Genomic DNA, 114537 nt, shown 5'->3' with positions numbered 1-114537 from the left:
GCCTCCAGTTGGTTATCAAAACTTATTTTGAATTTGCATGTGTGGAGTGAATTTGGTGCCACTCTGTAGAAAGTCCCTGCTCCGTCTGGCTGAACTTAGCAAGCTTTGTTTGCTCCCAACCTTCCCTGTCATCTTTTAAACATCAGTATATCTGATCACACTGCGCAACTTGTTATGAGCCAGGTTCAAATCTCACTCTCCACTAATAATTACTGTCTAACATTAATGTAAATATGGGTTGTGATATGGTACACAGCAGTGTTGATTCTGTTGTTAAGTTAGGAGGACTTGTTGTTTTGTGTCTGTTTTGCATAAATAATAATACATCACAAGTAATTTCCCGGTTAATAGGGATCAAATAAACCCTGCTGTTAACTTCCTGCTTTTGCTTAAAGAACAACTGACATGTCAACAAGAGAGCCGAGTGAAAGCAGTGAAAATTATGTGAGTTTATGTAGTGTGATAATATGACAAATACAAGGAGATTGTGTCATTATATTCCCAGTTGTCCTGCTGTGAAATGTGAAAAATTGACAAACTCCTAACTTTCCCTTTTTTTGGGGGGGGGCAAAGTTTGTGTTTTTTAGCAAAAGAGAAAATTGTTTGGAAATGATTGATAAGAGTCGTGAAACAGCAAAATGTGGTAAACAATCATATTTCCTCAGGGTATTTCAAATTTGGTTGATGAGAATTAAAGCATAGATAATTACTGAGTAAATGCCAAAACATTTAGAACGACAAAAAAAAAAAAAAGAAAAGGCAAACGTTTAAAAAACACAGCGTGATTCCTACAAGAATGTTCAACATGTTTCCTCTTTGTTTATTGATTTTTTTCTCTCTCTTTTCTTTCCTTTGGTATATGCCATGACACCAGGGGGTACGCTGTGAATTTGAATAGTCGGTGGAAGTAAATGGAAAGGTGTGAAGGAAAGCAGAAGACACAACGTCGTTTAAATCCATCTCCGGTCTGTGAAGGATTTGGATACACAAGAGTAGCACTGCTGCTGTGGTAGACGACTGAAATCAAATCTGCACCCTGTTATTATACCGCATCTTTTCACCAGAGATGGATCTGAAGAGACGTGAACGCAGTGAAACTTTTCTCCCTCAAAGAAACACAAAATGATGAAAGACAAAATAACATTTGTCTGAATCATTCAAACTTTGCATTGGACATAGAACATGAACTTATCTTATGCGTGTCCTTAAAGAAACATTATTCTTTAATCTGTTTAAATATCCTGTTTTTTGTTTTGTTGGTGATTTTTGCAACATTGAATGTCGTGTTGCTTTTTTTTTTTTTTTTTTACATTGAAATTGAAGTTGTTTATACAAGTGTCTTGTGTTAAATGTACTTAAAGCAAAGAAAACGGTTAGCTGTTCCATCCTGTTAGCCCCCCAGCCTTGTCAAACAACATCCTGGTCAATAGCTCCTGGCTTTTAAGTTTGACACTGTATTTACCCCTCGAGTGTTACTTCTTGAAGAACCGCCCTATTATTAAGAACAAGAAAGTCTGAGTCAGGAGATGGATGTGGTTGTCAGGTGGTGACTTTAGGGTTAGGGTTAATGAACGTGCATAAATGACATAAGCGACATACATAACTTATGTTATTTATTCTAACCCAAAGAATGATCTCTTTTTGTAACCTAATGAAGTATTTTTTTCTCCTAAACCAAATCAAGTAGTTTTTTATTGTTTAAATCTAGCAAAACCATGAGTATTTGACAACATGAATAACATTTCTTATCATCTTTCTTATCATCAGCTTGCTTTTTTAAAGTATAACCGAACATTGTTTAAGTACATAGTGTTGCGTTCTGCCTTTATTTTGAAAGTCTAACTGGACTTTGCGTGATATATTAGTGTTACCTTGACTGCAGAGCCTTCAAGTCCAAAACTGACACCACAGGGTTGGTTATAGTGTCATACTTGGAAGCTTAAAGCGTCAGCTCAGGTCTTTTGATGTGATGTATTTATCCCTAGTCTGTGTGTTTCCTGCAGTCGGTGACCGTCAGCTCTCCTTCTGTGTGAAGAAGCATCATATGGTGCTGGTTGGAAGCAGAGCATCCTACTGCTGTAAAACAAACTACCAGCAAGACTATTTAAGCCACCTAAAATAAGCCCCCACTGTGCCGACAAACAGCCTTTTTTCCTTTGAGACTGTATTCCCTCAACCATAGAACGTCTGTATTCCTACGCACGAGCAGAATGTAGAGCCAAAGGAAAAAAGGCTGTTTGTTAGCAACGTGAAGCACCAAAATATTCAAAACATACTGTGCACTTAAATGGATATATATTTTTTAGGTGGGACTTATTAAAGTGGAACAGACCTGACACAACCTCGGGGCTCTCCACTGAGTGAATGCCCATCAGTTCACTCTTGTTTTAGCTCAGTTTCTATCACTCTCCCTCTTTGCATGGGTTCTTTTTTTCTGTTGCAGTGTAGAGTTACCACACTTATTCCAGTTGTTCCACTGTTTCCTGGGGATGGCTACCAAACAATGCATCTTCCTGTTTTAGTTGTGCAATGGCAGACTCGCTTCCTTCATTTCATTCGTCAAAAAATTGAGCCCAGCGGCATCTGAACAGCAAATGAAAAGGAGGTTTATAGGGAACCCATCTACATGCAGATTTCATTTTTCTACAACCGTGACACTTTTCAACGAGTGTTTACTTTAGAAGTATTAGATAACAAAGTTTTGCCAGTTTGAGCAACAAAAGTACAAGTAGAAATAAGTTGTACATATATTTATTTGTATGTTTATACTAGATTGATATACGGATATATGTAGAACATTTTGAGGATGCTTGAGATAATTAGTGTTTCTCAGAATTATCGTGGAACAGGCTGTGGTCACTCTGTCTGTATTTTGTGTCCTCTGTTCACAGATAATCTCCCGCTGAGTACTTGGAAACATTTAGGCTCAGTTTGAGGTTTTGCACAAAATACTCAGTGGTCAATGTGTTTGTCTTCTTTATTCGATCGATCCACATTTCGTGAGTGCTGTGCTGCGTCTGTGTCCCGTCTGTCCCTCCCTCCGGCAGCACCAGCTCAGCAGTATAGTTACCTGGGAGGCAGGGCTCTGTGAGTGAGTAATGCTGCTGAAACAAAAGCCCTGACAGCAGAAGTGTGGAGAGAGTGATGAGACCCCCTGCTGGTGTGTTAGCTGGCCTGGCCTCGAAGTCTCCTCTCCGGCTTTCCCTTTCACACTCCTGCCCCTGAGGGCTTGGAGTCCTAGAGACACCGGCACCGGGTCCTGGTTCACCAGCGCTCACCTCGTATGGGAATGTTCTAGCCAACTTTTGCTCGATTCCAAAACAGGTTTCTGAGTCAAGATGATATGGACTTCATGTTTAAAGGGGGTTATTAACAGATTTATAATCTACTTTTACTTTGTATGGGTGACTTTTACTTACTTTTACTCAAGTATGAAGTGTGGGTTCTAATGATGCAGTGTTGTGGATTAAAACCCCCAGAAGTGAATATGATAATATGAAGGTAGCTTCACTTTGACCAGCAGCCAAATCAACATGCCTCTTACATGAAAATGCATCAAAAATAACATTCAGATAACACAAAATTTCTAGCATACATTTTGCTGCAATACTTGTGTACATTTACTCAGTTTGTACATGTATTTAAACAGTGGGATTCTGCTACTTTTACATAAATTAATATATGAATGCTTACTCCAACAAGAGGAAAAATTAAGCTTTAACTTTTGAGTTTGATGACCATTTCTCTGGTTGTTCCACACTCTCAAAACAAGCTGTAAAACACACTTCGGCACTGATTGTTTTAAGCTTTGTCTGAGTACGAGGAGTAAAACTGTATAAATAAGTTTGATGATAAAACACGACAGCCGAAGTATCTCCACACTTATAGGAGCACCAAAAAATACTTCAGCCTCAATGAAAAAATATAAATATACCAAGACCCCATTTTCTGTGGCCCTGACACGGGGTGACACAACACCACCAACTTCCCTCCGGCTCCCCCGTCTCTGCCAGCCTCTCGTGGTTGCCAAGGTAAACGTCACGGGACCATGGGATCGGCTGCAGGCTCGGAGGGACGCCCGGCTGTGATGGGGCGCGTGACATGATACTCAACAATCAGACGCCATGACAACCTGGCAACAATGCTGTTGATTCAGCAACCCAAACTGTATGGAAAGCTGGAGAGAGGGGACGATGAACATGTTGCAGAGTGGATGTGACGGGACGGGACGAGGCTGTGTTTTTAATACCTGAAGTCTCTTTTTCTGGTTCTCTCTGCGTCCCTCTTTGTTGTCCACACTTTTATATTTAGAAAGTAAAAGACATTTGTTTAGGCCTTTGAAATGTCTTGCAAATCTTTACTGAAGAACACAGGAATAATGTTTCATGAGTAAATGGAGACACCTTTCCTGGAGTTGTTTCATCAGGATATATTGTCTCCTTTCCTTGTTTTGCTTCACAATAATCTGTCAAAAAAAGAAAAAAAAACGAAAGGAAGAATAAATCATTTACAATAAGATAACCATTACTTTTGTGTACATATTCCGGACGACTTACCTAAAATATTAAAAGCCACAGGAGAAGTTTTTAATTTTATCTTTTAAGTTTTCATCTGTGTGCAGCATCGTAGCTAAAATCAGCCTCGCCGTGTTCGATACTGCTTCTTGAAGGAGCTGTTCTGTTTATACTCTTCAAACAGATCAGAGGTGCATATTGTCCCCCAGGTTGTTAAGTGACCAATAAAGCAGCATCACCACTAAAATCCACTCTATAACTAATAGGGAGCCGCTTTAAAGATTTAAGACCAGGGGTCATGTGCGTCTTGTTAATACGCAGCAGCAGCATCGTTCGGACTGTGCTGAAGGTGTCTAATGGTATTTTTTGGAGAGAACAGAATGGAGATTGTCACAATAATACTTCAAATGCTGGTTTGGTCAATGCTCAGACCTGAGTCTAAATGACAAATGTCATTTTAGGGAAAACAAGTTAGTCATTTTAGTTTAAACAAGCTCTAATTTTAGTCTCCAAAGAAGGAAGAACAGGAGAAACAAACAGATAATATCGATGTGAGACTGACAATAATTATTACTCTTTACTTGCCGTGAACAACCTTTACTTCAGCACGGCTGGCTTCACAAACTCAACCAGGCCTGCACTGCCGCCATGTGGCAGCAGTCAAAACAGATTTTCTAATTTATTAGATCTCCTGGAGATATTCTGTCTGTGGATACATACAGCCAGATAACCGTCAAAAGTTTACACATCCATAGGCACCAAAAAGCAGAATGTGAGGTTTTAGTGAGATTCTGCATCTGTGTTTTACTGTGTTAGCTATACTGACAGTAGAGTAGATGGCGTGTACGAGCATAAATAAAAGTATATATTTGTTCAACTGCTGTCAGTTTTACACATTTCTACCCCAGACATCTGAATCATAGGGGATTTTTTGTTTTTTATGTTGGTTCTACAGACAATTTCACGCCTTTCTAAACAGGAAATCACCTATTCTGACAAAGCAGATTTCTGCTATTTCTGATATATCTAAAAGCTTCAAAGGTTTTCAAAGCTCTCAGATTCGATTGCATAGCTACTGTAGCCAGAATTCAAGCTCCACTGGACATTCTGGCTGCACAGTGTGTAAAACGCTCTGTCAACAATCACCGGAGGGTTCAGGGACTTTAGTCTTTTTGCAACACATCCTGTAATACATGAAGAAATCAAACTTTCTTCCTCCATATTGGTCAAAGTTTGTACAGGCTATCTACTCCAAAAAACTGCAAAAAGTATTTGTCCTAATGCTACCAAACGTCTGATGAAATGCAGTGAGAATAAATGTCAAAGCTTAATATGTACAGACTATACAAACAACATGTCCTTACTTAGCAAGAGTGTGATCAAATCTCATGGAAATATCAGAGAACCTTTCGTTGTTGATCAACATCATCAAGACTTTTAGCAGTACATTTTCAATTTTGGTGAATGATTAATTTACCAAGCCTTAATACTCTAAATCTTCAGTTCTATACCTAATTCAGCCTGTAAAAAACTTAATATGTCAGTATGGTGCAGATATGAACCACAAGGTCTGCTTGTGTGAAGCAGGAATATCATATAACTTTGCTGTAAATGCATAAAATGTCCCAAAAAAAACCCACCAACAGCAGCACAATGATTAATAATGATTAGACTGTAGACTGTTTTCACACACAGACGTACGTACAGTATGTCAAGCGCTGGGTTTTGACCCCACTTATTGCTGTTAATGGCTGTATTTCTTTCTCCAGCAGATGTACGTCACAATGCGTACACTAGAGGGAGTCCTCTACTCACTCTTCACAACTTGCTGAGGGCAAAAAGGTGTACAGTAAATGTTAATTCCATCCAGACTGACTGCAACATGAGCCCAAGGGGTCCTGCATCCAAATATGATGTGAATTTTGATTGTAGGGAAATGTATAAATAGGCCTCGGGGGGGTCCCATGTAGAGGAATTTACACTCCTTTAGACCATCCTGACACACATCTGGAGCCCAGTCCTGGTTCTGGGGTTCTGACACTGTTCTGTGACCCTCTCTCTAAATTTACCAGAGCCTGTCACCACGTGTGTCTCTCATATTTCTGCCGGCCGGTGGGACCAGCTAAGAATAGAAGAGCACTGACACAGATTAACACGGCCGATCCTCGCTCTCCCTCTCACTCTTTCAGAAAACCAATTATTTTCCATCTGTCACTCTTGCGGGCATGAACCTCCTCGCCGGTGTGTGTGTCTTGACCTTTAAGTATGTTTAACCACTGACCTCATCCACTGTAGTGTATGGAGGAAGAGTGGGGAAGGAGATGACCACAACAACACAGACACGCCAGAGACTAGATACTGACTGGAGGTTTTCTGTCTTACGTTTGTAGTATATGGGGCTTTCAAATGCAGATTTAAAGTTTACAACAACCGATTTTCTTTCGCCAAAAGCTTTAGTGGTGACTTTGAATGTGTAGCAGCACAGGAAAGGACGAGAGAGTCATTCAGTGACTCCTGAATGTCACATGTAAACCCGGGATGGAGCAGGATCTCCTGCATATGAGGGGTTGTCCCTCAGGAAGAGAGTGTTGATCCAGCACTCGTCAGACACCCAATCATAGTCAGCTGACTCCATCCTGATTGGCTCGTGTTCGGGGTTACTTCGGGTGAGCGTTGAATGAGTCTTAATTTCTCTCCTCCTCCATCTTTGTCTCTTTGTGTAAACTGTGGTGATCTGTGTGAGCTGGGACGCTACAACAGTAGTTTTTGTGAGGTCGTGCTTCTTGAATGAGTGTTCAGATTAGCTAAATGCCAGAGCAAACACACCTCACTGGTGCAGCTAATGCAAACAGACCATACTGAGGCCAACAAGTCATTTAAGGAAGCAATCAAGCTGCCACTGGACAAGTGGATGTTGATGCTCAGTGTAATGGCTTTAGAATTATGACGCAATCTCCGTTTGAACTGTTTTTTCAAACGTTGTCATTGATATCACAGTAAAAAATGCACGGGTCATGATGAAAAAGCTTATTTAGGTGGCTGGTATCTATGAGCATGCACAGTTTGATGCAGTTTCTAAATCTGGAGAGCTAAAATTATGGTTAAGGAGTTATGGATGGTTTATGGTGATACGTCGCTATTGAGTTTGATATTAGATCCGGCTTGATTGAATCAACAATTGAGCCTTGGTGGATGTTTCACGTTTCCATTCCAGACTGCACGGATGAATAAACTTGTGCTTTGTCTTGTGTTGTTGGTTGTTGCCACTCAGACAAAAACAGAAAGCGATTCGAGTATGTCAACAACAATATATTCAATGGCGTGCCATGTAATCTTGTACTGGCATTCAGAGGATGATGTCTAACAGAACTGATGATCCTGACTTTACCCTCGCACTGCCATTAGGCTGACTTTTATTGATGTTTATATGTCTACAACTACAACTATTAGATGGACATTTTAGTAATGCTGTAGAGATATGTTCCCTTAGACGAATGTAAGAGATGTAATTTAGTGACCCCTTAACTTTTAATGCAATGCAATCAAAAGTGTCCAAAACTTTTTCTTTGATTTATGAACAAATGTCTGCAAAACGTATTCGATCAGCCTCAGTTGTAGCCTTCTCAGTGTGTTTAGTGCTGACTAGCGAACTAATACAATGAACATGGCAACACATCCGGTACTCATCAGACATGCCTTGTCTTTGTTTACATGTTAGCATGCTGCATAAAATAAGATAAAACTTTATCAATGAACAGCTTAAGAGTGATAGGCAGCGGGACAAAAACAACAGTGACTGAGTTGTTGATAAAAAAGTAAAACAGAACAAGTGAGACAAAAGGGAATGATGTAAAGACACATTAAAAAAGTATATGTATTATTATTATTATATTATTATTATTATTATTATATTATTATTGATAATAATAATAATAATAATAATAATTATTATTATTATTATTATTGATAATAATAATAATAATAATAATAATAATAATAATAATAATAATAAGACTATACACACTATTTCCCTTTTACTCACAGATTTGACCATGGATGTTGGTGTTGCTGGTGTTGGCATTCACCTACTGTGCCTGAATACACCCTCAGAGAGCCATTAGCATCAAGATAAGACTCTTATCTTGATCACATTCAAATCACCACATACTTTACTGTAATGAGCCTATCGATGGTTTTAAACTCATATCTTCCCCCACCAGCAAACTGAACACCAGGCCTCCGCAGCAGAGAGGAATCTGACATAGGATTACAGAGGCTTGAAGAAAAGCTGCCCTCCTATTTATGCATCTCCGTCAGCAGATAGACTCTCTGCAATGTCAGTCCATAATGTCGGACGTGAACAGCTGGGTAAACACGTGAAGTTTATTCTCTGAGGTGAAGAGCTTTTACGACATTTTGTCATAATCACTCAGAGCAGTTAAAACACCATAAAGCTGGTACATGAAGCACCGCTGCAGAACAGATATCTGGATAAACACAGGAGAAAAACAGGAGATAGGTCCTGTCTTTACTGAGGGTGGTAACCTTCATCAAGGTAGTAAGTAAACAGAGGGAGGAAGTGTGGTTAGTATACTTTGCCTACTGGAGGCCACAGAAAGTATTAGGTAACGTGTGTTAAAAAATGAATGAATGTTATATTATATGTGTAATATATAAACAAACCTAAAGATATACTAGTAGCTCTGAGGCTCTTAAGCACAGCAATGTCTTCAGCTGAATGCGTATGTCAACATTACACACTCAAAGGACAATGCTAACATAGATTCATAAGTCTTAGAGGACATAATTCTTACTTTTTATCATGATCAGCAGATGTAAACCAAGCGAATCTTAATGTCAGATTTGAGATACATGCTCTCGTTTCTTATGACTGAACCCAAACAAAACAGAGCAAAATGAGCACAGGCAGTCCGGAGACGTATTGAGGAAATGGATCCAATTTCCTCTGCGATTCCTATCTCATATCCTTTCGGATGGGAACCAGCATTGTTGATGATGATGAAACAAGTGGATGGGATCCACGTGACAGAAATCTAGACAAAAGAAAAAATGAGGCCCAGTAGCATTATTGCAGCACTAAATGGAGAGGATGGTAAACTGTTAGCTGTATTCAGTGATCATTTGATAACACCAAAACCACCAGTCTAAACAAAAATAAATAATGAATGAACTGCAAATAAGGTGAATTTGACTCATTCTGTAATGAATTTTGGATTCATGGAGGTTGTATGTTTGTGATTTGAATTAAAACTGAGTGATGTCATTATAAGTTGAACATCGTTTTTAGTGAATGTGCCAGGTGAGCAGTTCTCATTCGACTAAATCGCTGCCATCTTTGGATCTGGTTTTAGTGCTCATCTAAACCTTTGAGTTTGACTGGTGCTAAGACTGTGAAAATACATAATTATAAAGACTACAAAGACATCAGAGACAGCATCTTGTTGAACTGTCACCTAAACCCGTCATGTAAACCTTGAATTTTTTCTTGTCATGCCATCATAGGCTATATTATAGAAGGTATAAGTCTGTTGTGTTTCATATGACTCAGCACACAATTAAACATATATAATATTTATTCCTATCTCATCATATATCAGATCTGACATTAAAATGAAAGTAACTAGTGATATGTTAATATATTGCATAATGAAAGTAACGTGACAAACACTGTTGTTTACGTATATTGGGTGTGAAGATGCAGTTTACTTAGCAGTTTGACACAAAACTAGATGGTATTTTACTTTATTTACAAGGAACTGCAACTTTCTTGACTTGGAAAATTCTCTTTAAAGCTGGCAAACATGTGTGTGATTCAGACACAGTTCAGACGGGATTTAAAAATGATTAGTTTCTCTCCATTCAAGAACACTCAAGGTTTTTCAAAATAAGGTTGAATGCTTTCCACCGGAAGGGGCGTGGCCTCGGCTCTGTATTTTTATTCAGGGGTCCAGAATGCTTTGCTACGCCCCTGAGTTCACACCACGAGCTACTGTCAAAGAAACGCACTTTAAAATGTTTTGAGGCAACATAACCCTAAAAGGCTGTGTGCTCTTAAAATAATATGACAAGAAAGTACTGTTTGCTCTCCTGAAATTATAGAAATAGTTCGCATAGCATCGCTGGGTAGCTGACCCAGCTGCGGCTGGCAGCCTGAAGTTCAGCAGACAGCGTGAGAAGAAAAACGCTCCTTTGACGTCAGCCACGTTAGATTTCAGTAGTCCAAGATGGCGGAGGTGAGCGGGTTGAGGAGCAGAAATCACTTCGAACCCAACTGCAAAAGCCGAGCCGTTGACGAAGGTAAACCTTTGTTTAGTTTGTCTAATAAGTGTATGAAAGTTAGTCGACATCGGAGCCAGCGAGGGGAACTGAATTTAGACGTGTTTTCGCAGTTTCTGTCGTGTTTGTCTTTGTGAGTGGCAAACTCTCGCTTTTCCGTTAGCCAGACGCTTCTGTTTTCAGTTGGGGGACCCGCGGTGTCCTGCCAAATGTGGTACCCCTGCCAGAATATGTCCCCTGTAGCTAGCGAACATAGCGTCAACACGGTCCATACTGTGTGAAATTGGGCTACAGGGATATACATGTTCATCGGCGTTTGTTTTCTCGCTTTTAAAGACGTGTTTTCCCTCCGAAAGCTGTTGTTTGAAAATGATTCTGACCCGGATACAAACTCGACCGGGACACCACCTGTCGGCGGCTCAGTTGTCCGGGCCGTCACTTTCACCTGGCCCGCAGAGAGCCGGCCGGTGTGTGCGGGGTGTTCGGTCTGTAAACCCGCGTGGAGGTGCACCGTCACCGTGTGTTGGCTGCGGCTGCACCGGGGTTTGAACTTTGAAACAGTCCGCTTTACGCCAGTTTCCTGCAACGAGGTTTCGGCGGAACTACTCAGAACACACACGTTAATCTTCTCATCCTGCTAATGACTCGGATATTTTTAAATACTCTATAATTAACTTAGGCAGGTCAGTTTGCCAGCAGACCTATACACGTAATTACGAAGATAATGTTGACCCCGACTACAGCTACACGAGGGTGTGTGACTTTTACAGCCAGAAAAGTAAAAGTAATTGTTAAACGACAGGCTCACACTATTTGCGTTTGTCCCCACATCACTTAAGTTTAAAGTGCTTTAGAAATGGATATTTTATTGGCCTGTATGAACAGGAGGTATGACTAGAGCACGTTAAACCTGTTTCAGTGTCTACATGTTTGCCTTACTACTGCTTTAAGAAACCAAAACTATGAACCTATAAATCACAACAAATGAAGATACATAAATCATGGGGTAATCATTTAAATGCATTTATTTCCCCATAATTGAACAAACAAGCTAGAGAGGTGGCAAGGTCTGCCAAATATAAACAATGCAAAACAGTATGAAATTGTGTTGTTCTTTTAAGATCAGTCTGTTTATTCAGTTTATGCAGTCATGAAAACAGAGTTTTGTCTAGGCATGAAAGAAGTCAAGTCAGAGAAGATCTTTATCTTTTGCTTAAAATTTAACATTTGATTTAATGCAGTACGTTGTGTTTTTTTTTTTTTGGGCTGCAGGTAACGATTATTTTAGTCATCGATCCTTTTCTTGATTAACCAATCAGTTGTTTGGTCCATAAAATGTCAGATGATGCTGGAAAATGTTGTGTTTCCCAAAGCTCAAACTAACGTCCACAGTCGAAAGATGATCAGTGAACTGTTGTAGACAAGTGAAGAAACCAAGAAAATATTTTTATTTATGAAGGTGGAATCAGAGAATTTTGACTTTTGAGAACAAAACTGCTCAAAGTGATCACAACAAATAGTACGTGATTAAGTTAAACGTTGACAATCAACAAATTGCCCATCCCGCTCGGTAGATAAGTTGATTGACATCAGCAACATCTTTGATAGTCATTAATCATTACGTTCATCATTCGTTTAAATTATGAGACATTGTCTCGTTCCAGAAGCCTCTCAAATGTGAATATATGCTGCTGAAGAACTCCTTTTGGTTTTGGACTGTTGGTCAGATGGGACAAGGCAATTTTAGACATTTTAGAAACCAGAAAACTAAAAGACGTCTCACACACTGCAGGGCTCCAATATCCAAATTATTTAATGCACTGAAGCAATGACTGTCTGATGAAGAGCAGGTTTGTGTGAAATGTCACTGGTATTTTTGCATTTTATCATTCTGTATGATTATTGTTTTCATTTTACATCCTAAAAAGAAAAACATTCTGATACATTTTTCCATTGCTAGTAGAACAGCAGAACATGAATGGTCAGACCAGATTTACTCAGCACACTCTGAATTTAAGTTAATTTTTGTATGCTTCTATAAACTTTATATGGACTGGTAATCAAATAGTAAATAGTCTTGCCATTGAATTATGACCAAGAGCCACTTATCATGATAACCCTTATGTCAACTTTCATACAGCTGACTCTGTGGCAACAACATCACGAACTGCAGCTGCTTTAATGTGCACTTTGTCCTCAGATCACAGACTCCCCTTGGTCTGCTTGCTGCAATTGAACATTTGCTCTCCTTGACTCTTGTCCAGGGAGGCCGTGTCAGGTTGTCGCCTGGCGCTGGTGTGCAGGGAAGTCAGTGTACCTGCATCTTAATGGGCTACAGTGAATTCCTCGTTCTCTTTTAAAAATCAGGCCTCTGCATTCCCGTAGTCTTGACAAAATAGACACATGTTGCTTGATCACATAAAGAATATTCTCCAGTTGTTTATAATGCATTGGCCTGGATCAGAGAGTGTTGAAATCCCCACTTTCAACACTTACATTTCCAGTGTTCTCCCTTGGAGTTGAAATAAAAATGTTAAATGTCGTGAACCACAAGATGTTTGCAAAATCTTGGCATAATTATGTTTGCAGTATACTTGTTGCTATCTAACTTGCAGTGCCCCAGCACTCCATTGAAAATTAGCTTGCCCGAAAACGAAACTACTGTAAATCTTAAAGGTGCCTCTTTCGTTGTAATTATGCTTTTACATGAAGGGTTGCCTCATATACTTTTACAAATAAAGCCTCGGTTGCTTTTTGGCGAGAGTTTCACTTTAACTTCACTCCCACAGATGTGTTTTTCTTAATTCCTACACTAAATCTCTTGAAATAGCATCTTTAAAGTATCAAACCTCCCATGTTTAGCCAGCTGCTTTAGTTAAATGGACCACAGCCTTATCAGAGTCTGCCTCAGATATAGTGCAGGAGTCCAGGGAAAGGAGAGCTGATTTGGGACGCAGTGGTGAGATGTAGGCTAGCTTGCGTAGACACTCTCTATTCTTGCCATGCATAGTTAAAGATAGATCCTCATCAGAGCTGGAGGGATGCAAGACTGAATATACTTGTGTGTTTATGTGTGATGTGCCGTACAAACTCGTCCCTTGGTGACTTTGTGTGTTTAGTTCATGGGCAGGAAAACATGTAGGCCAGTTAACATCTGCTCAGTGCCTCCACAAGATAAGAAGTAATGCAGCTAATTTTAGTTCTGCCTTCGTTTTCTGCCAGCTGAGGACTGGGGTAGTGCATTAGCCACTTTATCAAGTGTGGTTCTGTAGTGTGAGTGTAGCAAATGCACGGATCAGCAGTGCTAATGGTTTCTCTGTGGCTGCAAAGCTTCCTCACATGCTTACTTATTGTGTTTTGTCTCTCATACACATTCTGCTGCAATACAAACTCCTCGCAGTCCCAGCAGAATAGTGTCTTTGTGTGGGTCCCCTCTGTGGCTGCAGTCTGTGCCACTTCATGCTGCTGAGTGCTGCTCTGGACTTCAGGAGAACCTGCACTGCCACAAACTGGGAAAATGTGCAGGGCTAATTTGTGTGCTGAGCAGATTACTGTATCTGCTTTGTGCTTGCAGCAACTCTTCCAACGCTAGCGCAGCATTGCTGCTGTCCTCTGGGAATTTGCAGGACCTCCAGGTTGATCCTTCAGTGCCCCATTTACAGATGTCCTGTTGAGCAAGCATATCACTTAATTTTCTCAATACTACCTTCCCACCACCTTAAAATAGTCCTGGTTTTGACAGAGCCTGGCCTGCATTTCCACCTCTTTAAAATAGTACATAAAATAAACAACACATTGACTCCATTTTACACCTAAATTGTCAGGTATATGCAGGTTTTCAAGTGCAAGTAAACAAAGTAACAATAGGGGACTGACTCCTTTACCAGTGTCTGTAGACGAGTTTGTCTTTATTCATGTGCACCAAAATGATTGAGACTTTCATGAATCTACATCAACACGACTGGCTGATATCTTTATTGCTTCTGCTGCTATAAAGCAGACGATTGGCTTTTTAGGGGAAGGGGCAGAATCTGTGTCATACAGCCACTATCTCTCTGGTGTTACACACTTTTCTGGTCAAAATGCCTTAAGTGGTTTGTCTCTTTCTTAAAATGTCTCTGACATCACAAAAAGGGAAGCGTAGAAAGCAAAATAGTGGCTACTTTACTTTTAAATATCTTTTACTTAAGCCTCTTTAAGACTGAGTGATGTGTTTATGATCTAAAGATGGATGGGAAACTATTTACATGCCAGCATTTGCAACTAGAGCCCACGTCATAGCATAGTGCCAGAAAATGGATAATGCATTTGGTTTGTTTTTTCACCACAATATCACAGTTTTTTAAGCTTAGACTGACAGTTTATCAGGGTTGATTTTTCTGATGGAGGACCAGTTTATTTGTTGTAAACACGCATTTGAAAATTCATCATGTACTGATGAACTTCTTGTGAAAGAGGCATATTCTCTTGCAGTCTCATTTTCCAGCTTTGGTGGTTGGAAAAGTAATTTATGTGCTCACGACTAGACACAACCTGGGGCCCGCAGTGATGACAAGCTTGTAATAAACCTGTTTGTCCAGCATAAGATGTTCTCTTCTTGTGCCAACATCACAGATCATGTCTCAGAATCCAGCAGTCAGGGCACATAATTTCGGACAAAAAAGGAATTGAAAGATGTACCCTTGCCCCTTTAGGAAATAAGTTAATTAATTCAGAAAATTATTATTAGTTGCCGCTTGGCATCTGTGTGCTTTTAGTAGTGAAGAGTAAATCATTGGTGTAAGCTCTTACACAACCATATGGGTAACATCTGAATGAGTCTTCATGATGGTTGGCTGTATTCCAGGTTGATGTGCCATCAGAACTTGTTCTTACTTGCTGGAGTAGACTACAGATGTTTCCCATCCCATTTTTTTTCACTGTTGGATACACGTAGTGCATCAAGGTGTGTCTTTGAATCTGTTGGTATCCTGAAACCTTATTTCAGTGTGCTGAGCGACACTGGTCCTACGACTCAGTCCAGTTGAATGGTTCATGCATACACTAAATCACTTGTAATGTTTTGAATGAGCAATGTTCGATACATGCTGTGTGACCTGTTCAGTGGACTCTGTCAAGTATCTGGCCAAGGGATTGTCACTTTCAGTATGTACTTCAGGGAGTGTCGGCTTAATCCTGCACTAGTGGTGTCAGTTATTTTTACTTTGTGAATATCATAGAGATCTAAAAACAGCTCCATTAAAGGGAAGGGTTATTATGTTTTACCTTTCTTTAAAGTGAAAATATTGGAAATGCAGTTTTGTCACATAAGATGATTATTAGACAACCGTTATTTCCTTTAAAGAATAAAGAGCCAAAATCCCCCTCATTTAATTAATTGTATATAATATTAAACATATTAATAATAATCTGAATGGAGTCCAACTGATACTGGCTACTCTGTGGCCAATACCGATATTTGCGAGTAAAAATGTAATATCACTATTTTGTAATTATCACTATTTTTCTCATAAACACAGAATATATACACTTGGTACTTGAATGTGGTTATCAAACACAAAAAGGTAGGTACTTAACTGGTAAATCACAATTTAATAAACAGATAACTTCACAAGGAATTTAATAATTATAACTGATTGCAAGCATCTTTGCTGCAATATGTTTTGTATAAAGAAAAAAAACATTATATTGGACAACAAATACAGTGATACCAGTACATCTGCAATAATGGTCACTATCAGCTGAACAATAAAGTGCTTCAGCTATAAATCTGAAAATCGTTGGTTGTTTTCAGACAAAACATGACATTTGAAAATGTCAGTCTGGGCTTTGGGAATTTGTGACACACAGTCAGCAGACACTATAGACCAAACCATAAATGAATACTAGTAATCATTAATTGTAACCCCAAAAATAATACTACCAAGATAAACTACTCTTCCACATGTATCACAGTTGATGTTAAGCACACGTGCTTATTCTGCAGTTGTGGCAGGAAGGAAGGAATCTTGCAGTTTTGGAGGAAATGTCTGCTTTAGATTAAGAGGAAAGAATTTCACTGACAGAAGAAAAATGTGAAAACACTGTCCTGCTTACTTTTTTCCTTGTGTCCCTTTTGCTGCCCCTTTGTGGTTTTCAGTGCAGGGCTATTTTCGAGCTTGACCTAGTTGTGTGGACCAGAATGGATTACAGTATTTAGACCAGCATAAAATGCTGGAAACATTCCTGTATACAATTTGACCACAAAGGGAGGATTTCACTCTCTCTTTGACTTCTCAGAACAATAGTCGATATCCCACATTTTTTTTTTTTTGGTTTTTGGTCTTGCTACACAACCCTGAATCTACATTCTTCTCCTCCTTCTCATGTTACACCCATTGACTGTACCCTTATCTAATCAGTGCAATGTTGTTTTTCTCTGCTTTATCCTGTTATCTAAAGGTGTAAGTGGCGTGGAAGATGTCCCCATTTTTCGGCATAAGCAGAGGCCTCCTATAGCCAAGCCCGAAGACCTGGATGATGAAGTGCTTCCCAGGAACAAAGCCTCAAACAAAATTGCGAGCTTCACCTCCTCGCTAGATGAAGAGATTCAGGAAGAAGAGGTAAAGTTTTACTGTATTTCCTGCAATGTTCCTGTCTATTGACAAGAATGCACCATACCACACTGATGTAGATATGACTCTATGTTCCTGTTTCTATGTCTACTTTCCTCACTGTGTGCTTGTATCTAGATGAGTTTAAAAAAACAAAAAAAACTAAATTGGAGTCCAAGGTATGTACACAGTAAGGAAGAGAATACACGAATGTAGACAGACCAAACAAATGCTCTCCATTTACTATCAGTTAAGTTATTGTCATTGTGTATTGATCTGATGGTTATTTTCTGAACACCAACATTCAATCAAAATACAGTAATGGAAAAGAGGGACAGAAACAGCAGCTGAAAAAGTTTTGATAAGAAAAATTAAAAACAAAAAAAACTGGATTCAGTGAAAAGCAGTCATGTCTCCCGCTTCATCACTTGTCCTGAAAAATGAAATCAATCGTAAAAAGCCATATTCATGTGAACGATCATGTGATTTGCATTTTCAGTATCTCAGCATGGATGGATATTAATTCTGAAATGGAGAATCTGGTGTGGATGTAGTTACTCGTGTATGTGTGGACCAGGCCTGAAAGTGTTGGTGGAATCTTGCTTCCCTTTGCTCCCTTTTGTTCCCTCTTTATCAGCTGATCTCAGCCTTGTAATTTTCAGTTCCCTCTCTCCTCCACTAAAACTGCCTCATCACCACGGTAATCACTTAAATGTCTCTCGATGCCAGAAAAAAACCCTGATGGATTGCAAACTCATGTCTCCAGGATGCAGTACAGGAGGAGAAGGCGAGGCCCATCCAGATCGTGCTGGCCAACGAGGATGAGCACAGCTTTGAGCTGGACGCCGCAGCGTTGGAGAAGATCCTGCTGCAGGATCACGTGAAGGACCTGAATGTGGTTGTCGTGTCTGTGGCCGGGGCCTTCCGTAAGGGCAAGTCCTTCTTGCTGGACTTCATGCTGCGCTACATGCACCATCAGGTGAGAGCAATAATATGGAGTTTTATACTGTTTCTAAACATACAAGGGTACATATATTCCTGTGGTAATTCAAGGAGAAGAAAAAAAGACTTTCAGTAAAGAGTTCTTTATGCAAGTGTACATATTGATCAGAAAGTTTATCAGGACAAAATCTAAAGAAGTAATTTGAAAGTTTTAGTAATTGTAAAGGTTTTTAGAAAGCCACAGACATTTAGATGTTAACTTTATCAACTTAGAAGAGGCCAGTGAAGCCGTGATCATGGCTAGAAAACGCCAGCTGTGCTGTTGCTCTTACATGAGTCATCCCAGTCCTGATATATCAACACAATTTTAAACAATTATTTCCTGATCCCGATATGTTGACCTGGCCTGTTATACTTTCACCGGTTCATCTTATGCTTATGTTTTGTTTAAATGTACTAAGTGAACTTGAAACAGGTTATTGCTCCTCTGCGACTTGAAATTAACATTGTGTGACATTTACAGTCAGTAGAGATTGTGAGAACAGGTGGACTAGATGAACCAGTACAGCAGATGAGTTTTTAACCAGTACAGGCATGTGTGCTCAGATGAGATGAGCAGAGACGAGTGCTTCCTGTTTTGCCTCATACTGAGATATATATACTCAACCAGGTGAGGTACAGCAAGGTGTATGAATAAGACAGGGTGGTGTCACTGGGCTCAGACCGTCAGACAGGCTTTAGTAAGGGAGCTCCAGTTTATGATGATTCATTTAATGTTTTATTAAGCGTTTCTGTCTAATTTCCTACTTTTCCTGGTTGGTTTCTGCTTGCCTTTGACATGATGTCTATAAATATAATTAACATGAATTAGCACATCACACAGACACACACACATTCTTAAGAATGTCCATCCAACAACTGTGTGACTTGCACCGACACAAGTATCAACAAGTAGTCCTTCAGACCTCCTGCCAGCAGCTGGACACACAGAAACCGGCAGGATCACCTTACGCTCACTTGGACATACTCTCTCGAACACAACACACTTTAACACACACACACACACACACACACACACACCCCAGGAAAGACAGAGGAATTTTTTTTTAGCCTTTCTGACAGCTGTTGAACAGCATGAACATGGGCATTCATGCGAGTCTGATCAGACCTGCATGTGTTCACATTTTTCAACCAACAGTGCTGCTGTTGTATCAGGATGTGGTTCTTTAATATACAGCACTCCATGTTACAGATAGTGTTAATATTATTGGACTGCAGGTATTTGTTAATATCAGATGACCATCTGCTCTGTCATAAGATGCTGGCCAGGCTTTCAGCACAGATGTTATGTTGTGTTTACCAGTAATCAGTGTTCACGTACTCTTTGCCTTGCAAATCAGGTATTTGCTTGTGAGCCTTGTAAACATCTCCCATTTGTGGTCAGTTGATCTCCTCAAACAAAACAGGGTCACAATGTGCTGCTTGTACTTTGAGCTCTGAGTGGGTAAATCATAACTGGATATAAATGCGTTTTATGTTACATGTTATGTTACTCTCATATTGCTAACATCTCCTCAAGGGCATAACTCACCCAGTGAAGAGATTCTTTACATCTGGTCCACTTAACGTCTCTCCACAACTGTGTCCTCCATGTCCAAGTCCACTATCTGTTGTTTGGCCGGGGCTCATCCTGCTTCTCTGGCAGGATAGCTTCATTGTCAGTGCTGTTGTTTTCTTTGACTAGTTTCTCTTTGCTGTGCTGCTGTATGAGATGCTTCAGTTACTAACATTTTTTTCATTTTTGCGGTTGCAAAGTTTGCAGTAGATGTTCTATGCATATTTGACTGAGACAAACTAAAATCAATGACTGTACTTCCAGCTGTTGAAAGAAGACCTCTCCTCCAGAGCCCTTGATTACAGAGTTACGACAATTCAGAGAGATGGAAGTACAATGTTTGCCACCTCTGAGTTAACATATGATTGATTGATTTGGAGATGGCGACCTTTTCTACTCAAGACTTTGTTCCGTTTTCAACTTTTTGGCTCGTAGGCGACGTGACTCACCCAGACAAATCAGGCAAAGCAGTGTAACTTGGTAAAGGAGCTGTAATGTAGCTGCTGATATGGAAATTGTAATCCAAATTACTATTCATTACTGGGGAAAGTAATAATATGGACAGTTATGAGTTAACGCTGGCTATGAGTAGGACATTATCTTGCTTTACGGTGTTGAATTGAAGTGTTACTGTGTACACACTGTAAAATCATTAGGATGATTGTATAACTTGTAATGAGTGTGGTCCCGTTGACAAACAAGGGGTCCACGATCTTTACCACGATCTAATCATCCCAGCTACTTTCTTATATGACATTGTACTATAAGATGGCAGGTTATGTAACACTGTTTTCTCTTACACTACAAAACATAATTAAAAGACAGCTCCTCCTGAAAAATGAGTTTTTCCCCCAAGTGCTAACATGAGCCACATGCTGGTGGACTTCAGTTCATTGACCTCCTTTTTTTCACTCCTCCCTCCCACCTCCTCTCTGTCTCTCCCCCTCACACTTCACCCTCATCTGTCCTATCAATCCATGTGGATTTCTTCATCTTTTCTCCTGTTACTCATTCTTCTCATCTCACCCCCTCCCTTTCTCCTCCCTCTTCCCTTCTGCTGCAGAGAGACTCGTGGATGGGAGGTGATGACGAGCCCCTGACAGGGTTCACCTGGAGAGGAGGCTGCGAGAGGGAGACCACAGGAATTCAGATCTGGAGCGAGGTCTTTGTGGTTGACAAGCCTGATGGCAGCAAGGTAAACAGTTTATAATACAAAGTACAGATCATACCATGAAACCCTGAAGTTGTTGTCAAATTTAAATGTACATTTATTGCATCTCGCCCCAACAGGTTGCTGTGCTCCTTGTCGACACTCAGGGAGCATTTGACAGCCAGTCCACCATAAAGGACTGTGCCACTGTGTTTGCTCTCAGCACAATGACCAGCTCTGTACAGGTGAGACTTTAAGGAAGAAAACACGCCATGTCTTTTCTCTCTTAAAATGCCAACATGTATGTCTTACTTTGTATTTCCATCATTGTTTTCAGGTGTACAATCTCTCTCAGAACATACAGGAGGATGACTTGCAGCATCTGCAGGTTGGTGTTATTTCTTCTCCTTACAGGAAGCAGCAGCAAAGTCGTTCTTCTAACTTCTGTTTTCTGATCATAGTTTTGTTTTCCCCTCTTATGTAGCTCTTCACAGAATATGGCCGGCTGGCAATGGAGGAGATCTACCTGAAACCTTTCCAGGTACTGGCCGCTGCTGTAGACTGTACATGTATGGGGGTTTCCACTCATTATTAAAATGCCTTAAAAATCTAAAATCCATAATACTACTTTACCTTACAGCAGCACCCTGATTCTGTTAATTATCATTAATGCAAACTGTGTAGCACAATGTCACTCTCATAATGGTCTTAAAAGGTCCTGAAAGTCTTAGATTACAGCTGAGGTAGAGAATTCTTGAGAAAGACGGCTGCTTTATTTAGACTCATTCCCAAATGAGTTGCCCAACATCCCAGCCTGACTCAGTAATCAACTATCTTTCTCTAGAATTGTCTACGTAAGATTTAACTTGTTGAAACCTGCAAAAACCCTGATTAATGCAGTGCGGAACATTTATATAGTCCTGATAAGTGAATGCACCCTGTTCATAAAATCTATAATTCAGTTTGACTTCAAGGCGAGTCACGTGTTCGTAATGAATATTATTAGGAGATTATTAAAGAATCAGTAAAATTGAGAGATGTGTTTTGTTTACAGTGTAACTGAAAGCACGAAAGTTATGGAAAATCAGGGATCAGTATGTAGCCACTTCACCATATTTATCATGTTGTTAATCTAATTTGTCTGTGTGATGTGTTTCAGTCCCTGATGTTCCTGATTAGAGACTGGAGTTATCCTTATGAACACAACTACGGTCTGGAGGGAGGGAACAACTTCCTGGACAAACGACTGCAGGTGAGAATCAGTTTCTATCAGACATCTTCACATTGTTGAAGATCTTTGTGCAGCCAGCCACACAGTCACTGTTCCTCTCAGACATACCACACCTCACAGACCTGCTCAATATCACTGTCTGTTCAGGTGGGTGCAAATGTGCTTAGCAAGTGTGTACACATTCACATTCAAAGCACACTCTCACTTGGAGCGTCTGATGTTGATCTGTTGATTCAGGTGAAGCAGAACCAACACGAAGAGTTGCAGAATGTAAGGAAGCACATCCACTCCTGCTTCTCCAACATCGGCTGTTTCCTGCTGCCTCATCCTGGCCTCAAGGTGGCCACCAACCCGTACTTTGATGGACGACTGAAAGGTGAGGAAACAGGAACATGTACTCAAAATCAAGTTATAGATGAAATACACTGGACTGAAATGTTCATGATTGTGTGTTTCAGACATTGATGACGATTTTAAGAGGGAGCTGGCCAAGCTGGTGCCGCTCCTCCTGGCTCCAGACCGACTGGTGGAGAAGGAGATCGGAGGCAATAAAGTCACCTGCAGGGATCTCCTGGAGTACTTTAAGGTTTGAAAACTGACATCCTACAGGCGGCCCCCTATGTTGGTGTTGACAAGCACTTTTCAAAACCTAAAATAACATACTTGATCTGAGTTGTGTAGTGCTGGCAAATGTTTTGTTCATGTTTCTACATTTAAACATGTTGGATCAATAAGCCTGATATTTTTATTTCATAAAATTTGAACTCTTTTAATTTACGACAATTTCAATACTTTTATCATTTATTGTTTATGAACCTATTAGCTTAGGTGGTACAGGTTTCAGGAATATGAAGCATTTGAAGATATCCCAAGAAATGACATCACAATAATCAAAGAACCACTCTTGCAGGCTTACATAAAGATCTACCAAGGGGAGGAGCTGCCTCACCCAAAGTCCATGCTGCAGGTTTGTTGAGACATCTCATCAAGAATAAGACTACATTTTTATTTTTCACCTCCTGTGGTCCACAAAGCTAGCTTGAATCTCATCGTCTTCTCCTGCTTTTCAGGCGACAGCAGAAGCCAACAACCTGACTGCTGTGGCCGGAGCCAAAGACTTGTACAGTAAGAACATGGAGCAGGTAAGGACACGTTCTCTTTTACAGTCATCAGGAATCACAGTCAGTTCAGTTTAAGTCAGTCGGTCAAAATGTCGTCTTGTATCATTTCGTCCCTCTCAGGTCTGTGGTGGGGATAAGCCATACATTGCCCCGGCTGACCTGGAGCGCTGCCACGGGGAGTTCCGCGAGCATTCGGTGCGTTTCTTCCGCTCTGTGAAGAAAATGGGCGGCGATGAGTTCTGCCAGCGCTACCAGAACCAGCTGGAGGCGGAGTTGGACGAGGCCTACACAAACTTCTCCAAGCACAACGACGGAAAAAACATCTTCTACGCAGCGCGCACACCTGCCACACTTTTTGCAGTCATGTTTGTGACCTACGTGGTGTCCGGGGTGACGGGCTTCATCGGGCTGAGCACCTTGGCAGTGCTGGCTAACCTGGTGATGGGCATGGCACTGCTGTCGCTCTGCGCCTGGGCATATGTGAAGTATTCTGGAGAGTTTCGGGAGATAGGAACGATGATAGATCTGGTGGCTGAGACACTCTGGGAACAGGTGGGTCGTGTTTGTGTGTGTGTGAGTGCGTGTTTGTCAAGGTTACTCTACATGGTTTTGCCTTAGGGGGCAAACCATTTAAATTGCTATATTTGTACTGGTTGTTGATGTTTTATATTAAGTCTGAGTTAAATCAGGTACCTTAAGGTCCGACAGAGGATGTCGGTCACTATAGAGATGTACAAAAAAAAAAAAGTCTTCTTTACATTAGAGCTGAAACTAAGGATTCTATTATTTTTATTTCATCTTTTGATTTATCACTTCCGTCACTCACTATAAAATGTTCCAAATAGTGAAAAATGGTTTGTTGTAGTTTTTCTGAGCCCAAGTTTCGAATATAATTTTCTGTCGAACCAGGAAAACAAAACACACAAATGTTCCATTTACTGTGATTGTATAATTGAGAAAAACAACTAATCCTGACAATTTAGAAGCGAAGAATTCCAGTGTTTACTCAGTTACAAAAAAGAATATTTGGCATTCATATTTCTGTCTGTCCACTGATTAGTCGACTGTTTCGGCCCTTTTGTAGTTGCACCACTTGTCCACTAGAGAGCACTAACATGTTTATTTTTTAACTGCCCCACTTAACACATATATTAGACTTCCTTGTCACGTTTGATTAATAGCCACATTTAACAGATTCCCATTAGGAAGTATTTTCATAAAACAAATACATTGTTCTTATATTGTTGTTTTAACATATAAATGTCAGATTCTGCCACAGAACCCCATAATTGGTCGGACTGTAGCACCATATTTATGCCATCAGATTAGGTAATTTCCTATCGAACAGAAAGTTCTTATTCATGTCAGTGTTTCTTCTACATGCATTCAGGAGTGACACGGCCTGAAGCATAGTGGTAGCCCTTAAATCATGATCAGTTCACCAAAGTGAATAAAATCAGTGCTGCAGACCAAATCTGACACTAGCAGGGACGGATGTGGCTGCTACCACTGTTACATAAAGGTCTGCAGCGATAACACAGCATTTTGTGGATTGTTGGGGTGGAGACAAAATGTTTTCCTGTTTTTTGTTCTTTGGTGTGTTTCATTATTTGAGACATAAACGTGATCTGAACATAGTAGTTAACATTTCTGAAAACTGGGGATCAGTTAAAGTTGAGGCTTAAGACGAGACTTCATGTTTTTTTAAGTAAATGACATTTTTTAATGTTATTTTCTCCAGTATACAGTTTAATGCATGTCTGTTTTATCTTCTGTTGATGTTGTTGGTTTCTGTTGCAGTTTTCCACATTAGTCAGATTTCTTTCTTTCTTTTCTGTTCCCTTACTGTCCTTTTTATTTTTAGGTGTTTAAAAAGCCTGAGAAACTGGATTTCCTCCATCAGTTTTTGTTTCCTTGTGTCTCCTTCATCTCTGATTACCTTCTGTGTTTTCACATCCCGTCATCCATCAGTTTCTTCTCACCTTTCAGCGCGCTCCCTCCACACTGAAACTCCATCAGCACCTCCTTTTTATTTGCTCTCTTCATTCGTCCATCAGTTGTTGAGCTGCAGACTGTACTCAGCCCTCGTGTCTCCTCTGACTTCTCCCTCCTTCCTCTGTTCTCCTCTCTCCTCCGCCGCTTTACAGAAGACGATTAGAAAGGTGAGAGGTGTCGCGTCACATTTCTTGCGTCATCTTCTGTCTGCCTCAACATCATTTCCTGCATCTCCTCCTCCTGCTACCAGTGTCCCTGTCTTCTTCCTTCTTCCGTCTTTCTTCTTTCTTCTTCTCTTTTCTTGATCTCTTCCAAAACTTCTGTCTCGATCTTTCTCGTCTTGTTTCCCTCCGGTGTCTCATCTGTGTGCCTGTCAGTCTCGTTCCTTGTTTAACTCTCCCGTTCCTCCCCGCTGTCCTCTCAGGTGTTTTCCAAACTCTCGGAGCCGGTCAGGAGCCGCCTGGCTTGGCCCGTCTCTCTCCTCACTTCGTTCCCGTCAGGAGCGACACTGGGACTCGGAGCTCTGACTCCTCTCAACAACAACTACAAGAAGACTAAATAGCTGCTGGAGCGGCGGATTTACAGACTGTTGCGCTTATTTCTTAAACTGAATCTTCCACATTTTGCTGGCTTCATTTATTGTTAATTTTCAGTTGGACAGTGTCGGATTCTTAGACTTTAACCTCTGAACTTCACTGAATGTAACTGAGTACCGGAATGCCAGGACCATCTCAGGATCTCAAGGACTTGAAGCCCAAACGGTTATTGATCATTTTGGATTTCTTTAAATCTTGTTTTGTGTGAGCCGTTTCTGTTGGAGACTACTTCCTGTTTATTTTCCTCAACGTTTCTCTTCCCTAACCTACTTTCTTTCAGTTTCGTTGTCCCCTTTTCTCAACTGTTTAACTTTATTCCTGCTCTCACTGAATCGTCTTTGTCTTCTCTCCTGCAGGTTTTGAAGCCATTAAGCGAACATTATATGGAGGACAACGTCAGACAGACGGTGGTTAACTCAATCAGAGCCAGCTTGACAGAACAGGGCTCGCAGCACACCAAGTTAAAGACTCACTGACGCTCCTCCTCCTCCTCCTCGTCATCTCCTCTCCCCCGTCATGTTCATCACCCTCCTGCCCACTCACTTGATGTGTTCAATCCTAGAACTGTGGAACTAGTTCAACACCAAAGCTGATCCTCTCCAAACACCCTTCATCACATCGCTGCCCCCTTCTTTATTTGCTGTCGTGGACCTGTAGGCTCGCCGTCTGCCCTGCTCTTCATCGCCCCCAGTGCCTCTGAGCAGAAACTGCACTTTCATGAGAGGACCGAGCAGAGAAGCCGGCAGCGTCGCCTCTTGCCAAAACAGGACGTGAAGGACTGTCATCTTCTCGTGTGCCATGCTGCCATAGATGCACACACTGATATATTTGCTGTTAGCAGCTAAACTCGCTTCAGGATTGAGCTGTAATTCAGGGACACTGCTGTGGGCAGCTGTAATCAACAGTGGATGCAAACTAAAATCCTTTTCTGTGCATTTAATGGTTTTGTCTTAACAGGCCAGACGGTTCAGAGCTCAGTCGACTTCCTCTTCGGACTGTTTGTTAATGTTATCTGCAAGCACAAGTAGCAACAAATCGACTCAGAACACTTATAACAAGGAGATTTTTGCCCTTTTTTTGGTCGTTTCAGTAAGATCAGGAAACAAATATTGATTCTACTGAATTGCAAGTAAGATGGAGATTATTTTAACTGTCAGTGTTGATCCTCTCCTGGTTAATTGATCTTTTTCTCCAAATCTGAACTGAAATCAGACGAGTGCAAGAAATCAAACAAACTGAATTTTTCTGGTGTTTTAATCCATCTCGTGGCTCCAAGTCCTCAGTACATCTCTGCGTGTTTCCCTTGAATATTTCGTGACAGCTGTAGGACATGCGATCTGTTTTTAAGGTAGAGCCGTGCTTTATCTGGCTTTAGTGTCTTGTAGCAGACCATTAAGAGCTGCTGTGTTGTAGCATTAAGTTAGCTAAGACCTTTTAGAGCTCAGGCCTCTGTAGCCAGGTAGCCAGAGAGGACTGTCATGATGAACCATTTTCTCTTCCACTGCCTTTTCATCAAAGCTGCTGTTTCCCACTATGACTTTAGAAACTACAGGCTGTAAGTTGGATTCTTGAAATCAGAGATGTAGATCCTTTACATTTTGGAAAATATGGCAAGAGTTGGATGAGAAGATTGAGTCTGTTCATATTTGTTGGGTGATTATGAAGCTAAAGTTGGCAGCAAAGCCTGTTAGCTCAGCATAAATGCTGCAGGCAGAGTTTAGATTATTAGATTAAAACAGGACCTCTGAAGCTCAATAATTAACATTTTAAATTTCATTTGTCAAATATACATAAAGTGTAAAACCTGTTGCTTAACGTTTCTCAAAGGTGTCCATTAGGGGGTTCTAAGAAGTTCTCAACTAAAAGGAGAGTAATTTCACTTCCATTCTTAAGTTACAAAATAACAGAATGAGACTTTTATTATGACAGAACTCATGACCAAAACAAAGTGAGGCTCGTGCTGATGTTGGCGCCCACCATAAAATTTATAGCAGGACAATTTAAATTAATTAAAAGTGTGTGTGTGTGTGTGTGTGTGTGTGTATGTATATAAAACGTTGTTTATTCTGTTTCATTTATGTACTCTGTAAATATATATCATCCTTAATTATTTTTCACAATTTGTGCACAGCAGGCAGAGTTACTTCACGCAAGAAATAAGTTCAGTAAAATGGAACGATTAGCCGTGTTTTCTTAATTAACAGTGCCATAAAATATGTGCTTTGTTTTGACCTGCGGTCCAGTGTTAAGTGTCAATTTGGGCATGCTTGAAACAAATACATATGAAATGGCCAGTGATCTAACTTGTGTCTGTCAGGGGTTCTTGGAAGTGGAAAAAGTTGTGAGTGTCACAGCGTCAGCTTGATGCTACAATGAGCTAACCTGCTTTTAGCTGCAGCATCATATATGGACATGAGAACGTATCAGTCTTCCCATTTAACTCTTGGCAAAGAAGCGAGAGGCCGATAACACAGACAGCAGCAAAACCATTGTTTTTTGACAAGTCTGCATGGTCGGCTCCAAGGTGAGCATATTTCTAAAAAATGTTGAACTATGCCTTTAACTGACATGAAACGATTGTGCCCTCCTCCTGTAAGGTCTGGTAAATCTAAATCACTGGACTTTTATCTGTCTACAGTGAAACTCGACCGGTGAGCGACTCCACAACAGGAACCTGACTTGATGTTAAATGGCCTGAACCATTTTTCCCCCTTTTTATCTTGACTCTGTTCAACAGCTGCATCACATCTGTCTGAGCTCTTCTGTATCGATTCCATCCACATAATTTCTCACCTCAAGCGCCAGTCTCGTACTGTACAGTCTCTCTCTCTCTCTCTCTCTCTCTCTCTCTCTCTCTCTCTCTCTCTCTCTCTCTCTCTCTCTCTCTCTCTTTGTGTTCAGATATATTACAAACCGGGCATGTATGTTGACTTAAATATTTAAATAAAATTTGTATACATTTTATAGTAAATCAGTTGACGACTGTTTGTTCTTCTTCTCTTGATTGACGTTAACAGTCTGTGGTTTGTTTAAGAATGATAAGTGGCTGCTGTAGGTTTACACTAGGCTTCTCCTTCTCTGTTTATAGAAACGTGGTGTGAATACTCTGATTTTGATAGAATTTTTTTTTTTTTTTTTTTTTTTTTTGATTGAGACGAGTGGGTTGGAGATGATGTCTGTCTGCCTTTTAAAGATATCTCTGGTAATTTATTTTTGAATAAAATGTTTACCTTAAGAATAAAATCATCAATTGAAGTCTTTTGGCTCCTGTTTGTCTTGTTTTTTGTAAAAGGTTTACACTTTATTTAGTCTGAAGTCAGTTTAACTTAACTGTTTCTCTTTCTTGCTTACGGCTTTTTATTAAAAGGTCTGTCTGAAGATTTACTTCAAAGTCAACTTAGCTAATGTTCAGTTTGAATATGTTTAAGGTCAGCGGCTCTCAACCTTTAAGTGGCAACACTCCAGAAAAATCAGTTTGGTATTCAAGACCACCCCTCAACTTAATTACACTGTAGCTACACAAGTGTTGCTCCAGTGTTGTCCTTTGTGGACTTTCTCCCTTCCCAGTGGATCTTTTTTTTTATAGTAGGTGAAGTTGTGCCAGAGACCCTGCAACAACTTCAAAGTGTCAAAATGGGGAAAGGTTTTTTTTTTCCTAGTGAGATCAGAAATCATGTGAACACACATTCAGTAAAATCTATGTTAAGGCAAAGTCATGTCAGATTTCAGAGGGGAAACTAATCCCAACAGAGAGGAGTGAAAAATGAAGGGAGATATGGGAGTATAGAGACATTGATGTTTTAAATGACCTCATTACTCGTTATCAAAGGGTTTTTGCGAGTTGTGTGTTCTGTATTTGAAACCATTCCTTCATTTTGGTGGGACAATGTGATTTGTGGTAATGAAGTTGCTAACATAAGGGCTTATTTTAAGAAATGTGATTACACAACTGAGAGCAATTGTGACAGGAAACCTCAAACCAAGTCAACTTTTTCTTTCGTCTTAAGTCTTACATTTGTCCTCTTTGTGTCAAATAGTGACATTTCAGAGTGTTGAGTGTTTGAATCGGTGGCTTTAATTCATAAAGGTCACTGAGAAATTACCAAGACAAAGGGAGAAAGGCTGCATCGTTGTGACTGATGCGGAGGCATATTCATGTGTCCCCTCTGGATGGTTTAACTTCATTATTTAGTCATATGCAGAGTAAGCGCAAGGAGAAGCTCAGCGGAGGAACGCAGCCAATCAGGTGGATTAAGTAATGGATCCGTTTGCATCAGCAGAGTGACCTGAAGACTCCACAGCGTCTCCAGATGTTTTTTTTTACTGCCAGATGATGTCAAACCTGCCGATATCAAGAAGTGTGTTTCCAAAAGTGACCAACAGGAGGAGCCAGATTCTTAAAAATACACAGTTTTATTTTATCACAGAACTGTTTTCAAGCTGCAATACAAGGAATATTTTATTGGCTGCCGCCGTACTCCCATACACAGACCAATGTGTGCTTTTTACAAACATACGGCTGGTGTTATGAATACTGTGTACATGTAAAGCAGACTTTAAAACAAAACAAAACATCAGAAGGCCACAAAAAAATGCAAAGAAAATATAACACTGATGGGCAAAAAGGCCTTTAACTCCCCAAACTCGACTAACCGAGCCAGAGTTTGAAAAATTAGCTAAAAAACTAGGGATGCACGACACGGCACGATATACATCAGGCCAATAATGGAACATTTATATGATCCGTTATCGGAAAATAATTGAAGTATTGCTGATAATTGGAACTGATAACACAACAATGATGTTGCTGCGGTCATGACAAATGTGTAAACAAAAATGTAACTACGTGTTTAACAAGTGTTCGGAGAGGAGGGGGAAAGTTTAACACAATAAATCTTATTAGAGCGATGAATAATAAACCATCCATCTTTGTCTTTTTACCCTCAGAGGAACATAAACTACAGGTTATAGACTTATTTTAAAAAATATGGTATCGTATTGGCCATGAGAAGATGGTAACAATCCTTATCGGCTGAAAACACCCACATCGTGCATCCCGACTAAAAACTACTTCTGATATAAAACCTATCTTCCATGAGAACACGTGTAATTATGAGAGATGTCTCCAAATCTCAGTCACGATGGCACATTTCATGTCACTGAAAGCTGCATATTTTTCTCTTTTTGTGCTGCGTTCAAAAACACATTATGGCAAGAAAAAAAAAAGTCTGCCCAGGAAGACACAAACTGTAAAAACTTCACAATGTGGGATCAGAAAATGACATTTCTGCTTCTATCTGGCAGATGAAGACAAACTGAAACAGACTCACTTCATCTAAAACTACAGGAGAGACAAAACGCCACGCACTATGACAATGAATACTCAGCTGTTAGTGGCCCAGATTATTGATTAAAATCTCGTCTGTAGGATTTAAATCGCCCTTACAATCTTTATGAAGCTCACACACACACACACACATACACACACACACACACACACTTGACCCTAGAGGAACTAGAGGGAGCAAAGCGGTTTATACTCAGCCGCCTGATGGATCATGGTCTTCATCATTTCCCCACGTTGTCTTTATGTATTTGGTTTGATCAGAAATAAAAGCTGCAACAGTTCAGAGTGATGTAACACTGCTTATCAAAAAAAAAAAAAATCAGTTACGTCGAGGGTCACAGTTTACAAAGAGATGGGTTCTACTTAGAGGTTGACATAGACGAGCCAAACACCAGAATCTAGGAGCCTCGTTTATAAAAACGTATTTAGAGTTTATTTACACACCATCAGAACTTCATTTGATTACTAAAGAATGTGACTGTGTCAGAGAAAGAAGTGTATAACTTAACAACAAAAAAACAATATTGCCTTTTTTTTTTTTTTTTTTTGAATGATTTTGTGCAAAAGCTCATCTAGTGAACGAGGCTCCTGGATGCTTTGTGTAAAGTCCGTCTTCATCAACAGTGTCTGAGCTCATCATTTGGCAGTTTCTTCTACATGACGAGTCGACTACAGCTGATCTCGGTTAACACTTTTGGTTTTGATTTGTTTGTTGCTCTTCGCACTCCTCAATTTGTGTCGGAGAAGCAACCAACTTGATCAATGGCATCAATTAGGAAAATAAACTATTCAGTAACATGTTTCACTGTTTGAGAAGAGTCTCTACCGCTCGCGTCAGAAGACCGCGACCCTTTAGTCTTCTGGTCTGTGCTGTCTCCGCTCAGCTGGAGGTTGTTGAGGAGCTCTCCCCTACAGAATAATGACAGGGAAAGCATTTGAGGGCAGTTGGTCTAATCTACATCTACTGAAGGGTCTGCTGGGGATTCTAGATCATGGCCCGGAAAGCAAACGAGACCGCAGCGCCCAGCGCCAAGCCAAGGGACAGGAAGAAGGCCATGATGGCCCCCGCCGTCTCTGCCTCATGCTGTGCCACCTTCCTGTTTAGAGACAACACAGGGACGAGATTCATTAGGAGGGACTGGTTCATCAGTTCACACAGTGCTGTTTGTGGTGAAGTACAGATATGGACTCACTTATAGGAATAGTTCAACATTATATGAAATATGACTTCATGTTCTTCACAAGAGTTCAGTGCTCAGTGTTGTCTGTGGGGGTTTAACAATTATATGACTTTTTTTATGTTTTATGTTCAAGTCTTTGTGTGTTCTGCATTTAAAATACTTCTCCTTGGGACATCATGGTTAAAGTCCACCACTCTTTTTTCTGAGATAGTCAGGGATCAGCCTAAAAGACTGGAGGCAGGGGACAATGACTATGTCTGATGTTTGCCTACCAGCACCTCTGAAGCTCAGTAGTTTATGTTTCACCTCACCTCTCTTTGTCCTTCTGTGTGCCACTTGCTTATCTCAAACGTTTATCAGATCTACTTCACACTTGATGCCCCTCTCTCATTGGTGGTTGTGGTCTGACTCAGAGCGTAAATAATGTAATCATCCAGATCTAAATCGTAAAAATCACACGTCTGATATAACCAGAGCGACTTTGTATTCAAACAAAAGTGTGGTTTGGGGTTTTGGGGGGAGTAACAAGCTGCAACAGTTTATTGACAAGCAACACTTTATCTTTCCGATCAACTTTGTCCAGTACCCAGATGTTTTTGCTGTTCCAAACATCAAATTCAAAGATTTTTCAATGACTTCCCCGGCCGAATTCCCCTGGAGATCCTGTAGAGCTTCAGGCTAGCTTCCTCCCCTGCTTCTGGTCTTTATGCTAAGCTGGGCTAATCCACACAAGGGCTCCATCCTAAACCTAAAAAAAGAGAACCCCTTCCACAGACATGAACATACAGTGAGTGCTTGAAGTACTTACTTGGGTCCAAAGCACATGCAGAGACTGGCCAGGTATCCATTGGAGAAGGAGAAGAAGATCATGAAGATGATGTACAGTGCGTCATGTGAGAACCACACGGGGAGGTAGTAACGAGGCTGGACGTTACACAGCATGAAGAGAGGGATGAAGACGACTCGCAGACCCACCAGGACAGGAAGCCAGAAACTGTCTTTACCCGGCTGGAGACAAACAGAGACAAACATTTAACTTGTTTATTATTCATTATATATTATTTTTATTAACAACGATGTGACATACTTTTGGATATTTTAATTTCTCTGGTGCGGTGATATACATGGCTGTAGTGTAGACTTTCAGAGATGAATCTTTGTTATACATGTATTTTAAATGTAATCTTTCTTAATCTCAACTGTTTTACAGTTCGGTGCAACAAAATTTAAATTTAAACTTATGTTTTAACAAGTTCCTCTGGAGAGATTTATGAGCTCATTTCTTCCTCTCCGTGTATTTTAATTTTATAACTTGTATGGCTAACAACTGTAATTTCATGAGAGAAACACATTTAAAGACACAAGGGACCAAATGACCTGGAGACACAAAGACCCTCAGTGAAAGCGGTCACGATCCTGATCAGCGTCGTCTTATGATGATAAATAAACTCACATGGTGCTGGAGCAGCTGACTACTGTTATCTGCCCTAATGTACCGAGGAGCCGCACTCAAGAGCAGGTCAGGCTGGTTTAGCCGACTGTACTCAGTCTGCACTGAAGGAACTGATTCAATTTGGACCGCAGGAAATTGGACTTGGGTATTTTCTCGAAGAGGTTTTAACAGATCTGAGTTTATCCATTGAAAAGAAGAGGCCAATCCCTGGAAAATAAAATAATGGCAAACTTGCAGCAGAATAGATTTTGGCCAGAAATGATTTGACGATAATGGACACACTGCTCAGGGGACTTTTCACCAGATGTACATGAGGGAGAAGAAGACTGAGCAAACCTTCAAAATAACCACAGTCACAACTCTCTGACCACAAAACCACTTCCTTCACACACACACACACACACACACACACACACACACACACACACACACACACACACACACACACACACACACACACACACACACACACACACTCAATTCTCCAAAACAAACCTCTGATCTCAGCAACAAAACTCGTCTCCTTTATTTTCACACAGACTGAGAGACTGATGCATTTCCACCGTTCCACTCATGACTCATTGATGTATTCCCGTGTAAACATTTTATTTGGCCGGAAGCTTTCATTAAAGCATAAACAAACATGTCTGTTGTCCACGGCACCAGGCGCCTGCCAGACAACAGCAGATCACACTAAATATTTTGATGGCCACATTTTAAATGGACACTATGAGGCTACAGTGTTTATGAAGAGGACCTTTCTCATTGGATTAGTTTGTTGATCGGCCTGTGAGAGGTGGCAAAATTTGTCACTACAAACACAAATGTTCTGTACTTACACTCCAAATGCTTTTGTTTTACTGTTTTGTGTATTTTTTGTCTGATGGCAATGTATTTTTAGTGGAAGCACACATAAAAGGTAATCATCAGGCAGGAATGACATTTTTGTCATCACAAAAACTGCAGAGAACCTGACAGTTAGTTGGGACCAAGCCTGTGAACTACTTAAGATGGCTCTGAACCCAAAGAGGAAGCCCAGTCCTTCAGAGCAGGTTAAAAAGACTGAGCTCTGTTTTGTTGTTACTGACCCACATACAGACGGCCGTCAGACTCCTGCCAGCCCAGTCCATCACGTTGAAGAGGAGGAAACACGATACAGGGATGAAGTAGTTCTCTGAAAATGGAGCGAGACAAACAAGTTGTTGTTAGCAACAAGACTGCAGATCTAAATACCCAACGTCTGTGGGCTTGAAAGGTGGAGCTAAATAAAGTTTAAAGCTTTCTCCCTCATGGAGGAAGTCAACTGTTATCCGCTTGGATTCACAGACTCAAAAGTAGACCCACAGTCTCAACAGAGAATCAAATCATCCTTAGAGACGTCGTAAACTATGTTGGTGCTGCGATTCATGAAGACGGCTTGAAAACCTGTCTGAGCTACACTGCACACCTACAGGAATGAGGGGGTTTTATTTTAAGATTTCCAGAGGAGATGCTTCTGTGCTTAAAAGGATTAAAACAGCATTTTCAGTTTAAACTACATAGATCTCAAGCAAAGCGACAGTCAAGTCCAATTTAGTGCATGACAAAGACAAGAAAAGGAAAAAGACTGAAGTCCAAGACTGTGAGACATTTGTGCCTCACAGATTTTATCGCTGTCTGTTGGAGTCATTTGTTACTTTTTGGTTCACAGTAAAATTAGGTAAATTAGTTTAACCCCCAAGGACAGTAAACAATCTTGGGTGTGCCTGACTCTCCTGCATTTATTTAGTTTTTCCTACCCTGTTCTGCAGTCAGCATCTCGTGTTGTACATCATTTAATTAAGGAGAACCTGAAGTTTTGGTCTGGCTGATTTTAAAGTCAGTTTTACATTTGTTCTTTCTGACAATGAACATACCAGAAGTTTAAAAAAAAAAAAACGCTGGCCAAGCTTTGGCATTTGTTTTTCCCTTTGTTTACTGTGAACTCAGATGAGGACCTCAGGAAGTAAAGTTTTAGTTAATCTAAAAAGCTGAACTTGTTTTTGTCTACATCTGAGCTTTCCTAAGCAAGTTACAGCCATTTATTAGAATATCATGCAAGGTGTATTTAGTGAAAGTGATCTATACATCTATATTTTATTTACTGATCATGTAGATGTGCCGAGAAAAGTTCCAAGGAGTAAACAGAAAAGGTTAAAGAAAATCATAACAGAGGACACTGGAGCAAAGTTGTTTGCTTTTCTCAGAGAAATATATTATCAACAAATATGAACAAGTGGAAACTACAGAGTCTCTGAATGCCAAATCCAGTCATGTGAGATACCACTCCACTGTACATGAGTTTAAAAGCCTGTGGTTAGCTGCTAGCCGTCTAGGTTTGAGGGTTGAACTAAACATGAAACAACCGCTGTTGCTGTCTGAGGTCAGGAATTAAGAATCTTCCCAGACTAGTAATATCTCAACAGGGGCAAAACCCTGGCAGCCATCCCGCTCAAGTAAGGGATTATCAAAGTTTCTGTCTCACTAACTGCTTCAGCAGTGCAACTTTGAGGATATTTTAGATGTGCAGACTCACCCCAGACGCCTCCATCTGCTACTGTGGACTTGACCTCGACTGTGACGGCTGGGAATGTTCCAATGGTGACGGTGAAGATGAAGCAGACGGACAGAGCCATCACCCAGATCTGATTATAGAGCACCAGACACAAATATCAATATTATGCAACCACTTTAATCTCAGTCATACATGTAGAAGGTAGAAAAAGAGGTCATGAAGAGGAAGAGGAAGTAAACATCTACAAATACAGAAAAGCAAAAAGTGAAGTGTCATATCAGCCTCTGTTCACCTGTTTGAAGATGTTGATCACAGACACGCTGGGTCTGGGCTCTTCGTCCATCAGACTCACCACCGGTCGCTTCTCTGCAGGACTTTCTGCAAAAAACAGTTCTGTCATTATGCTGGTCAAGTGACACCAAAAACAAAATACCATCATTGCCCTATTTAAGTGGGTTGTTTCACAAACTGAAACACACATTTTCAGTGGGTTTGTCTTCCATTAGCAGTGTGTAGTAAACAGAGTAGGCCTAAGAGAGAGAGAGAGAGACGCTAAATGAAGGCACATCTGGCACAGAGTGACTCATTATGATAGCATTTTAATATGATAAAGATTTTTTTCCCCCCAGAAGTATGAATTCTCATTTTTTTAAATTGACTATTTTAGATGACTCACAGTTGGAGTTCTTTCGAGGCTTGGAGAGAGATTAAACTCTCCTGACGTAATCACCCGTATAACAGATGAGTCACTTTGTTAGAAAACCTGCCTTGTTCTTCTTCTACCTCACCACAGAAAAATGTAGCAGAAAGAAGTTAAGTGCAGCTGCAATGAAGATTTCAATAAATACATTTAAAAAAATACCAAAAAAAAAGCTTGAATCACAAAGGTTCAATAGTTTTGTTTGCACTCTCAGACAAAAAAAAATACAAAACTGAGTGGCAAAGTTTTTTGGCCTGCTCTGCATATGAAGAAACCAAAGCACCAAACCCCCAGCGTTTCTTGCAGTGATACAAAATTAGACAATTTACAGCCTTAATATTGTTGATTTTATTTGAAGCCTTTTCAGAATTTTTAAGGAACCTGAGAATCCTTTAAGTTATTCAAGTGACTAACTTGTGTTCATATTGAGGATGTCTTTCAAAGAAAACAAATAAGACAAAATGGGGGAAAATACTTGTGGTAGCAGCTGCTGACCCCACATTATAACTCACATGGTCACAATATTTTTTTGCATGTTAAAACTAAGATATTCTCTAATTTTAATGCCGAAGACAACCTACAAGAAGACAAAAGCTTGTGTCCACAGCTCCATCTTCAATAATCATACCTTTTTTTGGGGGGGGGGGGGGGGAGTGGACCCTAAATATCTGAGCAGGCCTGTGAGCACTGTTTGTACCTTTTCTAAGCAAGTCCATCTTATTTTCCTCATCAGCAGAGGGTCTGGATCCACCACTCTCTGTATAGTACTGGAAAAACTCCTGTTGATGAAAACAAAATCCATACTGAGTCAATTTCACTGATCTAGCAGAGCAGAGATAAGGGTACAGGGGAAAGGACATCATGTTCCCTGAGATGCTGTTTATTCCCACTGGATGGGTTTTCCAACACCTCACACACAAAGTCCAAAGACAGAACTTTTATAAATCATTTATCTAAAAGCACTTGAGTCTTATCTTAAGTTCACACGGAGCTTTCCTAAAAGTTAATAAGCGCAAGATGGCACATACTACAAATCAGTTTTAAACAAACACCTCATGATAAAAAACATTAGGAGGAACTCTGTAAAGCATTGTTAAGTTCAGAGAACATGAGGTCTTACCATTCTGGGCAGAGCGAGGTAGGACATTATGGCCAGCAGAATAACAACACAGGCTGTGATGAAGTAGCCAAAAGCGCTGTCCTGCAGGGCTGAGCCGCCTACAGACAAAGACAAGAGAGTCATGAGTGGTTTTTTAAGACATCATATATATTGATATAACTCCATAGTTTTCTTGTGGTTCACAGCTTCAGTCAGTATTCCTAAACCAGCAGCAACTAGGTCCCAACATGAGAACTCAAGGAATATCTGATCTGATCAATACTACAATCAGGTTGCCGTAAAACCTGTGTATGGTGAACATACTGTAGCACTCTAGTCATAGCAGCATAGTGAAGCACTCTGTAGACTCTGAAGAATCCCTAATGGCAACACAATGCTAAATGTTATTGATGATATTGTTAAACCTTTCTAACAACTCAAAGTTTAATAGCTTTCATAGATTTATAGCCTCATCAGCTAAAGTTAGCATAATCAAATGCTCTACAAAGGTGGAATTTGTCCAACCTGATGCAAGCTGGGATCAGCTCCAGCCCTAACGTGACCCTGACCAGGATAAGTGGTTATGGATAGATAGATGGAAGGATAGATGGATAGACAGACAGACCCTGATGCAGTTGAAAAGCCAAGCAAATAAACCATATTTTGGTCACAACAAGCTATTTGACAATCAAACTGATAACGGCTAAATTACAGACGCATCATGTCGTCAAGAGAAAACTTTCACAACACAAAGGACTTCCAAGCAACTATTTGTCTTTTCATAATTCTGTCTGTAAGGTTAAATTTAAAGAGAAGACAGTATAATTTCTTATCAATCATTACCCATCTGGCTGAACTTTTACCAAAACAACATTTATCACTTAACACATTGAGTATCAAAGTTTTTACAAATTGTAAATTTCATTATGATCTATTAATATATTAATTGTTGTGGCTCTAATAAAAGATAAAAGAGGTGAACAAGTCCTTGATGTGTGGGACATACTGGCCAGTGCGCAGATCATGGAGAAAGCAGCGAAGGCGCCAGCGAGCCCCTGTCCGCTCATTATGGGAGTGGTGTAAGAGGCAGGCAGAATCCCTGCCAGCCCGAACAGACTGCCCTGAAGAATCGCCCCGAACGCTGGGGAGGAAACACAAATCAAGACGAGGATGTTAAAGAATTTCTTAACTTGTCTAGTGTCAAACAGAAAAAACACCCCGCAGCAACAGATACATAACAAAAAGTTTGTATCCTGTGTTTTGCATGTGAAAGCAATTATTTTTCATGGACCTCTTTAAGCACCATCTTCTTGTCTTTTCTATTTATCTCACTTTACACAAAGTTTTGACTGATAAGTTTCTTGAGACAAACTTGCATCACACCAATGGATTACAACCCGTTATCGAGCCACGCTGGAATTTAATTACTGTAGCTGCAGAAATCTAACATGTTTCCACAAAGCGGAATGTGCCGACGTCGATATCAAAGCCTCAAGGTCACGCCATCCTCCCCTCCAAATCAAACATGATGGGCTGTTCCTTCATGAGGACCTGGGGGTCAGGACCGGCCCAACGGGGATAAGGAGGGGGGTGAGCTTATCCCTGCTGCTCAGTGAGTCATTGTAAATAAACAAAGGCTGTGAGATTTGCAGACTGTGCTCTGAAGCTCAGTGTGCTATGAGAGAGTGGAGGATTTTCCCAACACAGTGGATGCAGAAGATGAGAAGACACATGGAAATAATAATTTGCATGTGGAAATGTGGCCGAGGCAACCCCTAAAGTAAGGCACGCCAATACAAAAGTCCTGCAATAGATATTCCCTTCATGTTCATTTTGGATGCCTTTGTGTTTGACATTGTGTTGTTGTGGATTTGTATGGTGTTATTATTAGGAGGCGTTTCCAGTATTAAGTCTGTTATTAATAAAAATGCAGCCTACTGTCGGACTGCTTCCACAGTTTCTGAGAAATCTTGAGACAAACACAGTGAAAGGAACAAAGAAAGTCATATAAAAAAATAAAAAAATCCACTCCAAAATTGAAACACTTTGTCAAACACATCACAACCTTCATAAAAACAGCATTAATGGCAGGCCTTTTGCATTCGACTGCGTCAGTTTTAGCCAGGTGTAACTAATAACGTGACAACTAAATGTATATCAATAACATGTCAAGATCTCTTTTTACAGTTTTAATTTTACAGAAAACATGAAGCACTAATGATCACAAAGTAAACCTATTCCAGCACACAATATAAGAGATGTAGAAGATCACCTTGACTTGTGCATACCTGAGTGTATGTGTAACTAAGCCGTTTATACAAGGAGTGTCAAAGAGAACCTCCACATAAAAGGGTGCCTGGTATTGCTGTACTCGGAACAGCTTGGCAGGAATTTGACTCATTTAATTTAGTTTCCTTGAGTAACAGAGACTTCACATGGGTGAAATGTATTGGTATAAAAATGGCGACACATGTGGATGAGAGCAGTACAGCTGTACAGAGAAATAACCTGTTACAGGTTGTCTGCTCCTGCCAGCTGCTGCAACTAAATATGTTTCTCCTAACAATCACATTTTACAGGACTGATACATCACAACTGATCAGTTAAAGCAAAACACATCAAAACAAACCAAACTCATGAGATGAAACCAGCTAAAACAGCGATGACAATTCAGTTGCCAGTTTCTTTTTTACTGCACACAGCCATGGTCAAATGCTCATCCTGTCTAGTAGGCTAATTAATGAAAGGTGTTCTACTTGTGTGTCTTCTGTTTCATTTGTTTTACCTTTTGATTTTGCGTTCTGAATGACTTTCCTCACTTTGACAACTAAAATATAATGAAACAATACTAGTTTTACATTTAGAAACTCACAGTTGATGCAGATAATTTTGATCATTGTGATGGTGAAGAAGGGCAGCGGAGCTACATCAACCTTGACGAAGATTGCAGTTATCAGGAAGACCACGAAGATGACTGTCAGGCTGCCAGATATCCGCAGCTTCTGAGGAATCCTAAATCACAAGAGAAAGAGAAAGAAGAGAAAGAGAAATGAAACATATATTTTTTCATGTCGGGCTGAGTCCAATCATTGAAAACAGATGTTAAAAGTAAATGTTAATATTATGTTCAGGGGGGTAAATGTCCAACTGCTTAGATACATTAGAGAAGTGTTCAAAGAAAGAAGAAAGACAGGATACGTTCTTAAAGCTGACAGAAAGAAAACAGCGGGTTCTACGCAAGAGTTGAATTATGATTAATTTTTCAACAGAAACAAAAGAGAAACATTATCCGGTAATGAGGCAAGAGGGTCAAGTTGAGATCCTCCCAACAGAAATGGGAACATAGAGGGTGTTGTGTCATTTCATAATGAGCAGTGCCTTGTTCTTCAAAAGAGGAAATGCTAAAATAATAGAAAACTTGAGGAAGCGAGGCAAAGCAGAAAAAAATAATAGCATTTGAAAGAGACACAGGGAGAGGCAGAGAAGTAGATGGGGGGAAGTCGAGAACATAAATAGCATTCCTGGGTGTGTTTGTGCAGGGGAAGAGTTGGCCGTGGTCAGGGTCCACCCCAGATCTCTCTCAATCCGACCATAATTAAAGCAAACATGCTGGAGGCATACAGACATAAGTTCACATAACAGGATTATGTTACCTGCAGTGGCATGGTGTGGCCAGGGGGTGCAGATAAGCAGGAGGGTAGGCAGAAAGAGCGGGAAAGTCAAGATGTAGAATTTCTCTCAAAATTGTTGAATGTGATGTTTTGTCTTTATAAAATATTAACTCAAATTCAGTTCTACTGATCTATTCAAAATACTACAGCATATATTGTGTCAAAAGGACACCAAAGCATCTTAAGACTAAGACTTATGTTCTTACTGTGGTCCCTTCAACTCTGTTTGCTCACTTGCCCAATATGCAAACACGATATAAAATTTGCCCTATGGGATTTAACTCAGTGGTTCCTGTAGGTGGCCAAGTGTTCATACTAATGAATAAATGTATGTCCGTATGGAGCAGGGTGAATACCTCTGGTGTATGAAGGAGTTGAGGCAAGTGAAGATGAGCAGAGGCACCATGGCACAAAGTGTCATCACGTTGTTGAACTTTGACTCCAGCACATTGCGAGTGTCAACGCCCACCGAAGTCCCATTTGCTGTGTGATTGGAGGGGGCATCTTCTATTGGGTCCCTTAGTCTACTCGTGAAGTACTTAAGGAAAGGATTGAAGAAAACACACATTTGTTATGATGGTTACCAGCACTTGAAACTCAGCAGTAACAACTGAATTAACTGAATGACTGATTAATGAATATGGAGTATGTGCTATAAGAATTTAAACTGCAGAGATGTAAGCAGCATATACTGTAGTTTGTTTCATCACATAGAACTTTATTTATCTGTGACATTTTAGGGAAATATCTGAACGCAATTGAGTGGCTGTTAAACATAGTGCAGGGAACTTTTAACTAGTTATGAAACAGTCTCAGTTTAATACTGATCTTTCCATATAACAAATGAGACCATCAGCAACAAGATTGGCAATTATAGTTTACTAATTTGGGTAAGTCATGAAATAGCAATTTTTGGTGGGGGTGGTGCTGAGGATGAATTGAGGAGTCTCACAGGTTGAGGAAAAGAAGCTGTTCTGCAGTCTAGTGTTACAGTACAGCACTAAAATAAAGTTAACTATGTTTCACTGCAGTAGATTTTCAGACCGTAGTCTGGTCACAAGTTCCCTTTAATAGCTTAAAAGAAGTCAGGGGATAAAGAATGAAACATTTTTAGTGCTTCAGTGAGGTACAGATTTTACAAAAAAAAGGTTGAATTTCCAAAAAATTATAAAATCTTAAAAAGTAATGCATTTTAAGCTAGCCTGAACAGCTTGCAAATTTATAGCATGTGGCCTGTATTTCTGGACAGTGTTGTAAAAAGTTTCCAGAGGTCATATTTGAGTAAAAGTTACCATATTGTACTAAAACATTACATTGGTAAAAGTGAGTCACCCATACTGATAGTATTTGAGTACAAGTCCAAAGAATTGTACCTAAGTACTATAATTGAGTAAATCAACTTAGGTACATTCCATCACTGGATGGTTTCCGGATCATGTCTTTAAAGTGCATCTTATATCAAATTGGTTTTCCAGCTTTTCTTTGTCAAAACAAATGAGCTCTATAAGCTATGTGAGCTTTAACAAAAGTCCTCCCTTGGGTTGGGTCAGAATAAACTCCCCCTGGATAATGAAACTGAAATTCCACATTTTAAGAAGTTAACCCCTTAAAGCTCAAAAAGAATGGCTGAGATTAGAGAGGCTAAACCGCTGCCATGAAAATCCACCTGGCGGGAGTCAGGTCAGTCATCCTGAGTGAAACCAGGTGGTTTTGCAAGAAAATGTAAATAAACAATCTTTGTTTTCTCTGACTGAGGTGACCTTCCTCTAAGTGGAGCCAAATCTTTTAATTAACTTGTCCCTCACCACAAGGCCACCAACAGGGCTCTTCCTGCCACTTCTATCCCTCTGTTGTTCCTTGGATTAACTGCATTTGGCAGACAGATTGCAACTTTCTTAAAATGTTACTTAACTTACCATTGTTGCCGTCATAAAGAAATTCCATGGTAAGAGGGTTCCCAAGCCAAGGATGAAGAAAATGATCCATACTGCATTGTATCTGGGAACAAGAGAAAAGGAAGTTCACATTAATGAAGTCATTCAACTTTATGTCAACAGTTTATTCACTGGAAATGATCCAAATCTCATTTTGTTCATACAGTAACTAAAACAGATAGCTCTTCTTACTTGTCCCGAGGTGCGTTGATGGCCGTCATGGTTCTCGTCAGACTGTCGGTGTCACGTGCTCAGTCAAGGGTTAATCAGGGTGGCAACAGGTCTGAAGTGAACAGATAAGAAAAACCTTTGCCAAAAAATGAAAAACATTTAGAGTCTGTCATCAGCAGCCATGCCTCTCTCCTGTCTATATTTAGATATCTGAATGAGCAAGTTCAAAATTGGACCAACAAAGCAAATAAATCAGCTGCATTAGTAAAATGAAACAACTAAACTTATAATCTAACACTGTCAGGTTTAGTTTAAAATCAGCTCCAAACTCACAAGTGAACTTCATGTAAAAGACATAGGCAAAGTGACAGCTTGTCTTGTCATAAAACCTATGCCTGATCTAAAACCCTGCCTACTTTTTGTGTTATGAACATGTCTTAGTGATTACAGAGAGCAACAAAACAACCGCAAGAACAATGAAGGGTTAAACACACACTGAGGTCACACTCATAACAAAATTCAAAGAAGGGAGCCACTCTCTGGTTGTTGTATAACAGTTGTGAAATTCACTAGATATGCCCCACATCAGTCAGAAACACACTCATCACCTCGTAAAGCATATCATCTCTTAAATATGCTTAAAGCATAAAATGATGCTAAAGTACAACATATTTTTTCCCCTTATCATTTAAAGAAAACCATGATGTGTAAGTTTACTTACAGCTGAGTTCAATCAGGCTCCTCTTTCCTCTGGTCAGATGCAACTAACACAAAGGCCAACCACACTCTGCATGCTTCACTATATACCATGCAGAGGTTTCGCAGATTGACACCCAACTGTCTGCTGCTGCCAATTGGACCTGCCCTCTTTGCATCTCGGTGTCCATCCCACCCTCTTCCCTACACCTCAAACTCCCCTTTCTCCTCACAACCCTTCATGCACATTTTTGCATTTACATTCCAAGCATATGTGTGATAGTCTTTGGCACATACTGTGCAAAACAACTCCTCAATTTCTTATCATTTCAAGCAAACAGTAAATAGAGCAAAAGTTAAGTTTGCAGCAAACTGAACAACTAAGAAGAGAACATGACAGAACATTTTTATACATCTTTCCACAATGTTCTTGAGTCTCATGCTTTTGCATTTCCATCTGTTCCAGTCTCTTGCTTTCAATCTCTACACCCACGCCTTCTTAATTTCTCCCTCCATTTCCCTCATGTTTCCCACTGCCTTCTAATTTCTCACATCATTTCATCCACTGTTCTTCTTCAGCGCCTCTATCATTACTATGTTCATGTCATTTGCTCGCCTGGCCTTTATTGCGCAACTCAATTTTTCTTGTCCTACTTTCACCATTGTCCTTTTACTATCTACCATCACTTCTGTCAATTTCTTTCTGCTCTCATCTCCACTATTAACTTCTCTCTCCCCTTCTCTTGTCCTAGCATCTATTCCACAGGATCTGATGGAAGACATGTGCTCAGATGGCTGTGTGACACCTTCTCCAAACAGTACAAGTTCTCTTGAAGACGCCCCCTCCTTAAAAAACACAGAGCAATTTGGCATCAAATCAAGCTAAACAACACAAGGCAAAGTTTAGGCTGTCTCAGTAAATCCATGGAACATGAGCACTTGGATGCAACAGCTCTAAATAAAATGCAATGATTGATTGTCCACAATTTCCTTTTGGACTGATAAAGGTTTTTAAAGGTGAGTTTGTAACTACTGGTGATAGCAACACAAATGTATGAGTTGGTTTCAATTTTGTATGTTTTCGCCAGGAAATATGCAATGGATTCATAACAATCCACACTTGGCGCCAAGAAATGTGGCAGTGCTTCAGCAAACACAGAGAAGAGGACTGCTGTTTAGATGGATGTAAACAATCAAGATTTCAAAATCAGCTTTGGAAACGTTTCATGGGGAAGGGCATGCATTCAACACGTTTACAGTTTGCCTTTAACTATGATGCCTCCTGATCCATTCATAAGTAAAAGCTAAGACCGGCATGTATGATTAGATTAATCCACAGTTGAATAGATTGTTGTTGCTGCTGCTGACTAACATAACATGACCAATCCCAGGTTTGATCTGGCTGGTCATGAGTGTGCTCTCAGCAAGGACAGAGACTGCTCTATATGAATGTGGCCACCCACACCCACACACACACACACACTATAGCCCACTAAGTCTCACGTATCTAAACTATACTGCTATACCGTCTAACGCTGAGAAAGTCTCATGAGAAAGGTCTGTATGGCATGCAAGGTAAGACAGACATGGGACTTTATTTGGTAAACAAGTCCATTTGCGCGACCAGGCACTGTGGGAATGACTACTAGAACATGACAGATCCATCAACAAAGCCAACATAATGACAGATCTAAACCTGTCGCTATTATATCACCAATAGTAAAATAAAAAAGTTAGGGATATTTTGTTGTTCCACTTGATTGTTTCTTGAATTGTCTTTTGAATGCAATTTCTTAAGAGCTTTTACTATTTTTTGTTGCTCATTTTTAGTTTGTTTTATTGTCTTTGAAATGCAATTTTTTATTTCCAACATTTTCTATTTTCTGACTTTGAATGTGTTTCCAGGCCCCTGTAAAGCACTTTAAATTGCCCTTTGGCTGAATGCTGTTATATAACTACACTTGCCTAAAATTTGAACCAACTTCCTCTGGTGGAACATACTGCAACGTGAACTAATGTGCAGAAAATATATTGAAAGAAAACTGCCATTATGCACATGGGAACTTCTTAACTAAACTTGCTGTCAGTATCCAACTCATCCTGTGTCTCTTATTTCCTCCTTTCCATCCTCCCACTGGCTGTTATGACAGTCAAATCCTGCAGCACACTCCAAAATGTATCATAGCTGATGGCATTACAGTCACAGTTTAAAAACACAGTGGCTCAGCCATGGCCCAGATTCCCGCAAGTACGCCTCTCTCAACCTAACGTGTCATGAAAACGAGCCAGCTGGCATTAGCTATCTGGTGTTGGTATGGTGCCCACCACTCACACTGTCACACAGGCACTTTGTAGTCTGTAGAGTGGTACAAAACTCCAGTTTGGCATTAATCTTTACTTTAACTAGCTGGCCTCTCAGCGACACCCAACTCCAACAATCGGCCAGTGTTTCCAATTAATTAAATAGACCCACAATGCAGTTTGAGGTCTTTTTTAAGGTCCTCTTTTTCAAGTTATCATTATTGAGCCAGTTATCATGACGTACTTAACACTGCTCTTTTAATTCAGATACCTAAATAAAGAGGGGCTGGTTTTTGACCAGTTCCTTGATTTGGGGGCGCAGTGGAAGATTTGCAAGACATGAAAACATTTTTTTCTTTGTTTGTTGTTATCAGATTGGAATATACATTTTTGTTAGGTCTTAGACTAATGGTGTTCATTGGTTTGGGGTTTTATAGCTTCAAATAAAGGGGAATCTGATGCAATCTTCCAATGAAATCAAATGCCTTCATTCAAATGGCATGTTAAAACATGACTTCGGCCCAGATGGCTCTGTAGGGGGATTCATGCATACAATGCCAAATCCATGGTTAGCATGGTGGTTTTAACTCAAGTTTATGAGTGCCTTACACTTTGTGCTGCATGAAACATTTCAGGGTTTTATTTTTCTTTCCTGTAAATTGTAGGTCGACAGTCCTTAGATCAGTGGCCTGATAACATCTAGAAGGTCTCGTGGGTGCCTTCACCTTTTTGGGAGCACACGCAGTCTTAATATTTCATATAGAGCTGCAATAGTTAGACTGCGTAGTTGACAATTAATATAATATATTGAAGATATTCCAAGTTTAGCAATTAAATATCTGCCTTTCTGCTACACCACCATCTAGCAGGTCGAAGTGTCTGCACAGTGTGGGGTGGAGGGGAGGGTGAGAACGTACATGTTAGGCTGTCCCAGAGAAGACAATTGCTGAAAATCTCATGTTTAATGAAGATGACAATCGTTCTGCAGCGGTGCCCAGGCTAACAACTGGAATATAAGGGACAGGGATTGAAGTACTCAAGGAAGTAGACATAAAAAACATTAAGAAAACTAGAGAAAAAAAACTTTTAAATATTTTTTTCTTATATCCTCAGTACGGGTACAGTTTAATAGCAAAGGATTGGAGTGCATTTTTCTTGTCTAACCAGCATACCTCTCTAACAGGGTCGCCTTTATTCCCAGGCTAACACACGGAATAGTTTGATGCTGGTCATATGATGAGGCGAAGGAAGAATAACCCCTATCCTCTAGGTCATTTCCCAGTACTTATAGCGAGCGGATACTCTTATCAAAGTCAAAATCGTTGTTATCATAACAGACAAAAGGGAGGTATTTCTTTATACGCCATCACTGAAATCTTTTAAAACCTACGAAACTTCAAAATGTAACTATGAATCCAGCATAGCTGAAATGATCAGCCAGTTTCTCTACCGAGGCTCTCCGGATGTAAAAACCTGCTGGTTTCCATCCAAGCAATCTAATTAGAGATCATTTTCACAAATGAGATACAACCTAAGCACAATTAGCTGCAATTAAGTGGCTGGTTGCAGGACTCTTAATTTAATTTCTCATATCAATAGTTGCAGAGTATTGTGTACACAAAACATTAGTATTAAGGATGCTTGATTTTTCTTAACATCAATTCAACATGTCAAATGGAGTCAACGTACTCTGCACTTTCCACACAAAAATTTGTGCATGGTACCTTCAGTGCTCACATGCCGCACGGGACATTCTTCTTAAAATCTGTGTTAGATCTAGAGAGACAGCTTGCACAACTACGGCTTAAATAATAACAGACAGGAGATTTATTGTAACACTGCACTGGAAACAACCAATCTCTGGTCAGTGGGTTCAAATGGCAACAAGGCATTGGAAAACTTAGACGTCACATGATCTAAAAACGCTTCCTATGCACAACTCGTAACACTCCTGTCTGGTGATTCACGTGCCGCTCACATCTGTGCCTGACAACCAAGGTTCCAATTTCACACCAACACACACACATAAAATGCAGCTTGCTCAACAGCCTGGGCTGAGAACATCCAAGGATACTTTATAGTTATGTTGCAGTACATTGACTTTTACAACCCCGATTCTCATTTCACACTGCTCTTCTTTCAAGGACAGCAATACTGACCCTATCATCAGTCTGTCAGATGAAAACAAATGAAAAATTTCATAACAAGTCCAACAAAAGACAAACTGTAAGTTAATCTTAAAAAGAAAAGATGCAAGATTCTCCAAATATTAAATCACTGAGCAAAGCCTGAAATGTTTTTTTAATTTATCAAGAGAGAATAATGAGCAGCAGGATTAAAACCACCACGCAGGATTCATGCCTCTGATGTAGTAATCAAATTATAGCTAACCCTTCATTATCTTGTCACCACAAACACTATATGGATTTGCCGTGCTCAACATTATCAAGCGTTGTTAGGAAATAATTACATGTCTGAAGTGTGATATATATGTGATATCAGACAACAGTTGGGAGGTGTGAACTGGAACTCGTTATGGAGCCTCTGCATGTAGACTTTGCAACACCCTGATGCTGATATATAAAACCATCTTTACCAGAAGTGCACCTTATAAACTACTTGTTTATAATGTAAGTCAGCTTAAAGCAAAGTGTGCATTCCAGTCTGCATTATAAATATATTAATATGTCAAATGAACAACAGAAATCATGCATCTATACCTGCAAGCACAAGTTAACAATCACTAATCTAATCACATTTTGGGTCAGCTTTTGAACAAAAGTAGGACACGTATTGTCGATGTGACTTTAGATAGTATTTGCAGCCAATCACCCTGGCAGGAAATGTTACGTTGCCGAAGCATTTAACTTCCCATCACATTCACACACTGTGGTTGGTGGGAAGCCGATCTCACAGTTAGCAGCAGTCCTTTCAAACAGCTTGTCCACACATGCCTTTAATGTCAGCCAATGACTTTTCATGAGTGGCCAAATTAAATCCTATTGACAGAAAAATAAATAAACAAAGATAAAAGGACTCCTAAATTCGAAAAGCACATTTCAGGGAACAGAAGGACTCCGACAGTGGGTCAAATACATGTTCACCTTATCATTTCTGCATGGATTGAGGCATTTGTGTATTCAGGGACAAACCAAGCAGCCTAGGTAACACTGTGTTAATGCTCTGTTTGAGAAAGACACATAGAGACCAATAAAATTAATTCAAACAAACCTCTAAAAACACCAACTGGTCTTTTATATTCTGGGAAACTGGAGTCTAAAACCAATCATAACAAAACCTGGCTTGGCACATGTTGCTGTTGTCACTCAAGCCTCTGCAAATACATTAATCATCAAGAGATGACACAACATTGATATTTCATAAATTTCAAACCCCTAATGAAAATGTTCTCACTTCAAATGTGACAGATGACTTTTGTTTCTTAGTGGAAAAAGTGTCACAACCTGTAAACATCAAGATGGCCAACTGGAGTAGCTTTACTCTGAACAATTACATTTAATCATCATTGTCTCCTCCACTTTGAACAGGAAGCATTGTGGCACCAACAACTTCACAAAACATCTGATCTTTTTTGAGAAAGCACAAACAAGTCAATAAAAACAGGGTGCAGCTTCACTCCAAACAATACCAGCTTCCACTTGATCACATCTAATGAATTCTCTACCTTTGCTTTCTGCTTGTTACTAAGCCCAAACAAGTTATGAGTCTTGTATGATTTATATCTAAGTAACTTCCAGACATACAGGGGAAAGCGTCATGCTTTTGTCAAACTGGGATGTAATCACGCTAACACAAATAAGGGCAGGAAACAATAGCACAGAGACAGGAAAAGAGACTTTCGTGGGACACTAATTAGAACAGCCTAAGGTAAATCCTAAGAGAAAACTCTGGAAAGAAAAAAATCTTTCATGCCAAACGAGGGAAGGAGCATAAAAGGTCTCCAAATCCATTGTCTTCACCCTGACCCGCCCCTTTACACTGGAATCATTTCCCGCCACTGGAACAAAGCCCATCTCCAGCTGCCTGTCTTTTTAGTTGGTTCAAGTGGCTGATGATGAACTGGCAACTCTACTTTTCTGCATGACTGTAATCCAGTCAGCACTGATGGGTTTAAATGAGTGAGACTAGAGGGATCATGAGTCAGTTTAGCCTAATCTTATCTTCCAGAGATGATAATTGTTATTTTGCCAGCGTCAGCACCAGTCACCTCAGACAACATATGGGAAAACTTATCTCCCACTCTTATAAAACAGATGTTCCTGTGCCCCAGGGGTGGGTCGATGCTGCTGTCCCATCAGCTGTCGAGTCGGAAACAAAGCCACCATTCTGGTGCGCTCTTCTCCTTGCTTCAGGGTCAGCAGAGTCACAAATAGCACAGACACGTGTGAGATGGAAACAAGCCAGGAAAACACTCACTCACTCTTAGTCAGAGAGATCCCTCATCACTGAGAGGAGTTATAGTAAGCCTGTAATAAATGTTACAAGACTACAACAAAAATATCCCCTGAAACCATTAAAATATTATGCAACCTTAACGACAAGAGTAAAAACCAGATCATCACAGGTATTGTCTTTGTAAATAAGTCACTACTCAGGACCACAAGTACATTTAACCCTTTCATTTGGAAGACATTTCTAACTATTTACGTTGGAGAAGCATATCCCAGTCCCAAGCATAATATCTTTGGATCTCTGCCATTTTGAGATATGGAAATTAAAAATGGTGGAGAGAAGACGAGATGCACAGATGTACCTCTGGAACAATGTTTAAATCCTCTTATGTTCAAATAACAGGACAGGTACAACAAAACGTGTATGTTTGTTTCATCACTGATTTGTTTGAAATGTTGACTTTTAATGCAGATGGATAATGAACTCAAATATCAGTTTTCAGTCTCCCTGATTACTAATAATCAGTATCAGAAAATACCCTTTGGTGCATAGCGTCCACTGTGTTGGATGAATGAATTTTGACTCACAGAAAAAAAGATTAGAAGAAGATTATTTCTTACACTTTTTTTAAACAGCTCCTGAACACCTGTCTTTAAATAGTGGATGAATGATTCTTCAAAATAAGATCTATATTTTTTCAAGTTATTGGCATAATTTCTCACTTATTTACAAGTTGTTTAAAAAAAATTAAATGTATTACATTGTGATTATGTGAACTATTCATGCTTGAAAGGATTAAAGTAACTATAATAGCATTATAGTGACCTACATACACATATTTGACACAGATTCACCTGGCAGAAGGAATCTTAGTGGCTCCTGTTACCACACATCCGTTTTGAGTCATCACTAACACATACTCATAAAACTTTCAGCAGAGTCTTTTCTTAACTTTCCCTACTGTCACCTCATGTGGTGTAGACAGTGTCCCCCCCACCCACCCTCCATGTGCTACCAGTGAAGTTTCATTAAAGCTGCCAGTGAAGCACGTGTTCCCCCCTCAGTCATGATGAGCCACATGAGTTTACAAAGACTGTTTTATCATTTATGTTTTATAAGGTTAACCATTCATGGAGAGCTGACTGGTTTATCCCCATCCTAAAATCTGGCAGACAGTGCAGCGTCTACTTTTATCACATTATCACAGATTTTATCCCACATTTTAGTTACACTAGAATTAAATAAAAATGAGGCAAAATGTGGGGAAGTCAACCAGTCAACAAATTAGTCTTTCGGTCTCTATTCTCTTAGTTTGAGCAGCTCTCTGTCCACCACACGCTCGCTGTCTGAGACCTCCTCCAGCCTGCTAGCTTGAACGGTCCCATCACCGCTATCTTCCCGACCGGACTGACCACGCTTGAAGTTGGCGGTAAATTTAATTCCCGGCTCTAGTCAACAAAGGAGGCATGCTTGCTGGCGTCCAGCATCACAACACCGGTACCCCTTGTCCTCACACGCGTCTCCCGGGGACAGTTTAAGACATTAAAACGAGCCACTGACTCGTAAAAAATGAGCTAAATCACCTCACACGAACCGAGAGGAGGCAGAATAACAGCTAAAAGAGAGTAACCGTTAACGTTGTTTTATCGGCAAACTGAGCTTTAACCGTCGGTTTTAAAGCAAAAACTAATTCGCACAGCCGCCTTGTATCACAGACAGAGGTGATAACAGACTGAGAGCGACATTAAGTAAGTCAATAAAGCGCACAGTGATGTCCTACCTTGTCATTAAGTCTGTGAAGTCTTGTTGAGTCTGATCCAGTCTGTCTCCACACGGCTCGCGCGAACAGCCCAGTCTATGCTGCCTTCAGGGGATCCTTGTAAAAGACACAATCCAGCCGCGCAAAGCGAAAATAACACAATTATCTGTGCATGTTTTTAGCCTAAAAATGAATCAAGTGAACACATGGGTCGCGTAATAAAAATCTCAATAACCTCGAATCAAATGTTTCTTTTACAGACAATCATTAACTGACTATTTATGGCAGTATGCCATCTTAGCAAAGGAAGACAGCGTCAAAACTAGAATATAGAAGTGAGACGAAACTCAATAAGCGGCATTTATTTAGTATAAGTAACTGACATTATATACATCCTAAATGTGCAGTTGAGAGATTTGTTTTTTCTGGTGATTAAACTGCCCTGAACTCGTAGTTGTAGAACGTCCGATTGTATCAAAAGCTACCAGAAGAGGCGGAGGAATACCTCATAGAGGGCCTATTTTGTGTGCGGCCACATTAAATGTCATCTGCCACCCATGACTGTCTGAACGTGGAGCAGTCTGCCAACTCTCTGTCTGTTTTTGTTTTTTTTAACTGTCTGTGGTTATGAATAATCTCGTTATTGAGATTCTTTCTGCTGATGTGGCACATGAGAGATGCAGGAAATCACCAAATAAATTATTATGATTTAGTCATAGTTAAAGCCATGACAATGAACTATTATCAAGACTGAAAAAGACTTCAACATGTGGGATTTTAAACAATGTTATTAGGGGATCGAATGAGTATAGTAGATAAATGCAGAAGGGAAAAAATGCATCAAAATTCATTAAATTTAAATTATTAGTAGACATTTCTTTACATTTTAACTAATTATGCTCGGAAAAGTGATGGGGACACAACTGGTAATTTCATGTCCCCAAAGTAAATGACAACTATGATAAAGGATAAGTTCACCAAAAATTCTGTAATTTTTTACTCATGTTGATGGAAAGTTGAGTGAAGTCTCGTTGTCAACAGAACAACCTTAAAAATGGCCCCATACTGCTCATCTGGCATAATCCAAGACTCCAGAAGCAGAAGAAGTTGATGAAAAATCAAACAGTTGAGCTCATGCATAGAGGATGTGCAAGAAGTAGCTCTTAGCTTAGCAGCTGCGATGAAGATTGCGATGTGTATTTTAACATCTCAAGGTGTAGATAACATATTAAGACTTCAGGAGACTTGGATTGCACTGGAAAAGCTGTATGGAGCCATTTTATGTTTGGTTGTTTGCTGCAAGCTCAAGAAACTATGAAACTTCATCTCACTCTCATCACCCGGCATGCCAGTCAGTAGTGATTGAATTATTTTTGGGTGAACTTATCCTTTAACACAGGATAATAACATGGCAGAATATCTGTCAGAAAACATCTTCATATCATCTAACAGTACACATCATATCATATAGTAGTGTGAGGTGATAATGATTAGAATCTGTCTTTATAAAGAGACACACTGGCTGGCTGCTTGACTTGCACTGTTTGTGGGACAGACCTACAGACAAGGAAACTGCTGCAATCAGCTTGCTGATCTGAGTCAAACTGCACAGCACATTTCCTCTCTTTCTAGAGTAACAAAAACACCACAATTAAAAACACTCTTGCTGCAGCCGTTTGCATCAAATTAGCCTAAACAACTTGCTAGGAAATTACAGGTTGCCCGTGTTCTTTTTTATTGTTCACCCCAAAGTTACACGGCAACAAGTGATGAACAGATTCACTGATTCACAGTGAAACACTCTTGTTTGTACATATAAATAGGAAGAAATGGAGGGAGCTGTGACGTGAATCAGGCGATCTCCGCACCACTCAGACTAAACCACAGTGTTTTCTTAAATGCAAAGACAGCACATGTATTCCTAAAGGTCGATGATGACTGTGTTCGACAATCTGAAGACAAAACAACACAAGGATAAGAAGGACAGGGTGTGCCTGAGTTAAATGCGTCTAACTCTAAGGAAAGCAAGAATTTTCCATGAACAAAGAGTAATTAGAAATATAATTTTATTGTCCTTTAAATGGCCTCAGGGGGAAAAAAGTGTAATTAATTGATGCTATTATGCAGCACAACGTCTGCTGTGTTTAAAAAAACACATTACATTGTCCTCTCTTCGGCTGCTTTTAGAATACAGCTTGTTTTCTCAAGCGTCTGTGAGATCTGACACCAACGTATAATTTCATCATAACACTCTGTCTGAACCGCCGTGCCAAGGCGTTGTTTACGGTCTGTTTTTGTGCTGCATGTGAGTCTGGACAAACTAAGAGTTGGTCTCTTCTGTTTGCTCATATAGCCGTGGCAGGTTCGCAGTCATCCACACCCTGTCTCTTCCCCCCCCTCGTCTAAAAAAAGCCCGCTGTGGTTATGGACAGAAACCATGTGTGAAGAAGTCGCTAGTCTGGCTGTTTCTGGCTGTGGAGGAGCTGAGGACTGAGGGGCTTCTGTCTCTGTCTGCTGGTGTGAAGGCACAAAACTACACTTTATTTCAATCAGTGGGCATACAAATCTCTTTATTTCCTGTAGCAGAATATGTCTCTCTCTACTCTCTGCGTTCCTCTGAGGCTCTGTTTACTGGCTTGCGTAGCCAAAGGGGAAAAATCGGTCAGAAGACTCAGTGCAGTCTTGACCGGGTTTTTCCATGCAGAATGAAAACAGGAGAAGAAAGAGGGAAAGTGGCAAAACAGGAACAAGGAAAAAAGAGAGATGATGGTTTCCGCGAGACTGCATGGAAAGACAGTCACGTAGGAATGAGAAATTTGAATGGAAATGAAAAGAATCCAAAGAGATGCGTGCTGATAATAAAGAGCAAAACAAAACAAAACTGCCAAAACAGTCTCAACTGTCGCATGACAGGTGCTTTGAGGTCACTGAAGCCACTAACTGACTTCTATGAGGCACCTGTGTGACAATATATCTGCAATGCTGGAATTAACATACTACATCTTCAGTGGCCACACATGTATATCAATGGAACAGATGGACACAACATTTATTAAAATAAGAAAGAACGATCTTCATGTATAACATTGGCTGGATAAGTAAGAAATCATAAAAAATTTGTTGCTAGTAGCGTTTCACAAAGTCTGTAAAGTTTCTCACTCACAACTAACAAAACTGAGCAATTTATAAAGGGAGTCTAGGGATTTTCTTCACATGTACTGAAGAAGTTGCCTATATTGGTGGTTATTTTGTAAAATTTGACATATTTACCATCAATAAAAACCTTCTTCTTTAAACACAGAAGCAGATGGGCTGGTACAGTGGTGCCACAACAAATTGGCGCTTTTCACAATGGAAGAAAAAAATGTACTGAAATGTACTTAATGCCGAATTTACAAGAAAACATGATTGATTCTGAATTTGTCATAGCAAAGTTTCTCAAAATGTATAAAGTTTTTCCGAACTTAAGAGCTCATAAATTGTATTGATTTTTAATGGGAGTCTGGGGACTTTCTCCATGGTGTTAAAGAAGTTGCCAGTGTTGGTTATTGTAAACCGTATTTGTAAAATGTGACACGTTTACCAACATCAGAATATTACATTCTTTCACTGATTTAGTGTAAATCATGAATGGAAACTGTGTTCAAGCAGCTGCACTTCAGACAGAGAAGCAGACAGGCTGGTACAGTGGTGCTGTGACAAACTGAAGGGAAAAAATTGAATTTAATGCCAAATTTACAAGAGGGCAGGACTTATTTTGAAATTGTCATTGCAAAGTTTTGCAAAGTGTCTTAAGTTTCTCCTCACTCAGCAACTCTTAAAATCACACAATTTGTAAAGGAGTCTGGGGGTTTTGCCATAGGTTGAATCGGACAGTGGATCCATTCTTTTGGTTGTTGTGGCTTCTTCTAGTTTTTCCACAGAGGACATTAGTTAAGTAGGTGGTCCTTCAATGTGACCAAGGACACACATGCATACACATACTACACACAACAGAATGTGGTCTTACACAACCCAGTTCACCTCTGAATGTGGTCTCGATGAGCGGATCCTAAATGCATCCTCACACCTGTACTTAGACAGGTACAGCCTCTTCCTGTAACTGTACGCCAAATCAATCCGATTGAAAACATGTACTGTATCTCCCGATAGTAGCTTGAAACACACTGTCAAGAAGAACCCGGAGGAACATTCAACGAGGTCACTGAATGTTCCTTTATGTTGCGCAGCTGTAGATATTTTCTATTGTCAGATGAAGATCTTATGTCATCAACTCCTTCACTTCCTGCTGACCCCGGACAGTTCCCTCTCATGCCATTTTTAGAGCCGACGTTTATTATGAGCAAATAAACATCATACATGTCTAATTCGAGAATGTCCTGTGAAGTTTGTGGCATAAGAGGCGAGTGTAGGGAGAGGAGGAGGCCATGCCATGAATGGGCTGGAAGTGGCTTTCTGACCACATACTGAGATTTAAGAGGACAGAGGTAGAAAAAGGAATTCCAATGGATGGCCTCTTCAACCCCTAAACAGCTCAGGAGACGGAGAGAGAGTGAAGTAAATCCCGTTTGGGATTAAGAATTTTGAGGTCTGGCTCCGTTTTCGGGGGATTAAGGCTCGGGTTGAAGCAATAAAGACAGACAAACAAAGAAAAAGTCCTCAGGGAGGTCTGCGAGGGTGAATTCCCCCCTTATCTTTACCTTAGTAGCCCCTTCTTCAAATTCCCAACAGAGTGTGAGAGGTCCGGTAGGTTCACACACGAGTATGAAATCCCTGTCACGATGGATGAGCCACAAATCCACAAAACATTCCTCTCAATCCAGTGGTGCATTTAGGGACAAGAGTTAAGTATGAGACAGCCCATTATGGGATTCACGTCGTGAGCTGGAGTCCAGCAACCTCAAAATTGGCTTCAGTCCCAAAATTCTGCATTTGTGGTGTTCACATGCTTGTCTGCAACCATGGAAATCACCTCAAATCCTTCAACACAGTCTTTTATTTGTTGCGTTCCCCCCTTCAACCTTTACAACCTGAATTTATCAGCAATTTGGCATGTGCTCAACATTGACAAGGGGCTTAGCTTTTGGATGCAAAGTTACCTAAAAAATGAAGCAACCCTGCAAAATACATTTCAAATTTATTAGCCTATAATCTCTAGCTGAAATGTTTATCGCTCTTTGGATTCGAGATTGCATCCCTCATTGCTCTGTAAACAAAAAAGCCAGGTAGCATCTTTTATGTTTCCGTATTTATCGGCAAATTAATTATGAACTGCAGCTGAGAGAAGCGTAAACAGAACTTTGAAGCAAAGTCGGAGTTCGCCATCAATCACTTTTCCTTTCACTCTTCTTCCGCTCATTAAATTTAGGAATTATTCAACGTTCATTCTGTTCGGTGTGCGAGGAGGAGGACTGTGTGAGCGGGCATTCCGTACATTTCTGCATTCTCGAGCTGTTATGCTTGAATTCAACATGCGTATTGACAGCGCTGTCCTGATGACAGGGCCGGTGTTGAAGGTTAAATACACACTTCCTCACGTGGGCAGAGAGCTGCTGCAGTCAACAGGGGTTCAAACTTTGTCCACGTCCCAAGCGGTGATGTCACGAGGGGTTATTTTTCATAATTAATTAGGAAGTTGAGGTCTCAGATAGTTCATTTAACTTCTCTGTGGCAATTTGAAACCCACTGTTAAGTCACAAGTGTCTATTCTGTCATTCCTAATTAGATACTCAGACTCAAATATGGACTTATTACATCCGTCAAGGAGGTTTTGTTCTGAGCCGTGTCCGTTGGTTTGTTGGATTGTCAGCAGGATAACACAAAAACCACTGGGCAGATAACCACAAAACCTGGATGGAGGACGGGTCTTGGGCCAGAATAGATCCAGATAAAAGGGCAGATCCAATGTTTTCTCACTTTCTTTAACATTGCGAGTAGGGCTGTCGTGATATTCACAATAGTTGCGTTGATAAAAAAGTGAAATATACATTTTATCCTGACAATAATACACATTTGGCAATATAATAATTGAAGTTTCTCTTCATTTTCATTAATTTCTCAGGGAGTAATACGAGGATCTACATTAAATAAATAAATCAAGCATATTTCCATGGCTAGTGAGCACAATTCCATTGCTTTCTTTTTTTACTGACTTAGTTATTCCAAAACACAACATCTCTCTTGTTGTGCACTCAAAAGAAAAGCAGCTGCACTTAAAAGTTTTGAGGCTCATGTTTTCCTTATTATTTTGTTATTGGCCTGAAATTATTTCCAAAGCCTTTTGCGGTTCACTGAAAAGGCCAAAAAAGGTGATAACGTGTTACGATAAGCTGCTGGAAAACAGGTTTTGTCCTACAAAATTGGCCAGGATCATAATGACAACCCTGCAGAAACCAATCATATTTGCAGATGAATCCAAGTAAAGGATAAATGCCAGCAGCCTTGACTTGTGAATTCACTTGTTTCATGAGTGGTAAAATGTGAAATTTTGTTAAATGTTCCTGGTTGTTATGTTGTTATCAGTCGTGGTACAGTCTGTACCAGCATGTGGTGTTCAGGGGTTTCAGGGGTGTGTCAGCTCATTCCTTCGTTGTGCATGCACATATCATATTTACCATTCAGCGTACAGTGCGCGCGTGTGAGAGAGAGTACATAAACGTAAGTGTGTCTGCGTGCAATCAGATAAGGTTTGTTTGTGTACGTACGGCCCTGTATACATAACATCATCTGTTAAATCAATTCAGGAAATCCTAATTCCCCCGCTGATGGTCTCAGCTGTTAAAATACTTCTGCTCCTCTGTGTAAACTCAGCTCCTGAACATCTGAAGATCTTGTCTTTTTCTTTATTGATTTTTGTGTCTGTGTAAATCTGTTTAAAGATAATCCACATCAGTCCTCATCCTGGTCAATCCTTTTTATCTTATCTGAGCCTGTCAGCCATCCTGTTATCCTTCCCTGACGAGGAAAATCATCAAACACAGTTAACTGAGGGCAAGGTCTCTGTTTTTTTTTAAAGATTTTGGAGCACTGCCATTACCATGTTTTCTATGGCGTGGTTATGTCCATTTGACATCCTGTTTGCCCATCTGAAATCCATTACTCAATTGTTCTCTCTCTACTCCTGCGTGAGACGGCACCGCTGATATTTTCCAGTCTTGGGATTAAACCTCGACTGTTTGCGGGGCCGCTCCTCTTGTTTGCTTGTCTCCGCTGATCCTGGGGGCCAGCTGTTAAAGTCATCAGATCCAAGGGGACAATACTCAAGGTTATTATTGTAGAAGGAGACGCACATGAAAAGAAAAATAATTAAGTGATTAGCACAATGATGTGTACAACTCTTCCTAATGTTAGAGGTCAATTAGCCTATGGAAGGTGGCTGACAGTTATCAGCACTTTTTATATGGACTGCTCTTGAGTAGCTCAGAGGAAAACTGTCCTGAGTGACCCGTCGCAGCCCAATTTAAATGTTGTATTTTTAATCAATGTTTAACACCACAGATGAAACGCCATCAATCTCACTGTGTTGAGGCAGCGGTAGGCATCTCAAGACACATCTCCATACCAGTGAAAATATCACTAGATTAACTGATTTCTCATCTTCCTTTTTTAATCCTTTTACAGGTTTTAATATGTTCATCTGTTCTTAATTCCTCTCTCTGCTTTTGTTTATTTGTAATCCATTCAGATCTTTTATTATTTTTATTCCTCTTATGTTTTTTTCTGTTCTTAATTCCTCTGATGTGATGTCGTCTTCTTATCATCCTTTATTTGATTTTATTCTTTCATTATTATTTTTGTCCTTCATTTTCTGTGATCTTACCTGTTTTTATGGCTTTTATTCCTTATACCTGTAATGACTCATATTGTCTTTTGATGTCTTTACATTATCTGTTTGGCCTTCTGGTTTTGACTCACCTTGAACGAGGCTTCCTTGTGTTTTGGCTTGACTGTTGAGTGTCTATTCTGTATATTGTCCTCTTGAGTTTCCCACTTTGTAAACTCTGTCTTGAAAGGTGCTAAGTAAATAAGTTTATTATCATTATTAAAGAGAAGGAAAAGAAAGAAAAGAGGTTGGTTGGGTTTACCCATATCTGTAGCTTCACGATGAAAGTGCGACCACACATTTTTCATCCATGTGCATTAATCAAACCTAATTCTGTTCCAGAAGTATTTTCAGCAGCTGAAACTAAATCGTTCAGCTGCATGTGGTCCGCACGGTACTGACAGGATTGAGATGCATGTCCCAACAACTGTGTGTGAGAAACGTGTCACGGATCAGAGATGGGTTCAACTCCACGTTCCCACCGACCAAGATCTAACAGTAACATCATAATATCGCTATTAAAGACATTTGGATTCTCATAGAAAAAAGGTAACAAGCTGATTTAAAGTCAAATAATGATTTTTATAGTTTTCACTGTGCTGTATTTACTTAAGTCGCTGCATGGCTGTGGTGTCATTATACAGCGCAATGAAATGTGAAACCTTACTTTACACACAGAAACCTGACAGTGGTTGGTATTTACAGGAGGTAAGGCCTTAACGTTACACAACTTATAGCCTCCTTTAGATCTAGGCGAGAAAATGACTCACCTAAAGTTTTCTTTCTTGGCTAACTCCTTCAATTTTGCATATTAAAGTGTGTTTACAGGTCTTGCTGAGAACTAGTATGAAGCCTTGTGTGGCTCCAGAAGAAGCTGCGTGTGAGCTGAAAAATCACCTCCACTGATGTCACTCTGTGGCTAGGACGTTAAAGGAAAAACAGTCCAGTGGTCTAGCATTGCACTTTTTCTTCCTCTTTTTCAGAACTTGGCATCCACATCACTCTCTGGTAAACACTCTGATTGTGATGCAACCTCTCTGCTTCACTTGAAGCCAACCGATGTCATTGTCCTGTACGAACTCGCAATTGCAGCTGGTTGTTGTGATGTCGTTCAGCGCACGTTGGTTTTGATCAGCTTCACGATTAACAACAACTTTTCCCTCACACCAGTGAATCGTGGGTGAGAAAATTCCAAACATGAAGTCTGTTTTTTTAGAGACATAAAAGAAAAAAAAAACTGCTGATGAAGGACACAGATAACGAAAGCAGACTAATGTTGGCAAACTGTTGAGCAATTCTGAGGAGAGGATCTCCCCCCAGTACAAAGCCACTCTGTGGAAAGATTACATTCAGCCTCCTCTGGAGCCACTAAAGGCTTTATTCTATTTTTTTAACATATGCAGTAGTACTACACAAGACCTGTACACACACTTTAATGTGTAAAATTTGCAGAGTTACCATTTAAGTCTGAGCTCTGGCAAATGATTAACATTATCAGTCACTATTATATTTTTAGAATTATGTTGCAGTTATCACAAGAACTTACAATTTACCGTCAGAAACAAAGAAAAGCAGACAAGTCTTTAATATCAGAGGCTGTAAATTGTCTTTAACCATGTCAGCCTCCAGCTGCACTGTCGTGCGTCATGATCATTGAGCTTGTGAGCGCTGAGCAGACCAACCAGCTCGGATGACTAAACTTTGTGGAAGTTAAATTGTGGTTGTCTAGAAAATGAGACAGTCCAGTCAAAACAGCACAGACCTCAAAAACCGTCTCTGTATGCATGTTCTTCAAAAATGTACCAAGTCATAAGACTCAAGTGTAATTTCCTCTCTATGATGTGAAGTAACTTATAAATCAAAGAAGTGCAGCAATGTCTGCATACCTGAATCAGACAAACACACACATCATACCTTCAAGTATGACTTAAAAGCTACGTTTTAAAAAAGGGAGTCACTTCTTCAAATCTTGATATTGTTTTCATTGTCCTCTTACTTAAAATGCTTCTGCTGGAAATCCATTTCACAATCTTACTCAGCAAAATAAAGTCACAATTTTAGCCTCAAACTTGTGATTATCCTCTTCCAGCCTGTTCTTTGAGCTGCATCCTGACCTGTTTTAACCTTGTTCCTGCCTTGCCAGAACACCTGACTGCCTCGCCCACCTGCTCACCTGTTCCCACACCTGTTATCCCTGACAATGCACATACCGGCACATTTGCACCTGTTCCTAGTCAGCTGGGCTCAGAGGTTGGATGGGAATTCACATCTGCCTTCCTGGTGTCTTGGACCTCTTCCTGCATAAGTTCTTTCTTCGCCTGCCAGGTGTCCTCCTCTCTTCTTACTCTGAATAAAGACATTATCCTATCGTATCCATACAGACTTTGCTCTCAAGTTATTCTTTTGGGTAAACAGTCAATGGCAACACCACAAACCTCTGTCAACAAGTCCCCCATATCGTCAAACCTGATCTTGACTCCAATTCAACACCAAACTTCTGCATCACACTAAGATCACAAGCCAGTAAAGCTACAATTTCTTCAACAGCAACATGAATAATCAACAAAACGTATCATATCTCACATTACATTTGACTTGCGACAAAAATGTGACCACAGTTCCAGAGACCGGAAAATTACGCTCCCAATTTTTCCACAAGTCTGACGTTCAGTGCCAGTGGTGGAAACAGTGTGAACTCTAAGTGGAGAAGAGGAAAGTGAGGCTGAAGGTCAGGGTGGGGAATTCACTGACTTCCCCTGCAGGAGATCAGAGTTTCCCTGAACTTAGCAATACTGTATGCTACAAACAGATGTTGTAGAAAAACAAGAATATTCACCCTTCTGTTTGTTGTAAATACAAATCTCAGGTCTGTATCAATTTGTCAGATGTAATTTAGTAACTACTAAGCAAAAGTTCTTAGAGTTACATAATGTTAATTCATCATTTGGTCTATAAAATCAATTTCCCAGAGCCCAAAGTCACATCTTCAAATCATCCAACAGTCCAAAAGCCAAAGACTCTTCATCTACTATCATATCTGTAAAAGAAAAGCAGCAAATCCTCACATTTAAGGAGCTGGAATCAGCAAATCAGGTTTGCTGGAAAAATCAATTGTTGCTCTAAAATTGGATTAAAACTCCAATTGCAGAAATCCCATCACACTTATTTGCAATTTGAATTGCTTACGAAGAGAATCTGAAAATCTCTTTAAGTGCAAAAGCTGTGATGTCACATTAAAAAGAGTTTTTCATAAGAAGTCATTAAATGTCACAAACCGGGTCTCAAGGACCCCAAATAGAACATCAGGCTTAAACTTTGACACTTAACTGAAAAGTTGAAAATAATAATAATAATAATAATAATAATAATAATAATAATAATAATAATAATAATAATAATAATAATAATAATAATAATAATAATAATAATAATAATAATAATAATAATAATTGAATGTAGAATAATCCAACATCGATGTTCTGGTCTGTCAAGGTTACGCGTTCTGAATCTGGGCCACTCAGGACCAAATGGCAGTGACCCAGAACCACCACATTCCCACAGATGCTCTACAGATACACAGTAACACGCTTGTATGACTCTGCTCTACAAAATCCATGCAGGCAGAATCAAGAGACCTCCCCGTTATCTGTGAAAGAGTCAAATTGTTCCTCTTGAATATGAGGTTTGTCAGAGTCTCTTTGTTTGCACACTTCGGTATGAAGTCATAGAGCATTAGCAGCGCTGCTCCTAAAACACTCTGTGTTCACTCTGAAGCAGTGCATGAATAATGAAAAAAGAGACCAGTAAAGCCGCTTGGAACAATGACAATATTCGGATGTTATTTAAAGGTTTCAAATGGCAAACATATGTGCACATGTTTGAGATTACTCTGGGGCGTTTCCCTGAGCCAACATGGGGACGTCATGGAATATTATCCTGATGAAAGATGCCTTCCTTACCCCAACACAGTCTTTTATTGTGAAACATATTCAGTATACGTTATTGCCAGCGTGCTGAACAAAAACCTGTATGAAAATGTGCTGATGAAAGCCAAACTGACCCTGATTTGCCTCCTCCAAGTGCAACAAACTGATAAGTATTGTGTGTGTATGTAAGATGCTTTACTCTAGATGTAAAAACAAACCAAAGCTTATTTACTTATGGAGAGTTAATGAGACCGCATTCCAACGTGTTTAAACTAAACGGAAACTGCAGCAAGAATTATTTTCTGAACAAATATGCTCCAAAGTATGTTACCTCAGGGATTTTTTTTTCTTTTCTTTTCAGACTACAGGAGCTCTCTCTCAATCCAAGCATCCCTTTCTCCCTCAGTCTTTGACTCCTCAGGTCATTTTACATAGGAGAGAACAAGATACTGCTGATAAACAAAACAGCTGGAAGGACCACACACACACACACACACACACACACACACACACACACACAGAGTGCTAAAAACATCAGTCGATTGACCAGGAACATTTTTCATTATTGGGGTTTTACCAACACAATTCATTAAATTACTGAAATAAAAATCACCAGATACACCAACTGTCTGCTGTTGTCTACCTTCCTGCTCTTGCTTTGCCCTCAGTAAATCTCCGTGATTCATCAATAATGATGACCTTGTGTGCTGGAGGGCATCTGGCTGTGAACACAATGACGCCTTTGACGCCTCGAATCTTGTGGTCACCTGGTTTCCCCCCGATCATGTTACCCCACTGCATACTGATGAGCCGCGACCCTGCGACTGAACTTTTCTAATTATAGTCAGTTAGTCGTCACAGGACGCAGGAGAGAGATCAGGTGATTATGAGAGTAGCAAACAGGGATCGTACAGCTGTCTTATTGTTAACGCGAGGTGACGGCTGATTAGCAAAGCTGGTACCGTCTGTCTCACTTTATCAGGCAACACGGCTGCATTTAACTTCTAGCCTGTGAAGTCAGGTCAGCTACTCGAGAAGGTGAATGATTTTGCAGACAGAGGCCGATTTACTACTAGCAGGGAGGACAACTCAACCTGTGGAGGAGGTTTGTCAACTCTGACGATGTCGACGGGGTTATACAGGTTTGGGCTTGAAACTTGTCACAATGCGTCTCAACACGAACTGGAGGTTTGGAGACTGAAAGACATGGACATTCACCTACTGAAAAGATGCACCATTAGATGCGTTATGGGAAATGTAGTCCGATATAAAGCACTTAAAGTCAGGATATCTCAGCCTGCGCTGCTTCAATTGTGATCCCTCTTTTGTTTTAATCTCTGTCTCATGAGTCCCTCGTCAATATAAAAGTGCAAACCTCATTGCTAAAGCACCCTTTAACTGTTTTATCACCCAGATGTCTTAAAACTTGCATATTTCATCTAAATGTCATGAGAAAGAGAAACATTTGCAAATCAGTATACTACAGAAGTTTGTGCCTACAACTGTGATATAAAAACATGAGACACTCCTATAGATGAAACGTGCCTCGTCTTGCCTTGCCTCGAGGGTACAGAGACGTGATGTATGCAGTCAGACACCTATGCTCACAAAATTTAAAAAAAAAAACACATTTACTCCACAAGGGATCTTCGTAAGAGGATACATTTTTAGATTTATACAGGATCTGTCATTTCTACACTTCCCATTCATTGACATTGCGAGCAGCCGTGCAATGCATTCTGGGAGGCGTTGGGTTTGGAGAGACAGGATGTTATGCTGCCCTCACCTAAATTACATGAACAAGGAAGTTTTGACTACTTCACACAAATTGAAACAGCATAAATATGTAATCCTCAGAAACACATTTTGCTCAACTATTTTCTGAAGATATGGGAAAGTTTCCCATCTGAAATCTGGGAGTAGACAGCCCATAAGTGGTGCTCATCCAATCAGGTGTTGCCTGAAGGTGTTTGCATGGCTGTGGGAGGATGTAGCTTGTGTTGTCGAGCATGCTGAGAAGCTTTGAGAGCCCTCGCATCCAAAAACGCCCCTGTGGACACGTACCATACGACGCCTTTAAACACATTGAACCTTACACGCCCGCCATCACAAAAATATACAGTCAAGGCATGATGTTTTCCTAACCCCAACCAAGTATTTGTTGCGCTTTAACCTAAACAGAGCATCAGCAAAGTCTTGATACGACTATAAACTTGCATAAACCTTCATCCAGCATTCATCCAGGCGCTGGGTTGTCTGGCCATCTTGAACTTTCTCCTCTTTACGTGCCTGACGCTGCTCGCTGCATCAACGGAGCAGCTTATCACCGTGAGAATGGCAGCTTTCTCAAAGCCGCGGGACGTCTGATAAGTTAACAGCTTCAACAGTTATGAAACACACTCCACCAACATTGCATCAAGCACAGGAGGGGGGGGAGGGTGGCTCTGAAATGTGTGTGAAAACAGAAGTGTTTACATGCTCCAGTAGTGGTTTTTAGCTCAGTGGGGTCTATTCTCGGAGCTCTTTCATGATGGCCCCCACCCCCTGTCGTGTGAGTGTGTGTGAGTGTGTGTGTGTGTGTGTGTGTGTGTGAGGAGGATCTATATTCTCACACTGTCACCTGCTGCGATGGCTCAGCTCGGACAGTGCCCAAGTCTCAACCTTTGGCCCCCCACAGCAACTTCGTGTCCAAAAGGGAGGTCAGCTTTCAACTTCCTCCGCAGCTACAACAACACAGGGAGCTATCACAGGTCTTAATATAGAGTATCAAAGCTGCAGCACGCATGTATGATATCACATATCAAGCGCGGCCATCAGTAAATACCCAGAGTCCCACATCCACCTGCGCACCCTCGGCTCTGCCATGCGCGCGCCACGTCCAAAAAAAAAAAAAAGGCGCACTGCGACTTTGTGACCATTTGACCTTGCCACCGTTTTACCTGGAGCTCCAGCACCTCTCTGGTGGCAAACATCTGCATTCGCCGAGCAGAGAGCAGCAACCATCCACTCTCCTCCCCCGCCTCCTCCTCCTCCTCCTCCACCCCCGCCATGTATCAGTATTTTCGGCAGGCTGTGTCAGCGGACTGAGCACCGTGCTTCATTCTCTCTGCCGTCAGGAGGAACACACACTTACCCTCGCGCAGCCGGCCTGAGATGCCCTCACATCCGAGCAGCACGTCGGTTCTGAGGCAGCAACCTTCATGCGTTCACTCATCCGTCTGTCTGCTCCCCTCTCGTCTCTTTCAGCGGCAAAACTCAACTCTACGCTCCGCATTCACACAGCTGGCACAGCGTGAGGCAGGGGGGGAGGAGGAGGAGGAGGAGGAAGAGGGGGACGCACTGGTTAACAGCCCGACAAATAGCAGGCCAGCTGCTTTACTTTGAGATTGTCACAAATAAACCCAGAAGATTATGATCCTGTTGAAGCATGCGTCAGAATCCAGAGCCAGATATACTGGGTCAGAGAGAGAGAGGGGGGGAGAGAGGGAGAGAGAGAGAAGGGGGCACAGTTAGAGGTATGGAGGCTCATTTCAGACAGGTAGAGATAAAATAAACAAAAACAGGAGAGAAATCCAAATAAACATAAACAACAAGTCTGCATTATGAGTAAAAGTTAAAATGAGATAAGTCATAATTTTTTTTTTTTGGGGGGGGGGGGCAAAATTATGAGATAAAAGGTCTACATTATTAGAAAAGGTCGCAATCATGAGAACCAAAATGTCAAAATGGGATCAATTAAAGTTGAAATTATGATATGTAAATTTGAAACTACGAGCTAAGATGACCTAATCATGATATGATAAGTCAAGATAAAAAAAATGAAATAATATGTTAAAAAAAAACATAATTTTGAGATAAAAATGTACATTTATAAGTTAAAAAAAAAGAAGTAATAATTACATAAAAAAAGTCTACATCATGAGAAAAGGTCATAATCATGAGACCAAAAATGTCAACATGAGATTAAAAAGGTCAAAATTATAATATGTAACTTTGAAATTAAGAACTACAATGTCATTATTATCACATCAAAAGTCTAGTTTATTCTTAAAAGTCTTAATCATGAGTTAAAAAGTTGAACATTTGAGATAAAAAGTAAAAAGTGGGACATAAAGAAGGCATCACTTATCTCCTAATTTTGACTTGATTTATCATGGGATTTGTTTGTATTAAATCAAGGCTAAAATGTCATCATTGTCTGTTCATCATTGACAGAAATGGGCTTCCATATTAAAGTTCTTCATTCATACAATAAACCGCTCTCTGGATCCTTGACCCCGCTGGATTTCACTGCCGTGTTCTGTTTTTTGTTTCAACGGGACATGGTCAGGATGGATGGTGGGCGCATAGAGCTCAGCACTTAAATACAGTTGACCACACATATGTTTAGATCCTGACATCCCACGTGTGGTTAGCTTCAGGCAGCTCTGGTCAGAGTTATGGAAACTTGGGGGTTCTCGTTGACTTGGATGAATTGATTTGAGTCACATATCTGCCGGTGAAGACAACAGAGCTGCATCCACCAGTGAGACCCGGTGACGAAGAGACTGCAGATGGAACGTCCGAGTTGTGTTATCTGAAAATAATCTATTGATCACAGTGTTATTGAGGGAGGAAGTGACTTGTGCAATGCTCAATGTTTTAAGGAAATGACATTTGAAGATCAGAACAAACAAGCTGATTGTTCTGCAGCACACAGGAAGAGTTAGAAATGTTAAAAGCGGTTGTGGTCGTGACATATTGCCAAGGAATGGGCTCGAGCCCGTGCTTCTTGTCTGCGTTCCTCGCTGAAATCATTTTGATAAACCGCGCTGCATAAATAAAGTGGGAGCTGACAGGCGAGGCATCACTTGATCCGCTTATCAGATGTGTAAAGGGCAAGTGTGTGGAGGTACGTGAGGAAACAAATGTGTCGTGGAAAGAAACCTTGCCACAGTAACATCACCAACAGCAGCAGCAGCGTCAGTCATTCTCCCTGCTTTTAATAGCAGAGCTGCTAGACACATTGAAGCTGCAGTGTGTTGGGATTAGCAATAGAAAGTAAACAATAAGGGGGAAAGAATCATCTGGAATAGCTCAAGCTTTTTTTTTTTTTTTTCCTCAAAACAATCTGTCTTTGAATTTGCACCGTGCATCTGAAACATCCACTTGCAGACTGCAAAATCACTAACAAGTATTTCTTCATCAAGGCATGTCTTCTCTGCTCGTGTTTCTGCACTCCCACATTAAACAGATGTGTCAGAATGATATAAAAATATGAATCTGTCTCCGGAGGATGCCCACCAGATGTTGGCTGTCCGCCTCTGTGCCAAACCCGCTCTGATTCTGTCACAACTCCCCCCGACTCCATCCATCTCCTCTGCACCAGAAAACTCCCTTCTGGATCGCCTCCATCCACACCTGGCTGGAGATCTGGATTCCCCTTTCAGATATACTTTGGACTCACTCGGCGCTGCGGAGAGACTTCGTCGGGTTGGGTTTGGAGAGTAACTCAATGACCCAGTTATGCAACTGAGGGCCAGAGGAATTCCTGATGATTGAAATTCTCCGTAACAGCTTGTGGGTGCAAAATGTCACTCCTCACACAGAGGAACTGCCAAGCTAAACCCCCCTTCTTGAGTCTGACCCACATAAAGAATATCCCCACAATTCCCTTGGGTAAGTTTCACATAATCTAACTTCACAGAAGATTAACCTCTTGCCCTCCTTTCCTCAGAAAACTATGGTCCAGTTTTTCTTAAATCGCCATGTTCTGGGTCAGATACATACAGAGGAATTTACGGTACAGTAGTCTAACCCGATTTGTAGATTTAAATGATTGGATCCCCATTAAGGCTAGACATGTGGGAAACCGTTCCCAAGGATGTGGTAGTTTTTGCTGGTGATCCAGCGGGGTTACATAACCAGATTATAGAAGCTGGTCCTAGTCTTGGGGGTCACAGAGGCCTGATTAGCTCTTTGGCTTTGCAATCTAAAATCTGAATTGCCTGAAGCAACTTCGCAAACTCTCAGATACCTGAATGAGCTCCTGTTTCTGGGTGAGATTTTCAGGCCACCGGCCAAAGCTTTTAGGTCCATAAAAACTCACGGGTGACTGCATGTGCGAGTGTAATTTTGTGGCTGAAAGTGAGAAGTTAATTATCAGTTCAGATAAAATCTTCAAACAACATTGGACCTGCTCTCCACAGAGTCTGTGGTTTCATGAAATAAGATTTGACTTCACTGGGCTGTCCTGGAACTGAACGTACCAAACATCAAGCTGATAACACAAACATACTTTGTGTATAATTCATAAATACTTTTTAACAGCTGAATTGTGTCAAAACAGTCAAGAAGTTGGACAAGATGTATGATTTTTGGAGACTCTTAAGGGGCCCTCACTGACTTGCTAGATAAATGAAGGCTCCTGTAGTGCCCCCTGCTGGTAAAAATACATTCCTCTGCAAGCTGGATGGTTTTTGCATTATTTATTTATCTATTTATTTATTTTTCTATGTATCTATCTTGTTTACAGAAAGTAAAGTGGGTATGTATGTATGTATGTGTGTGTAAATATGTATTAATGTACCGTGAGGGGTAAGTGAATGCTGGTGAATACATACTTAAATCATTATAACATGTATAACTAATTTTGGTAATAGTACATGTTTATAGAAGACAAAAGAAAATGTTGTAAGTACAGTGTAGTGGTACAGTCACATTGAGTCAATGTGTATGAATAAAATAATGTAAATTAAAGCAAATAGTATTATAAGTTTTGGAGAATAAATTAAATCTCAGACTTTTTATCTGTTTTAGCTGTTCTCACGGGAAAATAAGGTCCCCAGAACACTGTTTGAAGCTAAAAGATGGCAGGGTAAAACAGGATGAAACTGTTTGTCCATCACGGTCAGTTTGTTTATTCAGTTTATTCAGGCATAAACAAAGACAGTTTATTTAGTTTGTTTAGGGGTAAAAAAAATGTTTTTAAAAAACTGTATTTCTTTTTGCTTCCTAATGTAAAATGTCTGTAATGTGCTTTAAAACATTCTAGGAACTTTCTTTAAAAGAACTGGGCAATTTGCAATTGACTAAAGAGAAGGGAATAACTGAACACAGTCTTTCAGTGTGATCAGAGGTGTTTGTACACTCACCCTGGAGGTGAGGTCACATGTGTCCCTGAATGTGACTCTGGAAGTGATGAAATCCCATCAGATTTAGGGCTTAAAGTCACATCTGTATTTAGAGCTGTCTGCCTGGGATTGGATCACCCACAATGCATTTTAGTGCTGACATCAGCCTCCAAGTGGGACAAGGATTGCGGTCGTTACGCAACATGAACTTCTGGGCAGAAGCAACCTCACGAATCACTGAAAAACACAATGCGAACATGTTTCCCCTCATTTTAGGCCTCTGCTCAAACTGACCTCAAAACTTTTTGTTATACCTCAAAATGTCCACAAGACTTTGAAAAGAGGCCTTTATGTAACATTTATGCTAAACAATTGTTTCTATGAGGGTCAAGGGGTTTGGCAACAGGAAGCATTCCTCATGTACGATGGTTTAGTGCAGTCTGGATAAAACCTAGTAAGCAAAAACAAAGTCATAAAAAACTTTCCATTTGTTTAGGCAAAGGACACAAACACACAAATTAGACATGGACGCCTGTTTGATATTATTTTACCCAAGAGTCAACAAGAATTTCACTGTTTTTACTTTATAATTCCTCTTTTTGCTGACGACCCCCTCGAAGACCTCACTTTGAGAAACCGCAGGTTTAAATATTTAACTATTTCAAAACTATATTAACAAGTGTTTTTTGGCAAAGATTTACCCACTCAAACATCAGACGGATGAGATCATTGGAAAAAGAGTGTCCATAAGTCCAAGTTGAGTCAAAGTAAAGACTTTATGTTAAATATTACCTTGGTAAAAGTGAGAGTTGCTAAATTTGAATAAAAATCTTAAAGTGTCTGATTAGATGCTCTTAAGTATCAAAAGTTGTTTTCTGGAGACAAAATACTTGATTAAACCTAATTCTTAAAACATGGTAAAAAACAAAAAGTTCTTCCTGCTCCAGTTAACTAATTCATTTTATTCATTGTTTACAGCCAATCTGAGCTAAACCACAAAAACAGCTGACACAGATTTACCGTCTGTCAAAGTCTGGTACATAGAAAACAAAATGACTAAAATAAGTATGCATCTGTGACGTCACAAAGATGTGGACGACTGACGAGGTGTTACAGTTTATTGTCTTGTTGTTAACAGCAGTGTTATGACTCAAAATAGGAACTCTTAACCAACTGGGTTCTGCTGAAAGTTAAAGTTACTCCCCCTCACCAAATAAGAATAATTTTATGATTCTTTTTAGGATGACAACCAGCTGCAGAAGTCTTTTCCCGCTAACTAGAATTTAAGAACTTTACAAAAAACAATTTGTACTTGAGAATATAACTCTTCATAAATGATGAAGGTGATATGATGAGATGAATGATTTTTGACAATAAAAAACACGGCAGTGAATTATCACCCCTCAGTGGCTACTCCTGCTGCTGTGAGCACATGAAAAGTAATATTATCACAACAGAGCTACTTTTACACTTAACTGTAAGTAGAAGAGGTGCAGTGACTTATCAATAGTTGACTGGTTGATTTAAATAGTATTCCAAGGCAACTATTTTGATTCTTGATCAATCAGACAAGTTCATCTTCAAGCAAAAACATCAAACATTTGCTGGTTTCAGCTCCTTAAATGTGAGGATTTACTGCTTTTCGAAGAGTCTTTAAGTTCTGGACAAATGAAACTATTAAGATGTCGCAACTGAGAGGGGATAAAATAAATCTTTTAATTACCCAATTCACTGTGAAAATAATATATCAATTAATGTAATGGTTAGCTTCAGTCTGTAGGTGTAAGGCGCTTGATAAATGTGAACTAGAGGAAGAACGTTTTTACCAACTTTTATGTTGGCTGGTTAAAGTTTAGGTTTTGTGCTTAGAGGTTTGATCAATCTGGCCTCCTGTGGATGACAAAGTCAATATTTCTGAGCGTGAGTCCTGAGGTGGTATTTCAGGTGTGTGCTCTGTAGAAACCCTCTGCCACAGATTTCACAATGGTGCGGTCTCTCTCCCGTGTGGGTCCTCATGTGCTTCCTCAGATGTCCACTGTGGGTGAAACTCTTACGACAGAGAGAGCATCGGTAAGGCTTCTCGCCCGTGTGAATCCTCATATGTATCTTTAAATCCCCTTTCCGGCCGCACTCTTTCCCACAAACGTGGCAGCGGTGCAGTTTCACCCCGGCGTGGCTGGCCATGTGTTCGGTCATAGCGTTCGTACTGCTGAGGTGTTTCCCACACATGTGACAGCAGTTCGACCCCTTGTGTGATTCCAGGTGCGCATTGAGACTTTCAGTAGACTCGAAGGTCTCTCCACACACTGCACAGAGGACATCTGCATCCTTTGAATGAATGCGAAGGGCGTGATTTATCAGGTGCCGATTGGAGGACAAAGATTTGTCACACAAATAACAACGATAGTCAGCTGCGACTGGATTTTGACGACAAAACTCAGTGAAACCGATTAAAGGCCTCTGACTTAGGTCCATCTGTGAATGGTTTGCAAAACTTACAGCAGGTCTTTCGTTTTCCCTTCCATCTTGGACTCTCTCATTCTGGATCAGAGTGTGTGAAGTTGAGGCGAGAGGTAGATCGAACTCCACAGTTTTAATTTCCCGCAGCTTCTGAAACTGCTCCTCAGTTTCGTCGTTCTGAGGTTGTAAAGGCGGTTTTGTGTCCTCCCGTTGATTTTCCTTCCAGGCAAATGAATGAGGTAGATATGAGTCAGAAGCATCACTGAACTCTTGGACCTCCTCCTCTTCTTCGTCCTGCTGTTCACTGGCCCAGAGTTCATGATATTCCTCTTTAATGTGTCGAGGCTCGGGGTCCATCTGACAGATGCTGCTGCTCGGGTCCTGCTCACATTGCTGCTGCTGCTCAGGGGGAGGTTCCTCTTTACACATGGACAACTGATGATTGTCTGGGGAAAAGAGAAAATAATTGAATAGATACCGACACAAGTGACTTGTTTCTCATTTGAGAAACCAAATAAAATCTAGCCTTTAGTATTAGAGTTCCCAGTCTGCCCGGTTGTCCTCTTGGATCCACACTCTTTACTAATTTACCTTTATCAGATAATACTATTGTACTATTGTACATCCCTCCTCTGTGGCTCTGTAAAGTTTTTTTGTTTTTTTTAAATAATTACATATAACACAATTAATTTGATTTGCTGATTTGGAAAATTGGACATTAATGTCTGACTCATTACCGTGTAGGACATCTGTGAAGGGTTAGGGGTTAGGGTGCTGCACTAGCTTATAACTCAACATACTTTTTAAAAACACACACAGTCACATAGTCACGTTACAAGAAGCAACTATACAAGTTAACAGCAATTTACACAGTGACATGATGCTTCTGGCCATCTATTCTAGTCCAGTCTGACATTGTCAGGTGAGAAAATAAAATAAACACACCTGTCCTCTGATTTGACTCCAGCAGCAAACATCTGAGCCGTTCAATCTCTAGTTTGGAGCTGCAAGCTTCCTCCTCGTATTTTACGATCGTTCTCTCAAAAACCTGAATTATTTCCTCCGCAGCGGCTGTCAGTCGCTCGTTGACGACAGCCCTGAGAAGCAGCCGAGCAGACATTTTACAAAAATGACTGTTCTATGAACTGAATAACCGCAGAAGGAGATCCTGTGTTGTCAGTTTTTGAGTGGTGCTAGCTTAGAAGCTACGGAAGTGACAACAAACCACCACAGAGGAAGAGAGTGATGACGCGTCAGACCTCTGCTGCCCCCTGCAGGACGACAGCAGACCGCACAGGAGGAACCTTAAAACACATTCTGGTGAGGACACTTTACTAAAAGACCATGATTTATAGTTATTACTCAAAAATCCTACCTTAAATCGTTTTTAAGAATATTTTTGTTCATTACTTTAGCCAGTTTAACATTCATAGAACTATGTTTTTATATCATATCTATATTTACACTGTGTAACATCCCAGTGCAATCAGATAGTCTTCAGACAGTTTTTTCTAGTTTCTAAATCAACGGCATCAGTGCTTCTTTCTGCTGTCAGTGCTGCTGGGAAAAAATGTATGACCTTACCATTGAAGCGGGGCATGTCTTGTAGCTGATGTGGATTTATATTGAACCACATTTGTACGACAATTTCGAGTGACATAATTTTGTTAATAAAAAAACAAACAAACAAACAAACCCTTTTTTAGTGGAGAAGCTGGAGTCGTGGCCTGTGTCCAGTGCTCCCAGTGCTCCATCTTGTTTGCCTACTTGACCATCTGTCCCACGCTCAGCTCAGAGGAGATGAGAGGACAGTCACGATGTGAGCTGTACCTGGCACCGTGTACATCCATCTGCAGCAGGTACAAACAGGCAATAAAAAGTCTATTGTGGGGCCATTGTTATCAGTGTAACCAATCAAATTTAGGGGCTCTAACCCATGGACATAATGCTCCATACTGTAAACTATCGGACAGTTGCATGCATTCTTGATCACCAGTAGAGGGAACCAAATAATTCCAGATACAAATCATCCAATACAGTTTAGAGCTTCAATGAGAGTTTAATACTCGCTGCTCATTGAGAGAAAACAGAGAAATGTTGTTCAGTTCTGACTCAGAAAACAATCTTTAAGTCAGAGTAAGCCATTCTTGCTCAGAACCCAGAAAAAAACAACTTTTTTAACAACTGTAGTAAGTTTAAATAGGCTATACTTTATCTGAGTGTTTCAATAATTCAGAGCTGCATATTGTACTATTACCTCACTAAACGTATTTAATACCTCTATAAATATAATCCAAAAGTAAATTCTAATATGTTATTAGAGTGTAATAACCAGCTGTAACATTAAAGTGATTTACACATTAATGCATCAATAAATATAATTCAATAATGTGTTATTATTTAAATGGGTATTATTTAGTTATACTTGTACTTTTGATACTTGAAGTTCAATTGATTGCAAATACTTTCAGTAGTGTAAATAGTTTATTTCTACGTATGACTTTTAGGCACGCCCTTTGCCCTTTATTTAAGTATCTTTTCTTTTTTTTTTGCTGCTGATGTCTTTGTACGTCTACACTGGTGTATGTCAGGCTGCTGTCGGGCTGCTGTCACCTGTCCTTTAACTTGAACACACCTCCAAAAACGTGGGAGTGTCATCTGAGATTATAGAAGCAATCAAGATGATTCCCCGCTAACGGATTCAAGCAACCGTTCACGACTGGGTCCATAAATTACAATATCAAACCGGTGGAGGAAAGTTATGGATTTCATCCTCTTTAAAACTGTGTGAGGTTCATTTACTTGAGGTGTAAATCTTCAGCTGTGTAGTTTAATCAAGTTTTTTCTCCTCACATATTGTAATTTCAATCGCTTGTGCGCATGTGCGAGGCGGGAACCATCCTGGCGTCTGGACTCTTCCGGTCCTCAGCATCATCTTTGGTGCAGCAGCGGCGGCGGCGGCGGCAGAACGGTACGACAGGACGCAGGAGTGCAGTCAGCCAGCAGCGACATAGACAGCAGAAATGTCGGAAAGTGGGAGTCAGGAACCCGCCGCGGCCCCTAACGGGAGCAGCAGACCCAGACCGCCCGTCGGCAACAGAGTGACCGTGGTCCTGGGGGCTCAATGGGGCGACGAGGGGAAGGGAAAAGTTGTGGATCTCCTGGCACAAGACGCGGATATGGTGTGCAGATGTCAGGTTGGTTAGCCCCCCATGCTGCGTTCACTTGTCCGCTCCCGGTTAAGCTAGTTACCCGCAGGTAGCTAACGGCGGCTCGCGAGCCAGAACGAGTCCAGTTAAGGTGTCAGCGCCAGCGAGTGAGTGACAGGCTGCTAGCTAACCGACATCTCTTGTCAGTGTGTTGTTCTCAGTGTTTTGCTAATGTCACCTTGAATTCCTGCTAGCCTCTTAGCTCGTCCGACACCTTTTACGCTGTGATGAATTGACTCCTGTCGTGTGCACATGACATGTAGCCGGAGGTGCGTTTGGCTAACTGAAGTGAAGAGGCGCATCTCTCAGGACGGCTGCTCTCTCTGCCAGCGCTGCTAGCTCCACAGTTAACGTCGGTTGCAGGATGACTTCCAGCACCAAGCGGGAGTAATTCTGTGTCACAGCTCATTATATATCAAGTGCAATGTTATTTTACTATAGCCCCATTAAATGTTACTACACTACTTACGTAAAAAAGTTATTAAGTATCTTGAATTCGGCTTTATAAAAGGTGTAGGAACCCTGACATTTGGTGTAATGTACTGGCAACAACTGGTCAAGTGTTTCTGTCAATTATTTTAGTCATTTTTCAAGCTAAAATGATCAAACTTGTGCTGGTTCCAGCTGCTGATATGTGATAGTAATTTAAGTGTCTCCTGGTTTTGGACTGTTGGTTGGACTGAGATTTTTGGGGAGAAAAAAAATTCCGATATCGATATATTGGTTGATATTCTTAAATTGACAGAAAATGCATTGACTTTACCAAGAATATAATCATTACATATGGCCCCAAGCATCTTTCTCTGTATTATGCTGTGTAAAAAAACAAAAAAGGGTTTATGTCGGCACATATCTGAGAACATATATTATGATACTGATATATATATCTATATATCTGTTATAAGCCAGTATGGACCGACATATACATTGATTGGGCTCTAATTTCTCTAATTCGGCGCTGTCCCTTGAAAACTAGAGTCGCAGCCTTACTGTCAGTTGAGCCAAGTATCTGTCCGTGTATATGAATCTTTTCTTTCCGTTTAAACAAACTAATGTCCTCATCTTGCAGGCTGCACTTAAACTTATCTATACATGCACCACACACACTGTCTAGTTTTGAGGGGCCCATACATACACTGCCTTATCATTTCAGACAGGTCGGGAGGAGGCATACATGGCGCAAAGCGAGGCGCCAGCGTACATGCATGCATAACATGTGGCGATAACGATGTGAGATGTAGCTTCCTCGACTAAGCCAACGTAAAGTCAGGATTTGAGGGGTGTGTCAAGTGTGTGCTTTGTGTTAAATAGATCATGAATGATCTTCTCTAGGTGATGTGGACATATGGCACAAGCAGTGTGTCTAAAGAGACTGGTTTACCAGCTAATGGAGAATATATATTTACCTTCAGGATCACTTTTAGCATGTTGGTTCAATGGTGCAACTCCTGACACTGTGAGCTGAATTTGCCTGCAGCCTGGTTTACTCATGCAAAGCGGGTTGGATTGGAGACCCTGAAAAAGCCTCGAAGGGACTTGTGACACTGTCGGGGATGTCTGTACTTTCTGTCCACTGTGTATTTCCAGGTTTCCCATGTCTGGTCTCCTTGGAACAGGAATAGGTGAGAGAGAAGTGTGTTAAATCAGCAGAGGGAGGACGGAGCTATGATGGCCAAGACCCACGTACTTAAACCACATCCACTCCAAGAAAGTTGAAGTCCGGCCAGCTGCTAGTGGACTGGTCATATTTGGTCTACCGTTCTCTGGAGCACTGTTTGTGGCTGTATACAGTGTTGAGTCAACTTGTTTGGACTTGAATTAATAATAACCTCATGTTTTGTCGGTAGGGATTGTCTGGGCAACAAAACACATGACAGCATCTCAGTTTGGCTGTGTGCTCGCTCAACAATTTGGACTTCCTAATTTAGCTTAAAAGACCTCAAACCTCCACATAGTTTAGTAGACACTTGCTATAGAGTTAAAGACTCTTTTGGTTTTGGAGTGTTGAGTCAGACAAAACAAGCAATTTACAGGCGTCACTTTGGCTTCCTGTTCACATTTCATAACTGATAAAATTGCTAATGAAATAGCCTCCTTAATAATGGAGACAATGTTGCTAATCTTTTGACTGCACGTGTTAACTCTGTGGGGTTCAGAGAACTGTTATTTATCCGTGTTGATAACAAGTTGACATAACAAGGATTCTACTCCCGAGCTTCTGAGCTTCCTTGGTCCTGCTGTCCTGCAAGCAGACATGTAAAAATAGACCAAGTTCTGGCCGTGGTCCTGCACAGCGTCCCCTCCATACATTAGGGGTGTGTGTGTGTGTGTGTGTGTGTCTGTCTGTCTTTTCGGGCCTTGTTAGTGTGTGTGTGTGTGGGGGTGAGTTGCGTTGATCTTTTTTTAAAATGAGCCTCACCAGCAGTCCTGCTCGGTGTCCCTTACAGACCTTTAAGATAGTAGAAGTCATAGTTGGTCACAAGAAGGGAAGGAAGGGTGTGTAGCTGAAGAGACATCTCAGGAGACTGATGGTATTATTATGTAATATCATATATTCTTATCATGTTTCACCAAGTAAACAGTGGAGATATTTGCTCATTAGCCTCCTTAAAGGCTCCAATATGGATTCAAAGTTGTATTGGGCAGTAGTGGTTAAATAATACCAACAGAGTTAGCACAAGCTGTGGCTGCAATAAAAGTCATAGCTAATAATTAATAATGAGGGAGATGATTTAGAGCGAGCACCAGTCTGATTTCACAGTTGAAGTCAGTGTGTTTTTTCCAGTTAATAATTTCTAGCCACACATGAGAGGTATGAATGTGGGCCAACTGATTTAATGATATTACAAAGCAGTAATTGTGTGTGTCAGTGCTCGTTTGGCAAAACAAGCGGCTTAGAAATGATGTCGGCTCTGGGAAAGTTTAAAAGGCATTTAAACACACAGTAGCTGAAGCTGTTTACCCGTGGGATGAGAGCTCAGAGATTACTTGAAAACTTTTTGTAGTAAACATTGGTCGAATCTTCAGTCCTGTTGATCAACCTGACTGCAGCAACTTTCCGTGTAGGTCACCTCCATTGTTGTGTGTTTATGAATGACATTACAGAGAGTAGAGTGGGAGGCAGAGAGAGAACCAGAGTCTCTGGCGAGTTCTGAGTTCAGTGAGGGTTGACCTGAATTTAACCACAGAGGCGCACACCCTCGTTGAGCAGTTGACATCATCAATTGATTAATCAAGAAAGTTAATCAAGCTGGAGAATGATGAGAATGAAAGTTGTTGAACTTTGTTAACTCTGAATTATGTCGGTAAAAGGTAATGAGGTTTACTGATGAACATTGCTGAATGTAATGCCCTAAAAGCTCTGACTTCTAAGTTTTGATTATCAAGAGGATGCCTCAAAAAACACCAATATTTGCAACTGCAATTTTGGCTAATTATTCACTTTTGGTTAATCATACACATCTGAAACAAGCTTATCAATTTAGATAGATGATATTTCCTGTTAAGAGTAGTAACGCTCTGAAGAGCCCAATCATGTTTACACTGTGGCGTTACTTGGTAATTACTGTTATTATTACTCGGTTAGGAGACACTGTTTGCTGCTTGTTGCACTCGATGTGTTCACTTTAAAGATGTTGGTTTGGCTACCAGACTATTGTGTGTGTGTGTCAAACATGTTATGTCATGTACAAAAGTAAAGCCAACCAAACAGAAATAACAGCACGCCTTCACTGGAAAATAACTTGTGCCTTGAGCTTCATGCCCAACAATACTGAAAAGGGGAAGGTGTGGCACCAGGGCTTGAACCTAAGACCACAGATCTATTCAGGAGGTGTTTTCTGCACTCACCATGGCACCCTGCTGCTCAGAGACACAATGTTAAACACAACACGTCTTTGATGCTTGATATTGATCATACTAACATTTTCTGGTTCAAGCTGCTTAGTTACGTGGTTGTAAACAGAATCTTTCAGAGCTGACATTTGGAGACATGACCTTGGTCTGTGGGAAATTGTAACTAACACTTTCCACTGATTTCCTACACTTTATAGATTAATAGAGTGGGTAACTGGCAGATTAATCATTTATGAAATGGTTATCATCTGTTGCAACCCTCGTACTAAATACAAAGTCTAATTTTATCATTTTGGTTCGCACAAATGTTCAATATGTTGCAGTCTGCACATAGTTTGGTGTAACATTAAAAACATTTTTCTTCAGTTCTGCTCCTTTATGTAAGAACTTCTTAAGTTCGGACGGGGGTGGGACGGATCGTAAATGTATTTAAAAAGCAGAGGCATCTGCCTCATTTTCCATCTGTTCCCCCTCACCACCTTCAGGGTACTGCTGTGGCCAGGAATAACCCCGCGTGGTCAAAGCACATGCTGGGCTTGATTTATACCCACAGGCTACAGCGCTGGGAACACATCCTGGTCACAGGACGAACTAAGTTGAATTGGCACCTCAGGTACTGAGCAGTGACGCAAGCTGCAGAGGCACGAGCAGATCTGCAGCTGCCTTATCACCCTTGCAGCAAAAAATAAAAATACTTCAAATGCATTCATTTGCTCCTCCTTTTCTCACCTCAGTTTTTTGTGCTCTGCATTCTTTTCACTGCTGTTATCATCCTGTATTTTCTCCCCTCATCTGTGCGTCAGTGAGCTGTACAGTACAACCCCTCAGACTGAAACGTAACACGGGTCAGACTGTGACGTCCTCGTCCTAGGACTCGCTGTTCCCCTTCTGGGCTCCACTTTAGTGTCTTTATCTCCATTGTCAGCTGTGCTAAATCATTTGCAGGCCTGTATGAGGTGTCTAGATTAACACGCAGTGTTAGTCCTTGCTTTAAAAACATCCACCAATCAGAGTCCTTCCAAATCAACAGTCCATTGACTGGCTAAGACACAGACAGAAGAGAAGTGTTAGCATTTTTATTTCTCCAAACGTATGCTTGTGTGTATGTCTGCTGCTGCGCGGAGTCTTATTGTAAGTGAACATTAGCCACTGAATCATGATTGTATCGTGTGGGTGATTCTGAATGGCAGAAAACGTTTCAGATTTATTGTTCTGTCATTAAATGTCTTCAATCATTTCAAAAGTGATCTTGACGGGTCATATCATGTAGGGTTCTGCCAAGTGTTAGGTGAGCCATTAAGTTAATGTCAGCCAGTCGTTATATTTAAGCACACAGTTGTAGCTGGTAACGGGATTGCGGTGGTTCCTAAATCACCTTAAAAGACTGGAGGAACATATATTAACGTTCATATTATTTTATAATTGTTGACATTTAAATACATAATGTAAACCAAAAAAATGGTCATGGTACGGTTGTTGTCCCTGTCTAATTTCATAGCAGTAAGTGTGTCTTTTGTTGAGACTGGAAAAAACTAGAAAACAATGTAGAACAGGAGGTAGAGCGGAAACATCCTGTCTGACTTGATTGTCTGTAGAAAGACTGGTCAGACAGGCTTATGTATCAGGAGCACAGAGAACTGCTCTCTCTCTCTTGCTAGCTCATTCAGCAGTCTCTCTGTCTGTCTTCCTCATTTCCTCCTGCAGTCAAACTAAACAAGTTATTATCGCAAGAGAATCCAAACAAGATGGTATTTCCTTAAATAGTAAAGCTATAACAGTTAAAACGTGTTAGTCTGGTCACATTAGCATGTTTTCAGTATGTCATTACATTCGCCAAGGAGGATATGTTTTCATCTGTGTCTCTTCATTCTCTTCTGTCAGCAGGATTACACAGAGACTACAGAACAGATTTTCACAAAAAACTTAGATGGAGGATGCGTTTTTGGTTCAGAATGGATTTAATTAACTTTTAGTGCTGATACAGAAAAAGGGACTGATCAAGGATGTTTTTTTTTGAGTGTGTACAATTTGATGCAGATTCTAATAAAAATCTGGTTCTACCACCAATGAGCAGCTGCGATTGTGGGGATTCAGACATCTGTGTTTAGGCTCTATTAAATTGGACTAAATTGCTCTGTTAGACTGTTGGGCCTTGGCGGAGGTATGCACTCTACTGAGTGCCATTCCAGTTTCATTTATGTTTTAATCAGACTTTAGTTGGAATCAAATTAACTTCTGTAATTAAAAATCCCAGTCAAAAGAATTTAGCCACATAGGAGGGATAAATAGAGAATTCCAACAATCCTCTCATACGTAGAATTTCATTTTACACGTGAATGAAACACTCGGGGGGTCGAGACCTCTCAAACCAGTCATGTGATATTCCTCTGCTGGGACTCACTGGACCCTGTTTTTGGAGTTTTAATGTCTAAGATGTCTAACTAAAGCAGACTTATTGCAAATTGAATATTCTTTCCACAATCATGGCTTTCCAGTGTATGCAGTCCTGTTTTGCACCAACAGTGCATGCATATCCTTGATGGGTTTTAGCATTTAACTTCGTCACAGCTCTGTTCTGTTGACGTGTGGTTCACAGCTGTGCTATTAATACTTGCTAATAGTTTCAGGTCCTCTCACAACACTACATTCATATATTTGCTGATATTTTTGCCAACCAAGGTCTGAAATTCTTCCTTTTACTCTTTGGTAACATTTTTTGTGAATGAACAGAGCTGAACTGCCAGGCTTGTCAATGCCAGTATGCATTTTTTTTTTTTTATGCGCATGAATTATGCTAATATAGGAAAAAAAAAACCTGCACCAAATGTGAGGCGGAGTGGATGAATCAGACAGTTTATAACACCTTTGTTCAGTTCAGACAGTTTAGGGAATCCAACTTGCAAAACGTGTACAAGCAAGCCTCACAGAAAAAAACGTGATTCTACCATGGTTCGTTTTTGGCCGTTGTTTTATCAGTGCACTTTTTCCATGTCAAAACAGACAGGCGAGCTTGTTAGAGGGTTGTAAACCAAAATCATACCTCCAGCTAGATCTTTTTTTGATTTGGGAGCAACATGATTTTACATGACGCAGTTTTGCTTGTAGAACATCATTACATAATGTTTAATTCATAGTACCAGTAATCCATTTTACCTTGCCTTTGGTTTAAACCGGAGTGAGACCTTTGCTTAAGATCTGAGTGCAGGAGTCTCAGCGGCCACTGGTTTATGTATGATGCTTGTTGCTACTTGCCAAACTATTCGTCCTGCCTTCCAGCTCAGCCAAAGAAGTTGCACAGTCCATTAGTCTCATGCCTGTCTGTGCTTCCGTCTTGCCTCTCCTCATCGGTCTCTGTCTCCTCTCTGCAGGGCGGCAACAACGCAGGACACACAGTGGTGGTCGACTCGGTGGAGTACGACTTTCACCTCCTCCCCAGCGGCATCATCAACCCCAAGGTCACCGCCTTTATCGGTGCGTAATACACGCAGACGCACACACACTTCGCTCACACACAGTTGCACACAGGCTCTCTTTCCAAGGCCATCTTCCCTTTGCTATTTTCTTGATGAATTGATCGAGACTCCTTTAAGCCGGCGCTCGTCATCGCCGGCTTAACGTCCTCCATTTTGACGACTGCTCCAGTGAGTGTGATCAGCTTGACTCGGAGCCAGACTGCAGGCCGCATCACATCCACTCATCTGCATTAACTTCATTAGCTAATGGCGTCTTGCTCTTTCTTTCTGGCTTTCAACCCTCCACAGATCTGCACTTTAACATGTACTGGCTGTATGATCTGTCAATATGTGATCACATTTCCTTTTTGATGTATGACACATAAAGGCTTTTCTGCAGGCTCAAACACTCAGAAATATTTGCAGCATGATATGTCAAGTGTGACATTTACTTGGGTGATGGTGTTGCAGTACATTTTGCACTTGTGCCACCCATATTTATGTTCATCTCCTAGGTTTTTATAGGTATATTTTGAATATTTAATATAAGATAAATCGTTAAATATGGCAAAAATTAAAGCTGTCCTTTTTTTTTTTTATTAAAGGAGCTACATCAACCATTTTCTTGTGTTTCATAAGGCAGCCAATAACCCCACCAGTATACTCTATGAAAGCATTTTCATATCAATACATTCAATTTAGTGGGGTCTTTTATTCCAGAGTCCCCAATGGTACCATAACTGTCTACTAATGTGAAGGCACCTAGTCTCTCAGTTAATTCATGCTCTGCACATTAAACTTAACAGGAAGCAAAAGCAATAAAAATGGAGGTGATTATTTTTATGTTCCCCTGTAGACATGGTCTGGATCTCCCTCTCTGAGATCTCTGAGATCAGAATTTTGGTTTTGTTGCCCTTGTGGAACGTGTTGTGATCATCTTTCAAAAGGCAGCAGGCTGGACTGTCACTCATAGTTGGCATTCTCTTCTCATTGCTGTCCATTAAAAGCTTCAGAAGGATTATTTCACAGTGATAAGAGACCCAACTGGGAATATAAAGCCTTGGCATTGCTTTCATGGTGATGCCGTTTTTGTCTATTTGGGTATTTGTAGCCATGCTAGCAGCTTGGTTTTATAGATGGCAGCGTTGGTCTGTCAGCTGGTCTACCACTCTACCCCAACAATTGGATGCGTTGGTGCAGACTCTCGTCTTGTACTCAAAGCTATTGATAACTTTCCCCAAATCTGACCAGTGTTTTCTCGATGTAAAATAAAATTAAACAAAAAGATAATGAATAGAAAGTTAAACTAAGATTTTACTGCTATCATACTTAAAACTCTAGACCATTTTTACTGTCTGCTCACTCTTTTTTAAGAAAATCCAGATTCTTTTGCAGAAACTTCTTACGTAGTAGTACATATTTTCTGAGACTGAGCCACAAAACAACAATGATCATTTGTACAAACATTATAATAATTCCACTGTCCCAGAGTAGAGGCATGTTTGTGTTTATTTTACCATCATTCTCCTCCCTGCGTGTTTAAGTACATTCGTGGCCTCCAGCAGTGGGAGCAGATCTGTGTTCAGCGCTTCTCAGTTCTTGAGCTGCAAAAGGTTTATATCTGCATCTCGCACACTTATGCTTACAGTGTCACTGAAATGGTGTTTGTTGGTTTATACCCACATCTATTGCAATTAAATTGGTCAAAGTAAATACCTTGCCTCTTCCAGTTAATGTAATCTAATTAAAAAGATAATTAGTGTGAGCTGTTTGAGTACTTTGAGTACAAACTCTGACAAATATACGGTCTTTAACATCACAGTGAGGCTGCAAGTACACACCCCTGCTGTTTTCACATTGTCACACATGGACAAGACATAACTTAGAATTAAATGACTGAAGGAGATTATTGTTGAGCGCCATCATGTGAGTTTCTGAACCTAATACTGTGCAAGATGGGTCTAGTAAAATCTTGGTCTGACTTGGATGATATCTATTTGAGTAGATCTATTTGAGTAGATTATAGATAAAAGTATATAAGACCAGAGGCCCATCATCAGCTTGTGACAGAAATCTTCGCCCAAACAGAGAAAGAGTAATGTTTCAGAAATCCAGCAAACCTCCAAAGGTCCACAAAAAGTTCCTAAATTTGTATATATGTAGAGCTACCATCGCTAATCGACTTGTAATTCTTAGTGCTGTCCTAATCCAAAGCTGTTAAAAACAATGCTAACAGCTAAAAGGGTTCATGTTTCTGTATGTGTCAAGCAACCAGCAAGGAGATTAAGTTTTTGTATTTTAACTGAAAAAATGTATAACATCACAGGAGTGTCATTGTTCAAAACACAGGAATAAAAACTTTCCAACTTTGCAAAAATAAATACTTGTGTGTAATGTTACAGAGAAATTAACCGGCTTCTACCCACCGTATTTATTATGGTTTTGTATGGTTTTGTTGCCTAGTTGCCCGGCTCTGGTTCTAGTCCTGATTCCAGCGCCACTCCCTGTCAACGTTATCCTGAAAAGCCTTTTCACCCCACAGTCCAAGACTGCTGTGCTAGCAGTGTAAACACCATAAGTCCCTCTGGGTAGCAGTTACGGTTAGCAGCAATTAGTGACTTCTGTGTTGCAACAGAAAAAGTCAGTGTTGCAACCTTCCCCCTGATGCTTTCATCCATGCAAGATGCTGCTCTCAAATGTTTTAGTTTTTTGTTAAACTAAAACTCTCCTCATCAACCTTTTAGTCAACTGTTTAGGAGCAGCCCATATATGTAGGCATGTAAGTCTTTCACAAAATTTCATTCAAAAACCATGCTCACAAAATATTTGTCAGTCGGTGTATTTCAGTGTCATTTGGCTCGTTTGTAGTTGTGGGACGTAGCAACCGGTTGGGGTTACAGTCATCATGATATTGTGTGTTTTTATCTTTTCACAGAACCATCCAAAAATCTACATGGTTCCAATTTATCATGGATTGTAAACTTAAACATAATAACATTTTTTTTTCCCTCAGGCAACGGTGTAGTGATCCACCTTCCAGGGCTGTTTGAAGAGGCAGAGAAGAACGAGCGCAAAGGAAAAGGTGAGTTGTTTTAAACATACACATGGTTAATAAAGGCCGTCAAGCACACTGTGCTTCATTGTTGAGAGACTCACTGTGTGTGTAGGTCTGAAAGACTGGGAGAAAAGGTTGATCATCTCAGACAGAGCACATATCGGTGAGTCCTCCCAGGTCCAAACCTGGACTGTTTTTATTTATGTGTGAATGTATGCATGGAAAAAAAAAGTGTGTGTAGGTGTGGATGTGTGCACCTGCTTTCTCTGAGGTGTGTGAGAGTGTGTGTCCCCTCTCTCCCTCCTCCGCAGTGTTTGACTTCCACCAAGCGGTTGATGGCGTTCAGGAACAGCAGAGACAAGAGCAAGCAGGCAAGAAGTAAGAAACCTGTTGCTTCAAATAATGGCTGCTGCACACTTACTCACACACATGTGCACACAAGCACACACACACCCCCACACCCACACATACCCACCTTTGATTTTTTGAGACACTGCCAACACCCAGTAAAACATCCAGGTAAGTGCTTACACCTTTTTTATCAGGAAGTCTACTCTGTGATTTTAAGCATAACTACAAAGACTGAAGCAGCTAATGGATAAAAAAAACAATTGCATAACGTCCCGCATTCCTCAGCTCTGACAATGATGTCTGCCACGTTGGCACGATGTCTACAATGAAACATTGTGATGGACGATGATATTATTGTTTGTCAGTTTGAGGCAGCGTGTCCCCTCAGTTTTGTCTCTAGGCCGCAATTGCCTGTTAGCTTGCGACCACTGCTGCTCTGACATGAATCTCTAACTGTCTCACCCTGCAGCCCTGTGCAGTCTTTAAAAGCATTGTGGCTTTGCACCACATGTCCGTAACTTAGCTTTATTCAGCCTCATATGCATAAAACTGTGTTGACTGAATAGCCAAGGAAGCTAAACTAAGAAAACTGTATGAAAATTGAATGAAATGGCTAAGAGAAACAACGGCCTGCAGGGGTAAAAACCACTGCTGAAACAATTTTAACTGTGAGTCTTTGGTTCGCATAACTCAGCTGGTTTAATAAGAAAATAATAAACGGGACATGGCGAGGTAGTGCTGGTGCACTGACCAGCAAAATACTTCTCATTCCCTCCCCCCACATATCACAAACAACAACAACTCTTGCCATATGGCAACTTTGAGGGGACACGCCACTTTATTGTGCTCTCTGGTGGGGAGCCTTTTAAATCACGATGTTATGATGGCCAGGGATTAGAAGTTGATGGCTGTCAGCCACTGGCGATGGACGATGGCATTGCTCATCGAGCCAACCCTAGCCCTGATTCTGGGCAAGTGTCTATGATGTGTGTGCAACATGGTTTGTTCTGTCCTCCATGTGGCTTCATGACCAACAATGAGTGTTAAAGAGTGAAGCGTCCTGCCTGTCTGATGTTGCTGACTAAGTCAGATTGTGTTTATTTCTACATTTTTATTGGATTTGACTATGAAGTTAAATGTGGTTTCTTTTCTGTCTGTTTTAACTGTGTTTATTGTTGTTGTTTTTTACTTTGCTGTGCTGAAGATTCCAAGTCTACACAGGATGTTTTATTTTGAAAATTGACATGATGCTCTATGCCATTCTGTGTCTGATTTCCTGCATGGCTTGTAGAGGTGTGAGTCTTCACTGGCCTCACCATTCGATTTGATTACGATTCAATTGTCAATCATTTTCAATGCATCTCGATGCATCTCAAAGTTTAAAATACTCAGTTTTCTATATTACTGCACATGGCTACATTGTCATCATTTAACACAAGCAGTAAGATAAATGTAAATTCCCCTTTTATTTAGTAAGTCTAGTTCAGGCCACCTACCAAGTTCATAAAATCTGATATGTGCCCTTCGATGTCTGCTTTCAGAAATACTTCATATTTCACCAGGTCACAAGTAACAGCTTTGTTAGATAAACCTAAAAAGTGATGATATGTCAATCCTTTGTCCACAACTTGTTCTTGCTGTCCAGTTAATGCAGGTTTAAAATAGGTTAGTAAAGTACTGCAGCAGTACCAAATTACACAATTTTAAGCTTGGCAAGTTGAAAGGTGTTTATCTGAGTTAAGTTCTCACCTCTTACGAGAAAGAAACCAACATTTCCTTCTTTATCAAATTGCACATTCATCTTCACTTTTTGTATGTGCAGACATGTCTGTCCACAGTCACACCTTTGCCTATAATCTCAACACTGCTCTGCCTGGAGGCGTCCTCAAAAGAGGGCAGAGGGCAGACAGACAGAGAGTGTTGCAGTGCTTCATCACTAAGAGACTGAATAAACTGGTTTATTTTTTAGGGTTTTTTTAAAAAACAATTTAGCCCCAGTCTATTATTATCCTAGGCAGTGAACCATGCTTACTCATGTGAGGAATGTTAAGCTGATACTGTGAAGAGTCCAGAATATTAAGCTCAAGACAGACCCTGTGTAGGCCTGTTCAAAGCTGGGTGATCTTTAGCAGCTCAGCAACCGAAGCCCCAAACACCCAGCCAGCTTCTGAGTGTGTAAGAGAGAATATATGTTCACCACAGGGCCTTAATGGCAAAGTCATTCTAAGCCCTCCGCAGATTGTATGACAGGCTGGTGGATTTCCAGCTTTTCCAGTCATGCCTGACATGCAGATTTTTTTGCCTAAACACTTTTTTAAAAAAAATCAAAACTAGAAAGATAAAGGAGAGACATTGTGCCCTGTTTTTCTGCAACGGTGCCAAAGTATGCAACACCCCTGATAACCCTAACCCCTAACCCTTATGGAAGTGTTTGGTGACAGTGAAAGAACAATTAAAACAAATGTTCACTGATGCAGTGCTCAGATCGTTCACAACGCCCATTCTTCTTAAACAGGTGTTGTATTTCCTTGGTTACGAATGTATTAACATCAGGACATACTTCAGTCTGTCTGCTCACTGTTGCTTCAAAAGACGTGATTGATTACAGAAGACAGCCCTGAGATCAGCTTCGCATTTCACATTCACAACAGATGTACGTGGCAGGATTTATTTTTATTTCTCACCCTCGTAATCATCTGAGGTTTATCTGTGATCTTTTGGAGGGGACTGATCCCTAGATTGGGAGCCATTGGGAGTCTAATGGAGTATTTTTACAGTACTGAATGTGTACTTTTACTTATGTAAAGAACCTGAGCACATTTTGTGATCGGATACTGCATGTTTTACATGGCCTGCGGCTGATGATAAAACTGAGAAACCCCAGAGGATCTTTGGCTATTTCCGTTCTGTATTTTGCATGTACAGCAAGTTTGCTGTGGACAGCCTTCCTTTTTAAATAGACTTAGTTAAAGAGGTATGTGTCGAGTGTGTTATTTGTAAACTGGCATAACATGTTATTTGAGTTCTCTCATACTCTGTCATGTTTTTAAAGGGAGCATATTGTGTCAGTGAAGTGTCTACTGAGTTTCAACTGATAATCACTGTCTGTGGAGATGCTGAAACTGGCCCAATGACAGCGCTGAATATATATTTTTTTGTCTTTGTTCATGTAAAATGAAGTATCAGCATTGGACTAGTCAAATAGTTTCTTTAATGCATGTTTCACCTACTGGGTCCGGAGATGCATGACACAAAGATCTTTGACACTGTAAATGACATGTTGTAGACTGAGATCACATGCTAATGCTACTTTTATTTTCTTACCCCCTCCCTCCTCTCTTGGCCCCGTCCAGCCTCGGGACAACAAAGAAGGGGATTGGTCCGGTCTACTCAGCCAAGGCAGCACGTAGCGGTCTCAGGATATGCGACCTGTTGGCTGACTTCACTCAGTTCTCTGAAAGGTCTGTGCCAACATCACAGGATTATCTCTGCCTGGGGTTTTTTTTTGTTTTTTTTGTTTTTTTTTTAATTAAATCTGTATTTAACGTTATTTGCCAAGTGTGCAAGATGGCTCTCCAAAGACCAATGTGTGATGACTTAAGATTAGGTATTAATTAAAGTTGTGAGAAATGTAATTCTTTGTTTCCCAGCTGTGACACAGTTGCAGTCACTGCAGTGTAATCCTTTGCGGAAACTCTGACTTTTGCAACATTACAGAAGTGATTCCTACAGAGATGGACATATTTGTGTAAAGGGTAAGATCCTTTTTGTAGCCACCTTTCGTTCAAGGAGAAATCTCCTAGGTGAGATGATACAGCTGTTGCCTCATCTTAGATCATCAAAGTCTGTTAGCCATGACTTTTGAATAAGTTCTTACTGTTAGTTCCCCTGAGTAAACTCCAAACTCCTCTTTCAACCCAGCCTCACGTTTCCACTGTCGTCTTCCTTCAACAACTCCTTCTCTTGCAAGTTTTCAAAGACAGACTTCTCTATGAACGCGACTTGTGTTTTTGGCTACAAGAAGGATTTTATTGTTTAACAAAAAGGTCAGTCTCCATAGGAGTGATGTGCGTAATGTTGTCAGAAATTTAGAATATCATCAATAGCCATTCTTTTAGTGGACGTAGCTCTGATAGTCGAAGTCTCCTCAAGGATTACATGGCAGCCGTTGCAGACTTGTCGCGGCTGCCGGCTGAGGTGATCGACTATTATATACTATAAGTATTAATCATTTACACACAAAAACCGAGTTTTAGAAATACAAGAATGTCCCTTTTAATGGAGTTCCTGTATTATAGTTCCTGCTCCCCCCCCCATAAAATGTCCAAGTTTTCAACCTTTCTGATGGCTTGGGAATTGGGGTGTAATTTCTGCCTAGTCACACCACTTACTGCATTCAAAAAATAGCTTTTTCCATTACTGGTCTAGTTTGGGAAATCGTCACAGGTCGTCAGATGTGGTGGAGACACAAACGGGTGCCTTTGTTTGGGCCATTTTGTTCCACAGTCTAGTTCCTGGGGATATGTTTGTGAACTTCCTTTGTTTCCAATCTAATTGAACCATAAAGTAAAATAGCAGCAGCCCGGTTGGGACTGAGAGAAGAAAACTAATCAAAACTGATCAATGTTGGCTGTTACAGGTATAAAGTATTGGCCCAGCAGTACAAGGGCATGTACCCGACTCTGGTGATTGACATAGAGGGAGAACTGGACAAATTAAAGGTAGTGCAAGCTAAGCAGAAAAAAATATTTCTTGAGACATTATTTTCTCCTGTTTGCAGCAATGTGTTTTTGTTGTTTTTTAGGACTATGTGGAGCGGATCAAGCCCATGGTGAGAGACGGGGTGCACTACATGTACGAGGCTCTTCATGGTCCTCCTAAGAAGATTTTGGTGGAAGGAGCCAACGCAGCACTACTGGACATTGACTTCGGTCAGTATATCGCTGTGTATGATGTGAGAGCTTATATGTGCAGGGCATTTAAGCATGCCTGGTTTTCAAACTCCTTTGGTTTTGTATTTTTTTTGTCTTCGTGCTAACCTTTGCTCTGAGAAGAAATGTCTTCCTCGTTGCCGAACGCTGTTGAGTGCATTTACAGTGACCCCGTGATGTCGCCCTGAAACGCTTAAGCTTTTTGATGCTCTTTACAAAAGCCTGCTTGGAGCTCGGAGTAGAGATGATGGTGAGTTTACTAACTGCTACTGACGTGCTTCAGCATCCGGTGGACGTGCACGCTCACAGTTGAACCACTTAATGGCACCTGACTGTGCATGAGCACGAAGGCAGTCTGATCACAATTACAGAGTAATCATTAAATCCAGAAATACTCTCAAAGGTTGTTCAAAGGCATGACAGTTGTCTTTTGCCTGTCAGATAATGACACACACTAATCTTCAGGATGTTGTTGTATTGTATGTCACTGCAATAGAGCAGACGTATCATTGAGGACAGTGACGGCAGTGAGAGGATTAGATCACAGTCAAGGTTCAGTACTCATTATTACCAAAACACCACGCTTGTAATAACTCTGGTGGTACGAGGGCACAGTGTCCTGCAGCCAAACCTCTCATTCTGACTCACTGTATCTCTTCGTGATTAGTGGCAAGTGTCACACTAGAATCAAGCCTTGACTTAATACTGTGTGTTCACATAACTCTTATCAAGACTTATTTGGAATTTGGGAGCATGTACGACGTCAGCCAAAGGACACTAACAGGACACTCTGACTGTTGAAGCCATCGAGCCTGTTCTTTGATTACACACCAGTCTGGGATGATTTGCATGTAGGCAGCCTCCAGGATCCAGGCCTGGAAACTCAATCCTTATCTGCTTTCATCACAGTAGTTCTAAGATAATTTTTGAAGCACAGCATTTGTTGAATATCTTCAGTAAAGCTGAGGTAAGTGGTTGTCAGCTCAGGGGTGAAACAGAAGACCAACCAGTGAAGTTGCTTTACGTTGCTGAGTGTCAGACGGATGAGATTCCTTCTCACAGGCAGCTCAGTTATCTAGACATCAGTTGGTGTCAAGCTAAACTTACAGCTCGGCCCCTATTTACATCATTGACATGGACTCTTTCTCTGCGTTTTAACACACAGACCTGATATCATATCATAAGTATCTTTAGCGTTTACTCCTCCTTTGATTGCAGGGACGTACCCGTTTGTGACATCGTCCAACTGCACGGTTGGAGGGGTCTGCACAGGTCTCGGCATGCCGCCTCAAAACGTTGGGGAGGTTTACGGGGTCGTCAAGGCGTACACCACCAGAGTCGGCATTGGAGCTTTCCCCTCAGAGCAGAGCAACGTAAGAGTACACACACAATAACTTAGACACACAGGACATAAAAACATCAGAGCTAGGTGTAATGTATTCATCGATCTATAGCAGAAGGTGATTATAGGAAGGTTTGTTTTTAAACAGCTCAGCCCCAAAGAGGTTCTGCTGCACTGCCATCAATAGCGAGCTGTAGTAAACTTAATTTGTTACGGTCAATAAAGCTGTCAGTGACACCTGCTCACAACTAAAACTGAAACCTGAACGCAGAGCGTGATCTTTAATGACTATGAATATTTTTGGTTTCTGAGGCTGGTACATTTGTCATGTCGAATTATAAACATGTACAAAAAAAACCTTCACAAGTCAGTGAGCAGCAAAGACCTGAGACTCATGAACTGTCTGCGCTCATCTCATTGTCCTCAGGACATCGGACAGCTGCTTCAGACTCGGGGTAAGGAGGTGGGCGTGACCACAGGCAGGAAAAGACGATGTGGTTGGCTGGATCTGGTGCTCATTAAATATGCACACATGATTAACGGCTTCACTGCGTGAGTTAACTTCATGTTTGTGTTGATTTCTGTAGTTTTATGTGTGTGTGTGTATCGGAGCAGCTTCTTTATCTAAATTAGCACCGAAAGGCTTTTATTTGTCACAAAATGTAACGATAGTTCTTCGTGTTGTCTTATTCCCTTATTTTGTGACATTTTTTTTTGTTGTATTCGTAAAAAGTCTTTCTTCTCGGAGAAAGATGAGGATTAGTTATAAGCTGTTCCACTGAGAAGCTCTGCTGTCTGAGAGTGCACTCTTTAATAACCTTCCTGTTCTCCTTTGTCATTCCAGTTTAGCTCTCACCAAACTGGACATACTTGACGTGTTGGCAGAGATCAAAGTGGGTGTAGCGTACAAAGTCGACAACCAAACTATACCTCACTTTCCAGGTGAGCCAGTGTGTGAACGAATCGAGCTCTGAAAAAAAAAAAACCTGTCCTCTTCTTTCCTGTTCTCCATGTGTCCCTCAAGATGCACGTAGATAGGAGAGTGTTACAGCAGTGCTATCAGTCTCAGAGGAGCTGAGTCTTCGATCTGTTGTCATAGCTGTTTAATTTCAGTCCCCTGTAACACTAGTGGTGTGATATTACGCCCCTCCTGTCCGACCTCAAACCATCCTGTCATTGATTCTGTGCCAGCCAATCAGGAGGTGTTGCATCGTGTGGAGGTCCAGTATGAGACGCTGCCGGGCTGGAACAGCGACACCTCGGCTGCAAGAAGCTTTGATGAGCTGCCCGAGAACGCCCAGAAATATGTCCGCTTCGTTGAGGAGCATGTGGGAGTGCCTGGTATGACACACACACACACACACACACACACACACACACACACACACACACACACACACACACACACACACACACACACAGTCATTGAACACAGATTACAGAAAACATGATTTTATTCATCAGAAAATGTATCATCACATAATCAAAACTTGGGGATGTACAGACCAAGTAGATCTGAGTAAAGTTAGACCAAACAGGGAGAACACAGCAGAAGCAGCATGATGCTCACCAGAGAACAAACAGTCAAAAAGAGGAGCATTAATTGTGATTTGTCCCCTGAACTTCACAGCTCACCCTCTCAAGTATTGGACATTATAACGCTCTAGGATATTTTGCCATTTACAGGGTGGAATTCAAAACACACACAAACTGCTACTGAGATGCTTCAGTGTCATGATTAACTGATAAGCACAACTTTGCTTGTTTATTTCTATTTGTTAACTTGATTTCCTGATAGGTAATCAATAAGGTCAGGCTGATAGTGAAGTTTAAGAGCGCCCTCTGCTGGACTGTAAGGCAAACTACTTCAGTCAGTCTGTTGCCCTAATAGACATTATATTTGAATATAAAGATGTTATTAGTTTGAATATTGAATTTTTTCCCATGTTCAAGCAAAGGTTTGACAGCCCTAATGTACAAGTGTAACCTGGTTTTATAATGCCTGTAACCTGTCAAAGCATTCTGCCAAGAGCATAGACTAAACCCTTTGATTAAATATTAATATTAGTTATAGATCTACATCCAAAACTAAGACCAAGCAGGTTGGAAGTGCAACAGATATCAAAAATCCCCACGACTGCTATTTAACATTGGAGGAAACATTGGAGGTTGATCAGAAAAACAAAACACAAGAAACCATAAACAAACATTGTCTTGTCAGCTTTTAGACGCAGAGAAAACTTGTTCCTTCTTAAACGTATTCTCCAATTATCTGCATAACCCGACTCTGTGTGTGCTTTAATATAATGATTAAACTTACCTCTGCTTCTGTTTCCTCAGTCAAGTGGATCGGAGTGGGCAAGTCTCGGGAGTCCATGATCCAGCTGTTCTAGAAGAAGGGAGGAAGCAAAGAGGACACACAGCAGCCAATCAACTGCACCCTTCTGCCCCTCCCCCCTCACACACAGCCTACCTACCTGTCTCGACTCGACTCGACAGAGACATGACCATCATGTCTGTGTTGTTAATGCTTTATCACTGTATCATCAGACTGCCCCATTTTACAAACCGGACCTCTCTCTGCATCACACTCCATCAGACTGACCTCCCAGCGTCTCATCTGGATTTTTAACAGTTTTAAACTTTAGGGTAACAGTTCGGCAGTCAAGTCCTTTCTTTAATTTGTCTCATATATTGTAGCCATCTATTACAGAGGTACAACACAATCAGCAACACCAGCTGCCATCAGGTCTGAGACCGAACATGAGGAAACGGACTCAAGACACACTAACACACACTGACGCAGACACGGGATCACTGCCTGCAGGAAGTGTCCACGGACTTGGTCAAACTTTGTTTGAGTGTAATTTTGTTAATCTATGCTGTGTTTTAAATGCGCTGTGCCAGTCTGGTGTAAATCGATTTAAGAGTTTTAACCTTTGCACTTTAGATGCTTTGGACTATATCTGCTTTATGTTTTATTCTGCCAGGTTTACAGCACATCCTGACATGATAAAGGGATCCTTTAATATTTGTAATGTGTCTTTTTGTGTTTGTTTTTTCATCGTCCGACAAAAGACGTCTGTTTCTCATGAAGTCTCATGTTCTCCACGAACCAGAAAAAAAGTCAGATCAGTAGGCAGCCATCTTTCAGCTCACCTTCTCTTATTGTTTATCTTTTTATAACTGCTCATTACTTTGCAAATTTAGTACAATATTCCTGTTGAAGTGTAAAAGAAGGCATCGGTAACAACTTCTACACAAAGAGATGATTAAAGGTGCATTAAGTAGTTTTGCAGAAGAAATTCAAACATGGAATTTTAATATTTACAACATCATAAGAGGTAGCAACGCAAACTCAGAAATATTTATTTTTTTCATAACTGAATAAATAAGCTGTTCTCAGAAGAAAATAAGGTCCCCAGAACACTTTTCAAAGCGAGAAAGGTGGCAGGGTCCGCCACATATAAACAAAGTAAAACACCATAAAATTGTCCTTTACGGTCATTTTTTAAATTAATTTTATTCAGTCATGAAAGCAAACAGAGAATTAGTTTACTTCGTTTGTTTAGTCATAAAAGAAAAAAGCCAATGAAGATCTTTCTCCAAAACTGCATATCGCACCTTTAAAAATAGGTCAATAAATGCTGTGTTTGTTGTCTTTCTCCTTCTGCCATTTCCGGGAAAAGCTAGGACTCTTTTGTTGCATTTTGCAGTCAGAAACAGAAGAGAAAAAAAAAGCTGGTACTCGCTGTTACGCCCAATGAGATGCCACCGTTACAATAAGCCAATCAGAGCTACCTGCTGGTGTGATGTCACAGCTGGACAAATGTTGAAAAGGTACTAAAAAACATGAAACTAATAACGAATCTGCTGCAGTTATGTAGGGATACAGGAGAAGCTCTGTGATGTTTAAGTTAAAGGGTTTGATGACTGCGTAGTCTTTGTAATTACGTATTTCACAGTCTTATATTTCATTAGTTTTATAAGAAAATGCAACTTTATTGACTTTGAGACGTATTTCTTAAATCTGACAAACATCAATTGTGAGTGATCCGATAAGTCACGGTGGTTGTATGATTACAGAATGTAGATCTGTGCTTTGAGGTCCAGTGTGGAGGATTTAGTGTAGCAGTGAGGTTGCAACCAGCTGAACACCCATCGTCTCACCCTCCCGTACCTTGACAGCTATAACAGGAAAGGTTAGAGCCAGCGTTTGATTTGTCCATTCTGAGCTGAACATGTAAAAAAAATGGTGCAATATGGCAGACTCCATGGAGGACAGCCTGCCCTCTCTGTTGATATAAAAGACTTTGAAGGTAACAAAGCTTTATTTATTTTTGTGCCTAAAACCCCCTAAATTCTTCACACCGCACCTTTAACTGTGTAATCCTACTTGGGCTGATGTGACCCTGTTTGGTTTTAGACACAAAGCGGCGGGCAGGATTCTTAGAGCTTCCACTCGGATGTTGGTGTAAAACATTGTTTAGAAGCTGGAGACGTGCAATTAGAATAACTGCACGATGACAAGAATGTGGCATGAGACCAGACTTTGGAAAGCTCCTCCGCAGCCACAGAAGACTAAAAAGTATAATGACAGAACTTTTTCTCTGAAAAACTGACAGAATGCTCCTTTAACGAGCCCCAAACTGTGTTCGACTGGCAGAAGTGGAGATGGAACAACTCCTGCTAAAGCTGAGAAAAAACAAACAGAGGTGTAGAAATTGTGACAGATGTCGCACCAATTTGTCACAAAAGTTTAACCAAATGATTTTAAAAATATGCTACAAGGTTTATTTGCAGAACTTGTTGTTGTTGTTTGTGTCAGATATTAGAAACCCAACCTGTTTTGCAGTTGAGGCACCATGGTCACACATCTTGGAGGTTTTTATTCCAGAATACATCCAAGCAGAAACACGATGACATGAAGAACTTCACCACCGGAAACTCAGTCAGTTCAGTCCAATGATTGATTGTAATGTTTGTTAATTATATAGATATATATAAAAGTATCTAATTCACCTCTCCTCTGTGACATGAACATTTATCTCAGGACATTTTTAAAACAGATGTATGAATTCTTCCTGCTCGTTTTGTCTTCAGATTGTGTCTGACTTCCTGAATTATGAAACTCAGCAGATCTGTGTGGTCTTAAATTAGCAGAGCTGCTCCCACTGACGGAGAGTAGGACTTGTCATTTTTCATGCTGTTCGTCTTGATTCATTGACACATTATTGTTCCTGTCTGCCCCCTCGTTCTGTTATTTTTAATCTCCTCTGCCGTTATGATCGACATGTTTCTCTTCACATGCTCACACTGCCAGCTCTGCCCGATCCCTCTCTCTCTCTCTCTCTCTCTCTCTCTCAACCTGAAAATCTGAGTCTTTCTAAGGGTTTTGTGACATCTGGTTCAGACTAAATGAATGTTTTAGGCTAAGTACGCACAATACACACACACACACACACACACACACACACACACACAGAAACCCCTCAACACACAAGCTGTTGTGTTAACTCTTTTTTTTCTTGTTCGTCCTCTTCTCGTGCAGATTTCTCAGTCATTTTTCATGTCGGAAAAAAAAACAAAAAAACATCACAAGTCCTGAAAAATGTATGCTGACATGGTGTTTGGTGTCTGTGGAAACTTTGGGATGTCCATGAGAATTTAAAATAAAGTTCTGTGGGTTTGAACGATGTTTGGCACGAGTTTGTAATATCAGGGAGAGAAGTCGAAACACCACAACCAGTGAGCTATCGATATGATGAGCAAGTTATTGGTATATCGACCATGTTAGGTGTTGTGTCTAGCTGTGGACTTGATCTGCCTGAACATGAAACCACAGACAGCTGACTTGAATATCACTGATCTTTTCTTAATTGTGTGTTTACATGTAGGAAGTTGTTAGACACATGCTAACACCGCTGCAGACCAAATACATCCCCCTCATAGCTACGGCATTACTGTGTTCCCGCCCCCCAAAAAAAACCCAGAACAGTGCACCGTGACACTCCACAGAAACGTCTTGAGAAATATGACAAAGGAGTCCAGCCCTCAGATTCCCTGGACCGCAGTCTGATTGAACATCCATGGAATGAGACAGATCTGACACCCAAATCAGCCCACGTTAAGATGTTGTTGGTTGATGCCGGTGGTTTTAATCCTGTGGCTGATTTGAGTCATGTGGCCTCCATGGATCGGATTTGTAGATGCTCAATCCTATTGGGATCTAGGCAACTTTGGGGTCAGGTTGGCTGGGTGCACTTTCCTGCTGGGTGGGGGGCCCACTGAACATCGGGTAATGCCGTAGCCATGGGAGGGTGTACTTGGTCTGCCGCTGTGTCTAGATGGGTGCTACGTGTCAAAGAAAGAACATCAACATGAGTGCCAGGAGTTTCCTCAAGTTTCCCAGGAGATCTCGATGAACACACGTTTCTAGTCAGCTCTCTGGTTAGATACCTCCGTAGTTAGCAACATACAGGCTACAGATTTGATATAGTATTAAATAAAAGACAAACAAATCATGAAGGCCCAAATATATACACTTTAGCTTCAAACACACTGTCGACCACTGATTTTGTTTATGGGCCAGACAGGTTTTTTATCCGCCCTCATATTTGGCAAACAAATGAAGCCAGAACAACATCTGTTCAGTGTGTTCCTGGATGTTTGCAATGCATTTCCACAACATCTTAGTTCTCTGGTTCCCTTTGTAAAAAAAACAAAAAACTCAACAGATATCTTTGCAGAACACGCCTACGAACTCGATTGAGGCCGTTTGAATGGGTTCAACTGAGCATGAGGTTCAAACAGCAGGAGAGGCACAGGTGTAGCTAATCAGATTAACGGCGGCTGCTCTGAGTGGCTCACCGAGACATCAAACAGATCCATTGTTTTTTTTATTATGAGCAGTACTTTGACCTTTTTCTACCACGACAAGTCAAAAATGTCAGCTGTGAAAAAGAAAATCTTCTGTCTTGGTTACTGTCGTCTGTAGTTGGAACAGTGTGGATTGGAGATTTGTGTCTGCCAGAGACAAACGTCCCCATCATGCCTCCAGTAATCACAGTTTTGATGGAAGTAGCTTTTATATTTACTTATGCAGGTTTTAAGCCATTAATTCTCTTTACAGGCCAACCAAACTACAATGATTTGACAGAGATACCAGCTGTTCTGCAGATTAAGATTTTACATTAAAACCCTCGACACAACGTTGGTCTGACAATCTTCTTTGTGCTTTTGACCTGCTTTTGGCCTTTCATATATATATTTGTCAGCTGTTCTGGTAAATATTTGTATGCTTATATTCTCATAACTCTTCAGTGTGGATGGTGGACAGCAGTGTGGTTTGAGGGCCGGCAGTGTCTAGAGACAGGTCTTCCTGATGAGCACTAGAGGGAGATGTCTGACTACAAATGGCTGAACGATAAACACTTGTTAATGAACCAACAGCCCGACCGAGAGCTGTTCTCTCCTCGGGAGTCTTTAATGGACACACAGCCACAGACACACAGAGGTTACAGATGGTTTCAGGTTCACTGTTAACACACTGACAGCTGCAGCACCAGAGGGTGAAAGTAACTAAGTACAACTCTGTGACTGTACTGAAGTATTCGTACTGGAATAATGACATTTTCTGCCACTTTTAATTCCAACAAATCACAAACGAACACTGACTTAAGTTTCACTTCACTACATTTGTTTGATAACTTTAGTTTTATAGCAATATGTGAAGGTGAATACAGTGTTCATACAGCAGTCTTTATTATTGTGTTTCTATTATGCTGTTTTTATTTATCAATTCATCACTTTTTCAATCTGCATCCGACTCAGTAAGAGATCGATAAAGACCTCTTTTCTTTTCTTTTCTTTTTTCTTTTCTTTTCTTTTCGCACCCTCTTTTCTTATTGTATCTTATTTCATCATATTGTTTCATCATTTTTGTTCTTTTCTTTCCTTTTTTTGTCCGACTGTATTATGTTTCATCTTACTCTGTCATATCAAATCTTTTCTCCTTTTCTTTACCTCTCTTTTCGAACAGTATTGTATCATATCATATCTTACATTATTTTTTCTATCTTCCTATCTTTTTTCTTTTCTTTTCTTTTCTTTTCTTTTCTTTTCTTTTCTTTTCTTTTCTTTTCTTTTCCTACCACTTCACCATCCTTCACCGTTGCAGCATGAACTGATTTACACATTAATGACTTAATTACTATAATCCAATAATATAATCAGCAGAAGGGACCCCATTTTGAAACTCACTCTTTTTACTTGTGTTACTTTTTTTGTTGTATACTTTCCGCTGCCAACACTTTTCCATTTTGACTGCCTGACTTTGCGGCAATGCTACTTTAACTGTGTCACCACTCGGATAACTTGAGTTTCCGGCCGATGCAAACATCTCGCCCTCTCCTTCCCTCTCTGTTAGTGTTTGCTATTAATACTCTCTGTGACCACAGCTCGGCTTCGACCACAGCCTCACCTGCAGCTCATTTCCCTGCCTTCACCGAGCTTCCTCTCACTATTTGACTACATCTGAATGCTCCAACAACCTCTAAAAAACAAAAACAAAAACAAAAAAACCCACAAACCCCCGTGCGCACAGGCAGAAATCCAACCCAGATGAGTTCAGAGACGTCAACCTGGACAACCACTGCCGCAGCTGTCCAGAGTGAGGTCATCCTATTGAATTAGCCGTGTCACCTTGAAGCGCGCACAAAATAAAACACACACACACAGTGGCATCTGGCATGAAGCCTAGCCGTCCTCAGTATTGTGTGTGACGCGGCTGATGAGGGGCTGGACGGCGTCACAGCGGGCCGAGAGGGCACCGCTGCCCAGCAATTTGGGTCGGGGCTGCGCTAATTTTGTGACCGGCCGGCCCTCCCTCCTCTTTACCCCTCATCATCCATCACCTCCTCCTCCCACCCTTCCCCCCTTTCCCCCCGTTCTTGTACAACTCATTCAATCCTCTCCACCCTCCGAACTCAACCTCCGCACCCCGCCACCAACCCCTTCATCCCCTTCTATGCACTGCTCCCCTCCTCCCTCCTTCATTTGAATCCCACAGTGAGGCCTCTTTGTCCAATGGCTGCCGCTGCATTGTGCTGCGAAGGGAAGCAGAGTAAATGGACAAGCAAATGAGTTTTCTCCTTCAGCCAACTGTGGTGTTAGGACGCACGCACACACACACACACACACACACACACACACACACACACACACACACACGCTCGGATACACTCACCTACATGCACCCCTTACACAAACATACACACAGATACCATTCAGGGAGACTTTTCTTCCGCATAACATCTTTCATTTGTGAGTCCGTGACCTTTGACCCAGACACAAAGGACTTTTTATGAATGGAAATGCCAACACATTACAGAGTGTGTAGACATCATCGCATCTGTCATGTAGACGTTGTTGTTTTTTTTATCACTTTCATGCTGTAGTATGGATGTTTTGTAATGTCTTATTTGTTTAAACCTGCAGTATTTGATGTTCTGGCCATTGTGTTGAAATAGAGTGAGCTGTGAACTAAACGTGATGCAACATTTACATTCAGTCAGTCAGGTTTCTGGACACTTGATGAATGACGGTCCAACACCTCTTCTTCTTCTTGTTCTTCTTCTTCTTCTGTTATTGTTCTTCACAAGCTGTCTTGAGAAAAGAGGACCTCGCACTCCGCTCAAAGTATTTTCTTTCTACCGACATTTCAATGCCTCGACTCTCCTCACGTGTCTATACCTGATCGTGTGGAAGTGACACTGTCCAACCCTTCTGCGTCTGAGTTAGCTGCACGTGCGAATATGCCCTCTTTGATTCATAGCCTTTTTAAAAAAAAAAAAAAGAAAAAAAAAAGACATTTCAAAACAAAAGCCAATATCGAATCCCAACTTTAAATTTGAAAGTCAGATCGAGGATTGGATTTGCAGACTGGTGACGCCCTGGGTCTAAAATCATCGATGACTAAAATTAATACGAGTTTAAAACAATCAAATAGTTGCTCGAGACAAAAAACAACCAGAAACATCAGCAGCCGAGGGAGAGCAACTTCTGCAGCGTGGGATCATGGGAGTCTTCGCTGTTGACCTCCAGCTCCTGACTCGTGTTCAAAGGTCAGCTAGCTTGTAGCATTTAGGCCACAGGTGCGTTTTTGTTGGGCAACATTTTTTTTCTATATTCTCACATTTTACAGGGGACATTCCACCCCAAAGCGCACTGACATACTGACAGTTTAGCATATGAAATATTATCTTTTTACCGGAGTTTGGTGCAGTTTGCGTCTCTGCTCGAGGTCTTTACGCCTTCAAACTGAAGGTTGGGTCAATGTCGTTCTTTCTCCTCTATGAAAACTGGACAATTCTTATTATTTTAATGACTGGGCTTCTTCTCCTGTGTCTCATCAAGCACTAGCACCATTGTTAAAGAAGCACACACATTCATAATTGTGATTTTGGTGCCCTTGAGCAACACAGAAATAATCCTCTACCTGCTCTGCTCCACCACTGACCCATGACTCCAACCTCTTGAGGAATGCCTGGCTGTAAAGAAGCCGTAAAGTTGTTTTTACTCGCAGTCTCTCTCGGCCCTCCCTCACCTGCTTCAGTTCTTCTCTCCTCCTCTTTCCAGCCCCTTCCCCTCCTCCTCCTCCTCCCCCCCCCCTCCTCCTCCTCACCCCCTGAACTGTGGCTGCTCTGTAAAAGAGCCCAAACGCAGCAGATGTGTGACGGCCGACACCGTTAACAGCTGTCAGCTCCTATATCAGCTCCTGTTTTAGTCTCTAACCACACACACACACACACACAACCTACAGTATCTATACGCTCCGACGAGAGATCAGCAACAGTTGTGGAGCAAACTTCAAGGGTGAAAAGCCAACCAGTTTCTTTTCTTTTTTTTAGGAGGGGTTTTGTGTGCTGGAAGAATTATCAATTTATCGTGAATATAAGAAACAAAAATATAAGTGTCCTGAAGTCCATTTGATCAAAAAGATCCAACCTTGCAAATTGTTTTCTTCCAGTCCATTTGTGAAATTCACAAGTTACCTGGCAGCATAAAAAGTTAAATATGAGCTCCTTGTTCACCAGCTGGAAATTTTAGTGCTCCTACTAGAAAAAGTAAAAAGAAGTCACAGAGCGACAGCAGCATCCCTCAGGACGGGACAGGATGTATTTGTAGACGGCAGTTTTGGTATTAGGCAAGTAGAAAAGTGTTCAAAAATAAATAAAATGTATGAAGGCATCTGTCCTCCTCTGTTTAGTTTATGCGTGCGAGGAGGCTGCACTGCTGAGGGTTCAGATGCGTGTAAGGGACACCATTTTGGGCGAAAATATTGTGAGTTTCATTCTCTGTTTTTCCCGCCTGGTCAGAATGCTTCAAATGAGATGCTTGTAGGACAGTCGAGCTGTGTGTAAACGTCCCTCACGCCCACACCTTTCAGTGTCAGGATTAGGAGCTGTGTCCAAAACAAACAACCCTACATTCACGTCCACTTCCTGCAGCACACCCCTCTTTATGAAGGCAGGTGTTTTTTCAGCCCTTCTTCGAGTGTGGTCACTGGGGAACAGGCTAGAACACTTTTGTCTTCAAACACGTCTGGATGTCACTGACGAGTTTGTTTCGCTCGTGCCCCGTCCTAAAACTCATCTAGCCTCATTGTTTCTCTCTGGCATCCATCCCCTGCTCAGCATCTGGCTGTTGTCCAAGGCCTTCCTGCCCATCTCTGGCAGCTCCATCCTCAGCCTGTTGCCCCTCACTGCTTCCCTTCCCTCAGCTAAAAGCTCACTCATGTTTGGCTTTTAACCGCGGCTTCAAACCCCGCTCGCGGTCCCAGCCTGTAAGCTCCGGCCCCCGGCCCCGACCTCGACTCCAAAACTCTGGCCCTGAGCTTTTTACCTTCTCCCCAACCCAGCTGCTGTCGCCTTCCCAGCCGTCCAGCTCAGCATGAGAAGCCTAGCAGCTGTTGATCAATGGGCAGCCGGGGCCAACGCCTGCCTGTCCCCTCCCCTGACCTCCTACCCTTACACTTACACACACACACACACACACACACAGATGCACACACACACTCCCCAGGGAGGCAACAGATGGGGGTCAGCCAGAGGAAAGGGGTGTGGTGTGCTACAAAGGGCCGGGTTAGGTGTGTGTTTGTGTCTGTGCGTGTCGTTAAGTGTGTGTTTTTGAATGTCTTATTCCGGTATTACAGATAGATTCAGGCATGTCTTGTGTGTGTGTGTGCGTGTGTGTGTGTGTGTGTGTGTGTGTGTGTGTGTGTGTGTGTGTGATCTTTGCGGGGCTGTGGCCGGCTGGACATTTGCTAGCCGCGTGTCTCCAGTATGGACAGGTGTTGGCGTCAGCAGTGTCCAGACTCGTTTCGGCAGCTGCTGTCACCCCTCTTCTCCCCCATTTCGCTCCTCTCATCTCTCCCTCCCTCCCTCCCTCCTGACAGATGTAGCCACACCACCACCACCACCTCTCAGCTTTTTATGGGCCCAGCCTGTTTTGACTTTAAATATTTGCCCAGGAGGCGCTTGTTCTTTTCAGGCGAGGGGAGGGAGGGGTGAAGAAGAGCGGGGTAGGCATGAAACCCGACACACACACACACACACAAACATCTCTGTGTATGGATACGTTCATCCACTCGTGTGTGCACACACACCTGTATGCAGAGGTGGAGGGCTGGTCCGTCTTGTTTTTGTCCTGTCGGGATAAAAGCATTAACGGCTAACAGGCAGAAAGAAAAACCGTTCAACTCATCTGTTGCCCTGATGTTGAGGATCTGCTGGAGGCTGTTCACAGGATCTTTAGAGGGTTGAGGGTTTTTTTTCTTTTGGCTATTCTAAGACCTCGTAGAAACCTGGTTTCTCGATTTCAAATGATTATCCATCCTTCTCCATCAGTTTCAGTGCGCTTTAACAAAGTAACTGAATGTGCAAAATGTAAGAATTTTAGTTCAAAACACTCAAAACGTAGCAAAACGTTACCAGCCACCTAAATCTGCCTGACTTTTATCATCATGATCCATCTGGTGTTCCCTGAGAAATTAACAAAAAGGTCCAATCTGTCAAAGTTAAGTAAAGTGAGAAAGAAATTCCTGACTCTGTCCCTGTATCCATATCTTTTGACATCATGTCAAAGATGTCCATGTATTGTGCTGCAGAGATATATAGTTAGCATGCCAACTAGCTAGCCCGGCCCATGATGTCACGTAAAACCACTTTGTGCCTCAAGCAGCTTGAGGTGAGCGCAGACTAAACTGAAGCCGGATGGGTGATGAACGACTGTATCCTTCTTCTTTTCCCTGTCTGAACTCACCGTAGCATCGTCTTCCCTGGAGTCCTGATCAGCGCTGTAAATCACCTCTGTACTGTACTCCTGGAGGCTGTGTTCAGTCCTAGCTAGCTCTGGTCCCTATTCCCGTACCACTGCAAGGTAGCATTCCAGCTCTGCTTCTCCTCCTCTAGGCCGTCCAGAGCTCCTGCACTTGATGCAAACTTCGTAGCAGCTCAAAGCTTCCAGTCTGGGAAGTTTCATCAAAGAGGACCACTATCTGCACTGCTGATGCACCAATATGGCTGCAATACTAAGCTAACTAGTTAACAGCAGCAAGAGTTAGCAGTCAGAAGTTCCTCCGGTGATATGCAATCAACAGGTGGCCAGTTCTCACATTTTGCACTGTTAAGCTTCAGTCTTAAAGCCCTGACGAACATGCAGAATACGAACTGACCAGCGCTGAACAGCAAACAGACACATTCAGAGATCTATCTGGTGAACACTGTGGAGCATTAAGCTGCTGAAGAGCCGGATATTTCTCTTGGGAGGAGACCAAAAAGGAGATAAAAAGAGAGCAAGTCGCATGTTAATGTTGCTGCATTTCTGCTGGATGAATACACAAACAACTGTCATCTCACCCGTTCAGCAAATCAACTTTATACGGTGATCTGTCAATGCTGTGTTTACAGCTTGTTCCACTGGTCAAAAAAGTTGATTGCTTGATAAATGTAGACAATGCACATCCTGATATGACACAATAATCTCACTGTAAACCAGAATCTCATGAACTCGTATGAGAGTTCTTCTATTTGTGTTTTAATGCAGTTGCATGCAGGTATGAAATATTAGCTGATGTGAAGGGGGAATTCACGATTCCTTTTGATTCTGCACAGTCGTGTGCTGCAAGTATTTCCAAATAATTCCCTCCGGCTTTAGAGCAACTGCACAGCAGGTGGAGCAAATAGCTCGACAAAAGAAGAATCAATGCCTGGCTACACCTGTTGTCAACATTTTCATATTCTGCGTGAGAACAACAGCCGAACACACCAATAGACTAAAAACTGTCAACAAACACTAATCTCAAGGTGACACATGCGATGTGAAGTAAAAAAAAAAAAAAAGAAGAAGAAAAATCTCCAAGGAGCGACTGAAGCCTCAGCTTGTGATCCTTCAGAGAAAGAGAGGGGGGAAGAAATGCAAAGAGAGAGGGGGAAGTTAGAGAGGAGTGTGGGTATAAAAGAATGATATACAGTTGGGGGTTTGGAGTTGAAAGATAATTAGAACAGCAGTGAAGGATTCTGCTGCTGATCCCAGAAAAAACACCTCCGCCAGCTGGGTTCAAAGTCCAGGAGGGAGAGGAGACAAGGAGGAGGGAAGACGGAGAGAGAGGGCCACAGGAAGGCAGAGATTTGGGGATCTAGCAGAAGAGTGGTGGAGCGCACCTTGTTGTGCCATCTGGGCCGACTCCCCCACCACAAACACACACACACACACACACACACACACACACACACACACACACACACACACACACACACACACACACACCTCTCCTTCCCGTTCTCCTCCCAGCCCATTAGGACGGTGGATTAAGGTGGTGGCAATTACAAGACGCAGCCGACAGGAGCGTACCTGGCAATACATTTAACTGTCCAGGGGAGGGAGACGGGAGGGAGGAGAGGTGGAGACAGAGATGTGGGACGGAGAGGGAGGGAGATAATTAGATGCACACATCAGGATTGTTGTGATAACAGTGGAAAAGAAAGTTCTTCATCGCCACCCCGCCCGGCTCATCTTCAAAAAATGGCCGAGTGAGCAAGTGAGTGCCAAACAGATGCTGGCGCAATTGCTGCTATGCCGCCCCCCCCCCAACACACCACTACCCCAACACCACCAACTCTACCCCTCACCCCCCCACCCTCCCTCCCTCCCTCCCACCCACCCAGCCAGCCAGCCAGCCAGCCAGCCAGCCAGCCAGCCAGGGGGGGCTCCGGCTATGGATGGCGCCCATATGGCCGCAGCTGATGGGGGTGATTGTCGGTATTGTTCACTTTGTCAGCGATCCTGGGGATGCGGGAGAGAGCTAATGATAATGCAGAGTGCAGATGTGCTCCGGAGCAGCCCAGTCGTTAAGCAACAACAGCTTGTGTTTTGTATGTGTGTGTGTGTGTGTGTGTGTGTGTGTGTGTGCAAGAGAGAAAGAGAGTGCGTGTGCATGTGTGGATTCCTACGTTTGTGTGTGTGTGAGAAAGAGAGTTACAACCACAGCTGCCTGCCAGCCTGTCTGCCTTCTTGAGAAGACCTTCTGGAAGACCTACAGTACACACACACACACACACACACACACACACACACACACACACACACACACACACACACACACACACACACACACACACACAGCTGTTTTTAATGGTGCTCTCTGCATGTTTATTTATCCAAAGTGCCTCCTGTGTATGAGGGACAGTAGCTCAGACTTTAAGGTAAAATTTATCTTTTTTCATGAATTCAAACTTTCTGAAGTGGTCGAGCAGCAACAGTTCTTTCATTTCTGGATAATATAATAATAACAATAATATAATACACTTTGTTTATATAATGAAATCATCAAAGGACGATGGGAAGACGACATCACATCAGAGGAGATGTACAGTAGGAGCTTTTGGAACGACATCACACATATCTGGTATCGGCCATGTCGTGACCGATCCACGGTAAAAACAGCTTCTGTCGTAAGTGTCAAGAAACAAGTCATCATAATGATTAATATGTTCCACACAGTGAGGTGTATGTTTAAAAAGAGAGCACTTTTATCAGAGCTGTGGTGTCAGATTTGGTAGCAGGAGAGAATAATGTTGATTGAGCTGCAGTGAACAATCGGGTAGATCGACTATCAAATTAATGGCCAACTAACCTGATAATTTATTGATTGGTTTGAGCAATTTTTGTCAGAAATAAAATACATACTTAAATAAAACATACGCTGTGATAAAGTGGTGACCTGTCCAGGTTCTCACTCGACATGTGCTGGGAAATTATCCAGGAGTGAAAGCGCTCCACTTATCTGTAATGCTGCATGTTTCTTTCATCAGTCCACGTCCTGATTGCTCCTGTGTCAGAGGAAAGAAAGCCGAAAGATGATTCGTTGGGTTACCTTGGAGACTTTGTGTTCAAGGGGAAGCCCACATAAAAAAACAAAAAAAACAACAACAAAAAAAAACCTTTGTGACAGTTAAAAAATACAAAGACTCAATACTGATACAACCAAATCATGTTCTTGACCTTACACAACAGACGATGACTTTGTTCCAAACCACGAAACAGCCCGATTAAACAGGACGCTGGTGTCGCCTTTATATTCAATCAGCCAGTTCAGTGAGAGATCAGTGAATTCTTTACATCTTAAAGCTTTATCTTAATGTTTTCTAAAGGCCTCAATATGATAAACTATCCAGCATAGCACAAGGAACAAGTCCAACAGTCCAGGGTCATGCACGGAGGTGTTTGAGGCTATACAAATGTTAGTCATCAAAAAGGCGATATAGACGAGACGAGGAGAGAAGAGAAGAGGTGACAAAATGCTTGATGTTTGCGCACATGTTTTGAGTCTAAGTGAAATCAAACAGAAGTATCCGGCTCTGTCTTGTTGTTTCATGCAACAGCTCCTGCAGGCTACAGCGCTGAGATTGCAGCTTGCGCTTGTGTTTCGTCATGATTTTCAGGTTACATGCAATCCATAACGAATTGCTGCGCAAAATCGATCTTGCAGAGTTTGAAGCGTCCACTCCGTGTTCGCATTCACATACCAGGGTGGACCATGTTTCTTTAAGATTGATGCTAACATCAACATGCTAACATACAATGGAAAAAACAACTAACCTGTAGTGAACATGATGGAGAAAGACTACAAATGTTAATCAAAGTCATTAAGAAGCATCATCTGGGGACCATGAATGTCTGCAAAATCTTGCTCCAATCCAGCCAATATGTGTTGAATTATTTCCCTGAATAGATGAAACATCTGACCTGCTGGTGGTGCTACAGGAACAGTCAGGGGATCACCAGAGTCAGTGGGATACATCATCTGCATACTATGAATGTTTGGACAAAACATCTTGACAATCCATCCATTAGCAGACGAGATATCAAAGTGGTGAGCCGTCCAAAACAGTAAAATTTCTGTCACAAGAGAAATGTGAGAAAAAAAAAAAAAACAACCTATGTCTCTTTTTTGTTCTGTCTGACCCACTGTTACCACTTTGAAGGGTCCCGATCAGGTATTTGTGAACCACCTTCCCACGTGAACGTAGCAGACCTGATGGTATACACTGTGTCCGTGGTGATGAAAGTGTGCCTGCTGGTTTTTTTTTCGACGTGTTTGCACAGATGCAAAATAAGGCAAAAATTAAAGATGCAACAGAAAGAAAAGAAAGAACTCATTTTTGGGTCTTTTTTCGTCTGCTCTCCTCCTTCGCCACTTCTTCCCCACCACCATACAGATGGTCCCAAGCTGCCTTCAATAATCCAATGCACAGCCATGCCAGTACACCCCAGGCTACACCCCTGATGCTACACTACTCACACACATATACAGGGAGGCAGTGCCAGTTCCCTAGGCAGGACCCCTGTCTCTCTAGCCCAGATTGGATCAGTTTGGTTCAGCATGGAGCAGTAACACTGGGCCTTAGGGCTCTACACGGGCCTGCAGGGCCCCACGTTGGCCTGGAGTAGCCGAGGCTACGATGGAAAAAAGCTCTTGGGCTTGACTGTGTTATCTTTTGATGATGACTATTGTTATTATGACACAAGCTGGAGATGCCACATGTTTCATCTCTCTGAGCCCGGGCACGTAAGAGCTGACACAGACAATAAAAAACAAGAAGAAAGGGAGACCAGCGAACATGGGGGGAGAAAAAAAAGGAACTTCTTCAGAGGAAAAGGCGCAGAGCAGAGACGAGGAGTTTGAGCGGAAAAGAGAAGGAGGAACGGAGCGAGTGAGTGTGAGGGAGGGCGGATGGAGGGTGACGGAAGGCAGGGAGGGATGGAGGGATGGAGGCAGAAAGAGAAGCAGGAGGGATGGAAAGGAAGGATGGGTACGCAGAGGGAGGGATGGATGCGGCGGATGGGGGAGGGATGGAAGAAGGGATGGAAGGAGGAATGTGACAGATGGGTCGTGCCTGGCCAGAGCTGGGAGGGAGCAGAGAGGTTGGCATCACAGGGTGAGAGAACACACACAAACACACACACACACACACACACACACACACACAATAACCGCACGCATACATGCATGTGCGCCAGTTAACTCCTCTCATGCACAGTCTCTGCTGTCAGGAGTGTTTTCGATGTCTTTTCCTTGTGTCAAGAAAACGTCGACCATATGATAAATAGACAAATAGATGGCGGGCGCGGACATGTTTTCGACATATTGTTTGCATAAATTCATTTCCTGCTCTTGCAATCAATCTCCGCGTTGGCAGGCAAAGATAATAGTTCAATATGCTGAGTCTAATTCGCGCTCTCACATCGGAATCCACTGAAAGTTGTGCAAAGAAGATCAAGATCATGTTCGCAAATATGCAAAGTCAGGGAGCGGCGTGACCTGAGGAACGAGAGTCTTCGAGCACTTTGAGGGAAATATTGCAACATGCAAACGCTGCACTGTAACGTGGTGCTGCGTGTAATGCCGAGTCTGGCGATCTTTATCTGAGACGTCAAAAGATCAAACCTGTTAAACTTGTCTCAGTCACCTCTCCTCCCGTTACTCAAAAATGATTGTATCGTCATTGTCTCTCACTACAGGAGCTGAATTTTCTCACAGTTTTAATCCACAACTGCTGCTTTGAGCCGAATGAAGACATCATCAAACCGTTTAGCATTAACAGTCATCACATCATCACATCCACTGGCATTTTATGCCTCATATGGCTCAATATCACGTTACACAACATCACACTGTAACCTATTGCACCCTGATAATACGCATAAACCTCCCGTGACATTTTATTCATTACTTTATAGCACCTTCTTCATTTTTTGGAGCCAGAAGTGACCGTATATGTACGAGAGGGTGGAGCTGGAGTGCATACGCATTTCTTTGCAATGCAGTGCAAATATCCGTAGAAAATAGGTGCTGTCTAATCACTCTGCAGATACTTACTTTTGGTACCCTGGAAGGATTTCTTTGGGGGTTCTGAATTTGCCTCCGTTTTAGAAAATTAATGAGCACGTAACATCACCGTTCATTGCTCATGGTATAGCTGTTTACTGCAAAAATAATCTATGGTTGTGACAAAATCCCGCGTCCCAGGCACACCAGTGTGCTGTGACATACCATTTAGGAATGTATACCCTGCTTTCACAATTTACAAAACGAGCATCTTGTTGTATTGAAGGAGACTTTAAGGGTCCACATTTTTGAGTCTCAAT

At 41.1% G+C, this 114537-nt stretch overlaps 4 protein-coding genes across 11 annotated transcripts; 2 read left to right on the top strand and 2 right to left on the bottom strand.

Annotated features, from left to right (window-relative positions):
- The first annotated feature begins 10479 nt into the window (after positions 1-10479).
- On the top strand, positions 10480-29028 carry LOC119033588 (atlastin-2-like). Of its 2 annotated transcripts, XM_037123898.1 has the most exons (15): positions 10480-10832; positions 17253-17413; positions 18171-18383; positions 21025-21156; positions 21252-21356; positions 21449-21499; positions 21596-21652; positions 22271-22363; positions 22580-22718; positions 22801-22928; positions 23253-23309; positions 23413-23484; positions 23584-24015; positions 25611-25625; positions 25883-26372. In XM_037123898.1, exons 1-15 carry the CDS (start codon positions 10760-10762, stop codon positions 26018-26020), a joined length of 1866 nt encoding a protein of 621 aa, XP_036979793.1. In that variant the 5' UTR covers positions 10480-10759; the 3' UTR covers positions 26021-26372. The 2 variants fall into 2 exon arrangements, with proteins under 2 accessions (XP_036979793.1, XP_036979792.1); XM_037123897.1 differs by lacking the exons at positions 25611-25625; positions 25883-26372 and adding an exon at positions 26411-29028 and having other exon boundaries at positions 10483-10832.
- Positions 29029-31035: 2007 nt separating this feature from the next.
- On the bottom strand, positions 31036-68336 carry LOC119033719 (equilibrative nucleoside transporter 1-like). 5 transcript variants are annotated; one of them, XM_037124152.1, is made up of 13 exons: positions 68194-68336; positions 44165-44255; positions 43955-44036; positions 42395-42576; positions 41240-41379; positions 39374-39508; positions 38389-38486; positions 37966-38047; positions 36861-36946; positions 36590-36698; positions 35124-35209; positions 33391-33590; positions 31036-32498 (listed from the first exon to the last, which is right to left on the bottom strand). In XM_037124152.1, the coding sequence occupies exons 2-13, from the start codon at positions 44191-44193 to the stop codon at positions 32387-32389; spliced, it is 1341 nt and encodes a 446-aa protein (XP_036980047.1). In that variant the 5' UTR covers positions 44194-44255; positions 68194-68336; the 3' UTR covers positions 31036-32386. The 5 variants fall into 5 exon arrangements, with proteins under 5 accessions (XP_036980047.1, XP_036980043.1, XP_036980044.1 ...); XM_037124148.1 differs by lacking the exon at positions 68194-68336 and adding an exon at positions 53334-53441; XM_037124149.1 differs by lacking the exon at positions 68194-68336 and adding an exon at positions 53334-53407 and having other exon boundaries at positions 44165-44279.
- A 4367-nt stretch (positions 68337-72703) lies between these two features.
- On the bottom strand, positions 72704-75790 carry LOC119033483 (zinc finger protein 470-like). Its single transcript, XM_037123638.1, has 2 exons — positions 75578-75790; positions 72704-75078 (listed from the first exon to the last, which is right to left on the bottom strand). The coding sequence occupies exons 1-2, from the start codon at positions 75750-75752 to the stop codon at positions 74078-74080; spliced, it is 1176 nt and encodes a 391-aa protein (XP_036979533.1). The 5' UTR covers positions 75753-75790; the 3' UTR covers positions 72704-74077.
- Positions 75791-75813: 23 nt separating this feature from the next.
- LOC119033482 (adenylosuccinate synthetase isozyme 2) lies at positions 75814-97862 on the top strand. 3 transcript variants are annotated; one of them, XM_037123637.1, is made up of 13 exons: positions 75814-75952; positions 85065-85167; positions 88162-88230; positions 88316-88366; positions 88515-88581; positions 91908-92015; positions 93194-93275; positions 93359-93485; positions 94704-94858; positions 95255-95379; positions 95672-95769; positions 96019-96168; positions 97168-97861. In XM_037123637.1, exons 1-13 carry the CDS (start codon positions 75878-75880, stop codon positions 97218-97220), a joined length of 1263 nt encoding a protein of 420 aa, XP_036979532.1. In that variant the 5' UTR covers positions 75814-75877; the 3' UTR covers positions 97221-97861. The 3 variants fall into 3 exon arrangements, with proteins under 3 accessions (XP_036979532.1, XP_036979531.1, XP_036979530.1); XM_037123635.1 differs by lacking the exon at positions 75814-75952 and adding an exon at positions 77552-77829 and having other exon boundaries at positions 97168-97862; XM_037123636.1 differs by lacking the exons at positions 75814-75952; positions 88316-88366 and adding an exon at positions 77550-77829 and having other exon boundaries at positions 97168-97862.
- The last annotated feature ends 16675 nt before the right edge of the window (positions 97863-114537 follow it).

This window comes from Acanthopagrus latus, chromosome 15 (assembly GCF_904848185.1).
Source record: "Acanthopagrus latus isolate v.2019 chromosome 15, fAcaLat1.1, whole genome shotgun sequence".
Classification (NCBI taxonomy): domain Eukaryota; kingdom Metazoa; phylum Chordata; class Actinopteri; order Spariformes; family Sparidae; genus Acanthopagrus; species Acanthopagrus latus.
The sequence above is the reverse complement of the archived record's forward strand: the minus strand, read 5'-3'. Positions and strand labels throughout refer to the sequence as shown.

Bases quoted from the DNA above. Each gene is read 5' to 3' on its own strand.
- LOC119033588 (XM_037123898.1), top strand. From the start codon at position 10,760: ATGGCGGAGGTGAGCGGGTTGAGGAGCAGAAATCACTTCGAACCCAAC. The intron at 18,384-21,024 runs GTGAGAGCAATA...CTTCTGCTGCAG, and splicing joins TGCGCTACATGCACCATCAG to AGAGACTCGTGGATGGGAGG. The intron at 22,364-22,579 runs GTGAGAATCAGT...CTGTTGATTCAG, and splicing joins TCCTGGACAAACGACTGCAG to GTGAAGCAGAACCAACACGA.
- LOC119033482 (XM_037123635.1), top strand. From the start codon at position 77,656: ATGTCGGAAAGTGGGAGTCAGGAACCCGCCGCGGCCCCTAACGGGAGC. The intron at 88,231-88,315 runs GTGAGTTGTTTT...CTGTGTGTGTAG, and splicing joins GAACGAGCGCAAAGGAAAAG to GTCTGAAAGACTGGGAGAAA. The intron at 93,486-94,703 runs GTCAGTATATCG...CTTTGATTGCAG, and splicing joins ACTACTGGACATTGACTTCG to GGACGTACCCGTTTGTGACA.
- LOC119033483 (XM_037123638.1), bottom strand. From the start codon at position 75,752: ATGTCTGCTCGGCTGCTTCTCAGGGCTGTCGTCAACGAGCGACTGACA. The intron at 75,079-75,577 runs GTGTGTTTATTT...TCTTTTCCCCAG, and splicing joins GGAGTCAAATCAGAGGACAG to ACAATCATCAGTTGTCCATG.
- LOC119033719 (XM_037124152.1), bottom strand. From the start codon at position 44,193: ATGACGGCCATCAACGCACCTCGGGACAA. The intron at 38,487-39,373 runs GTATGTCCCACA...CTTTGTCTGTAG, and splicing joins CATGATCTGCGCACTGGCCA to GCGGCTCAGCCCTGCAGGAC. The intron at 33,591-35,123 runs GTCAGTAACAAC...GTTTGTCTCCAG, and splicing joins TGACGGCCGTCTGTATGTGG to CCGGGTAAAGACAGTTTCTG.